This window comes from Drosophila novamexicana, unplaced genomic scaffold (assembly GCF_003285875.2).
Source record: "Drosophila novamexicana strain 15010-1031.04,08,12 unplaced genomic scaffold, DnovRS2.1 tig00000068-arrow-arrow-pilon, whole genome shotgun sequence".
NCBI lineage: Eukaryota > Metazoa > Arthropoda > Insecta > Diptera > Drosophilidae > Drosophila > Drosophila novamexicana.
This window is the reverse complement of record NW_020824770.1, coordinates 503,365-647,543: the sequence shown is the minus strand read 5'-3', so window position 1 is coordinate 647,543 and position 144,179 is coordinate 503,365. Positions and strand designations below refer to the sequence as shown.

General features: G+C 40.0%; 3 protein-coding genes across 11 annotated transcripts; 1 reads left to right on the top strand and 2 right to left on the bottom strand.

Annotated features, from left to right (window-relative positions):
• Positions 1–68,672: 68,672 nt before the first annotated feature.
• Positions 68,673–72,798, bottom strand: LOC115771341 (hornerin). The gene has a single exon (XM_030717012.1). It carries the CDS (start codon positions 70,360–70,362, stop codon positions 68,788–68,790), a length of 1,575 nt encoding a protein of 524 aa, XP_030572872.1. The 5' UTR covers positions 70,363–72,798; the 3' UTR covers positions 68,673–68,787.
• A 413-nt stretch (positions 72,799–73,211) lies between these two features.
• On the bottom strand, positions 73,212–74,077 carry LOC115771334 (lysozyme). Its single transcript, XM_030717000.1, has 3 exons — positions 73,861–74,077; positions 73,644–73,793; positions 73,212–73,578 (listed from the first exon to the last, which is right to left on the bottom strand). The coding sequence occupies exons 1-3, from the start codon at positions 74,003–74,005 to the stop codon at positions 73,433–73,435; spliced, it is 441 nt and encodes a 146-aa protein (XP_030572860.1). The 5' UTR covers positions 74,006–74,077; the 3' UTR covers positions 73,212–73,432.
• Positions 74,078–78,987: 4,910 nt separating this feature from the next.
• On the top strand, positions 78,988–136,541 carry LOC115771357 (amyloid-beta-like protein). Of its 9 annotated transcripts, none has more exons than XM_030717039.1 (12): positions 78,988–79,057; positions 80,413–80,683; positions 115,263–115,433; positions 130,979–131,117; positions 131,243–131,461; positions 131,536–132,161; positions 132,253–132,393; positions 134,237–134,386; positions 134,459–135,123; positions 135,211–135,355; positions 135,428–135,607; positions 136,375–136,541. In XM_030717039.1, exons 2-12 carry the CDS (start codon positions 80,609–80,611, stop codon positions 136,480–136,482), a joined length of 2,619 nt encoding a protein of 872 aa, XP_030572899.1. In that variant the 5' UTR covers positions 78,988–79,057; positions 80,413–80,608; the 3' UTR covers positions 136,483–136,541. The 9 variants fall into 9 exon arrangements, with proteins under 9 accessions (XP_030572899.1, XP_030572897.1, XP_030572893.1 ...); XM_030717037.1 differs by having other exon boundaries at positions 131,536–132,173; XM_030717033.1 differs by having other exon boundaries at positions 131,536–132,173; positions 132,241–132,393.
• Positions 136,542–144,179: the final 7,638 nt, after the last annotated feature.

Here is a 144,179-nt window from a genome sequence, read left to right as displayed (position 1 = left end):
GTGTTTGTTTGTGTGTGTGTGTGTATGTGGATTTACGTGTCTTTGCAATGCAGGTTTGTTATTTTGGAACGTCGCGCGATTAACATAGCAAAGCGGGCGCCATTGCAAAGCTAAGCATTACGTTCTCCGTAACAGAAACAGTTAGTGCAGAAAAATATGCAAATGGCCGACAGACAGGCAGATGGACTGATACATACACATGCCGACAGACAGACAGACAGCGAGAAAGTGAAATGCGTGGCGGTCAAGGAGAAGCGTGGGGCACGTTTTAGTATTTAATCCGTCTCCGCATTAAATTCTGTTCAGTCACAAAACAAAATTATAAACTGACAAAAAATGGGTTGGGGGCGGTGTAGGGTGCAGGGTGGGCGGTTAATGGGTAATGCAGCTAAACGCAATTTACTGGATTTATAAATCTATTTCGCTTAAGAATAATAAAATACGGCACACACGCGCAACGCGCTTACAGTGGGGCGAATGGGCATGTCGCGAGATAAGAGACAACATGCGAGAATTTAGATCTGATGCACTTACGGAATCAGAGCATTACAAAATGCAAATTTGCAAATGAACATAGGATCTAGATATGTTTAATAAAGTAAATATATATGTATTTAAATATGCAACACATACAAATATTTTTCTTAACTAAACAAAAAAGAGCCAAGAAACTGATTTTTCACAGATTAAATCGTCTTCCAACCTATTTTCAAAGCTCTCCAATTAAATGAAATTGATCAAATCTCTTGAATCGATCTTAAACTCATATTTTAAAGATTTATACAATACGAAATTTTATGCGTCTGTCCATAATTGCGATCAAGCCACAACTATAGGTGGAAATGGGTTCGGTTGAATTTTGATTTTGCCAAGAACGGGAAATGGGTGGAAATTCACTTGACCCCGGGTAAGGCCCGTTTAATAGCTTCGAGTAAGATTTATTATATAAAAACAAAAGCATGACATCATTTTCTACTAATATTTTAAAAGGCTCACCTTAACAAAATCTTCAGTGAAGGGCATTTTGATTTCGGTGCTCTTAACCAGTTTTCAACCTATTGCCTGCTCTTTATGTAACAGTACACTGGCACGCTGTCTGGCATACACATACTTTATATACATATGTAAATGTATATATGTATATGCATACATTCATATGTGTTTGACTGTGTGTGTCGCCATTAGAGAAGCTGGCGGCACGTGCTGACTACGCTGTCAAATAAGAAGCAGAGATCCAGCGGCAACCAAAGGCAATCGCGTCGTTAACATATGTTGTGTTCAAGTTTCTCGACCAACTTGTATGCATACACACAGACAGACACACACACAAACGCACACCCGCACACAAATACGTTTTTTCTATAACAATTTGGCAAATGTTTGTTGAAAATAATCGAGCTGCTCATACATACACAAGACATTGGCGAAAAAGATAGGTCGAGCAGCCGAGACGCTTGCCTCAACTCAAAAGTGACTAAAGTGTTGGCCCCTGAAAAAGCATACACACAATAAAAGACTAGACAACGCACAAAAGGGAAAATGAATTCTCCAAAATAAAACAAAAGTCAATATGCCTACAATACTAAACGCATAGATATCCTGTTAATAGTTTATACATGCTGTGAAATAATAAGTAGAAAGCATTCCCAGTCAAATTCTTAGCTGGATCAAGCTCAAGATATAACCCTAACGACAACAATAATTGTTTGATTTTAATTGGTCAGCAGGTTCCCTAATTCAATTCTTAGTTTTAATATATGCAGCATACCCAATAAAGAAAAAAAAAATAGGCATAGCACGAAAATGTCCGCAAGATTTAAACAAATTTAAACAGCCCAAGCACATGGCTCAGAAAATATATGCTTAAAAGTCATTCAAGCACACATAAGCACACACACACACGTGCATACACGCACACATGTGCACACATGTATAGATAGGTGTACTTATGTATGGGCAAAAATATGTTGAAAAACAATTTCATTTGCGGCGCGTCAAGCAACAATTTGTGGCAAAGAAGTTGGCAAATTCTTGTGACTATAAAAATCTAGACTTGAAGAGCTTCGAAATTGCCCCAAACCCAAGTTGAGACCCAAGTGTGGATGATGTTCAGAAACCGGCTCCAAAATATACTCTGACCTTTTGAGAGTTGCCTAAGGGTTGCGGTTATCAGACAATTTTTGGCATACAACATCCTGATTATGTAATCAACAAATCAAACAAAATCGGAATTTAAATTGCTCTCAACTTTTGCTTAACTGCAATTTTGCTTATGAACCACAGAAAGTTTCTAAGGCTGGCTTTCTATGATAACAATCGGCACATGCTTAAAACCATTTCAGCAAATTTATGGCCTTTTAAATACTCTGTAGCAATGACATGATTTGAAATGGGCTATCTTTGGAGAAACAAATCTTTCAACTTGATTTAGTAGTAAAATCAGGGGTAAGATCAGGGTAAATCCTTCTCATGAGAAGCTGGGATTACAGTAAATACATGTTTTTGTCAGTGGAAATGTTTGAAAGGACACTCTGAAGAGGGTATCATCTAGTCGAGAACTCTCCTATAGAGCATTCTTACTTATAAGACAGGAGTTTTCTGACCGATTTTTAAAATGCGCACCGTGCTCTTTCCAGTGTTGAATGCACCATAGTACTGTATTTACTGTATTGTTTGGTGTATAAATAGAAAGTCGGAATTGTAGGGGCAAGGAAGGGCAAGGAGAGCGCGTTGCATTCAACGTGCAGCTCAGTCCAGGACAGCTGAAAGAATATTGCCTGGTTGCTGCTAACAGTGCGACAGGGCGTCGACTAAAGGGCTTTCCCTGGAGTGGGGCTTTGTCTACAGGTGATTGTGCTGGCCAGAAACATTGACTATGTTCAATGTGCTGTAAACTGGCTTGGCAGCCCAAATAGTAATAGTCTTGCGGCATTGTGTTGCAGGCTCCAAGTGCTTGGCTTTCGTTCCGTTTTATGGCTCAAAACAGCACTTGGCTAAGTTGCCAATTGGCAATTGCCTGTTTGGTGGTTGTTGTCACCTGTTCGATTTAACGCGGCATTTAACTTGCCGCAAAGAGGACTGCCTGCCACTGGCCTACCTCTGGCGCCTGAATGTGGGTAGTCAAAGTGGGCCGAGTGGCCAGAAGTGGGCTTCTAGTTGGTATTAAAAACTACCTCAGGCATTTGATACAATTGCGCACATTTCTCAAATCGCTGGCATTTATATTAATATTAAATCGGCTGGGTTCTTACGGGCCACTTGGCCAGCCAATCTGCCCCGTGGTCAGCGTTCGTCTGAGTGGCTTTATTAACGCTTAGGACGTCATTAGGCGTACAGCGCCGCAAATTTAATAACAAATCGTGTCCATCAACGACATGTCAGAGCAACAACAACAACAAGTAAAGCAGCTACACGAAATAAATAAAAATAAAAAAACACAGACACATATCTGTATGTCTAATGTGACAAGCTACTGATATGAGCCGAGGCAGTTGCCAGCTGCTGTCTGCTGATATTTATGGCCCACTGTGATTGAAATGTAGCCGAACGTCACAACGTGAGATATCAGTGAAAGTTGCACGAGTTGGAGCATACGGTATGAGGTATATACATATACGAATATACGAATGTCCTTCATCACTAGATGGGGGTAATATTTACACACTTCTCGGGGCTTCGAGTTCGGGATTTTAGTTTAACCTCATAATTTAATCGCAATAATGGAACTTAAAATTTTCTTTTTTTTTAAATCAAAAAAAAGTATACTGGTGCCCTAGTCGAGAGAGCACGGTACGAAGGCACCCTATACCAAGCTTCAGAAATTGCATTCTTGAATAAGTTCGGTGCTTAGAGTCCGATCTTATTTGAATTCTCAGGGCTTAAGTATGTTAACATTAGCATGCACTGATAATCTAACAGCTTTAATTAAACTTTTTTTTGATAAAATCAAATCTGGTTAAATGCTGGATTTTCATACGAGATCTTAGCTTAGTCACAGGTTTTTTTCTTGTTGGACTGCCAAATATAATGTTAAAAAAAAACCTCCGCTAGACTTCATGCGGTATCATTATTAAGTTTTAATAGCGCTTAGCAATTAAAATTGTTGTGTAAATAGTATTTTAAGTGGAAGCTGGACTTACTATAGTTTGGCAGCAGAATTCGGAAAATTCATTACATTTGCAAACCCATTAAATGTGTTACACCCACAAATATTTGCCAAAGTGAAAAGTCGCAAGTTAGCTATAAATCAACTAAATTTACAACGTATTTTTTATTGAAAAGGGTTTTTTTTTGAAAATACACGAATTTGAAATGGTTGAAACAATTACTCAACCGCAGACCAAAAATAGTTCACTCTGCCATGAGCTTTTAGTTTTTGTTTTGCCTGTACCTCAACAATTCGCTTTACGTAATTTACATATTTAAGGTTTTTTTTTTGTTTTTGCAAAAATGAAATTGAAAACTTCAACAAAAACTGAACTTTAATAATAGATGCTGTACAAGCGAATGCACGCACCGGGAGTGGGCTTTCAAATTTTTTTGTTGCGGTTGTCGGGCAACCAACAACAAACTGACTTAAAACAATGACAGCAACAACAACAACCACAACTTTGGACGAACATAAATTTATAATGATGAAATATATCAATTTTCCTATTTCAAAACTATGGAAGAGTGCACTATAGCGAAGGATGGGGGAGGACAGGGGCAAGTCGGTTACCTCGAAACTTTGTGCCAGCTGAAGAAATAATTTAAATGTCAGCTATCGAAATCGATGAAAGAGAATCAATTCAGTAGCCAAGCTAAAATTTTGACAGTTTTCTGGCGTTGCTTAAAACAAACTACGAGCAGTCCATGTCACATGCAATGTCAACCACAGCTGTCATTTTCAATTTTTAAATCAAATATAATGAAAATTGGTTTTAGTGACCTCTTGAATTAAGCAACAAAACTAAGCCGGCTGGATCGGGGGCTTGTTCACAAAATGGTATATCTACCAAAAAAATTAGCAGTTTAAGTGCGTAGCCAATTCAGGATAGTTCTATCATCAGCAACATTTTGTCGTATGTGCCACAGAAAGAGGACTTTTGGTTACGCTGACCTTGCTGTATTCCTTTAAAATTATCAACAAGTTAAAGCTTCAAAGTAAGTCCGACCCCTTTGTTTTATGGTAAAAATAGTTATGAAAATAATAATACGAATTATAAAAAACATAACCGAACCTTTTCATAATGCTTATAGTTTGCTCAAGATATCTTGATAAACAAAAAAGGGTTTTACATAAAAATCTAGTTTTCGACCGATCGTTCCTATGGCAGATATATGATATAGTAGTCCGATGTAAATAAGATTTTGCAGAAATGGAGCATAGTAAAACTAATAAATGCCGAGTTTGGTCAAGATATCTTAAAAAACAAAATGTTTTTTCATACAACCTAATTTTCGACCGATCGTTCCTATGGCAGCTATATGATATCGTGGTCCGATCCAGCTGGTTTTGACATTTGTGCTGCGTGCAACAGAAAAAGGGACTTCATAAAGATAGCTTTAAAACTGAGGGACTAGTTCGCATAGAAACAGACAGACGGACATGGCTCTATCGACTCAGCTGTTGATACTGATCAAGAATATAAGTATATACTTTATGGGGTCGGAGATGTCTCCTATCTCTAATCAATTTACCAATTTGCAACCAATGTGGGCCAGACATTATTCTATACACTTGTCAACAAAAAAGATGAATTCATAAGCACAGACAAATAATCCAATATTCAACCTTAATCTAATATTGAAAAACATATTTTAATTATGCAAGTGAGTATGTGCATGGCTCATCTTTTTGTTCGCATCGTCGCCCTAATTGGCGCACAAATTCCGCTATTGTTTGTAGTTCTGATTGCGTCAATAAATAGTCCAAGAGCACGTGGTGGGGGTTTTTTGTTTTATTTTGTTTTTATTCTTTTATTGATATCGTGTTCGTTTTTTGGCTGTCGTGTAATTGAAGTGGGAGTGCAGCTGGATTGCGTCACTGTCCATTGAAAAGAGAAAAAGCGAATCAACCAGCAGCATCAAATGAATTTGAGCATTCGCAATCGAAACTAAAGTGGGAGTGGGAATGGGATTGGGATCGGGATTGGGTAAGGGTACGGGCGTGGACGAGAGTGGTGGGTAAACTACGTGCGGCGGGTAAACAAAATCAAAGATTTTTTAGCCACACACGAGATATATGGGCAGCATATTAAGAAGAACGATAGTAAACATCTTTATATATATGTGTATATCTATTTATTTATATATATAGAGATTTGGCCTGGTTTTATTATTATTATTTATTCTGTTCTGTTTAGGGCGCTAAGCGATTTACGATCTTGTCAAAGATATATGCGCCTGGTGAAAGTACATAATTGAATTTAATTAGTTTATGCTTTGTGCGCCTGCTTCCAATTAGTCTTCCTTTTTGGCGCGTCGTTTTGTTATTGTCTGCATGCCCCATGCCTCACGCGCCCCACGCGCCACGTCATTGGCTTCAAGTTTTGATTGACATTGTGTAAGAATCTGGCGGTGCCGCTGTCACTGGCATATTCCACACTTCTCAGACAATTTTCGCCGTTGTGGTTTTGCATTGTTCTTACTGCTGGTTTCATTGGCCACAGACAAAAGCTTAAAGTTTTATGTCAATTGTATTTAATTATGCGCTGCTTTCTACTCTCAGACAGCAGAATGAGTGAGCGCCTGAGAAGGAATGGGGACTGGGGAGTGTATCATTGTCAACTCGTTAATCCCCATTGAGTAACTCAGAAGTTGCTTCGTGGTTAGCCATAAGTACTTCACTCAATTATGCACATTTGACAAGACTTTGCATCATAATGAACTTCGAAAAAACAAAAGCTTTGAGAGAAAATCTGATGAAAATGTAGTAGAAAAGCATGTAAATAATGTGACAAACATTAAGTGAAATTTTAATTCAAAACTGAAACTGAGCTTGCATAATTCTTGAAGATATGTAAATTAGAAATTTCAAACATTAGCATTGGTCAATTGGCAATAAGAATCGTTCTTTGTGATGTATGTTTTGTAGTCGATTTAACGAAATGCCTTTTTATGTATATTTATAAATATTCATATATATTTGTATTGAGAAAACAAACCCTGTGGAACTGAACTGTTCTAATCAAATCAAGCTGTTAAGTTTAAATATTACATGTATATATAAGGAGCCTATGTGACCTAATTTTGGTACCGTATACACATATACATACACACACATATATATATATATATATATATATATATTCATGTAGATATATATTCATGGTCTATATTTGGTTTCTATTTGGCACGTGGCATTCGCCCGTGTTACAATTAAGCCAGATGTAAAGATGAAAAATATGTTAAGATGTAGCCAAATAGAAAAGAATCAAACTGGCAGCCGAACGAACGAATCATCTGGCGACAAGCCATCCGGCTCCTACATTGACTCCAACTCCAACAGCAGCCTTATGATGTTTATGGAGCGTTCATAAATACCTGGCCAGAAAGGCGGCTGGGCGCTGCAAATGGAAATGAAAATGGAAACGAAAATAATAATAATAATAATCCAAATACAGTTCAGCAGACACATCAAGCAAACGGCACGTCAAGTGACGGGCAGGCTTGTCCAGTCCCCCCAAAGCCCCACGCCCCAGTCGCCAAATATCAAATGCCAGAGACCAGGGAACAGAGCACCAAGAACATCAGTGCTGGAGCTGTGATGGTGATGATGGTCCTGTTTTAGCTTCTGTTTCTGGGTGGTCGTAGGGGGCTAGCGAGTGGTCCGATGGGGCGACGCTTGCTTATTGCGTATGAAATCACTTAAGTCTTGGTAAACAGCTCCCACTGGCAACATAAATATGAACTTGAAATAGCCAGCGAGTGAAAGAGCAAGAAATAGAGAAAGAGAGAGAGAGAGAGAGAGAGAGAGAGATAGAGAGAGAGAGAGAGAGAGAGAGAGAGAGAGAGAGAGAGAGAGAGAGAGATATAGATGGTGAGAAGAGTAGAGAAAGGGGCCCGCACAAGCCGAGAACATAATAATAATATTATGCCTCACTTCAGCCAACTTTCAGTATTTTAGCTGATATTGAAGTTCGAGTTTAAGTTGGAGTTTGAGTATAATGCAAAAATGTAGAGCTCTCTATTGTGGGGGCCAAATGCCCAGCAGTAGCCAGATGCCTGTCCCCTGTTGCTAATTGCTAGTTACCAGTTGGTACTTGACCATGGGCCAGACAGTCGCCAAATAGCGTACAATAGATGTTCATCTTTGCCTTTTGCTATTGTTGGAGACACATTTTAAAAGTTCCTGACACCAAAGGCTGCAACTTATTTACCTGACTTGTCTACAAGGGGAGTTGTTATATCAAATCGATATCTATATATCCTGTAAACAACTATATGCTAAAAACATTGGCTTAGCATACAAATCGAACATACAAATCAACTTCGGAGTACAAATATCTCTAGGTCCAAGAAATTAAGCTAGGGACGTGGTTAGATCTTTTTAGCCGATCTGTTTAGAACATTTCCTTTATATTTCCATTAAAAGGATTTAATTCGAGCATTGTCTTAAATAAGTTTTCAAATATATATAAAAACAAATAAAAGGTTCTAGTCGGGAGCTCCCGACTACGGAATACGCTGAACCCTCTTATTCCAACACCAAATAAATTAAAAACAAGTAAGAGGTTTTAGTCGGGAGCTCCCGACTAGGGGATACCCTGAACCCTCTTCTTCCAGCATCAAATGCATATATATATTCTATTTTAGAAGCTATATGTCAAGTTTGGTGACTCTAGCTCTTATTATTTGCCAAAATAGCCCACAAAACCGGATATCGATATCGATTTTTATCGATTGCTTGGAAACGGAGTAAGTTATCGATTATCGGAAGCAAACTCGATCTGCGCGGGAACTAGGAGCACCTACATCTAAAATTTCCAGTCTCTAGCTCTTATAGGTTCTGAGATCCTAACGTTCATACATACGGACGGACGGACGGACGGACAGACAGACGGACATGACTAGATCGACTCCGTTATTGATGCTGATCAAGAATATTTATATTTTATATGGTCGGAGATGCTTGCTTCTGCCTGTTACATACATTTGGCTTTCGCACAAATACAATATACCCTTATACCCATTTTTAATACTTGATATATATATAATATTCTAGAAGCAAAAATCATGTTTGGTGACTCTAGCTCTTATTATTTATCCAATTTCCTCAATAAGCAGGATGTCAATATCGATATGTATCGATTGCTTGGAAACGGAGTAAGTTATCGATTATCGGAAACAAACTCGATCTGCGCAGGCACTAGGAGCACCTTTCAAGTCTTTAGCTCTTATAGGCTTTGAGATCCTTGGGTCTTTATTGATTCGGAGATGCTTCCTTCTGCCTGTTACATACATTTGCATTTTGCACAAATACAATACACATTTTTTACCCATTTTCAATGGGTTCAGGGTGTAATTAGCTTAAAGCTAAATGGGTGAAAAGCAAAAAATCATCCTACAATGGTATTTTGTACACTTTCCAACTTTTGACCTGACTTTTTGACAAATCCCTAAGGTGTTACCCTTAACAGTTAATCAGACCAATATATACTGCCTGGCTGACAATATACTTATATATATACCTTTTATTATACATTGATTCTTGAGCTTATTTAAATGGTTTCTCATTTGAACGATCCGAATGCCATCTTGTACCACACTAAACAAACACTCGCAGGTCTGCTCATAACGAGCTAATTGAATTTACCGGCATGTCATTAAGTGTTCCCTTTGTCGCCTCGACATTATTATGCCCCCACTCGCCACATCTTATAGAAAGAGTATATTGCTCCTAGGCAGACGCAGACAACCTGCCAGAATCAATCGAAGTGAATCAATTGTAGCATTTGGCAGCACTGGCTCCGGCGCTGATGTTCTCCTGATGTCTCCTGGGGTCGTCGAACGTTCGCCTAGAGGGCGCAAGGTGAGATGTAGGGGTGGTCTTGTACCCCCCGTAGGTACGATTATGTCCTGCCATTGCTGCTCCTAATCGTAACAAATTCCCTTGGCTGATGCACGCGCGCGAACGCACACACACACACACACACACACACACACACATATATATATATATATATATATATATATATATATATAAACATGTAAAAGTACATCTTTAGAATGATTCCACTTCATTGAAGCGTCGCCAAGTGGGCATAATTACATGTCGTGTGGGTGCATGACCTCTTAATTTCAATAGAATTTCAATGTTATTTGTTGTTATTTGTGTTGTTGTCGGTTGTTGTTCATCGGTAGTTGTTGTCTTGCCTTTAAGCAAGAATCGTTAAAGTTAACAGGAACTTAAAGTTCAACTCGACACAATAGATTTGCATATTTTAAGGCAAGTATAACAAAATGCAAACTTCAGTCGAATGTGCTCGCCTATCAAATATCCTGTAAGCAGTGCGCATAAATTACATATCTAATACTCGACACTAGCGCTTGTTCCTGTTCTGCTGGGCATACAATTAGAAATCGCTCGAATTGTAAAAGGTGACAGTCAGACTCTGGAAAACGCTCAAGAATAATTGCAATAAATGTGGGCCCATATTAAATAATTATTATTTTGTCCTGAAGAATTGAAGAATTTGCTCCTCTAAGGCTGGACAGTTTTGACTTTTAGGTGTTTTTTAGTACAGGGTATTTACGTTTTAGTTTTACATGCTGCTCTCGCTTTTGTGCAGCGGTGACTGTTGTTGACAGGCTCCCAACAGGACGAACACAAAAGCCCTTCAAACTTGGCACCCATTAAATTGAGTTTTATATAGAGACGCCTGGCAGACCGGGTAACGGTTATTGAATTAAATGTCCTGTCTATCCGGCAATTCTTCCTATCTCGTTCTCACACACACTCTCTTTCTCCCTCTCTCTTGTTCCATAAAGCTCTTTGCTTGGCTTTTTGTTACTATACAGTAATTAAGTAACAATTTGACAATTAGTAAGCATATGAAATGAGTATTGTTTATGGAATGTACGGTGTTTTTCAAATGTTGAGTCGTACTAACTATAGCCAGAACAAGACATCGGGCATTGGACCAGGGTTTGTTTTGCTGCCGCTATAAGTTCATTGACAGACGCCAAAGGCGTCAAGCTCTCGGTCAGCACTCAGTCGGCATTGTCTCAAGAGCCAGATGTTTAATAAACTATTTAAAAGCAGAGAAAACTCATTATTTAATCAAATCAAATAAATGTGTCTCAATTGTTGCGTTTTCCGCACAGTCGAAGTAATGTTGATCTGCTCGTCAGCTTTTTCGTGATCTACTTAGTTTGACTTAGTCCTAGAGTTAGTTGCAAACAAGTTTGAATAAGTTTCAGTGGGCTGCCAAAAAAAGGTTTTTTATTGTAATATAATTCTACTTAAAAATATACATAATTTATACTCTATTTTTATTATTTGTATAACATGTTTTCGCTCTATACAAAATATTACACATACGCCACATGGGACGCATTTTGAAGTATATTCCTTGAGGGCACTTCACGTGGCGTTAAGAGAGAGAATATCTTATACTTTAGAGTCTAATGTAGTTTTTCGAGTTAGAAAAAGAACATTTCAAGCAGATTTGCTTATTATTCAATACTAAGCTCACATAAATATAAAACTATGCACCAGAGCTCTACTAATGCCAGGAATATGGCATTGTTTTCTAACAGTGTTTCTTTTATAATTGCTTCGCATGCGAGAATGAACTGCAACAAGAGACAATTGCTAACTAAGTAGCTTTAAATAGTTTCACGTTTATCAGCACCAAAAGGCGTAATACACTGCTACACTAAACAAGCAAGAGTGCCCGACTAGTAGATACCCTGTACTCTCAGTATTGGAATAGCTTTGCAGCTTAAAGTTTATTCTAAATGGCATAAACAAGGTATTCCAGACTTAGAGCAACGAAATACGTCTTGAATTAAATGATATTTCCGCAAATGTTTTCCAACAAAGTAAAGCTCAGTATGTGGCGTCACAAACTGAGAACTGTTGCAGTTTAGATGGTCCGGACGAGACTTTAAAATAATATGCCTGCAAGGGTATTTAATCTGCGTGAACATGGCACTGGCTATTCGCTTCAGCTTTTTGTTATTTTTGCTGTGACTTAGAGCTTGTTGCTGCTGTTGCTTCTGTTGTTGTATTTGTTGTTCTTGGCCTGTGTCTAGCAGGCAATACTTTCACGCAAGCTGTACGCAAAAGATAGCAGACGAGGTCGCCCCTATATGGTGGCTAGCGGATATGGCGGGTGTGGCATAGCCGGGGCTTAAAACAATAACGCAATATTGCATGAGGCTGGACAGGCATTGTCATCTTTTGATGGTTCCCTTGTTGCTGCATGTGTGCGTGTGTGTGTGTGTGTGTGCTTAAGCGTGTGTGTGTTTAGTGAGATTTGGCTTAATTAAATTCCGGCACAAAAGGATTCCTTTGGCGCTTAAAGCTGTGCGCGCTTTGGCGTATGTGGGTGTGTGGTCGCCTTTTTATGCCTTTTAACAAAAGTCTTAACGGCTTATTGCGGGGACACACATAAGCGCGCACACACATATAGACTTACAATGGAACTGAAGCCTTTGATGGCGCGCATAGATTTTAATTACAGCTATAAATCATAGCGAAGCAAGCAAACCCTTCGACTCATATTAATGACACACACACACATATGTCTGTGTATAATTTGCCAACACTTTGGAAACTGAAGCCCATTAAAGACCCAACATACGTAAAATTTTCATTCTCAATGCTGATTACTTAACATTGTGGGCCATTGCCGCAGGCCGATGCTGGCCGGGATCGGTTCATTGTTTGGCCATTGTTCTTTGGTTCTTTGGTTCTATAGTCTCTATGCTCGTAATCAGTTGGCCCAAATTTATAGCAGCCGGTACATAAAAGTTGTGCATTAAAAAAGTTAAGAGTTTGTTAGTTAGTCCTTTCCCATAGCTGGCAAGCTGCCGAGGCCCGTCTGTGCTTCGTACCGCCCACAAGCAGCACCGCCAACCCTTTAAGTCTGACCCCATATACACTATATAAGTCGCTGATTTGAGGGCAGGGCATTGGCACGGACACGCTTTATGGCGCCAATTTCATGCTTTATGGCAGCATTGTGGCCAAACTGAGATAATTGCGTGCATTCAACCGTTGCCGATATGTGGACGCAACCGAAAGTTCCTTAGCAAACTAATACCCAGCCACACACAAACAATTGCAGCATCCAAATGAATAGAAAGTGGCTTGATTTGAAAAACCATTGATTGTGGTTCGACTTTTCTAGATATTTTGGTTAATTTATTCAAATATTTACTAAGCAAACATAAAATAAACAAAATTTTATTTCAAATTAAGTAATAATCATATTATTTCTTTTAAGCTTAAATCGTAGACTTTATAAATTTAAAAAAAAACAAAATGTGTCAATTCCGACCACTGTTTTTATTCCCGACAGTCATAAGATCTCCACCTTTTTACCCTCTGTCCAATGGAATTAGAAACTATCCGGACTCAGCTAAATTCGTCCGCGACGAGCCTATGTGAGTGCCCGTCATTAGTGTACCACAGATAGATACCTAGATATCAATGTGGCAGAGTGCCATGGATAACCAAACTTATCTTCCCCCAAGCCCAAGAAATATATTTATGAAAAAAATGGCAATGTTCAGTTGTGTCGGGTACTGCCGGCAGCAAGCGACTGTTGCATGAGCCAAAAGAAGTGTCCATTGCATTCCCGGATCTCATTAGCCTGTCGGGCCGTTAGACTCACTAACGCAGGGTCTAAGCGGAGCACGTCGCCAATGGATACCCACAATATTCGGCTATGGGGCAATAGCGAGAAGCAAAATGCTGGAGCCCTGACCAAATCGTATTTAAAGTCCGGACCAAACCAGCCCCAGAGCAGAGGAGAGAGTTGGATGTTCCCAGGTGTTCTTGAAAGGCTTTTGCGATTGTTAGCCTATTGATTACATGCCTGAGGCGATTCATGTTCCTGGCCTAGGTGATAGCGGTGTAGTTGACCCTATCAAGTATAACTAACAGCTCTCTATTTTCTTCTCAAATTCTGTGGCTGCTCAAAACTCTCTGACTCACTTTGATTCTCTCTCTGTCGCTCTTGCTCTGTCGTTCTCTCTCCTTTACTTTATGATTATCTGCCCTGCGTATTGTAATTATCACCTCGTAAAGTTGACTTGCAAGTTTATTCCCACGGCCTTGAACCCAACAAATAAACACGAGCAATTCCCATTAATTCTGTTGTCCTCGCAAGAATTAAGAACTCGATTATCATGTCGAAGCACAGCCCCGCCCTTCGCTTGTCAGTTAGTTAGTTAGTTTTTTAATGGGCTCTGCAGTGAGTCGCACACATCAATTCCCAATTTCCCATTAAGAGGCCACCAAAAATCTCGGCAAGACTGGCGCGTGTGCTACATAAATTTTTTGATCTTTCTTGTTGTTGTTGTTGTTATTATTTGTGATTTCAGCACTTGCCACTTGTTTGTTAAGCATTTTAAAATCGAAAAAGCAGCGCTCGTCAACAACAGCAATAGCAACAGCAACAATAGCAGCAAAGGTCATGCTGTTCATTGTCCAGTGCTGCTCATTGTTGTCACTGTTGTTGTCGATGTTGTTGTTACTGTTCTTGTTGTTGTTGTTGTTGCTCCTGTTGTTGCTGTTGTTGTCGTTGTTGTCGCCCTCAACCTAAAAATGAACGCCCACATCTGTCGCTGCTGTTGAAAGGCTAGCCAAGTGGCATTTCAAAATGCCAATCAAGATACGAGCTCACAATTTACGATTGGCCAGCAAGGAGCAGCAGCAATAACAACAATAGCCTTATACAACAACAAGAACAACAACAACAACAGCTGTATAATCTAAGTGCAGCTAAAGATTCTTAATATTTGGTGCCTCGCTTTGCTTTCATTCCCTTTTATCTACCACGCAAATGTTGCAATTGAATTTCTTGCCATATTTCATTTAACTGAATTTCTTATACACCCGCCACGCCCTAAATTAACCCCGAGTATAGCCCGCAAGTGCACTCGAATCGATATTGAGGTACTCTCAAGTGGCTGCGTAATGAATATAATATTGTCAAATGGGAACACAAATATTTTGGTTTACGACCCAAGTTCCAAACAGGGCTTGGTAGATTGTTGTGTGTTTGCAATGTCTTTGAGTATATGGGTGCATAAATCTCAAGAATTAGATAAAACTTTAGGTTTTCACTTTGATTTGTTTTCAAGTTCTAATTTTATGATGACACTAACGTTTATACAAGTACTTGTCCTGTTTCTTGCCGGATACTCGAGTGCTTTTTGATGTAAGCTAAAAATACGTAAACTTTGTTATTTTCGGGTAGGTAGCTATAATTGAGTTTAAAGTGTAATTAGTAATTTATTTGGGCTATATTATTATTGATTTGTGCAGGGCCAGGAACAGGCTGTCAGCCTTCAGCTTTCAGTTCTCAACTCGTTTATCATGCATACGCCCGATTGGATGGCTGGCTGGCGGCTGATAAGGAGTGGCATTTAATCAAATCGATGCGTACATGGCACAAAGCCGGGCCAGCAACGACCTTCGGGGTCAGCAGCCCAGCTAAACATTTAATTTTTGCTGTTATTTTTTTTATTTTATTTTATTCTTTTTTTTTTTGCATAATTTTGTCACTTGCAGGCTCTGAGCTCGCGTTGATCAACAGCCCCGCTGACGATGAGTAATGTGCTGAGTACTTTGAGCAATGGGCTTGTGATAGCGGCCGGGCGTTCGGTGGCTCGGGGGTCGATTTCTAATTTGTTTTCGGGTACATGCTGTCTAAAATGTTGAGCTCAAAAAAATTGCAAAAGCCGCGGCTCAGTTTCGGTTTCAGCTCGCGACGCGACTCATTAAATTTGAAGTAAGGTCAACAGTTTTGGGGGGACGGTAGCCGTTGCTAATTGCCAAAAGCTTTGGCCGAGCACCGCACATACATAAATATGCGAGACCCTTTCGCAAATGAGGGTCAATGCAAGGACATTCGAGTAAACATGCAACAAAAAACGGTCAAACAATAAAACCTAAAAGTACACAACACCCAAGCTCTAAGCTCTGAGCCTGATAATACCTTGTACTTGCCCGAATCGGGCCCTTCGGGAGTGCAATGCACTGACTTTGGCCTGATGCCTGTTGCCTGTTCCTTTGTGTTGTCCGGACAACCTCAGCAGGAGCAGCTGCAACTATATCAGAGTTTTTGCCTGCCCACCCACACAAATAACAATTCAGCTTTACGAATAACTATAGGCTACTCAGTAGATTGAAAGACTTTAACCTTGATTTCGTCTTTGTCTTTTTATGTCATGCAATCGCGTGATTGATTTTCTGGATTGTACCTTTTCATTTTATACCCTGTATGTGAACAGTATTCAAAAGGGCATAATGAATTCGAAAAAATGTAGTATTTGAAATTATACAGACCTAAAATTCAGTCTGATCAGTTAAATTAAACCATGGAATCCTCAAGCAGATATTGAAATTCAAGCAGCTTGACCTCAAACTCATTCTCAAATATTTATTTTAAATATAATTCGAAACGTGGCACTCCAGTTGTGTTGATTTAAAATGTGTTTTGACGGAAAATGCGTGCAAAATCTTACAGTTAAATGATAAGTTATGAGGTTAAACCGAACACACATTACCACACTCTGTAATTCTCTTTGCATTTATTATACATATTGTTCTTTCTTTAATTAGCAAATTGACGTAGTTTCTGCCCCAAGCTAAAATTGTTGGACAGGCATAAATATATATGCTATTATATATAAGTATATACGTAGACGTATGTAGGTATTTAGAAAAGTTAGCCGACTGCAGACAAAGTGTAAACACTTGAAAAACAAAACCAATAAATGCCAAGTCTTTGTCCTGATTGTCGTCATTCAAGTGAACTAATTAAGATTTTGTTTGCTTTTAGCTTGAGATGCGCTTCGTGTTGTCTATTTCTATTTTTATTTGATTAATAATAATATTGGCCTTATTAATATTAATACTATTATTATTTTCGTCTTATTATTAAAGATATTATTAATTATTTGATCAATATTGTCAACATTATTACTATTAGTTTTTATTATTATTGTTATTGTTATTATTATTATTATTATTATTATTATTATTATTAATATTATTATTATTATTATTATTATTATTATTATTATTATTATTATTATTATTATTATTATTATTATTATTATTATTATTATTATTATTGTTATTATTATTATTGTTATTATTATTGATTGATTTATTAATTTTTTTGAGGCATCTGTTTAAAGTCGAGCAGCTCAACTGACTTCTATCGGGCGCTCACATTTTGTGCTTGAACTCAAAATGTTCGCTCAGATTTGACGGCTGCAAAGGAAGCCACTTAATTTGATAAAGAATTTGCAATTTCATTGAAAATGGTGGGCGTAGTAATATCAGCATTGCGTGTCCCTCCGGTCTCTTGCTTTGATATGCTATGCCTTAACATGAAGTAATTGCACTCTCTCAACCGTAGACTGGACAAGAGGTCGCTGCATTATATTGAGGCTGGCAGCTAGACAGCACAACAGACAGACAGGCAGGCGGACAGGCCGACAGGCAGGCAGATGGACGGAGGACAGAGGACAAGTAACTTGGCCAGGGTGACAACATATCCAGTCTTTTTCCAGGGGCTGTCCAGGGGCTACTCAAATCTGTGTGCGCTGAAGATTAATATGCAGACGCTGCGATTTGATGGAGCAGTTGGGTAAACAGACAGACGAGGCTGACAAGTAAACAATTTCAATGAAAGGATATTAGGCGCCAGCACGCGCACATACACTTGGACACATGCGGGTGCAGGGGCAGAGGCAGGAGCAGGAACAGGGGTGTCTGGCTAGTAGGGGCTGTCTGAAATGTCTATGGAAATCGTCCTGCATCTTCTGACCTGCTCGTATTAGCAACGTTTGACCAAACATTGCCTGGCATTTCAAACGTGTTAATAATACAATTTCATTTATCTGCCTATGTGGCACACGCAACATTACAAATGCATCACACGAACACACAAACACCACACACACACACACACGCACACGCGCTCAGTGTGTATGTAAATTGCGGCAAAAACGAGCCGAAAATTTACGATGCGTGCTGCTTACTCTAGCAGGGAGTCTGGTCGAAAAAATTTCGTTGGCGTGTCTGACTATTTTTGAAAAGGGTTTGACATTTAACGTCCACACGTCCAGCACTTAGCTCCCCCCTTAGCCCAGACTGGGTAGCTGCTTGGTGGGGGCGGGGGTTAGGGGTCAGTGCTGTAGCAAAATGACAAAACGATGTCTAAATGAGCGTTGAACGAGCAGCAAAGAAATTGACCAACAAAAGAAATATATATATAAAAACAAAAAAAAAAAATGAAATAAAACAAAAATGGTGCAAGTATGTGAATGAGTGTATGAGAGGAGGAAGGAGGAGTGCGACCCTTTAGTTGGTCAGTGTTTTAAGCACACACACACACACACATCTGCATATGCAGCACAAAGAAAATTGGGCACTAAAACGCACGAAACCTTTTTGAAAAGCAAAATCATTGCATAGTGGTCTGAAAACGTAAGAAAAGTGCACATGGCGTATGTATAAAGTAATATAACACTTGAATTTTCCGTGTCTTCAGAATAGCTAACAAAATTGTCAGCAGCATTTGCGACAAAATGCTGTGAAGATACACATTGTAAAATGCAACTTAGTCCACTGTGCTCAGTGCTTGTTGGGGCAGAGCATGTTATACATTCATTTCACACACGCACACCCAAAAAAGGTAAATGGCAGCGTCGGCCCTTTGTTGAATGTCTCAATTGATGCAAAGGCAAAGGCAACGGTGCATATGCTTAATGTTTTATGCGTCCAGAAAGAAACAAACAGGAGAAAAAAACATAAAATCAAATAAATAAAGAAATAAAGGAACTGTCAAAATCTGTTCAAAATAAAACACTTAATTTATTTTTATTAAAAAGAAAATTGTCTATATCAATCTCAAGGAAATCTATTCTCAGAAATATATTATTGCAATATTTTGGAAAATATTTGAGCAATATAGGAAAGTATAAATTATATGTCTAATGTTGTATTATTATGTTTATTTCAGACAATGCGAATGCGTGTCGAATCATACGAGCCAATTTGAAAGATGATAAGGCGATAGAAACGCGATATTACTGAACATTTGTGGTAAGTTAGCCTCATTTATTTTCTGCAAATTTATCTTATGCTTTGGCCAGATTACTATTTGTATCCTTTCGAAGATTGAAAAGCGATAAAGACGCGATATTACTGACAACAGGACTACGTTAGCCCTCTAAAATTATAATTTTTTTATCTGCAGCTTGATTGTGCGGGTGTGTGCTTGTGTGTGTGTGAGTGTGTGGGTGTGGGTGAAATGTATCCTTGCTTGATAATTTATTTGTATAGCGGCCATAACAATCAATGTATTCATTTTGGCACTGTGAAAGGCTTTTTGGTCACGCAATCATCCATATACAATGTCATAGGTGAATGCCGGTCTGATATGTGGCATGTTTGGGGCGTGGTAAATGTGACAGGCTAAATTACACAACAACATATTTTTGAATAGAGCAATTTGTATCTGTGCGCCAGCGTAACGTCTCCGTCTCTGAGCCATCGTTTATTTTGCAATAATGCCAATAATAACAATGGGCGCGCGTTTGTTTGTTTGCCACTTGATAAATGAGATGCCAAGTGGGCAGGGGGCGGGAGACAACAGACAGTGGGCTGCGGGCAGTGAGGCGTAGGCTTTAGCTGCGACCCCAATGCCATGCCTGACCCTGTAGCCAAACCCCTTGCCCCTTTCCCAAAGGTGTTAACTGTCACGGTCGCATCGGTATTTGTATTACTTCTACTCTTATTGTTCACTCTCTTGTTTTCGACAGCGGCCCTGCCTTTGATTAAGTTGTTGGGCGTGCCCCAGTTAGCATCTGCTTGTCCAGTGGGCGGGCCGCACCAGCTAGCAATCCATACATATATGCATGCTTATATATATACATATGATACAAACATATCGCCTTGGAGCATACAACAACATGACGCATTGGCCTAAAAGAAGGGCGCTGTCGCATTTCGACTCAATGTGGCAAACTAACCAAGAAGATGAATGTATCGGATACTATAAATTAAGCTCATTGGAGCCTGTAGGTGACACGGAAGTCTCTCACTTGTTATTTATCTCTCTCTCGCTCTCGCTCTCTCTCTCTCTCTCTCTCTCTCTTTCTGTTTCTATCTTTATCTCACTCTTTGGTAAGCTTCGATAATCTCCGACATCATGCAGACAAAGTTAAGAACTAACTTTGTATCTTGTTAAGTCACGTAACTTTATGTAAGTCCACTAGCCTGGCCTTTGAACCCGGATCCTCGTTGCTTAATTGCCCAAATAAACTGGGTCAGTTAGACAACACATATATTTAAGTTTTATATACTGGGTACTTTTATGTAACTACTCATTCGTATTCATAGTTTTAGCACTGTTAACTATTTTATCAGACTTCAATATACAAATTGTATTAGTATATGGTTATGTCTATATATATAACCGACCATTTAATGTCTATGTTTTAATATTGTTTAATAATTGCTATAGGAACGATATGAAAAATAATGCGATGTTGACAAGATTGTACTCATATATAGATTCAAAACATAGCAAAGCTTGTAGCTTCTGAATTTTGTTGGCGTGACTTGAAAATCGAATTAGTTTTATGAATATAAACTCTTCCTTTTATAAGCTGAAGCATAAAGTGAATTAGCCAATTATTTAAAAATTAAAATAATTTAAAATATTTGACACATATTCAACTGCTAGCTGAGCAGCCCACTTACTAATTGTTGTCATAAAATATTAAGTAAAATAAGATTCCGCTTAACTACATGTTAATTTGCTTTTTGCTTTGACTGACTGCTAATTGACTGTTAAATAATAAGAACAGCTAACTTTCGCCTTACTACAAGTCAAATTGTCTGCTAGCTTTGACTGACTGTCGATAAATTAATGTTAAATAATAAGAACAACTAATATCCGCTTGAGTACAAATTAAAAAGTCTTCTAGCTTTCACTGACTGTCGCTAAATGACTATTAAATAATAAGAACAACTAACTTTCGCCTAACTACAAGTTAAAGTGACTGTCGAGGCATGACCTTTAAAAATAAGAACACACTTCTGCTTAACTATAAGTTAAAAAGCCTGCTAGCTTTGACTGACTGTTAAAGTGATGCATTTGTAAAATTGTAATAAATAAGGGACTTTGCTTAGCTGAAAGCAATTTAAATAAACTAATGTGTCAAACCTACAAGTAGTTTTTAATTAAGTGTGCGAGCATATGCCAGCCTACATTTGAGTTTGTGTGTGTTTTTGTGTGTGTGTGTGTGTGTGTGATTATTATTAAACATGCAAAGGTGCCTCTTTTTTTCTACGCATCGCTGACGCACAGTTTAATAACAGCCCAAGGCTGTTGTTGCTGTCGATATTGTTGTTGTATCTGTTGTCGATTGTCAACGTGTCGCGTCATCAGATTTACGCACCACTTGCTTCCCGGCTTCATTTGGTGTCTTCTCTCTGTGTGTGTGCGTGCCTCTCTTTACATATAGACGTTTTATGCCACTGTTAGAAAAACCAAAAAATTTACATATTTTTATGCTGTTCAATTTAACTAGAATTTGTTTACTCGCACTTGATGGCAGCTCGTGTTGGATGAAGGGAAAATGGTATCGAAGCAAAAGAAATTGTGCAGAATTGACGGCGCGCTGTTGTTGTGCCTCATCTGTATACAATTCAATTGATTTTCAGAAGCTCAATTGTTTCAGCCTGACATACAATGGATACTGTAAATACAAGTTCGACCTACTTGATCTACATCAAAATACCCTGCATGCAAAATAACCTGACAGACTTACACTTGAATGCAATGGAATATGGCTGCTGTATACAAATATATTAATTTTATAGCTTCGCACATGTTTACTACCCAATGGAGTTTGTGAACGAAATTAAACAACCTCCTGCAGGTGTCTCATAATGGATGTCCCGAAATTACCCAACAATTCTCATATCAACAGATTTTGCCCTGTCCAGAAACTGAATAGAATGCCAATGGGAATTCCGTTCTTTCGCTAGATTGACTCAGCTTGGTTTTTTTTATTCAAAGTAAAATATAAATGTAGGGTATACAAGCGAGAACCTACATTAAAGGCATTGCTCGCGTATTTATTCAGCAAGCGGAAAAATGTTTCGTTCTTGGCCCTATCTGTGCCAATCAGTTTGAATTGCTTTTTGCTGCCACTTAAGTGGCACACAGCTTACAATTTACAACTAACAGTTGCAGCTGCACTGCAGACACACTTATATTTTGTTTTTCTTGTTGTTGCTGGTACTGTGCTTGTTGCAGTTGCTGCTGGCCACACGCTCATTTAACAGCGCTTCCACTCAAAGTTGTGCGTAATTTTTCAGCTGGTTTGCGTTTACTTCCGTTGCAGGAACTTTGCTTGGATTTAGCTGCACTTCGTTTGCCCCAAGTGTTTCCTCTCAATTGTTTTTCATGTCTCCGGGTGCCTGGGTGCTTCGGTGCTTCAGTGCTTAGGTTGCCCGCCCGGAGTGCGGTGAATGTGAATGTTTTATTGTTGTTGCTGCTGGCCCAAGTCGGCCACTTGTATTAGCGTAATTCCAGTGCTCATCTGGCTTATGTAGCAGCTAAAATGTTTCAGTCACTCGCCCACTGGCAACCAGTGCCAGTCACAGTGATTGTGATTGCGGGTGGCTCTGGCTGTGGTTCTTGAAGTTCATTAATTTTTATGGCACGACTTGAACACAAGTGAAGTCAACTTCGAGATGTGACGGCTCTCCAATGCAAATCACAGGTCGTAGCGTCTGCTCGGGTCCCTTTTGTTTGCAGGGTAATAACAAATAATCATTTTATAAAGAGTTTTCATATTTAAATACATATATGCTTGTTGCTCGCAGCCGTTGCTGATGCTTCTGCTAGCCACTGACCGTTGGGCTTAGACCGCGCGTGTTGCCACTTCTATAAATTTTTTTTTTTTTAACCAGGAATCGTACTTGTATACATAATGCTTGTGGCAATTGACATAAGAGCCAGCAACAGCACAAAACACACAAAAATGCGAGAATGTAAGATCATAGTTAACAAAATGCACGAGTACCTGCAGCGCAGCAGCATTGCGTATACGTAATGTATGTTGTCATTTCGCGGGGTGCAAAGCTTAGTCTGTGCTCAGCACAGGCAGGCAATAAGTTAGGCATTAAGGACAGGCAGTCTGCTTTAAACAATGCTTAATGAATGCAAAGAAAGAATCGGAATGGCAATAGCATTTGCATTGCAGAGCGGCCAACATTGTAGCCAACGCGAATACACGTTATAAACCACTTCAATTCGGTGTGCTTAGGGTGAATATCCAGAAATATGCAAGGTTTTTTTTTAATAAAGTAGATTTATGTTAAAATCTTATTACAATGTGCGCCTTTGATATGGAGTGACAGCTTAAGATGAAGTTATGAATGCTTAACGTTTTGTCTTATTTTTAAGAACGCTTCTTTTTGACTAAAAACTCTAAATAAGCTAAGAACATACTATATAATATTTTTGTACTAATTATAAAAGTATTGCTTGAAGATAGGTCATATAACAATTCCTCCAAGCTTCAGCGTACCTTATATTTAGCATAAATTGTATAACATTTACCTTATATGCAAGTTAATGACATGAGAAGTGCATGAGAAGTGCGATCTTGTCCGAGAATGGTAAGGCTAAAACAATGATTAAGGCTTTCTGAAAGATCAACATTTCGCTCGGAAGCACGACGATTTCTTGCCATTTGCTCAACAATTCATTATTTATAACCATATATATATGGTTAACTATTTGATTCTTTAAGTGAATGAGAGAGAGAGAGAGGGTTGTTAAACTGACTCTGTTTTTGTGTTCTGATATTAAATCTTTGATTTGATTTTCCAAAAGAGATGTTTTTGTGTTAAGTTATAAAGTTTTTAGAATTGGACATATACAATTAATCATTTTAATTGAAGTATGCTATTTCAATTATTAACATTTTGATATAATAGTATAATACGCAAAAATGTCTATTGAATATCCTTAATTTAATACTTTTCTTATATGCATATTCTTATGTACTGCAAATAATAAAGATCAGAACTTAATTTTATCGAAGCGATTTATCGATGCTTGGCAGCACTAATCGGGTAAAAAGTGTTGCCCACTTTACTGCTGTAGTTTTGCAGCTAGATAACGATACGCATACAAAAGCTACAAGATATAAACCTCAAAATGCTAGTTGTACCTTTGACAGCGACAGCTACACGCAACAAATGTCGCTCAATTGCAATAAAAGCAACAACAATAAACATGCGAAGCTGGCGAGGGACAAGCAAGGATAAAAGACAAACAGACAGATGGGCTAAATTGAAGCTGGCACAGCAAAAAATTTTCATTGTGTCTGTGTGTGTGTATTACATATACGCAATGTGTGTCTGTGGGGCTGCGGTGCGTGCGGCTCATATGCAAATTGCGAGTAGAAGCTGCCTTTAATAAGCCAAGCACATAACGTTTTACAATGCCCAATACAAAATGTTCTGCAGATGGCAATAAAGCCGTGCGAACAGTACGGACTGTAGCAGGAGGCGTAAAAGAGACTGTATGCTTGTATAAGCGCCTTAATTTTTCTTCACCTAAGTCGAATAATTGTCGAAAATAATAATGGTGCAACTAATTGGCGTGGCTAATTGTCAGTTCTGCCAGCCTTCTCTCTGTGTGTGTGCCTAGGGAGTGGCTCTAAAGGCAAAATTAATAAATGAATAAATAAGTAAAAAGATGCCGAAAATGGCTGCAGTTAGGTACATTTTTACTGTTGGGCCTGGCTCAGGCAACTACAAAAAATAATTGAAGCCAGCCTCATAAAACTTTGCCAGCCTACACACACACAAATTAATATATTCCTGTGTGCGCGTTGCATCAGTATGTGTGCGTGTGTGTGTGTGTCTTTTTTGATGTTTGTTCGGCTATAATATTCGCAATACTCATTACTTGCCTTCTGGGCAGCCACTCAAATGTTACCGCACTGCTGTAAATTTCCAACGTCTTTTTCTTTTTGGTACTTTACTTTTTATACCCTAAACCCATTAAAAATGGGTATAAGGGTATATTGTATTTGTGCAAAATCCAAATGTGTGTAACAGGCAGAAGTAAGCTTCTCCGACCCCATAAAGTATAAATATTCTTGATCAGCATCAAAAGCCGAGTCGATCTAGCCATGTCCGTCTGTCTGTCCGTCCGTCCGTCCGTCCGTATGTATGACCGCAACGATCTCAGAGCCTATAAGAGCTAGAGATTTTAAGATGTAGATGCTCCTAGTTCCCGCGCAGACCGAGTTTGTTTCCGATAATCGATAACTTACTCCGTTTCCAAGCAATCGATAAAAGTCTATATCGATATCCTGTTTTTTGGGCAATTTTGGTAAATAATAAGAGCTAGAGTCACCAAACTTGACATATAGCTTCCAAAATAGAATATATATATACATATATATATATATATATATATATATATATATATATATATATATATATATATATATATACAGGGTTCTGGGTATCCCCTACTCGGGAGCTCCCGACTAGAACCTCTTACTTGTTTGCGTTTACTGTTGTTGCTCTTCCTTGTTGTTTTTAGTATTTTAATGAGCCCCCAATGCCTTGGCAACATTCGTTTTTGATGCGTGTTGTTGTTGTTGCTGTTGTTGTTCATCGTCAAATCAAATGTTTTTTCATTGTATCAGTTTGGCCATTAAAATTTAAATGTTATTTACTTAATTTTACGTGAATACAGCAGAACAAGGCGGGCATAAGAATGACATAATTTGCGCAGCATCTATATTATCATTATGGAACATAATTAACACAGTAGCTGGAACTAAGTCTTAATCAAGCTGCGGCTGGCCAGTCGACAAGTTGCTGGCCAAAGTTTTTATGTTTTATTGACCACACACACAGACAAACAGCTTAGTTTTATGCGGAAACTTAATAACTTTGATAAAAAAGGCAGACAAGTTGGAGACCCCTACCCCGTGACAACACCCAGCTGCTGGCGTAGCTAAACGAACGCAACTTTATCAAAACAAGTTAAAATGCCCAAGCAAAGTGCAACAGGGCACAGAATGTGGCGCACATTAAATGCTGCGATAACTACAACTGAAGCATTAACACATAACAGCATAGTTTTTGGGTCCGGTCAGGTGGAGTGGGTGCCCGGCTGGGTCATAAAAGTGACAGACACCTGTGTACGCAGCTCATAAAATCAGTGAAAGTTCGCACATTACGTATACGCAGCGGTGATGACAAACAGCCAGCCACAAGGTCAGCCAGTGAACGCAAGATAAAAACTTATATAAGTTGTGTTTAGCATAAGCGGCCCAGGATACGCGGCCAAGATATGCAGCCTGCTAACCACTTGCCACAACCTGTATTTTTTTTTAATGAGTATTCATTACGCGACGCGGCATCAACGCGACAAAGCGGCAAAGCAACAAAGCGGCTAAACGGCCGCATGGCGTATACGTAATGTGCGCCAGCTGTGTGTGTGCGTGAGTGTGTGTGCTCGCTTGTTCGTGTGGGTGCACTGCTCTCTGGCTAGTGGCTTTTGTTATTCATTTAAGCTGTCGACGTACACAGCCACTAAAACATTCAGCGAGCCATGCTACAAATGTTAGACATACACCATGTGCGCCGACCTGGCAAGAGCCTTGCACACAGCCAGTTATTGTCACAGTCTTGTGTATTGTTTATGGCTTATTGTTTACTACTTATCGCTTATTGTATACTGTCATTGGCTTTGCTGTAGCCTTAACTCTCCGAAGGCTATCAGGCGAAAGAAGGCTTGGTGAAAAGCATCAAGCATATCGAGACTTTTAACAAGTCGAGTACCATAATAAGAAATAGAAAAAGCGACTGATAGCAAAGTCTGTTGTGTTAAATAAGTCAACTATGAACAATTTGCGTATCCTTTTGTCTAACATAACGAAACACTCTAAGCTGTAACGAGCGTAGTTGGGAAAATGCAGAATATCAATCTAAATCAAATTATTTACATAATGCAGCTTAGCCGTATTTGTTTCTCAATACTCATATGCTCTCGTCTCAGGCTGCAAAATTAATTAAGATCACATTTTGCATTCTCGCCTCGCATACAAATCAGTCAAGTCATAAGCCAATTGCTTCAACGTATAAATACTGAATTGATGACTAAAGAAGTGGCGCAATGCATAAATCACACTCCCATAAGCAGGACACATCATCAATAAATCAAAGCTGTTGACCAGCCATCAAGTCATGTCTCTCCCAGCAGACTCTGTCAAAAGGAAGGATGGAGTCAGCTGCAGTCTGGATTTGCTCAACTGAGGCACTCGCCAGCTGCCATAAGCTGCGAGTGGGTATAATAAACAATAAGCAATGACAATTAATTCACATTAAACCCATCAATTCAATTAGTATTTACGTTTAGATGCTTTATTGCATGGATAAACAATCTCGAAGTCCCAATGCGCTCAATTCGAGAGCTGGGAAATCTAACCGTGGGCAGGGGGTATATTGCATATTGGTAGCATCTTTATTGTTTTCATGAAAGAGTTTTCTCGTTGCTAAGACATTTCAGTAATCCTTGTGACAAAAAAAAAAAAACAAAAAGCCCCAAAAAACACAATAATCAAACATAAAATGGCCCACTGAGAGAAAAATCGGAAAAGGAAAGGCAAAAACAAAATCGAATGACCAAATTCAGAGGGAATTTTAGGTGACGAAACAACTGTTGTAGATAAAGTGGCTGATAAAAGGGTCCGAAAAACATATGCAATAACATCTACAGCAACAACAACATTAATTACAACAGGCACAAGGCAACATGAGTTGAGTTGGCAGCTATCTAATTTATTTATCATGTTCGTAATACCCTGTAATCTACGCCGCAGCTGCAATTCAATATTTTATGGTATGCTTTTTATAACCCTCGCTACAGGGTATCACAAGTTCCCAAAATAAAAAAGGAAAGAAGAAGAAGAAGCAGCACAACAAGCTAGCACTTTATTTGATATGATTTGTGTGCGTGCCCATCCTTATTGTGGGCGTTTTATGGGCGTGTGCCAGTCAGAATGACAGACAGACCGACAGTGGCAGCAAAAAATGCGCATATCAATAAACGAAAGATATGATATATGATGAATGCACACATATCTATATAAATATGCTCAGCCATAAGGTAAGAACGCGTTTACATATTTATATACATATCCATATGCATATATACATGTTTGCATAATCAGTAAATTTGATTATATAACTGATTAAATAAAATTGATGGATGCCCAGTGGGCAACAACAAGAACGACAGGAGCAGAGCTCATAAACCAAGCCGCAGTCACCAATTACAATGGCATATTTTGCCTGGCTGTTTGTGGCATTTTTATGCCTCTATACCCAATAAAACCGAGCCAAGAGGGTATCATAAAGTTATGCAAATGCATGTAACACAACAAAAAGCCACCGCATAGGGTGTGTTTGTGCCTGTGAATATGCACATATATTTTTATTGGAATTATAAATGAAAAAATATGTTTTATATGCTCTTGATACGAAATATGATATGATATATGATAGCCTAGCAGTAAGGTAACCAGAGTCCAACACTTGCGAATGCTGCTCTTTAAAGCCTGTACCGCATTCCAGATGTCTACATATGTTCATATATGTACATCTTGGCCGACTTTTAAACGAATTTATGTGCCACTCAAAAGTTCATCATAAATTCTCTAAATTCAGTTTTTACATTTATTTTGTGCTCTAAGCTGCCGAAGCTCCGCCCAGGCTTTGTATATCAATCACACATTTTAAAAGTATACAAATAAAAAAATTTTTCTTTTAAATAAAAACATCTTCAGGCCCTTCATATTCAAGCCAAAACGAAAGTGTTTAGCCCAAAAATCATTTTTGCGAATACAAAAATTGGAATTAAATGCCTTGGGCCTCTTGTGAAAAGCTTTAAAGGAATTCATTGCAAATTGAACTCCACGAAGAACTTTGACAACTACCTGAGGTAACAGATAGCCCAGCAAAGATTGCTGCGATAGTATTATGCGATTCTGGGCTAATTGATTGATTCAATTTTTAACCTGATCAATTTGCGAAGCAATTAAATATGCGCAACATAAAAATAAAATGCACATAAATGTAATTTGGGCAAACAGTGCGTATGCGTGTTATTCTGGCAATATCAACGGCGTGATAATTAATTATAAGGCACAGCAGTTGGATGAGTGCTGGCGCATTCTTATGTCTCAATATATATGTTATTCGGTTAAGTGAGTTTCAAGAATTATTAAAATATAACATAAACACTCCTTCACATACACACACAAACACACATGCAGATATAAATTGTCTAATGATGTGTTAATTATATGCGTGCACAACAATTATGAATTATAAACGGTTCGTTTTGCAGCGCTAGTTGGCAGAGCCTCAACACGCACCCCTGCCACGCGGCAGGTGTCCTAATTGCGCCCAGCTGTATCGGACGGGCAGGTGTGTATGCTCCCATGCAGGCTTAATTAATTGCAGACATTAGTCAACAGTTTTGAGCGCAACTGATGGCAAATATATATTCTATATTTAGTAGATTGTATGTATGCATGTGTAGTATGTTCCATTTTCAATTTCTATTGTTCTATGCCGACAACATAAATAACATATTACAACACACAAATTAGAGCAGCAGTCGCAAATGAAGGCAAATTAAATCGAATAGCGTCTGCATTTGAATAATCTAAATTCCAGTTAAGCTGTTTCCCTGCTCCCTGCCAATTGCATTCAGATTCAAGACCCTGTGCAAACACTCAAGCTAAAGGGTTCAGCAACTTAGTTAGTCAGCATTCGAGTCAATAATATCAGTAATCTAAGTATGTACATACATATGTTCACTGACAAACAATGCGGTAACTCAAGACGTTTAAATACCGTAGCAAAATACCCAAGAAGTCATTTATGTTAAGCTGCTTCCTAATGACACACAAATTTGACTTTAATTAAATACTCATTTCTTATTCTACAGTCATCTTAAATGAAGGCATGAAAGTCCTGGCACAAACCTAATTCTCAGACGGCCAGCATCACGACTGCATACCAAAAATAAAGTGCATGTAGTTCGGTTTACGAGCTGACTTTATGCCTTGACATTCGGTTCGTGAATCTTGTTAACCACAACTCTAGACCGGAAATCTCATAGATAATCTATAAGTACCAATTGAATGTTTCACTATGTTATTTACTTTTGCCCTTTTGCTTGTCAGCTACCAAATATATTTAATGCAATGGTTGGGCCCTTACTTCACATTATCTTACATATTTAACCTTTGTAAGGGTATTTCACCTAAAGTACAACTATTTCAGCATACTCTCAACATTTCTGTGGCTAGTTTGGAAAACTTGCATAACCTTTGCAAACTTCCCACAGATTTCTCAAGTTTCTTAAATATTTGCTTTAAGCTTCTTCAACTATTTCCGCTCAAATATGAGCATTCAGGCTACTTTTAACGTGTTTGGTTAACTACTTTAGAGTGTTAAATTACATAGTCCCGTCCCCATAGAGCTAGGTAAAACAATATCACATGCTTCCGAGTCCACAGTGGGAGCGAGCTCAGCAGTCTCCCACATTCTCTCGACCGCAGGCGCCTGATGGCTCGGGACTACAGGCGGGAGCAGTAGATAGCCTGTTGCACGAACAGACCACAGGCAGCTGCCAGCCAATAACAGCAGCTGAATTTGAAGTTGGAGCAGGGAAAGGTGGAGGGGGAGCAGCAGCGGCAGAGGAATGACTGGCATTGCTTGGAATCCTTTCATTGTTTGCACAATAATTCAATGGCTGCTGTGTTTGCCGTGTGCTGTTTGCAGCATTTTTTTTGGGGTCGTTTCTTGTGGGGCATCGAAGGGAAAACCTGCACCGCTTTCTTTTTTTTTTCTAGCTGCTTTCTTTTCATTATTGGCTCTCGCTCCCAGAACGTATTAGCACGCTGCATTACCGACTGCCTTCGGATGCTCTGTGATTATTGTTGTGCCCGTAATTGCCTCACGCCGCCTGAATACATTTACATAAGTTGGCAACCCTGGGCGCAGGATGCGGTGCCGTGTGACGGGCCAAGGTTGAGGCGTCTCTCATTTGTTATCTTTTCATTTTTGGAGCAGATGTCAACGAACCTACGGTAGCACGATTTTGCGCTTCCTCGCAGCCAGTGCCTTGTGTTTACATTTTCCTTGACAAGGCCACAGTAACAGCGACTAACCGAACCCACCCTATCCCGGCCTAACCCAATGCCCTATCATCCTGCACCACAGCGATACTAAATCTAAATTCAATATGTTGTCGATTTAACATATTTTTTTCTATGGTTCCGTTTCTGTGTGTGCATGTGTATGTGTGTGAGTTAGTGTGCGTGTGTGTGTGTTTTTTCTTCTTCAATTTTTTGTGAGCGAGTAAACAAAGTGTTGTGCCAATATTGACAGAGCCCATGAGCTATGCTTACGTCTGCAACTACGTCATCTACGACAGCCAAAGACCAAGATGAAACCCAATCGCAGCTGGCCAATCAGTGACCATCAGCCATCAGCCATCCGACATCCGACATGAGGCACATCAAGCATCAGACATCACAATGAAATTATTGAAATAAAATATATTTTTTTTGTCTGTTTGTTGTGGTGTCGGATTTTGGCGATTATATTACCCAAGGCCGGCAGCGGGCCGAACCGAATCAAAACGGAATGGGACACTACGCGAAAGGAATCCAATGTTTGGCAATCTCAATGTGAGCTTTGTCATATGATAGCCCATTGAGCGTTAGCCCCCCTCACTTATTGTTGCTGTCCATATGTCCAAATGTTGAGCAATTAATGAGTGTATGCATATATATTCAAAGTGCTTGGTATATATACTCCGATAGGAAGCCATATTTGGAAATCGATATTTATCGATATTATGAAACTGGAGAGAACTATCGGCGTGTGCGATACGAGAGAACTTATTTTCAATCTCTAGTCTGAGGTCGGTTTTAAGCTTACAGCCGAGCGAACAGTTAGATGATAGGAGGGACTTGGCTATATCGAGTCGGCTTTTTGTCTTTATCAAAGATTTGGTCTTCACAGGATATAAAACCTAAGACTAAAATCCACTTTAATCTTTTTTCAGTGGTTACTGCCTGTAAATAATAAGATAAATAATAAAATTCTTCCATTTGCTTAGATTATTTTCAAAAACAAAACGAAAATAACAGAAAATTCCTGCTTGGAGCATATATTTTCGATAATTCAGAATCTTGTACATTTTGTAAAGCACTTTATTGTGGCTACAGAAATTCGTCTGCAATCCCTATTCTTTATGTTTGTAATGGATCAAATTTCGAGCGCTCCTTAAACTGCGATATAACTTTAATATGTGCTTAGCACTCAATCAACACCCAGTTAGCCAACAGACCGCCGGCTAAATTATAATTTTCCTTACTCAGGCAGCGAGTTGGACAACTTGTAAAGTATTTAAAAAAATTAATTGCAACCTGTGGGCAAAAGCAGCGACGTTTGATAAACCTTTCAGCGACGGCACTCGTTAACACAAAAATCAGTCTTGTGGCCCAAAATGGGCACGGTTGACCCTCAGTGGAGCCGCTGCTGAAGGTCATTAAAATCATGATTAGCAGCCAGCAGCCACAGGTGCCATTAAACGCAACCAGCCAAGGAGCCGACACCGACAAGAAAGAAAAAACAATATAAAAGAGAAAAATTACACACAAAAGGCCACACATTGGGTCGCTGATGTGGACTCGTTGCCCGCAAAAGGCAGAAGCATGCGAGAACTGCTGTCTACGGCGCAACACGACTGAATACCCTTACAATTTTATAGCAAGCCTTTATTTCCAAACGATTTTTCATAAAAGCTCTATGCTATAGTAGTTCGCAGATAAATAAAATGTCATTAAGGACAAATATGCTTTTTATACAGCACACAATGTTCGACCAATCATTTCTATATAGTGGTTCGATCCAACCAATTCAGACATATGAGCTGCCTGTAACAAAAAGATGGACCTTATCGACTCGGCTATTGACACTCATCAAGAATGCATAGATTTTATTGGCCATCTTCTCTACTACGTTACACAGTTCCTGACAAAGTGATAACACCTTCTATTAGGGTAGAAAAATGGGCAAAAGCAAATAAGCCAACTGACCGCAAACAAGCAACAAAGTTATGACGTGAGGTGCGACCGAGAGGGAGGTGGGAGGTGTACTCGGCACATTTCTATAATGTTTTTCTTCTTAATGTTTTTCTTTCAATAATTCGCGCATGGAACCCACCCCCCCGGGACGGGCCGACAGAGGACAGGGCGCAAGGTCACCGGCAAAGGGTTTTGTTTGGCTTGTGTTGTGCTTATGGTTATGGTTACGGTTTGGTTAGGTAAAGTTTGGTTTTCGTTAAGGTTTTTGCTGCTCATTCGGCTCATTTTCCAGTTTTGGATTTTCGACTTTTCGCCTTTGTGCTGCATTTTTGCGTCAAGCTTGCAAAAATGTTGGCCAATTGCTTTTTTTCTTCGTCTTTTCTTGACTTTACTTTATTTTCTCCTCATACTAGTTCACGACGTGTAAGCGAGTATATTGGGCTCTAACAAAGTCCGTCTTTCGAACTTGGAGACTTGAAATTTGGTGTATATACTCATTTCTATCAGCTAAAGTGTTAAAATTATATGGATATGCACAATGGAGAGCCGGAGTCATCATATTAAAAATTAAGATGGTTAAAAAATATCATTTGAAAGCGGAAAATTTATGTCTTTTCGAATGAGTATGGCGCAGTCGAGAGTACCCAACTGCAGATTTTTACTTGTTCATTTTGGTCTGTGGCCTGTCCGCAGGTCAAAAATCAAATGTTTATGCTCTGGAATTTTGGTTTTTTATTCAAAATATTCATTTTTTGTGCCTTTACGAAATCTTTAATAAATGCTATGTTGTACAGGCAGGATTTTCAGTCCAGCATATGGGCCATGTCTCTGCCGCCTGCCATAATATAGCATATTTTGTGCAGGGTATTAGGCTAGTTGCATATGCTTGGTTTAGGCGCCGGTGACCGTTTTGTGACTAACTTTTTGGCCGATTGAGCCAGGATGTCAAAGGTCCGGCGAAGCAGTTTAATGTCGTTTGGTTCATTAATGTTAATGACCATATTGATTTATATGTGTGGCACGTGTGGCACTTGACTTATATGAACTTCGATTCGGTTCACTTCAGCTCGAATTGAATTCTGCAGGTTGCACAACATTTTGGCCCTTACGTATTTTACGGCAATTGAATTTAGAAAATTTGCAACGTTGCAATAGACTTGCAACTGGCTTAATCAATCCCAACCCCCAACACTATTCTTTGATTGTCGTAATCGCGTTTCATTAAAATGCATTGGTAGTAATTTTTATAGATTTTCAAGTCGACTCTCCCGACCATGCCACCCCCCCATATTGTAGTTGGCTTTAAAATCGATACGTTAAATGAGCGACAGAATACTTGATTCTATCTTAAGTAAATGTTACGCTCTACTATTCCGAAAACGGGGCAACATCCTGTCATATGAAATGCGTTCTTTCGACAGTTTTACAGTTTCCAACATGACACGAAAAGCTAGAGAGCAAGAAATTCTATATAAAACGCCATCGAGTCGAAACCACAATGCTCTTAATTTGCCAAATGTGTCGAGAATCCCATTTAAATTCTATCTAAGTAATAGATCTCAATAGTTCTTTTTAAGTCGAAAAGTTACAAATAAGAGAAAAACAAGTTGTCAAAATGTATCTTAAGTTTTCTTAATTTTGCTTATCGAATTTTTGTTAATTTATTGGGCTTCTCTTCATAAACGAAATAGCATACATCTTCCGATCAAACCATTTTCTAATGAAATGTTGAGCCCCAGTATAATATAATAAGTATAATATGGTCTTAGGATTTTTAACACATCATATTTAATATATATTTATTTGTTATTTAATAATGATGTTTAGTTTCAAAGTAAATAAATTAATCTCTAATAAGTTTCTAAATTATTTCAAAATATTTATTCAAGTAAATAAATAAATATCATTAATTTCTTTAGTTCAAAAAATATACATCTAATTATCTACCTATCTAAGCAAGCACGTGGACTCAAAATTAAGAGTACAGAAGAAACTCAAGCCAAAATTGCTGCCCGACAAGTTTACAGCAAAAGATTTTATTTTACTTTATTTTATTTTGATGTTTTTGCGCGAAAACAAAAAAAAAAAAAAAAAAAAAAAACAGAGTTTTTATTATTTGCTTTTTACATTTTGGACTCTTTTTCTTATGCGACTTTTAACTTTTAATGCAAGCCTGGCTTGCAGGGTGGGCTTGGTGGGGCGGAAAATCCGTCAACTATGCGCGAGTCGTAAAACTTAAAACTTGGGCTGGCAGCTGCAACAGCAGCAGCAGCAGCAGCAGGTGCAGCATACCATTGTGAAATTGAAATACACTTTCCAATGAGATGTTTCGAAATAAAAATATATAACACATATTCGAGAAGTTGCAGAAATTATTATAAACAAATAAGTTAATGCAAGCGGCCGTCTTAGCATTTTCTATAGCATACTTAAAAGTTTTCTTCAGAATAATAATTCAATAAATATAACCAACTCAGGATATTCAAACTTTAATTAGAAATTAAATATTTTGGGAATAATTTGAGACAAACAATTTGTATTATTGCGAAGAATTGAACATTCGGCATTTGCCAAGCAAATTACTTGCGCCGACAGACGGCGGATGCGGCATATGAATGGAATGTGCGGCACGCAATCAAAGGCTGTTGGCGACTCACAGAGCTTAATTGCATGTTGCAAGGGCCAAAAACAGCTTGCTACTACTCCGCAGACAAGGCAACAATAGCCTACTTACCCACATGCCCCAAGGTGAGCAGGGGCACACGGAAATATTTGTCTAAATATGTTTTAATACCATTAATTATATATGATTTGGTTTAGTTAAATGTTTGGGACAAGTTGGGAGCTGGCGTCCAAGATAATCTTACAATATATTCAGGTCATTATTTAAGTTGTCAACTGAATGCCACAACAATTGCTGTTGTTATGCAAAATGTTGGCAATAAATATTCATGAGTGTGCACATTTATTCATTTCTCATGTTCATTTACCTGTGTATAGTTGCTTCCTCAAAGGGGTTTCAAGCACTGCACTTTGACACCAAAGAAATACAAAAAAAAAAAAGTTGTTTATTGTTCTTTGAACAATTTGAAAAAAATGTTTTTAGCATTTGTACGAATCTTTTTTATAAAAAATTACAAAAATAAACATTTTGAAAACATTTATTTTCGGATAGTTTTTGATTTGGCACATTTGGGTGGCCCGCAGAAAACAAAAAAAAAAAAAAAAACAAGAAAAAGATTCGACTACGCACTTTGCCAATTGTTTAAAAAAATTAATTATTTATGTTTATTTTTTTTTTTTTGACTTTGGTTGTGTTTGTGTTTTGTTTAATGTTAATGCCGAGTCGCAACGTCTGAGCTTGTTCCGCTCTGGCTTGCTCCTGGCTGAACTGCTCGCCTTAAGAAACCCGCAACGACTGAATCAAAACAAACAAATTTCGTTGGTTATATTTGAAACAGTTTTCCGTGCTTGGCGCTCGGCGACGACTTTATCTGCGGCTGCGGCTGCTGCTGCTGCTGCTGGTTTTGGCGCTTCTACTGCTGCTGGTGCTGGAGCTGTTGTTGCTGCTGCTGTTGTTGGTGTCGCGTCGCGTCGCTGGGCAGTGTTCCCAGCGCCGAGCATTACTCTATCCGCCAGTGCCTTATCCGGCTATCCGCACGCCACCCACGAGCATGTTTTATCCGAGCGCCTGCGCCTTGCGATTTGTTTACATCGCCCCTGCTGCCAACAACTGATTGCCTGCTGTTTGTTGCTGCTGCTGCTGTTGCTGCTGCTGCCACTGCTGCTGCCGCTGCTGCCGTTGCGGTTGTTGTTGTTGTTCTTTGTGCAGGCTGCCTAAACGTTTTTAACACATTGAACAGCGCTTTGTTTTTTACAGCAACAGCAACATCTGGCCTCTTGCATTGTGGTTCTGCTCAGCTGTTGCTGTTTGGCGCCGCCGTCCGCCGACCCGCCGACAACTGCGCTGCTTTGCTTTAGGTGTTTGACACTTTACCGCAATATACACGAAATATTCACTCACTCACTCGCTTACTCGTTGGCTCCCTCAAACAGTCAGTCAGTCAATCACAACTTTGCGCTAGAAACGGGTTTTTGCTCGCATCGATTCTTTAATGCCCTTTCTTCCAAATCTTTTAATTGAATAAGTTAAAGATGAATTAAAATTTGCCAAAGTTGTGTATTCTTAGCACTGTTTAAAAAGGAAGCAGGAAGGAAGAAAACAATATTTTCTGTTAATGGAGGCTGTGCTGGAGAGCCCGGCAAAAATCTATATTTTCCATCCATTATTATTATTATTATTATTATTATTATTATTATTATTATTATTATTATTATTATTATTATTATTATTATTGTTTTTATTATAATATATATTTAAATATATATATATATTTATTTTTTATTTTATTTTTTTTTTTTTGTAATAATAATAATAATCTTTTTATTATTTGTAATTCCTTAAATTTAATTTAATTTCTTTTTTTCTATTCTAAGTATCATATTAGATATGAAGTTTTTTTTGACATATTAGGGAACATATTCGGTGTACCCTTTGTGAGCTAAAGTGCATTTAAATTTGCTTTATGGTTTTAACTGTGTGTTGGTTGTGTTTCTTGTTGTTGTTCTGTTTTTGTGCTTTTGATTTAATTTCTTGTCTTGACTTTTGGCCATTGACTTGCAGCGAAAAATGTCAAAAGTCATTAACTTTTATGCGTGCTCCATATACTTAATAAGTACATCCATACCATATTGTATACATAGCTTTAGATATATACATATTTATTTCTATAGATATTTTTTTAGCTGCGCCTCAACAAATGCAATTTCCTTATGAGTTTCATAGGTTTACTTATGACTTTTGTTGTGTCTATTAACTATTAACGATTTCTATTGAACCATTATTTGATTATAAGTATATATAAACGAATTCGATTGGTTCTTTGTCATCATCATCATTGTTGTCCTCCTGCTGTCGTCATAATGCCTAATATTCGTCCGGTTTTGCTGGTTACAATGCCAGCTGCGTCTCTCGCCTTTGGCAACAATTAGAAGTTCACTTCACCTTACAGTTGAATGACTTTTATTAGAGTACCGACCACATGACCCACACGACTCCCCCGACCGGCTGCCTATATTGGCCACCCATTTTTCTGGGCGGGTAAAAATGCTTTGTAAAATTCAGCAAAACTGATTTCCTCTTGTCCATTGAAGTTTTTTTTTGGCAGCAATCGAAAGTCTGTGTAGTCGATTGTTTCTTGATGTCGCCTCCTTTCTAAGCATTCGCATCATATAATGATGCTCATGATGTGAGTGCCACTTAATATGGGCTGGCATCTCTTAATTTAACTTTCCATGGCAACGCCATGAATATGCATAAAAATAGAGCCTATTTCAGGATATGAATACCGACAATATACACACACACATACAATGGATACATTGCAGTCGGCTCCCACCGACTATACAATACTCTGTTTGTAGTAAGTTGTAGATAGTGTATATCTTGAGAGACGATTATTAAAACAGAAAGAGATATTAATGGTTTGCCCGCCCCCTAACACGAGCGTTAGTTTCAAGTAAAAGGATTCTAACAGACAGAGAATATGAAGGAGAGCAAAAAGAACATTACTCGAAACCAATATACTCGATTTTGCTTTGCGAATCGAATAGAAAGGCGATGAGGAATAAAAAGTAAAGGTAAATAACATTTATTTGCCCATCTGTACATTTGCATTTTGGAAATTGCTAATCAAATAAGGAAAAGGTTCAACTGTAGACAATATTTATTTGTGTCTCAGCAAAACACTTTATTAAATTTCTAAAACGCTGAAGCACTTCCCTTTTTCAATTTGGTACGCCTTTCTTTTGAGGCTGTTAATTTAAATAAACAAACAAACTGTCGAAAAACATAAAGCATCTATGTGTACTTAAGGCAGTGTTATATATTATTTGCCAATTAGAAACCTGGCAAAAATATCTTGAAGTAGTTAGCTTGAACGCAAAAATAAAATAAATAAAAATGAGTCCTCGAAATCAAGTATTTCGTTGCAACTCTTGAATGAATTTGCAAAATTTATCTCAACTAAATTTGAATTGAATAATATTTACATGGTGCTCGGCTTGGTTTAGCTACGAGCTTCTAGTTGCCAGCAGCTGTTGAGGGCCATTTCACGTCAAGGTAGCCGATTCTTTGATATGCTCTTATTTAGAGTGACCACATTCGGGGCCATTATAATTGCATTTTTGTGCGCTGGGACGTGATCAACAATCGCTGGACGAAAAATTAAATTGTGAACTTGTCTAACCGTCTATTGAGAATTCGTAAGCAACAAATTTCGGCTGCATTTGCAAACCAGAGCCATATTAAGTGATTTGCATTTATGCTGCAAGGCGTCCATTTGTGCATGTCTGAACACATTTGCATGCTTAGATTCCCATTGAATGGCCACTAGAAGCAATCGTAGAAATTCATAGTTACAATAACAAAATAGATATTTGTGTTAAGTCGCCTCTGAATATTGCTCATACGCCAGGTGTGCAACCAGGTTATGCACATCGAATGCTCGTTAACAGGCTCCCACCACGTTGCGGACAGCTATGATGTGTGTTATGATGTAACCAGCAATAAGAAAGTTGAAAAGTTGAAGCCCTCCTTGCCTCTGTCTCATTTTTCAGTTACACTTACAATCACTTCCGTTTCCGGTTAGATGTGCTTGCTGCTGCAGCAGCTGTGTTATCATCTTCGAATTCAAATTTTGTTGTAAATCACTTGAGGCAATAACAAAATGCCATCAGCTTGATACACAAAAACGCACACGCACACATACATGGAGACATACACACACATATGGAGACACATATGTATATAAACGCACTGCTGGAGCTGGTAATATCCTTGACTCACATGTGTAGGGTTATCCATTTTCAATGATTTGGCCTTGCCTTTGGCTCTACCTTTTTCGGAATGCGCAGCAAAAACAAAATAAAAAGCAAAATAAATAAAAAATTCACAAAAGGGTATGTGCAAGTTGTGCTTACCGTACACTTGGCAGACGCACTAAGTTGTATATTCAGCAAATTAGCTGGTCTGTAAGCTTGAGCATATTGTGTCCGATTTGTGCGAGTTGGACTATTTAAGTTAATATATGTACACCTATCTATACTACATATTAAATATATAATATAATTTAATAATATATTTAATATAAACAATAGAATAACTTTTCAAGCTGTGAATATATCGTAAAATATATATTGATCATATTTGTATAGGGTATTTGCCAGCTTTCACTTTTGATTTGTATTTTCAGAATCTTTTGCTTTTTTGTTTATTTTGTGCTGTGTTTTTTCCTTTGACCTGCAGGTTTTCCTATTGGGTTTCTTCAAAGATTCTGCCGTGCCGCACGTAAATGGCTTTGTTGTTATTCCTTTCAGCTGTGCCCCTCTAGTCCCATCGCCCCCGCTGCGTACCCTTTGACTCTACGACTTTGTTGTTTTGCTCAATATGGGGCTATGAACAGCGCCTTAGGGTGGGGCTAGCCTCAAAATATCTGTAACGCGTAACGCCTGTTTTCTTGTTATTGGCATTTCTTTGCGGCCAAATGCTCTGCCCCCTCCTGCCCCACGCAGCACGCAGCAGTTAACCCCAGCACATGGAATGTGGGTGTGCGTGCGTGTGCGTGTGTGTGTGTGTTAGTTACAAATTGAATTTATCGTATTTGCTTTAAACGCCTTTATGCCATTTTGCCTGTTAAGCTCTTGAAAATTCTTCGCCTGCATATTTAATATGCAGCTGGGGGCGTAACGCGAGGCGTGGCTCTTGTGCTGACCCTGGGCTGGTATGTTGCTGGTGCCGGCGATGGTCCTGAGCTTAAAGGCAACCACTTCACGGCGCTGCAAACGCCATGTGAAGACTGTTATGTGATTTACTTCAACTTCAACATCACGTAGCGCACATATGAAGCGTGTGTCAGAAAATTGAAGTCGAGCCAGCAGCCTGACCCATTGGCGAGTGTGAGGATATAAGTGTAAGGGAGCTTAGCGCTTAAATCATGATTACCACAGAAACAGCAGCAGCAATAGAAGCAGCAGCAGAGGCAGCAGTGGCAGCTACAAACGCCGCATGACTTTCCGCAGCAGTAATTAGGAGATACATATTTGTAGAGCTTGGTACGTGCAGCCAGACAGCCAGTAAAGCCAGCACACTACCAACCACCACCCTGAGTCGTAGCAGCAGCAACAACAGCACCACCACCACCACCAACACCACTGGCATAAATACTCGCAGGATTGCAGCCGGATATCTTGTGTACGAGGCATTCCAAGCTGCCAGCGAGCCAACAAGCCAAAGCTAAGAAGCGGAGTTGGCCAGCAATTTGCTATTACTTATCTTGCTTATTGTTCTGTGAGTGTGTGTGTGTGTGTTTGCGCGTATGCGTGCATGTGTGCGTGCATTTGCTTATGCTGCTTGCGTTCCAATCACCCACTAGGCGTGTGTTGACTAAAAAAGAGAGGAAGAACTAGCCACACCAAGTTTGAATGGTAGGGCAGAGTGATGTGGAGGATGGTGGGGCGCGTATATGACAAATTTGTGCTTGGCTCAGTGGGTAAGTATCAGCAGCAACAAGAACTGAAACAAGCAGGAATGACAGCAGCCGATAATGTGCTACTAGCAGATACCCTCTACAAAGATTATCAGAACCTTAATTGACTTACGATTTTGCATGCCACGACTAAAGGTAACAAAGTCATCGTCATTGCTATCGATAGTATTTTATCGGTAATTGATTGTCGGTATCGGGCGCTACTAAGGATAAGTCGCTTGGCAACTATCGACAGATAGTCAGACCAAACAAATCTGCCTGAACTGTCCTTGCATAAGAACAGCTTGAACAGGGTATTCAGTGCATGCACAAGTATTTCCGCATTTATATTTCCATTTTTGCTTACGAAAAACGCTGTAATTGACGTGTGAGATCATCAAAGGCAAATACCTATGTAGACGTTAAACGAATTTGAATTTAATGTCAAAGGTAAAAGCGGCCCCAAATAAGAATGCCCATTTATTAACCAAGACAATTTAGACATACCAATTGCGTAGAGCTATCTAGAGTACATATAAAATACAAACAACAATGTTGTATAAACATTTTGAGTACAACTACAAACACACGAATTTTTCTGTTGACAAATCATTTATGTAAGTGTTTGCTTTCGCTTCAAACCTAAAGTCGAGTTTTATGTCGTGGTCTGCACATGAATTTTCGTTTTTCATTTCTATGAGCTATGTGTGTGTCAATTTAAAATACTTCAGATACTCTGCAATATTTTAATTAATTTTGACTGTGTAAACTTGTATTTATTTATTTATTTTTTCCTAATAATAGAAATCAAATAATATAGTGATGGTTTTCATTATGAAAAAATAATACTGATCAAGTTAAATAAATACTTAATAATATACAGATGCATACATGTGTATATGTATAAAAAGGACATATTTAAATTCGTATCCATGAGAGAATGCACGTATACATTTGTATTTGAGATGATTTGTGCTCGCAAATCTATAAGCATGTATTATTGTATGCTATACGTGCATATATATATGCATATATACGTACGTATACGTATGTACATATGTGTGTGTGTACGCATGCTCTCTGCAAACGCAGAACAGATTTACTTTCCAATGCACCGCAAATTGAATACACACTATTTTGTATCTATCGCCTTACTATACGAGTCTCATGAATTCAAGATGGACTTTCAGGTCGTCATGCTTTGTTAGTAAGTGATGTGTTGCATGTGTGTTTCCGTTCTAATTAGTGTCGTTTGTGTATTTATGCATGTATGTATGCATATATATATGTATGAATGTATGCATGTATGCTGGTATGCATGTATGCTGGTATGCATGTATGCAGGTATACATGTATGCATGTATGCATATTTGCATGTATGCATATATACATGTATGTATATATGTATGTATGTATTTATGCATGTATGTATGCATGTATGTATGCATGTATGTATGCATGTATGAATGTGTGTATGTATACGTGCATGTATGTATGCATGAATGCATTTATGCATGTTGTCTGCGTGTATATGTTTATTCTTATATATTTAAGTCCTATAAATCAAACGCAGAAAAGATAAAAAAAAGGAAAGGCAAAAAAGAATAAATAAATATATAAAAGGATATCTCATTATGACCCTACTATGCGATTCTCATGTGCATTTTTGATAACAATTAAATAATCATGCATATGTGTGTGGAGCTATGGGTAAGTGCATTTTTAAAAATATATTGATACTCAAGTTTGAATATGCATCAAACACATTCAGACCCTCTCACAGGAGCTGCCTTCATATGTACTGATCACGCTCACAATAATCTTAGGCATATACGTATTTTAAATATATAGCCCTAAATTGCAACCATAAATTGATGTTACTGTTAAAAATTTAACAGAGGCTTATCTTTATGGACGCATGAGCCCACATAAATTAGCAGGGGCGCAGCGATAGTTGTGCCCAAATTGAATGCAATTACAGTCGACTTAATTAAAAGTTCAGCTGCATAAACAGAATTGCGCGACTAAATGCAACTAAAAGTTGAAATGGCAGTTCCTGCAAATTTAAAGTGCCTGCCAACAAAAAAAAAAGGGAAACCACATGAAAATGTATGCAAAATGGTGAGCCGGAAGTATCATTCATATATGTGCCCGACTGCGTAAATTGCATAAAGTCTAAAATATGGACGGAAAGTGCCTTAGTTGGGGCTGAATACGAAGCACAAATATATGGCGCTCAACAGCTAACGAGCTAAATTAAAAGCATTAAGCTGAAGATTATATCAATATTAGCGACACATAATTGTCTGATTAAGTAGATGCTATGCCATTTACAGCACCGCAATACCAAACACAAGCCAAACACACACAGACGCGCACACGCAAGCCTATGGTGGCGTATGCGTGACGTTCCGTTCGGCAACGTGTCGTATGCGTAATGTAATTGCCAGCTTTTCGATTCGCCTGTTGAACAGACGAGGTAAGCGCTCGTCTGCCGACTGGTAAGGATTTTGCTTTGAAAGCCCGTTCACGTTGGCAATTAGCACGTGGCTTACTTTTCTAACGCCTGCCGTTTGCCATCTGTTTATTGTGGAGCCATCAAAATGAAATGATTTGCCCGCAGGCTAGACGAGACCCAACCAGACCACCAGTCCATCGGACCACCAGGCCACCAGATCTGGCCATACCATATGACAATATCAGTATGTGGGCTGACTTGTAGTTCAGTTGGAGATGCTCACAAATGGAATTTCAATTTCTAGATGGCTTTGAGCTAATCACTGAGCTGGAAATTAATGCTGTCAATTGATCAATTGCAAGATTTACGTGGTTGGTAAGCTGCTTGGCTCGATGGGCTCTACTTAATTTATAGTTGATTATAATCGGAGCAAGGCTCTCATAAATTTGTATATTTAGACACGCAGAAGTCTGACACATGCATATGTATATAGACTGGAGCTCAGTCTTTCCAAGCATAATAAGTATGTCGCCTCAATTATAACTTCAAACATTTGTTTAGTCTAACGGGCAAGCCCGGCATAGACTTGGGCCACATAATTGAAAGCAATTTTCTCTTAGCTGCTGCTACTCAGCCTCTTCTTTGTTGTTGTTGTTGCTGTTGCTGTCTTTATAAAAGCTCGAAAAGAAGTAGAACAACAAAAATAATAAGTTAACGTTTTAAGCGGCTTGGCAAGCACATGACCTTGTCCTTGCCATTGGCAAAATTGAAATTGCTCTGCGGCTCCCTCATTACAATTTAATGTCCTTTGTTTTGACTCCTCGCATTGCAGCAGGCTTAGTCAAGATTTAAATGAAATTATGTACTTAAATGACATGTTCAAACTTGCACACTCCCAACCTGCCTCGTCCTGTGCCGTCTGCCTGGCCGCCTGCTTGCCATCCGTCCCATGTCCTGTGTCCTGTCATTAAACAGGCACCCATTAAAACGCTTTTGGTTAATTAAAATGCCATTCGAGATGTCACCCATCTCCATACGAGAATATGGATAAGACTCTTTCAGGCATCGAGTAAATGCCTAACACAAAGTATTCAGTATGATGTGCTAGAATCAGGATCGGATGAGGCGTTCTTCGACTTGATTTATTTGAAAAGTAATTTATCAAGAATTCGCTTGTTTGATTTGGCTAAAGTTTAAAGGGCAGCTCTGAATTAAATGCCTCCGTCACGGCTTTTCAATTCAACGGTTAATGATTCACAAATACATGAGTATATAAATATATATGCATATATATGTATATATATGTATATAGGCTAAGATGACAAATGCCCTGTTAGGCAGCTGATGTTCGCAGATGTTTGAAAGCCGAGAAATCGAACAAGAGAGCTTTCAGCTTCCTAACACTTTCCGTTAAGGCTGTGCGTTGGCTATCAGTCATCGGCACCTATCAGTCAGTCAATTTGGATGATCACTTTTTAGGTTCAACGCTTAAAAGCATATAAATATGTAAGCTGTAGCATGTACTGTGGTGAAGCTACTCTAGCAATACATATCGGGTAGCAACGGTGACGGCGGTTGGCAGCCAATCTTCACAAAATAATTCGGGAAGTAGTCACCGAGGCCCCTCGTGGTTGAGTTAGCATGGCAGGGCGGGATCCTCTTGTTCCCTAGCTCTTTCGGGTGGGGGGGTTCTTTTTGCCATGTCTCGACCTGCATACACAATTTTATTTTAGGATCCCTACAGAATCTAAATTGGAGACCGATACTCCGCAGAAACAAAATCTCAAACAGGCATAACTTAACGAGCACTTAAAGTGCCAATACAATGGTGATAGCTTTCATTAGGGCATATATATTCCGAAGAGGCGAAGTCTTGGATGTAAGCTGACTCTCGCGTTCGATACCCTCCCAACCATGATCTTCAGCGTTTAAGGTTTTGAAGATCCCAAAAAAAACATTCTTCTACTACATTATATCACCATGTCACCAGGAAAGAAAACTTAGCAATTCATAATCAAAATCCGTAATTAATATTTATTATAAACAAAAGCATTATTCAATGAAACTGAATCCTTCCGTTAGATAATCTGCATCTTATTACAAGTGGCATTAATGATTCAACAATAATTCAGTAACTAAAACTAGTCCGTTAATATTTTTACAATGTCTCAAAGATTCTTCAAAAATAATTCATTTTATAAACTATTCAGTTAATATTTTTTTTCTTATTGATCAAAAAGAAACTCTCCAAATTTCGCTAAAGTGCATTTTAATAATTATAGAATATAGCTAGGTAAGAAAAAAATGACATTCGTAAATTGAACTAAAGTGTATTCGGCAAAAGCAAAAAAAAAAAAAAGTTATTATAATAGAGTCAATACAATTGTAGTTGATGGTTAATTGTATGGTCGAAAAAAATATGGGCAACAGAAGGTTAAGCTCAAAGCGCATGGGCAAATCGGAGCGCAGCGCAACCAGCTGATCGGTGAATACGATGATACATCTTTGTGTACATATATTTGATTCTGTTAAAAATCTTTTCTTTTAGGTTGCTTCTGTTTCAGCTAGTAATTGAGCGGGGTGTAGGTAGAATCAAAGATGATAAGCATTCACCAGACTGACACGGTCATAAACATATTGATCGGAGCTAAAGCGTAATGTGAAACAGAAAGTAAAAAAACTCAGCAGGTGCGCATGTCAGTTTGGCTGTGCTTATCTGTGCCAAAATAAGAAAATATACTCAAAACAAAAGGTTAAAAACTTACATGTATTCCTCGATGAAAGGCCTTCCAGCGGAGAGTTTGCAGCAAATTTTATTTATTTTTTTTTTCATTTGTTTTCTTTTGTCTTCTGTGGGGCTTTAAATTGTTTTGATTATATTATTATGGCACAGGAGGGTTTTTAAATTGTGAGTACTAAGAAGATACTCTCCGAAAATAAGTGGGAAAAAAAAATATAAAAAAAATTCTGAAATGACTTTGGACTCTACAAGAAGGGGGATAGATTTATACTAGTATTCCTTTCTATATATATAAAGCTATGTATATAGATGTCAATTTTTCTTTTTCACTGCACTTGCACGCGGTTTTTTGAGGGCCTAATAAATGCACTTTTCACAAACTTTTGGAAGTCTCTCACAAGATTTAGTTAACAATTTTTTTACTAAAAACATTTAACAGCAATTTTCATGCATCTGCACGCTCCGGCCAACTTAATTGGCGATGTCATCTGGGCTTCTGATCAGCGGCGCGTCAATGGGGCCCAGAAGGCTACTGCCTCTTCCGGATTCCAAACTGTGGAAACGGCGCCTGCCCTTGCTGGCATGAGCAAGGGTATGGCAGCTGATCCGCCGTTGAGGCTGACGTCTATTTAATGGGGGCAGAAATGTCATTGCCGTCCCAAGAAATTACAGTGCCGTCCAATTGGCACACGTGGCGGCTGCCTCAAAATAAGTGGGTTTTTCTGTCAGAGACGGCGGCGGCAAGATTTATTCCTCCAAAAATTACTTTCGGCAGGCAAGCAAGAACTGGTTAAAACTGTGACCAGATCTTGGCACAAAGAAATATATGCCGGTGAGGTGCTGGTGGCCGGGTGGCGGAGCGAAAGGTTATCATCAAATGAACAAAAAAATTTATTTCGCCAATCGGTTACTTTTAGGGTTTTTCTTTTTATTTTTTTGTTGTTTTTGGTTCAATTTAGTTGGAATTTAAATTAAACGAATTAAACGACTGATGCCCGAACTTGTTGCTTTTAGATTAATATTTTGGTGGGGCTATGTCCGCACCGCCGTAGCCAGACCTTCGATGGTAAAGTAACTTTTGAAAAAAAAAAAAAAGGGTTATATCCGGGACCTGCAGGCTTATATAGGGTCTCAGAGCTTTTTTCTTTCCCGGATTAGATGGAAGATAGCTGCGCTGCCAACGTGCACGCAGGCGGTTTATAGCAGCGGCTGACTCATTCGCAGCTGACCATGACAGACAAAAGCTGATCGCTATAGCGTCGTTACACAAACGCAAGCTGTTAGGATCGCTTACGCGGTTTAATTTAAATAGGAAAACTGCGACCATTACACCACCCGATAATATCCTACCGTTAGACGGGTATATTAGCGGGAATTAGACTCTAATGTCCTTGGCATGAAAAGTACCAATTTCTTTTCCTTGCTGATTTTCAAGGGAATAAAAACAATTTCCGAGTTTCTTTTTGACACGGCATTTAATAAACTGGGGAGCCAGTTTAGCATTAAAATTGTGTGAGAATTTACTAAGCGCAAAATTTCGACAGAACACCTCCTGTCCTTCACGAAAAGAAACAGGCTTGCTGCGTAAATTATATTGAGCCGCATTGCGCTCATAGGCTTTCCTGATGTTTTTCTGAATATCTGTCCTTAGCAATGCCAAATGGTCAGACCGCAACAGGGGGGCCTGCGGTTCTTCCAATAAGGACAACTCCTTCAATAATTTGTAATCGGTACCATGAGTGATCATATCCACCCCGAATAGGGCACGGTATGGAGAACACCCAATCGATTGGTGCAGAGCAGACCTTAAGGAGCATGAAATCCCTGTAATATGTTCATCCCAATGGGTCTGATCCTGTTTTAAATACGAGCGAATGGCGGCGAGTATTGAGCGGTTAACTCGTTCTGCAGCATTGCTCTGCGGTGAATATAGAGCTGTATACAGATGTTTAATGCCAAGTTCGGCTAAGAAGGCATTGAACTCACGAGCTTTGAACTGGGTGCCGTTGTCACTTATTATAGTTTGTGGCACACCAAAACAATGGAAAATTTGTTCAAGAAGAAATTTTTGTATCACAGCTGAGGTGAATTTCTTCAGGGGCTGCAACCAATGATACTTGCTAAAGTGATCTAAGACTATTAACAATCCCACATGACCGCTTTTGCTTCTAGGGTATGGCCCAAGCAGGTCAATATAAAGCCTTTGAAATGGTCTGCAAGTTGGGATGTGAGCACCCATAGGTGGCCGAAGGGTATAATTTGGAGCCTTAGTTTCTTTACATATCTCGCAATTTCGTATGTATTCACGTACATCTTTAACTAATCCTGGCCAGAACAAATGTCTGCGGATTCTCTCAATGGTTTTTTTGCATGCCGGCGTGAGACGACGTTATGCTGTCATGGGCTTGTTTGAGCACATCGACTTTAAGTCGATCAGGCACCCATAGTTTCCACGAAGGACTTTCTTGTGACGAGTCTCCCCTCGAATGTTCGGTGCGTACATACAAAAACTTATCAACTATTTTTATGTCCGGAAACTGAGTAAAATTTTGGGAAAATTTGTCTTTAATTTGTACATAGCTGGCGTCCATAAATGTATCGGACTCAAGATCTATTACAGGACCCATGTCTAATTGAGCGATTTCCTTCTCAGGCAACCGAGACAAAGCGTCGGGAACAATGTGGTCTTTGCCTTTCCGATGGGAGACGGAAAATTTAAATTGTTGCAGTCTAAAAACCCATCGTGCCAGTCTACCCGATATATTTTGCTGGCGCATAAGCCATAGCAAACTAGAATGGTCGGTAACCACTTCAAATTCCTGGAGTTCCAAATAACATCGGAACTTTTCGATGGCTAATATGACTGCTAGGCATTCACGCTCGGTAACACTATAGTTTCGCTGCGCACGGTTTAATTTTTTTGACATGAAAGCTATCGGTTGTTCTTCATTATCTTCAGACATCTGTACTAAAACGGCGCCAATGCCAAAATCACTAGCGTCACAATGTAAGAAAAATTTCTTCTTAAAGTCAGCATTTTTTAAAACCGGCGAGGATGTTAGCACTGTTTTTAAGTTGTCCATTGCGGTCTGTGCTTCAGGGGTCCACTCAAACTTTTTCTTTGTCGATAATACGTCCGTTATGGGGCAAGTGAGATCGGAAAAGTTGCATATAAACCGACGATACCAACCGCAAACTCCTAGAAATCCTCGAACTTGCTTCAAGTTTTTTGGCGGCGGCCAATTTACAATACAAGCTACTTTTTCCGGATCTGTGCAAATACCTCCGCTACCAATCACGTAACCAAGATAATTGATACTTGTTACACAGAATTGACTTTTCGAAATATTTAAAGTCAAGTTGGCTTTTCTAAACTGCTCAGCGATGCGAACCAATACCGCCAGATGTGAACTGAAATCTTCGGACACAATACACAGATCATCTAAATATCCAAACACGCAATAGCGCAGGTCAGAAGGAATTATCTCGTCCATTAACCGACACATGGTAGAAGGCGCGTTACAAAGGCCAAAGGGCATGACCTTAAACTGATATAGCGGTCTTCCGGGGACCGTAAAAGCAGTGAGAGGCTTTGAATCCTCGGAAAGTTCTATTTGCCAATAGGCGTCTTTCAAATCTAGTTTGGAAATTATATTCGCCTTAGGTAGCCGCGAAAAAATGCCATCGATGCTCGGCAAAGGATAAGCATCTTTTTTTGTGGCGTCATTCAGTCTTCGAGCATCCAGACAAAGGCGAACCTTGTTGGGCTTAAGGACGAGTCGCATAGGCGAGCTCCAGGCGCTTACCGACGGCTCAATAACTCCAAGCTGCAACATGCGATCAATTTCTGCATATAACAACTTTTCTACGGCCGGACTTACAGGATAGAATCTTTGTTTCACTGGACGTGCGTCTCCTATATCTATACGGTGTTGGATCAATGTTGTGCGGCCTAATCTATCAACAGCGTTGGGGAACAACTGCTTTACTACGTGCAGCTGTTGCGTTTGCTGGCTATCTAAAGGGTATGCAATCGACTCTGTTTCCTGCTCTTTTTCCATTGATTTTAGTTCTACAGAATTTATAATGCTTGGTGCGAGCTCAAAGGCTCTCCAAAAATCATGACCCAAAATTAGATTTTGGTTTATAGAAGGAATCACATACAGTTTCAAGGACTTGGTAGCCGATTTATACTGCATTTTAACTTCAAGCATTCCGATGACTTTCTGACTATGGCCATCTGCTGTTCTGACATGCGATTTAATAGGCTTAAATTCCGGCATTACGGTAAAATCTTGTTGCGCAAGCGTAGAACCTATGCAGCTAATATTCGCGCCTGTATCCAATAGACCAAGCTCGGTAAAGGTTAAAAACGACACTTCGGCATAGCTGCGCATATCGGTGGGATTGCAAAAAACGGTCGAAACTAAAAGCTTGCTATGTTGCTTGATTTTTGAATAATAATTTTTCAAGCGCTGCGTACGCTGAGAAATACGGGGTTTTTCTTCATAAAAAATCTTATTTCGGACATGCAAATAATTAGCTAACCGTTCATGATACGGTAAAAATCGTAATTTAATAGTTTTAGCTATTTCTAAATTGTTGGAATGTGACTTTAAAGTCGGTGTAGGGACCAAGCTTTTGCTTCGGTCCACAGTTACAAAGTTCGTATGGGAATTAATTAGATTTTTGGGGGCATCCGACTGCTGCTGGATGCACCCTTCTGTTGGTTTTCCGAAGCTTTACGGATACAGTTTTGGCACTGGGGCTTATAAATGTTGGGTGCCCCGCATCCGTAACAAAATATACGGCGGTCAGCAAGGCAATTTTCCCACAGATGCCCTTGCTCTTCGCAGTTCCAACATTTAAAGTTGGTATGACATCTACGAATTGCTGCGATGTCAAAGTTTGTATCTTCTGAATTTTCTACCTCCGGTTCATTAAAAGACTCTTCTAGTCCATATACTTGGCGACGGCCAATAGTTCTGGATTTATTCATACCATCAGTGCGACAACTGAGCTCATGAACTAAATTCTCGTTCATTTGGACCAATCTACGTAGATGGCCAACTGAACTTATTGGCTGGTATAGCAGTTTATGTCGGGTTTCGGGTAATAAATTATTTTTTAAAATTTCGATTAACTCCTCCTCGTCAATTTTAATTGCAAATTTATCGATCAGTGACGCTACAGCGTCATGGAACGACACAAATGATTCCCCAGGGTTTTGCTTTCTAGCTCTTACCAGTTCTTTGCTCATAAAATCGGACCGATAATCTTTGTACTGATGGCGAAGTGCAGTACAAAATTCAGTCCAGACTATGTGGTCTACCTGCTTGTGGTACCGCCAGTACCAGTCACGGGCTTTGCCTAAAAATAGCACATGTAAGTGCTTACAGAGACCCATAAAGTCGCTGTCCAAAGTTTCATCAGTCAATGTTTTGACTCTATACAGAAATTCTTCTACCCCTAATCCTTCGGTAGACCCATCAAAATGAAGATTCCATTTTTGCATGGTGTCAGCAATTTTCCCATTTCGGAATGACGAACTACTAGGCGACACCTGGATCGGGGTTGGCAACACTCTTGGAAAGGGTGGTGCTTGTATTTGCAGTGATGACATAACGCGAGTAATTGATTGTTCGATCATCTCCTGAATTATCCTATAGTCCACTCCCAGATTTTGGCGGGTATAATTGGACTGAGTGGGTCTTCCTCTTCTTCTTACACCAGGAGCTGGTCGTGCAGGAGCGATTTCAGGTGGATTCGTGCTATTGCTAGCGTCGAGTCCTGATTGTGGTACATCACTAACATCTAATAACCTTGCTGTTGGATTCTCGCCACTCTGGGTCGGACCAGGATTAAGAGATTTTGCTAGACTGCGCGTTACCGTTCTCCCTATGTTAGTAGGTGGAGGTGGGGCAGATTGTTTTCCTCTCGGCGAGCAATCTCCAACAACTAATTTAATTGAGGCTGGATCAATCACAGCACTACAACTGGGACATTTAGCATGGTTTACCAACCAACCTTCCAAGCAAAGTTTGTGGAAAACATGCCTACAAGGGGTGCAATAGCAAGACTGTGTATTGTCCATTACTAACTGGCATAGAACACAGTGGTTATCAGCGGTCTCTGACGACGGCTGTACATTTTGTGGGCTGCGTAAAGGCAACATGCTTCATTCATATTTTCCTGATTCGTGACATTGGTTTGGTAATATAATAAAGTAGAAGTTATTTGTTTTTTTTTTTTTTTTTTTTTTTTTTTTTTTTTTTAATTACGAAATATAATCGCCTCAATGAAAGTAGGTAATTTATCTGGTTTATTGAAACTACTATAGAAAGCGGTTTGTAATATTCAACATTTTAATCTAATCAGAAATGTTCGGCAAGGATATGCAAAGCAGCATATGGCCAAGTTCCGGGCAACATTCTAACTATCTTTGATAGTATCGTTAATACAAAACCATTCAATCTAACTTTATAACTTTTGGCTCCACGAAGACTGAGATTTACTTAACCATCAACAAGCTATCAAGTAGCAATCAGTACTGATATCTTAGCAAAATATGCAGTATTCTAAAATTGCATTTGAAAGTATTTCTACCTAAGCAAACCTAATCTGTTGTTTCTCCAAAATTATAAGAAAGAAAACGAGCAAATGTATGGGACCGATTGTATAGCTGGTGTTAATAACTATAGTCGTGTTTATATATAGGCACTCAACAATATAGTAAGGTCAGATTCTCGGCATAATTCAAGCTCTGAATTGTAAGCATCGTAGTCCTAATTACTATCTTGTATACTACCAGTATCTGCGCATGCGGAAGATAGACTAAACCAGTCACATCGACGTCAGCGTGCGTGGACAATAATATAAAGACTCATTTTTTTTTTTTTTTTTTATTTTTTTTTTTTTTTTTATAGACAACCTCGGGCCCCATGATTGGGCGCCAAAAATTTATGTGGCAAGTACTGTGGTGAAGCTACTCTAGCAATACATATCGGGTAGCAACGGTGACGGCGGTTGGCAGCCAATCTTCACAAAATAATTCGGGAAGTAGTCACCGAGGCCCCTCGTGGTTGAGTTAGCATGGCAGGGCGGGATCCTCTTGTTCCCTAGCTCTTTCGGGTGGGGGGGTTCTTTTTGCCATGTCTCGACCTGCATACACAATTTTATTTTAGGATCCCTACAGAATCTAAATTGGAGACCGATACTCCGCAGAAACAAAATCTCAAACAGGCATAACTTAACGAGCACTTAAAGTGCCAATACAATGGTGATAGCTTTCATTAGGGCATATATATTCCGAAGAGGCGAAGTCTTGGATGTAAGCTGACTCTCGCGTTCGATACCCTCCCAACCATGATCTTCAGCGTTTAAGGTTTTGAAGATCCCAAAAAAAACATTCTTCTACTACATTATATCACCATGTCACCAGGAAAGAAAACTTAGCAATTCATAATCAAAATCCGTAATTAATATTTATTATAAACAAAAGCATTATTCAATGAAACTGAATCCTTCCGTTAGATAATCTGCATCTTATTACAAGTGGCATTAATGATTCAACAATAATTCAGTAACTAAAACTAGTCCGTTAATATTTTTACAATGTCTCAAAGATTCTTCAAAAATAATTCATTTTATAAACTATTCAGTTAATATTTTTTTTCTTATTGATCAAAAAGAAACTCTCCAAATTTCGCTAAAGTGCATTTTAATAATTATAGAATATAGCTAGGTAAGAAAAAAATGACATTCGTAAATTGAACTAAAGTGTATTCGGCAAAAGCAAAAAAAAAAAAAGTTATTATAATAGAGTCAATACAATTGTAGTTGATGGTTAATTGTATGGTCGAAAAAAATATGGGCAACAGAAGGTTAAGCTCAAAGCGCATGGGCAAATCGGAGCGCAGCGCAACCAGCTGATCGGTGAATACGATGATACATCTTTGTGTACATATATTTGATTCTGTTAAAAATCTTTTCTTTTAGGTTGCTTCTGTTTCAGCTAGTAATTGAGCGGGGTGTAGGTAGAATCAAAGATGATAAGCATTCACCAGACTGACACGGTCATAAACATATTGATCGGAGCTAAAGCGTAATGTGAAACAGAAAGTAAAAAAACTCAGCAGGTGCGCATGTCAGTTTGGCTGTGCTTATCTGTGCCAAAATAAGAAAATATACTCAAAACAAAAGGTTAAAAACTTACATGTATTCCTCGATGAAAGGCCTTCCAGCGGAGAGTTTGCAGCAAATTTTATTTATTTTTTTTTTCATTTGTTTTCTTTTGTCTTCTGTGGGGCTTTAAATTGTTTTGATTATATTATTATGGCACAGGAGGGTTTTTAAATTGTGAGTACTAAGAAGATACTCTCCGAAAATAAGTGGGAAAAAAAAATATAAAAAAAATTCTGAAATGACTTTGGACTCTACAAGAAGGGGGATAGATTTATACTAGTATTCCTTTCTATATATATAAAGCTATGTATATAGATGTCAATTTTTCTTTTTCACTGCACTTGCACGCGGTTTTTTGAGGGCCTAATAAATGCACTTTTCACAAACTTTTGGAAGTCTCTCACAAGATTTAGTTAACAATTTTTTTACTAAAAACATTTAACAGCAATTTTCATGCATCTGCACGCTCCGGCCAACTTAATTGGCGATGTCATCTGGGCTTCTGATCAGCGGCGCGTCAATGGGGCCCAGAAGGCTACTGCCTCTTCCGGATTCCAAACTGTGGAAACGGCGCCTGCCCTTGCTGGCATGAGCAAGGGTATGGCAGCTGATCCGCCGTTGAGGCTGACGTCTATTTAATGGGGGCAGAAATGTCATTGCCGTCCCAAGAAATTACAGTGCCGTCCAATTGGCACACGTGGCGGCTGCCTCAAAATAAGTGGGTTTTTCTGTCAGAGACGGCGGCGGCAAGATTTATTCCTCCAAAAATTACTTTCGGCAGGCAAGCAAGAACTGGTTAAAACTGTGACCAGATCTTGGCACAAAGAAATATATGCCGGTGAGGTGCTGGTGGCCGGGTGGCGGAGCGAAAGGTTATCATCAAATGAACAAAAAAATTTATTTCGCCAATCGGTTACTTTTAGGGTTTTTCTTTTTATTTTTTTGTTGTTTTTGGTTCAATTTAGTTGGAATTTAAATTAAACGAATTAAACGACTGATGCCCGAACTTGTTGCTTTTAGATTAATATTTTGGTGGGGCTATGTCCGCACCGCCGTAGCCAGACCTTCGATGGTAAAGTAACTTTTGAAAAAAAAAAAAAAGGGTTATATCCGGGACCTGCAGGCTTATATAGGGTCTCAGAGCTTTTTTCTTTCCCGGATTAGATGGAAGATAGCTGCGCTGCCAACGTGCACGCAGGCGGTTTATAGCAGCGGCTGACTCATTCGCAGCTGACCATGACAGACAAAAGCTGATCGCTATAGCGTCGTTACACAAACGCAAGCTGTTAGGATCGCTTACGCGGTTTAATTTAAATAGGAAAACTGCGACCATTACAAAGCCTCCCTTGTAATAAGGAGGAGAATCGTTTAGAAAAGCGAAATTGAAAAGAACGAAGGGAATGCGAAGAGCAGAGTGAATAAGAAAGAAGGATAAGTCAGAAAGAGAGAGATAGACGTGAAGAGAGTAAAAGTGGGAAAGGGAGAGAGAGAAAAAAGAATGAGAGAAAGAGATATATATATATAGATAGATAGATAGATAACTAGGCAAAGAGGCAATTAGGTAGATGTGCAGATAGACAGATAGAGGGAGAGAAAGAAAGCGAGTTTGAAGAAAAAGTAAGAGGACGAGCACCAAAGTTTTGTATCCGCAATTTTTTTAAATTTTTTTTTAATTTTGTCATTGTTAATCGAATTTAAGAGAGTTTTAGTTATACAAATATTGAAGTAAACTTAGTGTGTTGATGGATAGAGATAGTTGATTGATTTATGTAAAGTTTGGTGTTGAATTAAAGTGCCTGGCGACGTGAGCATTTCACCGACCAGCTACCTATTATGTTTCACCCTCTTCTGGTTTATCTGCCGTTTTGTGGTGGGGCCACAGAAAGGTAATTTATACTGCACTTGACTTGCAGATCAAATGTTAAGCAATCCTAACTGCGTCACTGCCATATGTGACAGTGGCGGGAGTTGCATTCTATCTGTGCGATTGCGTGAAATATATTGGATTTTGCTTTATGTAATTATTGAATCATTTCCTAGGTTTCAATTTCTGCCCCATCTACAATCATAAGACTATATGTTTTATAATTGAAAAATGAAATCCGTGATGTTAAACCTTATATCCCGCTGGGGCTTAAAAATAGTTGACCACAATCGCTTGCAGTTCGCAATCAACGGCAGGATATCATATATTTAACACACAACCTTACTCGGAATATGAAATTTCATTTGACGTAAGACAAAGGCACTGTTTGCATTTTCCGATGAGCATTATGAAAGTCAAAATGAAGTTGTGCGGGCGTAAATTGTATTTTGCTGGTAAGTCCGGTAACTGAGTGATTACTCCTAGGTGTGAGTGTGTGTGGGCGTGTGTGTGCGTGTGGTTGTGGTAGGGAGTGTGTGGGTGAGCTGACAGCAAATTAAACAGTTTTAATTACAATCAGGCACAGGCAGAAACATGAAAAGGGGCCTCATCAACAAGGTGTCTGCCCATGAATCCACTTAATGCACGTGTTGCACATACTACAAGATGTGGCATGTAATCCCCGCAGGTAAACACAGCTCCATGCTGAGCACACGTCTGCGCGAATTGACAAGGCGTTTACGCCTAATGAAGCTCCGTAAAATCGTCATCGTCAGGCTTCAGCGTGGCGTTGAAATATTTTTTCGTTATCGATTCAAGTCTTCATCGAAACTGTTGAAATTAAATTTTTACCAGACTGTTGTATTATTCGAAATTATATATTGTAAGGACAAAGGACGAGAGGACTTAAAATAATTGCTGTAAAGTAAATTATATTTTTTATATAGGAAATTTGGCAAGTAAATTAATTGCAATTGATAGGATAGTAAAGGAATAGATGCTATGAACATAATATTATATGTTTACTACACGAAGTTTCCTTTTCGACTGTTGTTCCTTCGGGTTACTTCCATTGTAGACCTGTTGTTGCCGACATCATAAAATGGAGAGTATAATGGAAATATAATCGCGATTATTATCAATTCAAATGTCGTCGATGGAGATGTTTTAGGTTTCATGTCCTAGTTTCGGCTTTAAGTACTTTATTTTATATTGCAAACTAAAACTTACAAGTGTTTCTGCAAGATTTCTTATACATTCTTAATAACAATGCCGAATTGATTATGCCCCAAAAAATCGATATATATAATAAATTTCAATTGAAAAATATATTTAACATAGGCTGCAACATATCATTTGGGCAATTAGGGGCTTAGCTACGTGACCAATGGCAATTTAATGTGCCCTAAGCAAACCGAGAACCATTTGCCAGCACCATTAAACGGCATTGAAAACACACATTAAAACGATTACAGATAAAGAATCCCTCAATTAAATCAAAATAAGTTTGCAACAATCGGTGAGAACCAATACGACTAAGAGTAAGTGTATTTACAAGTGCTTTCAATTAAATTGGCATTTGTGCGGCGCTTCTCTAATTAAAAATGCACACTAAGTAAACAGCCGTCAGATAAAACGCAAAGAAATTTCATATTTTAAGTGCCGACTTTTAAATACCTTTGATAAAATATTTGAATAAGCTGTTGAAATAAAATTATATAAATAAGCTTTTCCTGTATAGCCAGATACAATAAAAAACCATCCTTATTTGTAAAGTAAGAGTATCGATAGCATCGATTGTTCTAAAACTATCGATTGTTGCTACAGTGCCGTCTGTCGACAGTCCTCTATCGATAGTATTACGTCTTCCTCACATGATCGAAAGAAATTCACGATTATATTTAATGCAAAGCTCCTTAAATAATTTCCAAGTTCCCTAAGCTTTAGATCTGCATATCAAATAAAACAACTCCCGCCACTCTATATAGGTACATATGTATACATATCCCGCACTTGCACAACAATAATATGCTCGTTTTTGATATTGTAGAGGGTATTAAGACAATTGAATATCGACACGAAGCCAGGCATTTGGCATTTTAAAAATCATTTAAATGACAGCGCTAATTGCTAATGGCCAACAATATAATGGGCTTAGGTGTATGCGTCAATTGGCCAGACCGATTCCACAGCCACAGATCCAGCTAAAAGGCCATTCAATGCTGTGATAATAAACAAAGCGAATGCCCCCCGCCTTCTATTTACGTGTGCTTAATGCCCTGGCCTAGTGGGCAATGCCATTAGCTGTGACGAATTGCATTTCCCAATGAGAGAAAAGTCTGGTTAAAAAATAAAAAAAAATATGAATGCCGTTCCTAAGAGGGATCTTAAGCCCAAATATTGGTTACACATATGCGCATTCGTATATATAAATATATATAATATATGCATAAATTGTGTAAATGTCAATGCAAATTATGCATGTATATGCGCATGCGTATATATAACGCACACACACACACACAATTCATTCTTGAAAATGAGTGCGCTATTAAAATGTTAACTATCCGCTCTTTATGGTATGTTGTACATAGACTATTATTTATAGATATAGGTCTGGATATGAATTAAGATAACTATATTAGAAATATGTTGCAAATGTACATAACTAGACTTTACTCACATAGCACCTACTTGTTTTAATTAGCTAATGTTGAGGGGCCTTTGTATATTTCATAGAGAACATTTTATTTCGGTTGAAATTTTAAAACTACATAAAAATATGGAATTTAATTTAAGTGCATTTATATTATAAGCAAGTCCCATGCAAAACATTCAAATGCACCAACAAAATCTCATCCTGGCAACTGGCCACAAACTTGTGTGTGTGCGTGTGTGTGCGGTTATGCGCATTTCTGTGGGCGAGGGTGCGGAATGCTTTGCCTTTTTCCCTATTTTCCACATAGCACGAGAGTAGTTGGCAAAGTTTGGCACTAGCCCAAATTGATGATATAAAAATGTTGGTGAATTGGCAGAGAAAGAGATGTGAAATGCACACTCACACTCACTCACACCGACACACACGGACAGACACACGCGCACACACGCACAAAAATGGCTTCTGAAAGTGCATAGCCATGGCAACGTTTTCATTGCTCATTGGCCATTCAGTGTGCTAACTTGATTTAGTCTACATTCGACAGCTGGCCTAGAACCACGCCCCGACCCACTAGCCAGGCCATTGCCACACCCACTGCCATTCCCAGATTCAGTTTCGTCTTCTCCTTTTCAGCTACAGCTGCAGGCCGCACTTTCATTTAGCTCTGTCTTAAATTGTAGCTCTGCTGCGAGCCTTGCTCTAGCCCACCCTGCTGCGTACACACACACACACACACACACACACACCGAGACAATCGCACACGCTTTTAGCTGTGCAACATAAAAAGTTCTATGCGGACAGAAGGCAAACGGGCAGAGGCAGAGGAACGCAGCTGCAAATTTGTCGTAAATATTAAAATTTTTCATACGTTTATGCAAATTTACTTTCGACAACTTCACTTCCTGTCGTCGCCATTTTCACCGGCGTCCTCATTGTCCTGCGCCTTCCTCGCTGTCTCCCTTTCAGTATTTCCTTCGACGTTCGCCATCGCTGGCTTCCGTAATGAGGCAGCCCTTGCAGGCGTCTCGACTGCTTTCTACGGCGCTGTTTAAACACTTAGCCATGTTGGCATCTCTCTCTGTGTGTGTGTGTGTGTGTGAGTGTGTGTGTGTGTGTGTGCGTGTGTGTGTGTGTGTGTGGGTTTGTCAACTGAGTTGTGAGCAGACGCCTCTTTTTTTATAAAAATTTATTAAGTTGAAATTACATTTCAAATAATTTTCATATTTTTGTAATGCATGACAGAAAGTAACATACATTTATTTACTCAGACCAAACACACACACACACACATATGTACACACACATATATGTGCCTATGACAAGTAGCCCACACCCACACACTCTCACTGCCTTTGGGCGTGTTACAGGCATTTCGTAATAGCCGTGTAATATTTATGTAAATATGTAACTGTTGCCTACCTCGTCCTTTATCCTGCGTCCTGCATCCTACGTCCCTCTGCGCTCGTCTGCTGTCAGTCAAAGCCTCTTTGGCACTTGCTTATTTATTCATTTGCATGAAATGTTTTCACAAAGATTTTGATTTCATTTCTGCTCACAATCTGTGTGAGTAGATATAACAATATACATGAATGCCTGGCTACTGACGACACGCCGCACTCCTGATACCCTTGCATGCAAATCAACTCAATAGATTTCCTAGTCAAATTGAAGTTAAGTATTTGTCCAAAACAAAAATATTTTCTTCCGAATTGAAGAATTTTTTTTACTTTAGAGCTTTGTGTGAAATTAATTAAACTTAGCATAAGTTGATTTTGCACGTCAGAAAAATCTGAAACTGTGGCGTTACACAATTTCAGACAAAGTAAAAATAGCCGCGGCCACATACCCTATTACATTATAATAAAATGTAATTAAGATATTTTTTATTCATATCAAGGCGGCTGAAGGGTTCGAACCCAATGTTCCTCTTTAATATTTACCCTGGCAGAAACTTTCAAGTGTATCAGTTTGATGAAAAAAATCAGCAATTTTTATACCCTGAACCCATTAAAAATGGGTATAAGGGTATATTGTATTTGTGCAAAATCCAAATGTATGTAACAGGCAGAAGGAAGCATCTCCGACCCCATAAAGCATATATATTCTTGACCAGAATAGCCAAGTCGATCTAACCATGTTCATCTGTCTCTCCGTCTGTCTATCCGTATATATGAGCGCGTCGATCTCAGAACCTATAAGAGTTCGAGTTTGTTTCCGAGTTTGTTTCCTAATCGATAGCTTGCCCTGTTTTCAAGCAATCGATAACAAATCCTGTTTTTTGAGCAAATGTTTCACCAATTTTGGCTTGTAGCTTCTGGAATAGTATTGCCATATCAGTTATATAAATTTTTGGGTTGGAAAGGAGTTGCGGTATGCCTATCGAGTAGAGGCGGTAGCAGGAAGTACAGGACTCGGGCTCGAGTCCAATGAAGGGAATATTTTATTTTTAATTTATTTTTTTAACAGATTAAGCAAATGAGCTGTATTTTGTGTTGGTAGAAGAAGGTTCAGGGTATCGCCTAGTCGGTAACTTCCGACTAGAACCTACTCCTTTTTTTTTTGTTGGCATCTTTCAATTGATATTGCATTAAGTTAAGACCTTCAACTTGGCGTTAAATATAAGTAGTTCTTAATATTGGAGATAATTTCAATGAATTAATATACATGAAAATATTTTAGGACGTACAGAATTCCTCTTTTCAAAGTTGTAAGAACTTTAAGGAATCTAAACTCGACCTTAGCGCCAAAAATTGAACCGCAGAGCGAGTCTTTCAAGCACAATAAAATATATTTAATATATTAAGATATCGCGTTGGGTATGTTTAAATTGATATATCATTTATTTACATTATTTTCTCTTTTCAAATTGTGCTGCAATATTTCATTAAAATTGACTATAAGCCCAATTCAAGCAGTTAATACAAACAAAAATGTGAAATGATTTTTAAATTAAAACCGCTGTTGATGTCGCATGTTCTGGTTGCACTTAACGGCAAATACAAATTAATTAGCGATATTTTAAGCAGCGAAAATTTAAGTCAAATATTTATTGGCACTTTAAATGCATTTTAAATGCGACATGGGAAATTGCATTTTCCCCTTTGCCGATTGGAGCCAAATAAAAAATGACAGAAAAAAATGTTTGTAAAGCTCTAGCTGACAATGCTCGACTAGGCAATACCCTGGACCCTATAAAGAATTAAAGCATTGAATAGCCTCGTTACAAAGATTTGCAAAGCTTTTTGGAAAATAAGTGAAATGAAAATTTATGACACTCACAGTCAACCATGCCTTCTGTTGCTGGATTCCTTATTAAGCGTTTAGCAATTATTTTGAGAATTTTAAAGGGTATTTGCAATGACAAAAAAATCGAATGAAGAATCGGATACCGTTGCCTGCATAAAGCTGCATTTAAAATGTTCAGCACGATGCAATGGGGCACACACTGTAGAGTCAACAGCAACGCCTATGCCGACGCCCACGCCTCCCCGCCGCCCACTTTACCGCCCACATACAAAAGCCACGTTCCCACGAACGCACGTTCGCAACGGTCTGCTTGTGGACGGGGGTCGCAAAGTTTTGCATTGCGTGCGCCCACATTGCGCATACGCAGCGTTGCCTTCGCAGCATTTGCACTTTTTGTTGCTGCCCTCCCCCCTCTCTCCGTCCCTCTGAAATCAGCAATTCTCGTTGTTGCTGTTATTGTTGCTGCAGTGGTCGTGTATTGGTTTGTTTTGTGTTTGCTTTTGCTGGCTGACACTGTTAAGGTTGCCGGACAAGTGTTGCATACCAAATGCGCCACGGGATCTGCGGGCAGTGTGCAGGAAGCGGTCGCAAGTTGTTGGCCAGTTGGCCAGTTGGCTGGTTGGCCAGGCTTATTCAGACACTTCATTGTTGTAGCTGCTCTTGCTATGGCATTTATCACACGTAGCATGCCCTTAAAAGATCGCCTCCTCCCACCACTCCACTCCACCACTCTCGCCACGCACTGCCAGCTAGCGCAATATCTATTGTGTAATATTTGCGTGGCATTGCACGAAACTTTTGCCGAATTGCCAAGCTCTGAGGTCTGAGGCTGGCTTTGACCTGCTGCCACTGGGTTGTCGTTGCCGCTTGCCGTTGGCCGTTGTTATTCCTGTTTCTATAATGGCTTGCTGAGCTACACACACATGCAGTTGCAGAATTATATAGTTGATTATTCTAACAGCAATCGCGAAATGTTTTTATTGCGCGCTACAACAAAGAAATGCTGCATACTTTTTGGCTGAAATGAAAACTTGTAACTTTGAATTCTAATTGAATATTCCACAGACAGTCGCAGAAATTAAACTATACTAAGTATATAAGTGTGCGCGAAATTTAAATTAGAGCATCCTGATTGGTATATTCTGCCCATGACAACGTCTCAGACTGCTCTTCCTTAGCCCCGGCAAGCCAAGTTCCTGTAGCAAGTCCTCCTGCTAGTCGTTTGGACACCTAAAACTAAGCTCATGTCAATCGTTTTAAACTCGTAGATTTCGCTCTGCCAGTTACGCCTCATCATCAATCAATGTGTATATGGATGCCATTTGTTGCGACAGTTTCTTCGTTGAGCACACAGACACACCATGGTGCAGGGGCGGTGGCAGTGGGGGCAGGGCTTGCGTGGTTTGCTGCTAGGCGGACAGCTTATGCATTAGCTTCGCCTGCCACAAAATTACATTTCACGTACACGCACTAACCAAAGGGCAAAAGGCAGGGGCAATTCGCTTTGGCTGGCACAAAAATTATTAAAACAAAAAAAAAGATACATATATATATTTATATACGCACACATATACATATGTACGGATCTAAGTGTGTACGCACACCAGCACAAATGGGGTGAGAACAGAATTGTGCACTTATATTGAATTTTAAGCTGTTGGCGATAAAAGCGGATGGATTTGAGCTACCGCCCGCTGCCTCCCAACAGCTTCCAGACTACCTGTGTGGGCTCTGGCTGACTGCTTGATTGTCTGGGAGCGAAATGCCTGCCCAGCGCCTTTCCATAAGGCCTGCCTTCACCTTGCCTGTGTTTATTTGCCAACATGTGGCAAAATTATTTCCGCTTAAAAATCCACTTCCTGCTCATTTTATGTCTTCGCCGCATTCGCAGTTCCTCGGTTTTTTTGTTTTGCTGCTTTCTGTTTTTTTTTTTTTTTGTTTTAAGTAAATTGGAAAAAATTGCTCTTAAAATAAATCACAGATTGGCAGATTTTATACAGGTTTGGGCACAGTTGATGCCTGCCGCTGACAATGAAGAGGCCCCAAATTCACAAAAGCCAACTGCTCAAATGCCAAAAAGAAAAAACAATAACAAAAACAAGCAAAACAAAAATAACTGAAAAAGGCAACAGTACGTGATGGTGGATCCTGCTCCTGTCACATTGTCACAGAATTGAATAAAGTTTCACTTTGAAATTTTCAATGCTCCCGCATATAGTGGTTAAAAGCGTGTATGTGAATGTGTGTGTGTGCGTGTGTGTTGTGCGCGTTTACCCACAACACACACACACGCACCTGTTGATGAAACAAAAATAAAATTAAATTAAATAAAACAACGTCGAGCGCGAGCAACTTTTAGCGCTTAGGCAAAGACCGTGGAGCCTGGGCCCAGCCGCCTTCCTAGTTGCCCCCCAGCAATAATCCCATCGACCCCGCTGCCCTCTATAACAATTTCTGTCCATCAGTCGACCCTTGCGTGGGTTTTCTCTGTACACACATCACCTACAATTAAAATGTGAAATCCGAGAATTGCAGCTATGTTTGCAAATATCTCATGCAGTGTCAATTTGCTCGTGTGTGTGTGTGTGTGTGTGTAAGCTCGTGTGTGTGTGTGGGTGTGCGCGTGTGTTTTATAATTAAACCTCACTTGGGCCACAAGGCAGCCGCCAGCCGGCCGTAAGGCCGCCAGCCGGCCGTAACACCGCCAGCTAGAATGCAAGCCACGAGCACAACAACTGTACCCATTCGCATTGATAAGGGGTAAGGCTGTTCCCACAGCTGGCAATCTGTACCCAGTATTGTCTCTCTTAGACGCGCTCTTAACTGGCACCAGGCAAATACTCTACCACGAAATATCTGTGCCTAGTGGCACAGCTATGAGCAAAGGTTTTGCACTTTGCGTAAAATCCAAGAAATATTCAATTAAATGTTTTAGTTAAATATCAATTTATTGCAATGCTATAAAATTCAGTTAAATTAACTTATTTCATGGCCGTATTTTAGGTTTGTGAGCTGCTTGAATTACTTCTTTATATTGATAATATAAGTATATATTCTTGAAAAGTCTCAGTTATCACAATGTCTGTAGCTAAATAAGCTAATGTCGACCAGACAGCAGTTGCGAACAGATTTCCCCATTGGGAACAGTGCCGTGTACTGTGCCCAAGCCTGCCCCTCAGGGGTCTAGCAGCATTTTACTGGTCCCCCTAGTGCTTTGTGGTATTATTCGAAAACCTTGCCAAACAATTAGATTAGGCAGCACAATTTTGGAAACACGTAGCGCGACGTTGGACACGGAAATTCTATTTTGGTGGAACCACCTATGAAGTTAGTCAGAATTTGGCATCGACTTATCGATCGCATTATCGAACGTGTTTTTTCGCATGTATCATGGTATATGGGGAAAACCTCTCCAGACAATCTTATGTCTATCGTGGCTCTGATAGGAAGCCCATAAGCCAGCTAATTCACTTTGTTTGCCACTCCCGGAATGTTATCTGGCTTTCAGTGCGGCACGTCACAATATAATTAATATAAACAAATTACGCTTCAGTTTTTTGTTGTTTTCGCATTTGAAACGAACCAAAGTGTGGTCAATGCATATGTGCTCATGATTATTATAAGTCGCTCGCACCAATAATAAATTTTACACGTATTTCGTTTGATTTAAGCAAATACTTGCTTTTTTTATTTATTCTTTTTTTCTATCTCAACTCGTTTCGGCGGAAAGAGACGTTAGATGTGCCCAAATCTGGTCAGTTTTTTATTTAATCTCTATATAAAGAACTGTTTGTCCTAACTGACTGACTGATTGGTGATCAACGCACAGTCCAAGCAGTGAGAGCTGAGAAGCTGATATTTTCACTGTAGTTTATGTGTTGAAGGCAGTATGGAAAAATCGCTAAAAAGGATTAGTATAAAACTTTTTTTTTTTTTTGCTTTCCGATCGGCCTAAAACTTAATTTCAAAGTTCTTTGTTGAAATTCATTTGACGACTGTTTCACACTTCTCTGAAAATGTATTCCTCCTTGGTGCAAATGGTGGTCAAGGATTGGCGGGTGACGATTCCAAGTATTCATTAGGAAAATCATTTGCGACCTGTTTCACATATTTCGCAGAATTAAAGTATCCTCGGTAAAAAGTGCCATTCAAAGTTTTTTTGTTTTGTTTACCTTCCGATCAGTTTCAAAATCATTTTCAAAGCTTTTTGAGAATATTTATTTTATACGTGCCACGGGCAAGGCCGGGCTATACCCGCTTATATGTAATATAATAGTATAATATAAAATGTATCAAATCGGGTATTTTATTTTTAGTAACTTATTTTGCTGTTGTCATTTATCAACTTTGCGGTCTCGAAGCACTCAAATTGCAGCATGAAACGATGCGTAATTGACTTTGTTTTATATTTTTTTTCCATTATTATTGTGTACCATAACAATAAACGTATTAATTACACGCGTTTGATGACACTTACCAACAGGAATTAAATCAGCGCAAGTGTATAATTTTTTTCACCAACACCCTTTCATTCGTGAACATTTAAAAAACATTTTACTTTTTTGTAAATAAAATATGTATTGCTTTGTGTTTCGGTTCGGCTGCTGTATGAGCAATTGATTTGGCTAAAGGTTTGTTTCCTGGGAAAAAAACAAAGTGTAGTTCTTGGCTTGAACCGGTTCGTTTAATTAAAACATCGCAAGTGCTTATAATTATTCAACACCCTTTCCTTCTGTGCTCTTAAAGAAAACATTTTATTTTGATGTGAGTAATATGTGTTTCGGTTTGGGTTTAAGTACAGCTGATGTATGAGCAATTGATTGGGCTAAAGGTTTGCTTCCTGGGAAAAAAAACAAAGTGTAGTTCTTGGCTTGAACCGGTTCGGTTAATTATAACAGCGCAAGCATAGCATATGTCCCTTAGTCCCTTTGTTTCGTGTACTCCTAATGAAAACCATTCATTTTTTCGTAAGGAATATGTATTTTGGTTTGGTTCAAGGTTCGTTTCCTTGCAAAAAGCTAGTTGAAGCTCCGATCTTGAACCGGATCGGTTAAGAACAGGCTTGCTGCCTTGATTAAACCTGCCGATGTTTCAGCTAAATAAGCTTCTAAGCTATAACCCCATACACTGATATAGTTGGAATAAAATGAGTTTGGTTTTAATATTGATTGGCAAGCATAGTTTTAAATATTTATTTCGCTTCTATAAACTATTGTTACGCATAAGTGAATTATTTAGAGTTTAAACAGCGTGAATGGAACGCAAATAAATATTTGTCTATTCAAGCCCCAATAATGCAAGCTGCTTATCCGATTAGCCCCAAATTGCTGGAAATTTAAATTAGCATATGTTTAATTCACGATAACATTCCCAATATTCCCCGAATAAAAACTCTATTATTTGCTTTGGCTTTACAATATATTTATTTTGATATACGTTAACATGAAATTTTACTTGGTTGGAATATATCTATAGTTTATGTAATACTTCTTTTTGTTTTTTTTGTTCGTTTTAGTTATTTTTCCTTTTGTTTGTTTTTTTGTTAGGTTTTTTTTTTTTTTTTTTGAGTATAGATTGAAGACAAATTGTTGATATATGCGAAATGTAAATAGAAATTGTATTCAATGCCAAATTAAAGGCATTGTTAATTCAATAAAATCTATTCCAAGGACCAAATTCGTCATGTGCGAAACCTTCCCGATTCGGTCCGTGCTTGTCCTTGCCGCAACCATGTTTTCCATGCTTGCCATGCTTGCCGTGCTTTCCGTGCTTTCCATGTTTGTCGTGCCTGCCGTGTTTCTCGTGATTGCCGTGCTTGCGATGTCCAGATTTCGAAGTATCGCGTGTAGGACTCACCGGACGCTCAGCTGATTTGCCATCCTTGCAAGGGGAGCGCGAGCGTGAGCGGCTGGGGCGACCGCAGGGCGGTGGGCCAAAAGCTGGAGGTCCAGGTGGGCCAGCTGTTGGGCCAAAATGAGGACCATGGTGTGGCCAATGATGTGGCCCATGATGCCGTCCATGATGAGGCCCATGATGAGGCCCATGATGAGGCCCATGATGAGGATGATGTTGTCTTCCATGGTGTGGGCCATGATGCGGGCCATGATGTGGTCCGTGATGCGGACCATGATGCGGACCGTGATGTGGCCAATGATAGGGGCCACGATGGTGACCGTGTCCATGTCGAAGACCCCGTTCCTTGTCACTGCCAGAGCTGGTGCTGGAGCCAGAGCTGGAGCTGGAACTTGGGCTAGAGCTGGAGCTCGAACTGGAGCTAGAGCGATTCACTCGACGCTCATGGTGACGACCCTTGTGGCCATGTCCGTGTCCGTGTCCGGATCGCTGGTGTCCAATGCTGTGATGTCCACCACCTCTGCCGTGCGAAACCGAACGCGACCTAGATCTCGATCGGTTTCTCGGCCATGCCGTGCTCGTCTCCAGGGCCCACGGCAGGCCGCCGTTCCGAAAAAACTGCTGGTGTTCCCACACTGGCCAGGGGCACCCACCGAAGCCTCCACGCGCCATAAAATGATGTGGTCCAAAGTGATGCGGTCCAAAGTGATGCGGTCCAAAGTGATGCGGTCCAAAGTGATGCGGTCCGAAGTGATGGGGACCAAGGCCATGCCTATGCCCATGATGTCCATGCCGGCGCCAGCGGTCATCGGAGCGGCTGTGCGAACGAGATCTGGAACGATCTCTGCGGCCATGATGATGTCCATGGCGTCCAGCCCATTTGCGGCCCCAGCCATGGCAGCCATGGTGGCCAAAGTTATGCTCCGAGCCGGAACCCGAGCTACTCGACGAGCTGGACGAGGAGCTGGATGAGCTCGAGGAGCTTGACGTGGAGCTGACGCTGTTAGAGCGCGTACGTGGCTGCTCATTCTGCTCCATGTTCTCATTGGGCTGCTGAACCTGCTGCTCCTTTTGCTGCTTCTTGGCCTTCTTGTTCTGCTTCTTCTGCTGCTTCTTCAGCTTCTTGGCCTCCTTGACCTGAGCTCTTTGGTCCTTGGCACGCTCAGCGGCCAGCTGATCCATGGCCTGCTGCAGCATGCGCTGCGCCTTATACGCCTTCTTGATGGCCTTCTTGATTAGCTTGCCGCTCTTCTGCACTGGCGCTTGCGAGGATTGGGGCTGCTCTGCCACATCCTCGAAGTCAATGTCGCAATCTACGACCTCAGTCGGCTCGTCCAGCAGCGTCTCATTGCGTTTAGCTAACTCTGCCATTGTTAAAAATTTTCCGCTGCCTTTATTCTTTCAAATTGTGTTAAAATTATAAACAATATTCAATTGTAATTTTTTCTGCGATGTTATTGTATTTTATGCCCTTTCTCTCGTTGGCTCTCTCTCTCTCTCTCTTTGGCTGCTCCACAAAGCTCCAAGCTTCTAACTGATGTTGACGCTCGCCGGCCGGCAACTTTTATACGTGCCGTTCAACGTTTGTAAACGTTTAACGCTGGCAGCGACGCAACGCCAGCGAGAGAGAGAGAGGGAGATAAAAAGATAAATATAAATATAGACAGAGAGAGTGCGAGAGCGAGAGAGCACGAGAGCGGGCACGCTTGACTGACATTGGAGCAGTGGGGAGCCAGTTAATGCGTCGCAGCAAAAACCTGAGAGCTGCAGCCGATAAAAATAGCCCGCTCCACACACACGCACAATACTTATACATACACATACATGCACACGCATGCACGCACACACGCCTACTTATATATACCCTACATATATATGTATATAGGCACATTTTGGTTTGCTTTGTTGTCAATTTCACAACATGGTGAAATATATTCATCTGGTCTGGAGCGATACAATGAATCAGCAATGGGAAATGGTTTCCTATTCTGATGAAATCACCTTCAAACGTTTCTTAAATCTAGAATATTCCCTTCTAAAGTAAAGTACATAGAACTCAAATGGATCCAGGCTTTGCCCCAATTTGCATAGCATGCATAATTCACTTGAAATGACCCGATCAACGTAATGCTCCACAGCTCAGAATGTTAAGCTGTTCATGCATTAGTCGAACTGGTTCATAGTCATGTGTATACAGTTAAACTGGTTCATAATCATGTGTATATATCATCTGCTAATCAACATAATGCTCCACAGCCCAGCAAATACTTAGTATATGGGGCTATTCATGCATAAGTCAATTTTGGATTATATTCATTCCATTCACAGTCATCTGAAATTGAAGTCGAGGTTTTGTTCTATTCATTACTTGATTTGACAGAATTTTAACTGCGTGTTTAGGCTTAACTTCACTTAGTTTTTTTAGGTATATAGCCATCACTAGATCTTCATTTCAAAAATAAAAAAATAAAAAATAAAAAAAATAGCATAAGCTGCAAAGTATCCAAACGTTTAGGCTATATAGAAATTGAAGACTTCAATCATTTAAGTCTAAGGTCACACTGTTTATTTGTATTTTTGTTCCCAACAGTAGTTCAATACAACTTTATATTTCACACAAGAGCTTCACTTTATAATTAAAACAAAATAAAAAAAAAAAGCATAAGCTGCAACGTTGAGGTTGAGGTTTTATAGAAATTAAAGACTTGAATTATATACGATTATGGTCACACTGGCTAAATATTTCTAGCCATATAATTATCGAACACTAAAACTTCATATATTTCAGAAGAAGAATTGACACTATGTAGACTTTGAAGACCTCAAACATCTAATTTAAATTTGCACTATTTATTTTTGTGTTCCCAACAGTGACACAATGCAACCTAATACTTCTCTTGGTTGCTTTAGGCACATAAATATTATATATTATAAACAATTATAAGCAATTTGATCATGCTTTAAATAAGGCTACATTTTGAGGTTATATTGGGCTCCTTTCAACAGACACACATTCAAAGGGTATACACAATTGAACTATTAAAAAAAATATATATATATATCGAAAGATCTCTCTTCCTTTTTTCCGCTGGTCTTAATGGGGCCACGTATTGTACTTTTGGTACATGGTGCAGTGGTACATTGTATTCATTTATATTTTCATAAGGCAACTTCACATTTCGACAACTGACAACTCAGCCATATTTGATTTAAGCACAGTAAGTGGAAGTATGTGCTATATGATTTTAACTTAAGGTTTTCAGCATATCTTTATTTTGCATAATTTAATTAATAGCACAATTTCTTGAAGTACTACAAGACTTTTTTCATTTGGGGTCCACTTAATTGTATGTACATCAGCTTCGGCACACGGTAGCTAAGTGACTGAATAACAAGACACAAGCACAATCTCTCCAGAATGCGCAAAAGTTCGATTGCTACTCATATATATTATATGTATATACACACTCATACATATGCATGATCAGCTCATTTGATTTGCTTTGAGTAACCGGTTGTTAAAGTCACAGACGCATGGGCTGGGTTCAGGGGTTAGGTTCAGGTTCAGGCACTGGGAAACACACATTGAATAGATCATTGCATCTATTCGAACAGTACGGGTATATGCTGTGCATATTATAAAGTACTTGCAAATACATGTATGTCATCATTGTATATGTATTTATGTAGGTATATTATGCAACCACTGCGCACTAGTTTCTTCTCTGTTTTCCATTTCATCACATCGTATTTTAAATATAACAACAACAATCAGAATTGAACTGTGGCGGGCGGACAACATTCCACAAACGTTTGCCTCGGTTCAGCTGGCGTCACTTAATGAAATCCCCCTGAAGCGGACTGAGGCCCAAAAGCCCCATAAGCTGACGGCGTCAAAGCGTGTGCAAAGAAAGAGAGAAAGAGAGAGAGAGACAGAGAGAGGGCGAACAAAGCGGAGAGCGCGTGAGAGACAGAGAAATAGAGAGTATGCATGTGTTAAAAGCGCGGCGATATTCACTTGAAAAGGTTTCCAAAAAGCTTTGACTGTGTAATTGTGTGTGAATGTATATATATATATATATATAGTATAAAGCCTCGAAGCACATAACTATCCGCAGTAGTGGACGCGAAAGTCAGACAACCGCCTTAACTGAGATTATGCTAAAGCTTTATAAACTATTCATATTATATTTTATATTTTATTCAATTTAATTATTATTTCAAATAATAGAGAAATACAATGTTTTACATAAAGATTCTTATTGTCATTCCATATTGAAATACACAAAATATGGATCACATTCTTATACAATAATTTAAAAATAGATATATGTACATATAAGACAGTCCACTGTACTGACTTTTTTGTTCGGCACAGTATCTTCATATATGTATGTTTGTATGTGTATGTATTTAAGAGATTCTTAAAGCAGTAAATAAGTTATATGCCGCATATGACCTTCAGATTGGGCAGGTTCTGAAGGTTGCGACAATAGCGCTGCCAGCCGTTCCAATGGCGAAAGCCCTCGGAAGCTTGAATGCGCTTCGCGCAGGCGGCTCCTTCGCGAAGATTCTCATCGAGCAGCTCTTAAATTCAAACAAACATTAGTTGACCACGCGGGAGAACCAAGAAAGCGAGGTTTCCAACTCACCTTCACACTTGACATTGCAAACGCCGCCGCGTCTCGCCTCCTGGCAGTAGCGACCGTTGATCTGAAACAAGCCATAGCTGCGGGATCCGTTTGCATTGGTTGTCACCTTGGCGGTGTCCAGATCGCTCTCATGCTCCAGCAGGCATATCCCTGTGTATATAAGAGCGCAGTGTTAAGAGTCCATTCACTCGCAACTCTCCCCCGCCCCGCTACTCACAACTGGAAAGCAGGCTGCGCTCAAAGCCGTGCTGTTCCAGCAGCTTCCGTGCCAGCTCGCAGCGCATATAGCGCTTGCCCAGCACCAGAGAACCCGAGCTCACCCACAAGCTCACATAGAACAATGCAAGCGCCGCCGATCTCATCTTGCGACTGCCAGCCCACTGTTTGAGCTTGAACTTGGACTCGAGTCTGGGATCTCTGCCACCGCTGCTGCTGCTGCTGCTGCTGCTCTAGACAACTGATTGCTGATAAGCTTCATTTGCGTTGTTTTCAACGAATATGTAATAGAACCAATTGCTGGCGGGTTAATGGGGGCTGAAGTTGCCAGCTTCGATGCAATACTTGCCGGCCACGGGCCTACTTCAATGCACTTCCATTTGTCGAGGGTATTGTGAGTTTGTGCAAATACACGTTCAACCCCAATCGGTCCATCTTAATGGATGTGCCGTCCCACAATGGCACTCCCCAGCCTCAGAAGGGTATTTAAGTTTCGACTTGCTGCATACTTCCATTTTTTCTCTTGCTTATTAATCAACTAATTACTTCCGCATTCGTAATAAAGGTATACGTTGAGGTATTCGAATCAAGAGCTGCCGATGGCTAAACTAGCTTCCCAGTTCAAATGCCGCTCAAGCCGGCAACAAGAAAACGCGCATAAGTGCAAAAAAAAAATTTAACAGAAATATAGAAAACAGTTTTGATAAACGTGGCTAGCCCTGGGCGTGTCAGTATTTGAATACCCTGTAGAGAGCATTGGCTAAAAAGGGTATTTCGCTGATGTGTGCAATAGGCAAAGGGTGACATCTGCGAACCCAGCCGACTAAAGACTTAATATTACTTATGATATTAATATATGTAAATATCTTATTGATCCATAACTGATTTAAAACAGCTTCATAGACATATCTCGGGGTTAAGGTAAGTATATATACACATATAAAATATTCCTTTTGATATACGGATTGGACTTAAAGTTACAACATATACAGGAATGCATTTGCCACCATCCAAGATTAAAGACACAAGATGCACACTTGCTCCGCTTCACTGGGTATCTCTTTGTCGGCAACTACGACAAGAACATGCCTCGGATACTATTACTACTGGAGCTGGATATTCCAAGTTTGGTAAGTACAGTTCAGTATTTATTTATAGAGATATACAACATATTTCGCTTTGGGTACACTCTGCCAACGAATCTAACCTAAAAAGAAAGCAAAGCACCCTGCTCTTAATTGTTCTTATAAATCCTCCAGTACTTTGAAAAATCAAAGCAGAAATGTAAAGCTTACGAACGACATGAAAACTTATAGCAAATGAATATGTCGGAAGTGAAATATAATATCTTATAGCAACATATTTGTGGTGTTATAATATGATATGTGGTCTCTGATATTATTTGCTGCATTAAATAAGTGTATCGCATCGTGGGCTTAGAATATAGCGAAAATATAAATGACATTGATATAGAGAATTATTATGGATTTTCTTTAGATATCATATCATATAAAGATACTATTGTTAAGATAAAAACGGCTGGCAGCTTTTGAAATCTTAAAGCTTTTGTAAAAACGCTAAACTTAAAAGTTAAAGTGTTTGGCGTGACTTTTAAAGATTGTTTTTAAAGAATCTTTCACAATTGTATGCTTATGCATCGATAGCTTTTTACCTTTTTCTCACTGAACGAAGCTTAACCACTTGACGAAAAGATACACTTGACGAATATAATAAAGTATAGACACAAACCGAAATCAAGGACCCATCCAAGTCACGCACCCTGCCCCCAACTGTTCACAATAATTAAAAGCTTTGCAAAGTTTTGCTATTCCGTCAGCAGTTATTAAATTGGCAGCTACCGACTTTTGAATACACTGTATCTGGGAAAAAAACTAGTTTATTACGTTGGCGGAAAAGTTAATTATTTAGGTCTTATCATAAACTAATTTTGTAGCCTTGTCGTAATTAAGTGCGAGTTACTTTCATCTAAGTTTTGAGACCGGGATCAGTAGAAGTAAAAGTGATGGTCAGACGAAAATCTCTACAACAAATATACTGCTTATCTATTCGAAAATAGAGTATAATTAGAGAGTGGAAAAGAAGCTCTGGGCATTTTTCGAAGTTATAAGGTTTATCTACTGTAGTTAAGCGCGCCAAGCAATATGTAAAATATTAACCAAATAGATAGAGATTTCGAATGCTATTGTTGAGGAATACAAAATTAGACAACTCAAAATCCACAGCAATGTGCATTACATTGAAAATAGGTTTATAAAAGGGTTAAGTGTGCTAATCCACTCAGTTCCGTGCAGAAACAAATTTTTTTTTTATCAAAGCAAAAACATGCTTAGTTTATTTTTCGATAGTTTTCCACATTTGCATAATATCTATGACTCAAAAGTCTTGCACAGGCTTTTTGACATAAAATTAGTTTGAAAGATATACATATTTTCGGACCCAATAATGTCATTGAAGGAACATTAGAGTACGTATCTTACAACGTGATAAGGCCGGGTGTGGAAATATTTTTCTTTTCAATACTGCATGTTATTATATATCATATTGAATTTATAAAATATTATATTTATTGATAAATGTAGAGGGATTTTGTGACCTTTTTATACCCTGAACCCATTAAAAATGGGTATAAGGGTATATTGTATTTGTTCAAAATCCAAATGTATGTAACAGGCAGAAGGAAGCACCTCCGACCCCATAAAGTACATATATTCTTGATCAGCATCAACAGCCGAGTCGATATAGCCATGTCCGTCTGTCCGCCTGTCCGTCTGACCGTCAGTCCGTCAGTCTGTTTCTATGCGAACTAGTCCCTCAGTTTTAAAGCTATCTTAATGAAACTTTGCAGAAGTCCCTCTTTCTGTTGCACGCAGTACATATGTCAAAACCCGCTGGATCGGACTACGATATCATATAGCTGCCATAGGAACGATCGGTTTAAAGTTAAGTTCTTGTATGAAAAAAACATTTTGTTTGTTGACCAAACTCGGAATTTATTAATTTAACTAAGCTCCTCATATATATGCAAAATCCTATTAAGATCGGACTACTATATCATATATCTGCCATAGATCAGTCGAAAACTAGGTTTTTTATTAAAAACCTTTTTTGATTATCAAGATATCTTGTCCAAGCTCTGCATTAACTATTTTCCCTGTGCTTCTTAGATACGGGCAAAGCACTATACGCATTATGAAAAGGTTGGGTCTGCAAGGGTATTAGATCTTCGACGTGCCGAAGATAGCCTTTCTTTTTCGTTTTTCGATTTCCTTTTATTTAAAATATTCGTTAAAATTTATTTTTGACCATTTTGTTTTTTAATAGCAAAAATATACTAAGAACTAATAAGAGAACTGACACAGTATGCCCTCACTCAACTCAGCCCTCGATACATGCAGCTCAACAACACGCACCCGAATCCTGGCCATTGTAGGCCCTGTTGGTGCAACTTGGAAACAGTAAATTCAGTAAAGGCAATTTTCTTGGAAAATCCTATGCTTAAGTTTGTTTTTTCCACTTTCCTTTTGTTATTTTGTTCATTTATCATTTTCGAAAAGGATTACTTTACTATTTCCACATATTTTTTAATGGAATTTACATATGATGGAATTTATATATTATATAGTAAATTTAAATTTTTAAAATATAGATTTATTCGATTTTCTTTGATTTATTTTTGAAGAAAATTCACGTTTTTGGAATGCAAGTGAATAAGCTAATGGAAAATAGTACTTCGGTTGTCAAGAATCATGTTCCTTGTGAAAAAATCGTTTGTTTCTAATGATCGTGATCTTGATCAAGCTTTGCTCTGTTCTCGCTACATATTAACCGAAGCTTCTCAACATATGAACTAGTAGTCCATCAACATAAATCATTTATTACAAGAGGACGAAGAAATCGAATAACAAGTATTTATTACGAAAATTTGCCTGTCTATCAAGATAGATTGAAATTTATAAAAATATGTATAATTGAATATCTATATAGCTTTCCTATTCTCCTAAAATATCTGCAAAACCTTATCGAATCGGAGTATTAAATTATAAAGGCCCATAACCAAATAATAATGTATTAAAAATTTTCCTTAAACGCCCATAACCAAATAATAATGTATTAAAAATTTTCCTTAAACGCAATTATTTGCAAGGGCACTAAATCTTCAGCTAATAACCGTTCTTTCTTGATAAGAATTCAAGTTTTCCTAGAATCTGGCATGATTTCTTTTCGAACAATAACCCCTGAGCGAATGTTCGCCTCTGCATATTTACAATCATACTGTTTTTCGAAGATGCATTATTTACATAAGAACATTTAATCGATTTTCAGGGATGCAAAGCACACTTTCAATATAGCCTATAGTCTCTAGCATCTGGGTGAAATTATATATTTAATATATATTTGAGGCGACCTCGGAGTTGTCCTCATATATCGTACTGCTTGTATATATTCTGTAATTCTGAGTTTTAGTAGCTTGTAGAAAACTTGTTATCTCTTCTTTTTTAAGTCAAAAATTCAAATCGGGCAGATCGAAGTTCTATATACATATATAAGAAAGCAAGAAATTAAAAAAACATTTCTACAGATTTTGTGATTAAAAATCGACCATAATGCTGCTATTTTGGATAAGTCTGGAATATAGGTTTTTTCCTGAGCAAATTTCTTTAATTAATAATTTTTATAAATATTCTTGAAATGGATCGCCCTGACTAGACATGAACTGCATCATCTGTGAACGCAACGAGTTCCGTTGCAATCCGAGCTTCATAGTCAGCAGCCCTGAAAGCACGCGTAGCACCTGCTGCTGCTGTTGCTGGTGAAGTAACACACATTCAAACTCATGCACACACACACACACACACACACACATGTATAAATATATGTAGCTACCCCCTGTGGCAAGTTGCAACCGCCGTTTCGGACTTAATATCGATCCTTAGGCAGGCGCATGCGCAGTTGCAGTCACAGTCGCCATCAAGCTGGAGTCCGAGGTCGAACCCGCTAGCGAGTTCAAAGTACCGAGTCCGGTTCCGAGTCCGCGAACCGTGAACCGAGTCCAACAAAGGCGACGAGTTATTCGATGAGTCAACGCCACTCGCAGTCGTTTGTGAGCGTTCGCAGCGCTAGGTACTCATCAAGTTTCCTGGCGCATTCGAAGCATAACTGTGACTGAACAGCGCAAGGTTGTCAACCTGCTTCAGAAATAGAGAGACAGAGAGCGTCAGAGTGGGGGAGCAAGGAACAGAGACGGAGAGAGGGTTTGAGAGAGCACAAGCTGTAGTTCTATACCACACAGAGAGTGTGGCGAAATTCCAAACATTTTTTTTCCGTTTCTAGTGTCGGCATTAAAATTGTTGTTGTATTTGAAAATGTTTTTTTTTTTCGAGTGCGTGTTGAAATCAATGAAAGAGAAACACAGAAACAAAGTGCAATAAAGAAAAAAAATACACAAAGAAAATTAATAAACTAAGCGAAGTGAAAAAACAAATTTTCCAATTTCTTGTGCTGTCTTCGATTATAAATTTATTTTTTTGTTGTGTCCTTTGCGCAATGCGAGAAAGCAAGGAGAGAGAAAGAGTAGTCAGTGTGTGAGTGTGTGTGTGTGTGTGTTTGTGCGTGCGCAGTTGTTTCAGATGAAACGAGTACGAGCTAGACAAAGAGAGAGAGAGAGAGAGAGAAAGAGAGAGAGAGAGTGAACAAATGTGGGATGTGTTGGCGGGGTGTGAACCTGCGTAAGCCTGAACACTGTAACCAAAACTGGCTGCAGCTGTTTTCTATAAGCTTCCACGAACTCCGAGTGCCCGCCCAGAAGTCTTTTTGGTGGCAAATAGCATGCCAAGCTGCCTCCGAGTTCAGTACAGCCTAGTACTAGGGAATACCAATGACTCTGATATTGGGTTTTACCCATGTCTAAACGTAAATATAGATACATTCCAAGCGAGTTATGTTTAGAATTGAGTCGAATCTATTTCAATTCGAATTGTGACTATAGCTGTAGAGCTTCAGCAGGGCCTACACAGAGTTATGTCCAGCTACGAGTAACGAGTACAGACAATAGCGAGTAGCGAGAACTAAGAGCAGGATGTACGGAAGGAAGGGAGGGGGGTGGGGGGGGGGGGTGTTGTGTGTTTATGGCTTATCCAAAGGCAAACGCTCAAACGTATTTTTGTGCTCCGTGACGTGCGACGCTCTCTCTCCCTCCCTCTGACTCACTCACTCGCTCACTCACTCACTCTCTCTCCTTCTCTCTGTCTCTCTCATATCCTCTGCTCGCTGCCTTGCTCACATCAGTTTCTACTACGTTCTACAACCAAATACTACTACGCACACACACACAGAAACACTCTCACACACACACACGCGATATTTCGTTGCATAGTTTTTGGGGACATCGCAAAGAATCAGGAGCAACAACAAGAACAGAACGCCAGCAAATTTGATCGTCTTGTGTCTTTTGTTTTATTGCTATTGCCCTTTATTATTATTATCATCATTATTCTCATTCGCAATCGTTCTGCTGGCTTTCGTTGTTGTCCAGTTGCAGTTGCAGTTGCAGCCAAAGCAAAAGCAAAGTGCTTAAAACAAACAGACCGAAGCAGACACATAGTGTAATCGAAGTAAGAGAACCAAACGATATAAAGAAGAAACAAACACACAAATAAAGAAACGTGCAAAGGGCAAACGAGAAACCGTTCGACGAAGAGCTAAAGCCAAAAGTGCTAAAAATAAAAAAAATGTGCGCCTCGCTGCGTCGTAATTTGTTGCTGCGGAGCCTTTGGGCCGCCGTCGTGCTTATTGGCACAGTGCAGGTGAGTCATGCAACACCAAAAAATCCTAACACACACACACACGTACAAACAGACACACACACACAAGCACACATAGTCCTAGCTGCTAGCTGCTCTAAGCGAGCCGCAAAAATGTGCCAGCCAAAAAGAGACTAAGTTCTCGCCGCTTGTCCTTACACACACACACACACACACACACACACACACACACACACACACACACACATACACTCACACACACACGCACACACAAACACACACACACATACACTCACTCACAGACGCACAGCGTTGCGCGAGTGTGCGCAAATATTGGCTTAATTGAACCGTTTTTTTCTGCTGTTCATTTTTGTTTTTTTTTTCCCCCCCTCACTGTTTTTGGGGTTTTTGTTTTGGCAGCCCCCGCGCCGCCAGCCGCCCCCAGCGCAGGGAACACTTACACAACACTCACCCGAGCAATTTGCATATGAAAGCAGCACCTTGTGGGCAGCAGGGAAAGGGCCCAGCTGCCCAGCAAAAACATTATAGGGCTGAGAAAACCCATTAACTAATGATAGCTATTTAAGTTTTAATCCTGCCAACTAAATGATAGTCTGGAGAATGAATACATATCCTGGCTGTGCCGCTCCGGTTCATGGTTCAAACAAAAAGTCCAAGTCCTAAGCTTCAGTTCGTGGTACTGGTCTTAGACGTTTGTGAAGCCAGGTTTGGTTCCAAAGCCTGACTCGTCAATATAAATACAATTTTCAAGAGAACTATTTATTAAATCACAAATTAAATGGTTTTTTCTTAAATTATTAATGCATTATTTACATTTATTATCATTGCTTATAGCAAAAATTTAATTGAAAATATTATTTGTTTCGATTTAGGCTGAGATTTGATTTAAGGTTCGGCTCCTGTTTAATAGCAAATTGGGATTTCAGCTCTGTTAATTAATTTAATAATCCGATATGGATTTATTGAATCAATACACACACCCAAACACACACGCAAGGTTTTGGCAGTATTGTAAAACGTAAGATTGTGTTCAGCTTCACCTTTTGCCGTTACCCTGACCACAAGCGGCTTACAGAGGGGGCTCAATCAGGAGGCATAGAGACGCCATAGATGCCATTCAACTCGTTTAAGGAAGCACTCAATTCATCGATATCTCAGGGTACTGTGTGTGGCCAGGATAAATATTCAATGTGAAAATGTTATTCAAATGAATTCAAAAAACAATTTGCCTGAGTCCTGGGTTAGGGCCAGCTGCGAGCTGCCACCTATTGACGTGTTTTGCCATGGCAATTTCTGCCATACTTAAACAATTTGCACAGAAAGGATATCACATGATAGCTCTGGAGACACGCACACACATCGTTGAGAGCTTGCAGTTTAAGGCAAAAGCAGAAACAACAAAAAATATAAACCAAAACCTATCAAATTCATATACACACACGCACAGACACATACACACACAGTGGCGTACATTCGAAGAGCTATTATACGAGCAGGCGCCAAATGGGTGGTTTTTCCGGGGCCTGTTGGAGGGAGGGCAGACGGGCAACACTAAGCTGATTTATAAGTTGGCCAGCTGCTGCTTCCGATTCTGGGTCTATGTTCAGGTGCTTTTAGTACGGCTCTCGTTCTGTCCCTCTCACTCTGTCTGTCTTTCCTTTTCAGGCTCGTTGCTTTGTATGCAGCTTGCAATTTGTATTGCCCTGGACCCCAATGAATGTCCCTCTTCTATATATATATATATATGTATATATATATACATATATGTGTGTGTGTGTTGCCTGATACTTTAATGCCGCTATTCATATCGGTCTTTGTTCCTAGCAATTTATGAGTGACCCAGGGCACACGGCTGCCTCTGGCTGTCACAGTCACAGTTGGCAACCACTTGCAACGGCAGTTTCAGTTACACTTCTGTACCCATATTTACCTCAAGTAACACCACCATCAGCACCACCGCCGCCCTCAACCCAAACCCCCCACCACCACCCGTCACAGGGCTCGACAGCAAGCCGTCAACATTGCCGTGCACGTTATCAGACCCAACGCATCGCTCGCCACCGTTTTTATACTCTTGTCGAGGGTATTATGATAATGTCAAATAATGGGTAACTTATAGAAGAAGATATCTACGAGCCTATAAAGCATATATATATATTCTTGATCAGTATCAATAGCAGAGTAGATATACCCATTTCCTTCTGTCTGTCCGTCTGTTAACGTCAGAGAACTTTGCATAGATTTGTCTTTCTGTTGCAACCACTAAATCTAAAAGGAATTTTGCCGAAACGCTTAACTTTACCAGATATCCGCCATTGGAATAATCGGCCAAAATTATGTTCTTGCGGGAAACACTTTTTGGTTTTGAAAGATATCTTAACCAAATTCTGAATGTAAGAGCTTTACTAGCTTCTCCTAGTCTAGTAATCTATTAATCTCCGGATATCTTTACCAAACTCAACAAATGGGAGCTTTGCTATTCCCCCAGCATATCTGCAAAGCCGTATCAAATCGGTCCATTATATCATATGACTGCTAAAGAAATTATTGCTTGGGTAGCAAGCTTTCATATAATAGCATTTCATAAAGGGTATCTTAGCTGCGGTCTGTCAGCCATTCCGGTTTTATTGTTGCTGTTGTTGTTGCTGTTGCTGTTGTCGGTGGTTGCTTACGTACATTTCTTTTTTTCTTATACAACTTGCATTGCGGGGGGCTTTGCGTATTTTCCAGTTTTTTTCCTGCCCTTCTTTTGTGTCCTTTTTTTATATTTCGCTTCAAAGGACTCGTCGCACGCGTGTCTGACTCATGCGTCATGCAGACAGTCACGAAGCGGGCAGACACAATCTGCCATATGTCCAGGCGACAACCCAACAACCCAACAGCCCAACAACCCGACAACCGTCAGTCGATATCAGCCTGGATCCTGTTTCTGGTACAACCCATACAAAGTCTAGTCGCATATGTAAGCCCTTCTAGTTACGAGCGTATCAAGCCTGGTAATGTTTGCGGGAGGGGCAATGTGGGGGCGTTGGCCATTTGATTGTCGGGACAACAACTGCAAACTGGCAACTGGCAGGCAGCTAGTTGCCAATTCGCAGCCCGCTCAGCTTAAGCAACCCCTATGCCATGTTTACAGTAATTCAGCTAAACTTAGTTCGGGGTTGGGGGGACGATGTGCTAGGGTCGCGTCCACTAAACCTGCCTGATGCCTGCAGCCTTTAACTTGCAACTCTTTTACTATGCACAAGTCCACAAACATGAATCATAAAGCTTCGTATGAGTTTTAGATTGTGCAAAACCACATCGAGTGGGTGCTGGCGGGTTAAGTATGAATTGAGCACCACTCTTGCACTAGTTCTGCCCTACTACCCCTTGTATGTACAGTGGGCGGCATATTTATTTAAACGAACTCTTCCTTAGAATATTGACATTTGCTTAGGACAGCTTGAAATAAAGTGAATATTAACAATGTACGCTATTAATATTGCTTTTAAATGAATTTAAATAATTACGCGTCCACTGTAGTTTCATGAATCTGATTTTCCTTATCCACGAACCCACTGATTCAAGCATTACTTTGGCACTAGTTCTTCAGCATTACCTTGTGTAATTAGCATGTACACTTTATCAGTTTTGTATTAGCAATTGGCAGTAAAGATCAAGACCATAAGGCTTTAAAAAATTGTGGCTCAAACCAAATCCCCGCCTTGTGGCTAGTCTAGTTTTGCTTATCCACGAAACCACTGATTTCGGCACCACTTTGTCATTGACCTATGCATGTGTGTGATGTTGAGAAGCATCTAGAAGATAATTAGCTTTTCGTTTTGGAGTTTTGAAGCCTAGCACTTGTAGCTTATGTGCTTCAGGGTTGTCAACCTGAGTGGACGCAACCACTAAGTGCTCAATTTGAGTTTCCCGCTAATCGAATAGGTACAATTTACCAGGGCAATAAGGACTTGGCTTTGTGCGTGGTTTATGTGTTGGGCGTTGCCTGCAATTTGTTGTTGTTGTTGTTATTATCGATAGCCTTAGCTCTCTCTTTCACTCGCTCTCCCTCTGGCTTTCTCTCTCTCTCTCTCTCGCATTGGTCGCATTTAATCATGGCTGGCCGGAGGTTTGCATTTATTGCATGCATTTAGTCACTCGCATAGCAAATGCAGCGTACCCGCCTTTGGTTCAGTGTGACGCCTCTTATGACTGTTGTATGCACCCTTAGCAGCACCCCCTGCCCCCTGCCACCCGCTGCCCATTTCCCACTTGGCCGCTTCAATTCCATCCGTATACGTTAGCATTTATCAGGCTTGGTAATGCCAAACAACTTGGTCAGCGTTGTCGTTTGCTGCCTCACTGACGATTGTCCTCGTCCACATTGACAGCCAGTTCGTCGTTCCCATTATTGTTGTTGTTGTCGTTGTTGTAGTCGTTTGCTGTACGTGCACATTCATTAGTTGTGGTGTCACAGTCCACACATCCACATCCACACCCACATCCACAAAACCCCCCACACACACCCCGCACACAAATGGACTGTGCACTGACCCCACTTCCTTTCAATTTCCCATGCCAGAGCTGGAATCCTTTTGCGTTTTCTTGCTGCTTTTGCTGGCTTCAGCCTTGCCTTCAGCATTGTTTGCTGTGTCCTTCAGCCACATTTCGAATCCTTAACTCGACTCGTTTCGTTTCGTTTCGTTTCGATTCGTTTGGTTTGGTTTTGAATTCGTTGCGCTATTTGGTTCGCTTTATTTGTCTTCTTATTTTTCTTTCACATTTCTGCTGTCACTTGCTTGTGTGCAGCTTTGCTTTTTATGTTAGTCCTGACTATGTCCTGTCTACGTCCTAGCTACCCACTGCCGTCTGCCTCCTGACTCTTCTGACCGGCTGCTCGTGGCTTGCCGCCAGCCTGTGTGCCAGTCCCCTTTATCATATCTGCACCCATATCCAGTTACAAAGCGTTTCCGCCTCAACGATTTTTTCGATTATGCATTTTGCTCATTTCAACGTTGACAAAGGCGCAACCCCCGCTTGCCATTTATAGCCCCCATCCGATCCCATGCTGCCACAGCGCCAACCAAGCGCGATGGCTTTGTTTTAGGCTAATGTCGCTGCCTTCTGCACCACCGCTGATAGCCGAAGCCAAGCCCTAAGCCGCAATCACTGCCGGAGCCTCTGGCTCAGATTGAGTTGGAGCTGAAGCCAAAGTCTGGCCTAAGGCATAGCCTATTGAAATAGGGTTAAGTGACTTGTCTGCACTAAAAGGAAAGCATGACACGTCGAAGATTAAATACCCTTACGAATATAGACAAAAAATGCTTTTATAGTAAAGCTTTAGTTTTCTTGTAGGCATAGGAGCCATATAATATTATAGACCGATCTGATAAGATGTTGCAGATATGTTTGGCTCATAGTAATTCCCTCGATTGCCGAGCTTGGTCAAAATATATTGAGTAGCAGAACACTCTGCCTTTTAGAACTAATTTTTTGACTGATTCTCCCTATGATATAGTAATTGGAAGTTTATGATATTTATCTTACTAGTAAAGCTCATCGATTCAGAGTTTGGTTAAGATATCATACAAAAAAAAAACAACAGAAAGATGAACCAATGCATACTTTTCTGATGTTAGGAGATTGTTGATACTGATTAAGAACATATACGATTTATAGGGGCGTAGATATCCTCTTTTATGAGTTACCTATTCCGTGACGAAATAATAATATGCTGGAAAAGAATATAAGTAGAAGATGATTTTCACATGGCTAACGGACGTTATTGAGCCATTATTGGTAGCTTGAACTTTTGCAATTGCTCCAGACCCTCCCCCTCAGACATACACACACATTCTCCCCTTGGCCAACAAGCAATACCAGGCCACGTGGGTCAATAACACTTATCCTGCGGCAGCCGCAAGGTGACGGCTCTTCAGTTAAGCCTAAGCTGCTGCCACCACAAAGGAGCCTGAGGCTGCTGCCGGCCAAAATGATCATCATGATGATGATAATGACGACGATTGTAATGATGACTCACACAATTAAGCAAATGAAGCAAACGAAACGCGAAAGCAAAGGTATAAAAACATGCGGTCAGCAGGTGATTGAGGGGCGGTGGAATAGACAAGTAAACGAAGCGGAAGGCACGACAAGATAAAAATTTATTTTTTGGGCTGGCGACGATTAAATACCCTTACCGTTAATGCGATAATAAATGCAACCAAATTGTTGATCGATCGTTTCCATGGCAAACGTAGATTATGGTTTTTATAGCCAAGACGATGTTTATTCAGACTTAATACCAAGTGACAGGGTAATAGACGGGCATATCAGCTTGGCTGTTGATGCTGATGAACAATATGAAAAAATCAGAATGCCCTTAGCAAGTATACAAAAAGCAAATAGGCGTCGAACAAGCACGCCGAGAATCGTGCCACGCACATAGCTGTCACATGGCACAAGTTTAGTGTGTGAGAGAGACAGAAAGAGAGAGAGAGAAAGAGAGAGAAAGAGAGTGTATGTATGTGTGTAAGAGGGACCCGCTCGGGCGCCATTTTGCCAGGCTCAAAAAGGGTGCACCATCCAGCTGAAACTCCAGCGGGGATTCAACTTATGCAAACAGTAGCTGCTTAAAGTGGGTGGGCGCGGGCTCATTGATATCCCTCCCTCGCCCAGTTCCGCGGAGAGGGGACGCACAACGGGTGGTGGCGCTGAAAGAAGCTGCTGAAGCTCAAAATAAAAGTTCGTCCGGCTCGTCTGGTTTGTTTGTATTGCACGTTGCTGTAAGCATTTATATAAGTATATTTATATTAACATATACATATACATACGTATATATAGGCGTTTACGTAATAGGAATAGGGAACAGGGAATAGGGAGTAGGAGCAACGTGAACGTTAAAGGAAAATGCCAAAGCGCCTCTCGGAACGTGCAGCGACAACGTGCCAAACTGAAACTTGTGGCAGGTGCTTGAATTTGACATTTTGTTGACTTAGCCTGAACGACTTTCCTTGTTGTGATATGCCCCAATCCTCCCTCACTACATAACCCTGCCCACGTGCCACCTAGCCGCATGCATTATTTGCTCAAGTGGTTTGTAGTGGGTGCGGAATGTGAGCGCCAACCGATTTCAAGTGTGAGCAAGAGTGTGTTCCTCATCCTTTGGTAGATTCGAAGTAGTTCGCCGCTGATTTCATTTGAGTCGTATGCCACTTTTCAATCGCCTCGCAGGAGTCACGTTGCCAGTTGCCAGTTACCAGTTGCCGAGCACGCAGGAGGTCGGCTTCTTACCTAATGCGAAGCCAGAAGGTGTGGCAGACAATCCGTTGCATACGTTGCGAATGAATCTGGTCTTGACTTTTCCACGCGAATTGTTTTGCCAGAGGATTTCGTGAGATTTCGTAAGACATTTGGGCGAACTTTGTCTGCAGCATGCGGCAAGGGGCATCATTATCGATGGTGTCATTAGCCATGGGTCGAGTGTCGAGTGTCGAGTGTTCAACGTCGAGTGGTAGCCACAGGGAAAGACATAGAGAGAGAGAGAGAGAGAGAGAGAGAGAGAGAGGTGTAGCTGGGCTAGGCACTTTGGCCAGTCCGTTGATAAATAGCCGAATAGATAAATGATGATGCGGCATACGAATGAATGAATAAATTAATCAATTATTAGCCCCTTGCATACAAATGAAACGCTTCTACCCAAATTACATATTACCATCTGCTCTACTAGAATAACTAAAAGCTACTATTCCCATTTAGTATATTTGTTTTCTGCTAGAAAAAGTCATTTTGCTGCACATAGTTAGGCCCAAGTTTTCCACAGCTTACAGCTCCGTTTGACGGTTTCCCATGCAGTGTAGAATTTTATAATGGGTCGTCAACTTGCTGTTGCCCACCATGCCGTAAGAGCTAAGCAGGGATTATGAAGTATTCCACCCGTTGGGTGAAAAACGACCTAAATGTACCAACCGATTTGCTTGAAAAGCATTTTCAAAGAACATTTTTTTGAGAAATGTCTCACACTTGTCGTTGAATCCGCTGTCGTGGGTGGAAAATGGCCCGCCAAGGCCTTTGGGCGAATGCCTAAGTTTCATCCGAACGGATTTAAATTTACTTTAAAGTTCGAGAAATACGCGGAATACAGTTCTAGCGCAGTGGAAAATTCGTGGATGTGATCTACAAAGGCAAGACCGTTAGTATTCATATATAATATAGACTTAATCGTTTTTATAAATATTTTATTTTAAGCATAAAACACTTTAATTTATTATACGTAGCTTGGGTTTTGAACACTTTCCTTTCGCTGCCTTCCTTGTTAAGGCTCACGAAATTGTATGCCCGGGGCATAGCAAATGAGTCATGTAATTCGCTCGATTTGCGACTTGGGATTTGAAATTTCGGTTAGCTAACAATTCCGTATTTGGGTTGTCTGACAGGTTGCCCTGGTCTGCCATAAAACACTCCGCTTAAATGCAAATAATCAAATTTCGGCTACGTACATACTGCATAAAAAGCATACAAACAAGCTGCTAATTACGTGACCCAATTAATACTAAACACACACACACACACACACACACTCGCGCACACAAACAGACTCACACAAATAGAAGTATTCGTTGGCTTTAAAAATTTTTGCTTTTAACAGCTAGAGGAAAAAAAGCGAAAAAAACGATGATAACCAAAATGTTTATTTGAAATGTGCGCCAGGAAATACATTTGGAACATTTCGCCTGCTCTGCCCCCGGCCCGCCCCCTACCACACCCCCTGTACTGACCTGCCTGCGCAAGAGCAGCATTTTTCCTTTTTTTTTATTATTACTTAGCTGGCTTTTTGTGCGGCACGGAAAATCCAATTTTATTTGCATTTTCATTAACAGCAAATAATAAAACGGAAATATGATTTTTATGCCATTCCCATGCAAAATGGCGACCCGTGGCACAGTTAACGCAGCAGCTGCTACAAGCCCAACTCTCGCCCACATTGCCCCCTGCCACGCCTTGTGCGCCCACTTCCAGGCCATTACAACGTGCATTTCCGTTTTGGCCTTTTACTGCTCCTGCTGCCTCTGCTGCTGCTGCTGCTGTAGTTGTTGTTGTTGTTGTTGTTTTTGGGTGATTATAAGCAATTTGTGTTATAAAATCGCAATATTGCATTTTTGGACTACTGCTCGCCTTGGTGCCTCAGCCAATCCCCACTTTTGACTGCCGCTCCCTTTTCTTTCCCGTCCCTTTCCCATTTCCATTTCCAATTATTTTCCACTTTTTTAGCTTTTCTCGTTTGGCTTATTTTTCAATTGGCATAGTTTTCGCTTGCTTGGCTTTTCTTCGTAAATTTTCCCCTCTGCTGCCTTCTGCACCCCCGCTCGCTCTCTCTCTCTTTTTCTCTGTCTGTCTTTCTATTACGCGCTCTCTTCTGCCTCTTGAGTTCTACTTTATAGTAAATAAATTCTTGTTATGAACCTCAAGCTGAAAATAGGATTTTATAGGAAAATATTTTGAAATGTATTCATTTTATTCGGTTCAAATGCTCGGCTACTCACATGCGGCCAGCCAGCAAATGCCCGGGGGAGTTATTAATACCGCTCTGGAGTCTGGCTTCAATTTGGCACCACATGCCTCCAGGTTAAGTCCAGGCAACAAACAATGCAACCAAATCAAAGGCCAATCCGAAATCCAACTCCAGTTTGACACATTAATACGAATGCCACGCCGAGGGGGCAGCGGTGAAATCGACAGCATCATTCGTCGTATTCCCCAAATCCCATTTGGCTATCAGCACGATATGTGGACGAGGGTAGCTGCGAGTGCGGGTGCAGGGGCGGGGGTGTGAGCGTGGGTGTGAGTTGTTTGTCAAATCAACGAGCAGATCCGGGCAAAACCCCAAACCATTCTAGGGTCATAAAATTGGGCAGTGCGCCTCATGCGCTGACTGGGCGGGATAATGCTGCCTGCAATTGTTGTGGTTCTGACGGAACCTGTGCTTATGTGTGTCTGTGTCTGTGTGTGTGTGTGTGTGTGTGTGCGTGTATCGTGGGGCATGTGTTGGCTGTGTCAAGTGAAGCGCAATATTTGTGACATAAAATTCGCTATTAAATTAAATTTTATTTGCACATTTATGCAGAGTACACCCAACAATCAAAATATTTATACATATATATTATTTTTTTTGCTCAAATGAAAAAAAAAAAAAAAAAACAGCGCAAATAAAGCGCATTCGGACAGGGCAAGCTGCAGATTGAAGTTTGAGTTGCAAAGTGGAGTTGGAGATGGGCTACGAAAGTCGCCCATCTACTAGAAAAAAAGAATTTTACGAGCGCGTTTGCAGATAATGAAATTTATATACTCAGTCAGACGTTTGGACGAGCAGGCAAGGACATACAGCCAAACAAACAGATTGACAGACAGACAGACAAGCAGGCAGACAGGCAGACAAACTGACAGACAGGAAGACAGAATTACAAATAGCATAGTTGGGCGGCATTTCTGGGCTGAGCAATGCAGATTTCAAGAATTTGGAGCATAGACTGAAACTAATGCAAAGACAATGTTGTATAAATAAACGAAGAGCTGGTTTGTCAAGCTCATTGTAAAGCTAACATTAGGCTTATCAAATTGTCAAGCTTCATGTTTGCTTAATCTGACTGCCTGCCAGGAAAATGCAAGTCGCTGCCTCTCAAGTAAATGCATAAAAAGAGCGACAGCAACAAATAATGTTCGAGATGCACAGCTCAATAAGCAAATACAATTTTGACATTAAGCTACAATGCAGCTGGCAGCATAAAAAAGAAAAATGCGGCCAGCTGGTAAATTAGGACGGACACATGTCTATTAGACGTAATCAATTTCCACTTATTATTTACATAAACCAAGCGCAACACACATTTGCATTGAATATTGACAAAAGAAACAAGAAAAGAAACATTTAGCATGAATTATATATTCAATTTACACACAAAAAAAGATTCTATATGTCATATGAAATGCAAAATAAAAATAAATAAAGTGTTTTACTTTAAATTGAATACATTTTCATTAATTTAATGCAAATTGTATTTCAAGCAAATGCGTCAAATGATTCGATTCCCGACAGCTCAACATTGTCACATGACTGGGCCATGAAGCATATTTGTCTTGGAATAATTTAGCTGCCCCGTCGCCCCCTCTCCGCGTCTCGCCCTCTTCACGTCTGCCGCGCCTTGACAAGCACGCAGCATCTTAACTAGAGAGTGCGTGTGAATAACATAAAAAAAAGCAACAACAACAATAACAAATTCTTGCTGAACTACGAAGCTCGTTCGCGTTCAGTTCGGGGCAGTGTGCTGCCTGTTTGTGCGTGTGTGTGTGTGTGTGTGTGTGTGTGTGTGTGTGTGTGTAGCCTGTGGCATTCGCACTGCCGCATGTGCTGCGTGTCGCGTATCTTTGCGGCTTCGCGCGACGCTCTGTGACACTTAACCAGCCATGTCCAAAACGAGCCAACGCACATTGTTGTGCTTCTTTGTCAAGCCTCCCACACTCGCCGCCCGCTTTTCCCTTGCCTGGCACAACACACACACACACACTTCAGCGTGATGTTAGCCTCTTCCACGACCCGCCGTCGCACTTAATAAAATAACGTTGCATGCGCTGCGGCGCATAATGTCTGCGAGTCCCGTTTAACTAGGTGTGTGTGTGTGTGTTTGGTGTCAACTGTAATTGTGTATGTTAGCCTGTCACACAGAAACGTATATACACAGGCACACACGGCGACGCACTCAATGCCATGTTTGTCTGTTGTTCTTGTTCTTGTTTTAGATGCCATATTTATACCCTGTGCCCATTAAAAGTGGGGTACAAATGTTCTGTGGCAATGTGTGTTATATTCACAGTGAAGCATGAGGTCGAACCCCTAAAGTAAACATATGCCCGCTTGATCAGCAACAGTATATTTCTCTCTCCCTCAACCTATACGTATCGATCTCGGAAACTATAAGAACTAGAGTCTTGGAAGTAGAAGAATATATTCACACTGCGTTCAACGCAGTATAGCCGATTCGCATTTAAATAGTACAGGATATCTCCTAGTCGCTTGCACTCGACCAATATTTGCTATTGTTGCTAGTGTTGTTGTTGTATGTAAGTGAGTTGCCTGCGTGGGCAGCTCCATTAAACTCTGCCGCTTGTGGCTAAAATTTTCCAGCTATGCGCAGCTGTGGCAAAAAGTTAATGGCCAAAGCCAAGCCAACGAGACAGCATGCCCCGCTCGTACCCCAAACTGTTCTAGGCTCACTGTCTGTGTGTGTGCCTATGTCTGTGTGTGTGTGTGTGTATTTTAATGCCTTTGTCACTTGGGTTCTATTAGGCACAAGTATGCACACACACACACACACACATGCACACAGCTGCTGCTTGGTGCTTTATCGTTTAAATATTTCAAGTATGCCACAGACACAACAACAACATCGTCATGTCTCGGCATGCGGCTTGCAGCGCGTGGCATGGCACATTATGTGCCACTTGTATGCGACAATGACTAGCAGACGCAGTACCCAAACCAAATCAACCCAATCCCGCAACCTCAGAGCCAGCCCCTGTCACTGACTCTGTCCCTATCCCTAGCCCCAGCCCCAGACCCAGTCTCAGTCTCAGCCCCAGCCCCAACCACCAAGAGGCAAGACAAATTGTTAGTGGTGCAGCACAACCAAGTAATGACATTTTCAACCAGTTTCGCCAGTTGTATTCTGCGTAGTTAGTGGCGCCCCTTGGCGAAGCAGCGCTGTTGTTTTCTTTATTTTTTTAGGCGTGTTAGCCCCACATTGGGCTGGGCCCGGAGTGTTGGTAATATGGCACGCCATTAAGCTCAATTGCCAGTTAAGCGCTGATTTGTGCGCTCGATTGATTATTGCGGCGTCTGTATGCGCGCATCATCGATAAGTGCCTATCGATATGCGTGTGTGTGACTGTGCTTGTGTGTGTGAAGCCCTGTGCTGAGCACAGAATATATACCAATCGAATTTCTTTATATACATAAGCTGTAGCAACTTTTAGGCCACTTTTGGGCACTTGACAGCTAGTCAGGCGTTAAATTTGATGATGTTCCATATTTGCCCTTTCTCACTGTCGCAATCACCCTCTCTCTCTCTCTCTCTCTCTGGCTCTATCTCAACATATATTTATTTTTTTATTTTATTATTAAATTTTGTTGGGCAGCAAGCCCAAAATTATGGTCGAACGTGTCGTATGAGCAACCAAGCAGCAAACAACTCCTGTCGCCAGGGTCATGTGTGTGCACCCAAAGACTACCTATACACACACACACATTCGCACGCACACATATACATGCATACACTCATGCACACAGCATCATAAATTTAGTAGAATTGAAAGCCTCATGGCTGCTGAAGGGGCGTTTCCATTCAATTTCTATGCATGTTTTTTTTTGTCGAAATCAAAGACATTGCTCGCCCCTGCTGGCACGCCCATCGCAAACTCACACACGCATACTGTGAAAAATGTGTGGGACTGACGTATTGGCAAATAAATAAAGCGCCAAAAATAAAATACTCGTGCGAATCTGGTCAAAAAGCAAAGCCGAAAACGACTACAAAAAAGAGCGCTTGAAAGTATGCTACAAAATTGTTTATGAGTTCTAGCGAGCGCGCGCGTGTATGTGGCATGGTGTGTTTGTGTGTTTGCGAGTGTGTGTAGCCTGATTTTTAACGTAAATAAAGCGCTATTGATATTGAGTGTCTGCCCGCAGAGAGCCACACTGAAAACTGAACGCTGTCATATTATGAACTGAGGCCAGAGGCATAAAAAGTGTTTTTTATCGCCAGCACTTCAACCCCTTGCTCACACACACAACAGACTTTTAAGTGTGCCTGTGTGTCTGTGTGTGTGTGTGTGTGTGTGTGTGTGTGTGTGTGTGTGTGTGTGTGTGTGTGTGTGTGTGTGTGTGTGTGTGTGTGTGTATGTGTGTGTGTGTATAGGTAGTCTTTGGGTGCACACACATGACCCTGTGTGTGTGTGTGTGTGTGTGTGTGTGTGTGTGTGTGTGTGTGTGTGTGTGTGTGTGTGTGTGTGTGTGTGTGTGTTTTTGTGTGCTGCATATTTTTTGGGGTCGGCAGCCGCTTTAGTTTTCCCCCACATGCACACACTCACACACACCCATGGCACTCGATGCGGCACAAATACGCGTACTGTGATTGAGTGTCGACTGCATCTGTTGTGATTTTGCGGTTGACAGTTAAGTTAATTTGTTTGCTAAAAGAAATAAACGAGAGTGTGTGTCGCATGTATGTGTGTGCGTGTTTGTGTGTGGAGTGTATGTAAATTTGTGTGTGGACGGCAAAGGGTTTAGTTGGGTACTTATTGGCATATCCTTTTTAATATGCCCTTTCAATGATACGGAAAATTAAGTGGTTAGCACTCGTAGCACAGCAAGTTTAACTGACTGTATAACTAGCCGACCCTAGCCTACCCAGGACCCACACACCCCACAGTCCTTAAATGCATGCCTCTTTTTCATTCAATGTCTTATGGCAACTGTACTTTGTATAGTAACTGGCTAATATGACGGTCGCTTTGCAAATCGGTTTTCAGCTTGATATCGATTTTTTATGCGCCTTAATCGATAAGTGATTGGTTTATTGTTTTATAATTGGTTACTTAATTAATATAATCTGGTAAATATATTATGAAATAGGGCTCCATAAAATATGCATAAATGTATATACATTCATACATACATACATACATATGTATATACATACCATGTATGCAAATTATTATGTTTTAATTAAATAATGTTTATCAATTTATTGAATTGTTTTCTTCATAAACTAATCTTATAGTACGTAATTTATTTAGTTTAAATGTATAACAAATCAATAAATTCCAGATAATTAGTTCAAAAAAAGTACGCATCTAATTGTTCTAATACATTTTAAATTGTCAATCAAAAAAAAAATATCAGGTTATTTGAGTATTTTTATTACTATACAAAATGTTTATTTGATTTCCATTGACTTTACGAAAATTTAATAATTATTTTATCGCATATTATTTATTTGTTTATAGATTATGATTTTATTTATAAATTATGTTAACCACTGTGCTGTGCATTGCTAAGAATCCACGCCCCTGCAAGTCGTAGCTGCTACCTTTGTTGCTGTCGCTGCTGCTGTTGTTGTTGTTGCTGTTGTTGTTGTCGTTGTTGTCTTACAATGACCTAAGCCAAATAAACGGCAGCTCACGGACAGTTTTTGGCCATTTTTGTGTGTGTATCGGTGTGGTATCGTGTCTGCGTGTACTTGTGTGTGTGTTGCCAAAATGTTTCTGTGAAAGTCTTTTTAATTTAAACTTCGCCCGCTTTGGCAGGCTTCGTTCCGCACGATTCGCCATTTGCCTTCGTTTTGTTGTTGCTCCATGCTTAGTTATTTCGCTTATTTGCATTTGGCTTGTTTGCTTTCTTTTCTGACCTTTGTGTGTGTTTGTGTGTGTATTTTATTTCTCTTCTTTATTATAGTATATAATATTTTGTTTTTTTTTTTAATTTTTTACCAGTTGTAGCATAGGAAATTACAAAGCAGAAATAATTTTTGGGCCAGCAATGTTTTCTTCCCTCGTTTTATTGTGGCCCAAGTGAAATGTGAAAGTGTTCAAGAAGAAGAATAATGTCCAAAAAGATTTTGATGTTCACACGGAAACGGGATTTCCCGCATTTGGTTTATAATCTTTTTTGGGCTGTTGCCGCCGCCATCTCTCCAATTGAAACGAGCTTACGTGCGACCTCTTGCCATTTTTATATACATATATATGTATATGTAGTCATGCTGACCGCAGGCCAGAAAAATAAGAAAAACATTACGCGTGCTTTTCAATTTTCTGCCTACTTGTTGTACAAGCTGCTGTTGGCTTAAACGTAATCTTAATTTAAGTCAATGACAGAAAAATGAATAAGGGGCCTGTTTGGAAACAAATCGATGTGTGGTGGGCGCAATATGAATGCAAATGAATGTGTTTGTGAGTGTCAGTAAGTCAGTTTAGTGTGCCATAGTCCATATATATATAATAGCTTTGTATGTGTGTGTAATTGTGTGTGTGTGTGTGTGTGTGTGTGTGTGTGTGTGTGTGTGTGTGTGTGTGTGTGTGTGTGTGTGTGTGTGTGTGTGTGTGTGTGTGTGTGTGTGTGTGTGTGTGTGTGTGTGTGTGTGTGTGTGTGTGTGTGTGTGTGTGTGTGTGTGTGTGTGTGTGTGTGTGTGTGTGTGTGTGTGTGTGTGTGTGTATACTTACCTCAGCGCCTTTGGCGCAGTGCAACTTTCTCAAGAGCTGCTAATGCCAGTCGCTTTATTTGTGCCTGCTTATGAGCCTCCAGGGCTTAAGCACTCGCCGTCGCACTCGCATCGCCTCTCTTGCTCTTTCATCTGCGCCCGCTCTCGCGTGCTCGCTACCTCTCTCCCTCTTTCACTGCCCTTCTCTTTCTCCCTTTCTCTATCTCTCTCTGTCTCTCTCTCTCTCTCTTTTGGCCTTGTCGTGATATACAATTTGGGCAGGCTCGTAAGGTGAGCTGCAGGGCATGTGGTGGATTTTTTTGTACTTTTGTGGTAGGTTCTGCGCTGCTGCCGCCGGCAAATCCACCACAGCCAGCTCGCAGGTGACCGCTTCACTGTCTCCCGCTTCTCCTGCTACTTGATTCCCCACACCCCGCTGCTCTTCGTCTATTTTACATAAATTATTTCGAATTTATTTCGGGTTACCTGTCTGCCTGCCTGCCTGGCTGCCTGTCACCATTTGCACCTCGCCTCCTCCCTGAGGCCCTGTTCCTGGCTGTGCGCTTCGGCCTCCTAGGGCTGTCTGTGTGCGTGCGTGCGCGTTTGTGTGTGTGGATTTAGTATATTTTGTAGCATGCAGAAAGGTATACTGGCAGCGCCAGTAATACAAAAAACCAATTTCAAGCATTCATTCAAGGCGCTACGGGATTTCCGTGATGTTGTTGTTGTTGTTGTCGAGCATTTTACGTTAGCTGAAAATTGTTTGGTGTTCGCTTGTTGTTTTTGTTTTGTTGCTGTTAGCGGCTACAATGTCCGCATGCGTGTGTGTGATGTGTGTGCTGTTCGCTCTATGTGTGTGTGTGAGGGTTGCCAATGCTGCTGCTGCTGCTGTGTGGCTCCTTGCCACAGGCATTCAACGCTGACAGTTACGTGGCGCTTTTGCATAGCGACGACAGCGCCTGACCCCACCCCAAAACCATTAGCTCCCCCTAACTAAACCCACCCCCTTTACCGCCCAGGGCCAAAAACACTGTTGGGTCAGTGTATAACTGTGTTGCGTGGTGTTGATGTTGCTGTTGCCGCATGGTTTCGTTTGGCTGCTGTTGCGGCTGATTGTTGTTTGTGTTCGCGTTTTACTTTATTTTAAATACGCTTCAAATTTACTTTTATATGCTCTTAATTTGTGCGCACTTTGCTGCTATTGCTGCTGCGGAGTTTGTTGCCGCTATTGTTGTTGTTGGTGTTGCTGCTGTTGTGGTTAATGGGTCTACTGTCCAATGCAGTTGTTGTTGTTGTTTTTCCTTCTGCCGTTTCGGTCCACATCTTAATTAGGAAATTGATACAATATACTCGCTTTATTTGCAAATAGCAATATGAAGGCATATTCAGGCACACACTCACATACACACACACACACACACTGGCACACCTGTTTCCCATTGTTTTGACATGCTTGTGCCATTGGCACGGGTCAAGTGGCTGTCATTGCCAGGCTCATGTTAATTTGTGTATGTGGCACAAAGTTGTTGAACTCTTTGAATCGATGCACAGTAAAGCAAAAATAGACAAAAATCAAATAACCAAAGCAGCCGCGGCCCAACAACAGCAACAGCAACATAAGCGACACAACTTGGAGAAAAAAATCGATTTTATTTTATTGACACGTAAAATTGCGCCTTGAAATATGCAATGCAAAAGTGGAAAATACGAAAAACTGGTCGGCGAGCAGGGTCTACTGGCTGGGGTTGGGGAGTAAGTGGCATGCCGCTGTGCCTGATGAGCTGCCTAAGCGGCTGAGTGGCTGTGAGGGGAGGTTTGGCAGTGTGGTTGCTGGAACAACAACAACCTGATAAGAGTCATAAAAACGCACACCAACACACACACACACACAGGGGCAGAACTTGGAGCAATGCTCTGGGTTTTTCTTAACTCACAAGGGGGAGAGTGGGCAGGGGAAAACAACAAGGCTTGGGAGTCCCAGTGAGTGCGACAGAAAGCCAAAACTAACGATTATGATGACGACAAAAGCAGAATCAGCATCAGCAACAGCAGCAGCAACAACAACAACAGCGGCTAGGACGAGCGTCAGTGGCAAAAATGCTAAAATAAATGACACTGCGACAAAGTAAACTTCCTTTCGGCCGTGCCGAGCTGCACGCCCATCTACGCCCACTCGCTACCCACCCGCGCCGCCTCCTTCCGCCAATCTCTTCAAGTAAGCAACAACAAAAAATTCGCCACAACGCGACAGCAAAGAAAGGAAATTACGAGTTGGTTTGGGGCATTTGTCTCCTGTTTGGGGTTGGATTCTACTTCTATCTGTGTCTGAAAGCGCGCGCGTGTGTGTGTGTGTGTGTGTGTGTATTTTATGGATTTGAAGCAATGCAGACTTTACAGATTACAAGAAGAAACCCCAAAGAAGTAGAACAAGTCAAAACAAAGCCAATTCGAGATGTCTAATGAATGAAGATGTGCACAGAACAAAGCCAAAGACCAAGACAAAGACAATGATAAAACAAAACACAAAGAAAATGTCAAGGGAAAGCAAATTGCAAGCAACACGCATCACAAGCCACAATGAGGCTGCCAACCCTTACAGTCTGTAAGAAACAATTTCTTGTTGTTTTTTTTTATTTTGTCATGTGGCAACGCTGTCGACAAATTCAACGCCCAGTGCTGACATTTTTTTCATCGATATGTTATCGATAAAGTGCTAATGCAAATTATAGCGAGCAGCCCATAACCTATCTAAATATTGTATTTAAACTACGTTCGAAACAGTATTTTTTCAGAAATAGTATTTTTTTTAAATATATTTTGCAGTATTCGCTCTACCTTGCATTGGCTTCTTTCTTTATGGCTTATTTCAGTCTTTAAGCCATATTAAGTCCCAGATCGTGTTTTTAAGTAAGTGCTGAACCTGTCACGTCTATGGAACCCTTATACCCTTGGCAGCACGTTATCCTGCGCTTGGCCTCTGTCATAAAACAAGTCCCCAGAGTAGTCAATAGTTTTTTGTACATAAATAATGTAGCACTCATTATTTGACGCTCGCATTTGGTCTACCTTCCTCTCTCTCACCCCCTTCTCCCTCTCACCAGCCCTTTGTTATGTTGTTTGTCAAAGGACACAGCTATAAAATGTGATAACAAAAGTCGTTGCTCTGCTTCGGTAACCCTCATATCATATGATTGGTCACATTATAGTCCCCACCCCACGCCCCAACCTCCGCGACACAACTGCACACTGCCTGTGGGTTAATTTTGCACACTTTGTAATTGGCTGCCATTCAAGTGTCCAACTGTTGTTAAGGCGCGCTGCTCAAATTGCATATTTTGCCATTATGAACTTGTTAATGCCATAGTCTCCGGGCCCAAAAGAGCAGAGTCCACTGTTCCAACTTAGCTGGTACCCAGTTGCCGCTTCGGGAACAGTTGGCCAGCTATTCGAGCGGTCTTTTCACTCACTTGCCGTGTCCTTCTGGCGCTGGCATCACTAAAAATTACGTCTATTAAACTTAATTGTACTAATTTTTAAGCGCTCTTCCCTTTTATTTCCTTTTTGGTGCATTTTTTTTGCTGTGCAACTTTTTGCTGCATACTTATGCACAAATATTAGGTGTGCGAGCGAAAGAGCATGCACGAAAACTATAACGGTAACAGGGCGTTTAAACAAGAAAACAAAATGGCGTCATGTTGACAAAACGTAAACAGCACCAAAAACTAAGAGAAATAAATAAGTAAAAAAAAGGCAGCTGACAGAAGAAAGGCAAAACTTTTGCACATTTTGCATTTGAAAATAATTTGGTTTTTTTTATTTTATTCGGCAAAAAATGAAGCTCGTTTACTTTTATCAAAACAGAAGTTTGTTGCTATTGTTGTTGCTCCTGATGTTGTTTTACTCGCGCATAATGAGAGCGGCCGGTTGAGTGGACAGCCCTGGACTTTGCGAAACGGGCTACATTGTGCATGCCGAACCCCGAACGCCCTTGCAGAAACAGATTTTCTTTAGTCCTGCTGAGAATAGTGCAATTTGAAAGGCTGTAAGAAGTTGTAAATATATGTAAGTGAATGTGGAAATTTTGAACGCAATCGATGTTAAGCATGCTCTCAAGTCCTAAACAGGCCAAGTCAGTTCTTCATTAGAGATTTTCCCAATCTAAATATGAAATTGTTGAGTATAGGTTTGGGGATGAATTAGTTGAGGAGGCAAGCACATCAAAATATCTTCCATCTGACTAGACTCCATTCTCTTCGTTTGTCTCTGCTCTCTTTAATGCGTATATCATTGCCATTTATTTATTTATATATAACTTATTTGCTCATAGGCCAATTTAAAATGCTTTCAGGTTTCCAAAATTTATAATTGGAGTAAAATGTACTTCAATAATGATAACTAAACTGCAAACAAAATGAATCATGAAACCAAAAACACAACTTCTTTTCCCTTTTTAAAGAAACCAAGAAGGACAAGAATTTAAAGAACATTTTTTTGAGCTATCTGATAGGATTATGAAAAAGCATTGCAGCCTGAATTTGCTTTTATATAAATGCATGTGTGGCCTGTAATTCCTAATGTGTTGGTTACGTTTTTCCACAATTCTTTCAAACGAAGCTCTATAAAATTTGAAATAAATCGAGCATATATATTTCCAACATGCAGCTTTGAGTAACTTGAGTAACGCCTCGATTGAATGCAACAGTCTGCTCATGAGTCTGTATGTATATATATATGTATACATAGTATCGATATGTACATATATATATATATATATATATATATATATATATATATCAATGTATTTATCCCATTCAAGCTGTTACACGTTTTGTGACAATCTCTCAATGCCCGCTTTCTCCGAAGGTATACAAAAAATGCATAGCTAAAATAGAAAAGTGAAAAGTTGTGCGACCTTTGTGTGTCGGTGCCGGAAAATGCACTCAAAGTTATTGTTAAAAAAAAAATATAATAAAAATAGTGTAAAAGTTCACGGCAAAGTTGACAAAAGCTGCAATTTTAATTTATTTGCTACACCTTGGACATTTTTCGAGTCGCTGCACAACTCCCAGCTGCCAGTCGTCCATGGAAAACATGCCCAAATATTTTTAAATGAGTGTCCTTGCCTGCCACTGCTCCTGCCTCTGGTCAGTTTGGGACATGAGTGAGCAGCGAATGGTTAGCTTAATTTAGCAGTGACTTCTTAAAGCCGAGACGGACTTCGCAGTCTCTCCCTTTGTTTCTGCTAAATGCTACCCACACCAGATGCCATTTTATAATGGCATTGTGCAAAGAAGCAGCAAAAAATTTACGCACAAGCATGCATATAAAGAATTTAATTAAAGTTCATTTGGTTGGCGCACTTTGCCTCATGCCACGCCCCCTCCATGCCGCACAACAGCCGCAGTCGCAGCTACTACTGTCACTTCCGCCTCAAGTAATTGCACTCCATCATCATCATCATTTTTGCCTCAATGTGTCTTGTGTGTGTATGTGTTCGTATGCTTGAGTCTTAAGATGGCAACGCGTACTGCTCCAACTTCGTCCCTCCCCTTCCAACACCTCCTGCTTCCACCGACGACCCATTAACACACATAGTACAACCCAAGTTAGTCGAAACGCAGACGGCGCATCAACTCTCTCGCACAATGGGCTGAAATCGTGAAAGCAGATCTACATTTTAAATTCAAGTTTTCAATGAAAATATCGATATTTCCTTTTTTGTGCGCATATCGAATATCGCATTCTTTAAGCGAATTCTGAAGTGGAAATTGTGCCTGCAAATTATTTCAATTACAGATTAATTGAAAAGAATCTTAAAAACATATTCTTATGTCAAATACTTCAACTAGAATTGAACTGAATGGAACCATTTGAGGCCTCTAAATACGAACATTTAATTAGCTTCGAAAATTGTTTATTTAATGCGGATTTATTTGATTTTTAATAAAATAAATAAGGAAATATAAATAATTTGATTGGGAAAATATTGAAAAGTTTGACTAAAGATGCATTGAAATTCGAGGACACCAAAATGTAACTCAAACCAGAGCTACGAGATGTGATAAAGCAGGTCCTCATATGAACCATAAACTATCAATGTTTTTTGGATTTGCTGTCATGAATGTGTCGTCTATACATATGCTAGCTAATATTTGTTATTGTTGCTGGGAATCTATGCTGCACATATAAGCACACGATCAGAAAATTGAAAACCAACTAGAGAATAGGCTTTTGGGTATATGAGTTGACTTCTAGTTCGCCTGTGCTTAGTATTCCTTCTTTTGTAATACTTTTCGATATTATTCTTTCTGTCAGCTATCGTTTATCGAAACTAACACTACTCTACTACAAAATTATTAAATTGTCACCATTGTCCGCTGGCTGCCTTATATTATTATCTGATGCTGCTGCTGCTGCCGGCTGTGCACTTTTTACATTTAATTAAGACGCCTGGGAGACAACCTCTGACACTCTGGTAGTGCCCCCTGCTATCTAACCCCAGTTTGAAACGCAACCGCAAAATTCAATGGCAGAAGTTTGTGGCCTTTACCTTATGTGTTATATGTTCTGGAACCTTGTGCTCTTGCTGTTTCGGCTTGCACTGGAGCGTAAGCTGCATTCTGTCTCGTTCTCGCTCTGCTTCGGTGTGGCCCCTCGCCCTCTTACGCAACACCTTGCTGCCATTAACATTTTTGCCGAATTGCGCATACGCCCCATGTGCCGAATAGAGTTTTTTTTGCATTTGCATTTGCTGCTAGTCTGTTTGTAATTTATTCAAGAAAGTATGTGTGTGTGTGCTTGTGTGTGTGTAATTCATTGACATTACTTCAACAAGATAATGAGAAAAACGCAAACGTTGCCAGCGCAACGGAACAGCAAAGCAAATCGAAATGCCAAACAAAGTGCGAAGACAAACAACAGAAAAATAAAGCAGATAAGCAGATAAATAAAGACACATACACAGATAAATAATTGCAGTAACACACACATAGATACAACCAGAGCCACAAAGCTACAGTAGCTAAACCCGCACTACGGCACAAGCTGATTTAATGTACTAACTCGTGTGCCACTCTAAGGCGATCCTATCATGGCTTTTAGCTGCCTTTACTGAGCACTTGAACGCGCGTGTGCGTGTGCATGTGCGTCTGTGTGTGCCTGTGCGTGTATGTAGCTGCCCTTAAGTATAATGAGCGCGAAATGACTAAAGCTTAAATCAGCGCTTATCGAAGCCACTGCAATGACTTCTGTCTATTCGCGCCCTTCTGACAACTACTCCCTCTCTCTCTCTCTCTCTCTTTCTCTCTCTCTTTTTCTCTCTCTGTCACTCTCTCTTTTTACCCACTCTCCAGGGTACTCCACTGTGAGTGCGGTAACTCTGGGTACGTCTTTGCAATTATCTGGCTAGAGCTGAGCTGCATCATCGTGTGAGTGGCAGGCAATGCAATTAGTAGTTGGAGAGCGTTGGCTTGGCGACTTCGAGAGCCCTGCTGACTGGCTGACTGGCTGCCTGGCAGCCAGCTTATCGGAACCTCGTTTTAAGCTTACAAAGTTGCTGCTTTATGTTTACAGTTATAAGAGGCGCTCAGTTTGGCATCCTTGTGCCATCGCCCAGACTGCATTTTGCAATTTGCACTAAGCTCCACTCACTGCAATCTTTAAAAGCCAACAATCCGCTTTAATATTGTAAAAAGCATAAATTATGCCAAGCAACACCAAGGCCACCCACCAACACTCTCTACCGATTTGTAGCCATTGTTATTGTTGTGTGTGTGCGAGAATGTGTGTGTGTGTGTATGCAGGATATTAAGTGTGGCAGCAGCTTGAGCTGCGCCGGAGTCGAGACATTGCTCCTCTGCCATGCCAAATGATTAAGCATCAAAGGTTTACACTGTGCTGCTAGGTAAGGCAAGATGTGAGAAAATAAATTGAAAAAGCTTTTCATTTGGCTTACGCTTACGCTTGCGATTAAAATGAAAATGCGAATTGGGGGAACGGCAAATACCGGTGCAGGGGGCAGGGGGCAGGGACGAGTATGGAAATGGATTTGGTTGCGCCAGAGCTGGGAACGGTTGGGTGGTCGGAGCAGTGTAAGGAGAGGGGTGACTGTGCATCAACAGAATGAGAATTAGTCGCTGTCAGGGCAAAGTTTTTGCCTGTCAGGCTGCCAGCCAGACTGTCAGACTGCCATTAGGCCCAAGTGTTGTCAAAGTCGCCATCTTGAAACACGCACGAGCTCACACACACACACTTACTCGCTTTGTGTGTGTGTGTGTGGCTGCTTCCGGTTTCAATTTATTTTTGACGCACGCTAAAGTTTTACCAAAAAGTATGCAGCACACAATGTACACATGCACACAAGCTCGCACACACACACACACACACACACACACACACATACGCCAGCATCTGGGTTGTAGGCGTGGTCATGCCTAAAAGCCCCTAAAAACTGCGCACAGGCTCGGGCAAAATTTTCGGGCCGACCTCGCGCTGCCTGCCAGAGTCACTTAATTAGTTTTTACACTTAATTGAATTGCAGTGCCTCGTCATGGACACAGCGCCCAAAAGCGAAGAGCACTTTCTCTCTATTTTATTTTTGTTACTTTGTTTTTTATTATTTGATTATACGCTAATGGCTCGGCCATTCGGCAGCGGCAGCATTTTGCGGCACTCATATATTTCTTTGATTTTTAATTCTCTGTGGCCAGCTTTAATGTATTGCATGCAAAGTATGCATGCGCTTATGAGTTTTGTGGCAAACTGTACCACACAGACACACACCCACATATATATATATATATATATATATATATATATATATATATATATATACATATATATATAGGCCCACTGCCAGCTTCTCTTTATAAATATTTATATATTTAACTATATTTATATATATATATATATATATAGAGAAGAGAAGAGAAGAGAAGCTGGCAGTGAGCCTGTAAAATTAATCATATATATTATGTAGCGCTTTTGTTTTCCGCCGCTCGTTCATGCCCCAACAATTTGTGGCCAGCTTAAAATTTGTAAGCCTTATTTTAATGCAATGCAGAACGTTTTAGGCCCATTAATGTCCATGTATATCCCATACGGACGTGGTCACAGTCGTGGTCTCACATTTTTGCCGTACCATTACCAAATAATTTGGCCCCCGCTCGCACTGAGTCCGAGCCGGAACCGGATCCATAGCCGACTCCGAACCGCACCAGACGCATTTTCGTTGCGTAATTTTGTTGATTGGTTTGCTGATTCAGCATTAATTTGCTGCGCGCTAAATTTACAGTTTATATTTTGTGTTTTTGGTTTTCTTTTTTCCAAATATATTACATATATATATTTGATGTTTTGTGTTGTCTTACACGTCCATTTGCGGTCCATAGATTTGGGCAGTTCATTGCTTGGTACGCTGAATATGTAGAGCCCAAAGCTGACAGGTTTTAATGATGTTCCATATGAAAGCAAATTAACTCGGAATATAGGTACATGTTTACAGAAACATTAGCTGATAAGCTCAGGTACATGTAGGTATTCCTACATACACACAGAAGTACAGAAGAATATATATATATATATAGATACAAATATGCAGATACAAAAACAGATTAAGCAGTGTTGTAAAATGCCTAAACATACTATAACATTGTTGCTGACACGAACAAAAACGCTTTCAATTTGCAAGGTAAATTGAATTTTAATCTTCCCATCCATCCACGAGTGCCACAAATCAGATTCTGATGTCAGAGATAACTGAATAACTCGCTTTTTTCACACTTTTCCTTGACATTGTTTCGGCATCAACGACTTTATAACCATTAAACGAACAGGACAATTCCATTTGCCCCAACTTCCAACATTCAAATCACACTCAATTAGTTCGATGCGGAGCTCCTAAAAAGGAGAGGAAAAATAAAATAAAAGGAAAAACGGGAAAGCGGGAAAACGGCAGGCAATTTGGCGCGGTGACCTCTGCCAAATCGACCAATAACAAGCTGTAACACTGCGGTAGGTGGGTATAGCTACAGCTAAAAAGCCACACGCCAATGCAGGGAGAAACTCAAAATCGAATGCGAATCCAAAATGAAGACTGCTCAGGACTGGTTTTTCAGATAACAAAAAATGAAATAAAAGTTGCACCCAATATCCTCCATGCAGCCCAGTCCTCTCGCCTGAAAAGTAGACGAGGTAATTTCATTTGGCCAAAGTTGGATAATTGAAGAGCTGCCTCGATGCTGCTGCAGCTGCAGCTGCTGCCGAAAGGACTATGCAAAATCAATTAGATGAACGTTGCGATAGCAGCAAGTGGAAAGTGCATTTCTAGTCCGATAAGAATGTAATTGAAATGCCAGCGTTTCTTCTGATCACTTCTAACCAGAGCACACGCTGGCAAAATAATTATATTGATTATGAGAATGTTACTTAGCGACAAGCAGTTGTTAAAAAAAAAAATACGCGCACACTCTCAAGGAAATCAGAAATAAATCAAAGTAAAATAACCAAAATAGAGCAGAAATCAGACCAGCAGCTGGCAGCAGCTGTCAACAGCCCCTCAGCCTACGTCTACTCAAGCTGTGCTAGCAAATGTAATTAAAACTGCTTTTTGCAACGTCAATTAGAAGTGCTGTGCACACACGCTCAATTGCTCTACACATACACATGCATATAGTTAGGGTAGAAAGTTGCCCAAAAATGTTGCATGCTTTCGGGCAAAATACATTTAAATTTGCACTCGTGTGTGTGAGTGTGCGCTTGTATACATTCCATCAAAGAAATCACTTGTCTGATTTACCTGCATGCCCCCGCATGCCCCCCGCATGCGCACACAACTGCTAGCCGAAGACGAGGCAACAATTTTCGAATTTCACTTGGCAGAAAACTTTGAGCCAAAGTTTTAGATTTTGAGTTTTTGGTGGCTTTTCAGTTTTGCGTGCATTTGCCGTTGGCTCCTCTTTCGTGTTTGCGGCCCCAAGCAGATTTTCAATATGCCACACAAAACTGACCATGTGTGTGTGGCTGTGAGTGTTTGGGTGTGCGTGTGCGTCTGTGTCTGTGTACAATGTCTCCAGCTACTAGTTCTATTCATGGCTACAAAAGGACAGCGACAAAGCGCTGAAATTTTATGGCAAATGCCAGAGGCAAGCCGAAAGTGCCACAAAAACAAGCAACCCACGCAATTGCAGGCTGTTCGCCCATGTGTGTGCGTGTGTACGTGTCTGTGTTGTGCCTTGCTGAGTCAGCAAGTGGCAACACACAAAACACAACAACTACGGAATGCTTTGACACTCGAAATTGAGCCGCAACACAACAAAAACAAAAAAACGGAAAAAAAATTAAATGCCAAAAAGCGAAAATGGCACAAAAGGCAAAAACGTAGAAAGCTCATAAATAATTGTCACAGAGTGTCACAGTGTGTGTGTGTGTGTGTATTAGTGTGCTTAGTTGATTTTTGCGTGTGTGTGTGTGTGTGTGTGTGTGTGTGTGCAGTGCAACACTATATTCGCAAACTTTCAACTGACTTACTTTAAGGGGCGACCATCTCTGTGTGTGTGAGTGTGTTTTCCCCCCACCACCATCCCAGCATAACCAACACACACACTTCGGCGACCCCTTCACCCCCTCAGCAACACCCACACTTGCTTGCCTGTCCCATTTTCGCCCATTTTTATTATTTTCTTTTTGCTATTTTTCACTATTTGTCTTGCATTTGCTACGTGTTGTTGTTTTCGTGCCTGTCCGCATTTAACATGCACAACATCATTTCCCCTCTCTCCCATCATTTTGTTCTTTTTTTTTGGGTTTTTTTCCTTTTTGGTGGCATACACATATTTTGTGTGGCAACGCCGCCGCCACGCTGCAGCACTTTGTGCCGCCTCTTCAGCGACTTTAGCAAACAATAAATTTTTTGGCTCATTTTTTCCAATTTTATACATTTGTCATACCCTAGCAGGGGGTATTAGGTATCTGTCGCCAGATGTGTAGCACACTGAAAAGATCCTCTTTTAATTTAAGGATCTATTAATATAAATACTCTACCTGTCTGTATGTGTGTTGGTCTGCAAGCCACCTTTATGGAATGAGCATATAATATATTTCTGTCATTAGAAGCTGAACTCAAATAAAGAGCCCAAGATAATAGCTCAATGAACAAATAAGATTCATTTGTCTCAACATTCAAAGTTCAGTAAAATAATATATCAGACCAATTAGCACATGCATATGTATATATATATATATTATTATATATCAGCTAGAGTATTCAAATTTCGGCATCTCAAGGAAGCAAGTTTTCATGTTTGTCTTATTTTTTTGTGTTACTTTTTTAACGCGCCCGCATTAAAAATGTATTTGTCTGTGGCTCTGGTTCCGGCTGCTGAACAAAATGTGAAATGGAAAAATGGGGCAAGAAAGGAAAAACTTATTACGTGTGCCATTATAACGCAATTTCTTTTTTTGTTTCTCTTCGTATGCGCTTTGCTTTGAAACATTTTTAACTTTTGTGCGCTCTCTCAAGTGTCGCCTGTCGCCGGTCGGCCCACGACCCCCGCTCCATGTCCCAGATCCCGCGGCCTGCACCCTCGTTTAGGGGCGAAATTAAAATATCATAAATTTGAGTTAATTACGGTCGAGTAAACATTAACATAATTGTGTTTCTGGCCATTGCCACTGCGTCTGCCGCATTATAAGTAACATCTACTTAATGCCCAGTTTGCTTTTGCAGCTCTCTTCTATTCTCCTTGGAGCACTTTTGGCCTGTCTCTGGCTGTGCGTAAAATACTTATGATTGGATTCAATTTAAAATCGACTGTTGTACAATTCGATTACAGGAATCAATTTGTGGAACTGTATAAATAAATGACATGGATTTATTTTAAGCACGAATTTATGTCCTCTGGCATTTCACAGGATATGTGTTACAATTCTTGGAATTTGCCAGCACACGAACCAATTTTCTTTTCATAAAATGAGTTCATAAAACTCATTTTAATTTCAGTGGAATTAATTAATCCACTTGAAAGTTTCAGCTAACATCATTCTCCGAACTTTCGCTTTGCCCTGCGCATTATATAAACTTTCATTGTTGAAGGTATAGCATATATAGCAACATGCCACTCAACTTTCAGAGAAGCTATGGCAACTGGCATGGCCTTCGGCTAAGACAATACTTCATGTACACACTGGCCTGAGTTGCAAACCAATTTGTGGATTTGCTTGCCTGCCTAGATAACTGGCGCATGCTGCTTTTACAAATTGAATACTATGTGAATCTTTTGAGATTTATGCAACAAGCATAAAACCTCTCAATAGACTGATTGCAAGACTTAAATCGAGTCCCAGCAAAGCCCACTTGCATGCATTTGCTGGTGGGTGGGCTTTGCGTGGGTGGGAGCTATTTTAATTTGTGCTCCTCAGCCTTGGAGTCGATAAAGGGATGATAGCAGCTTTGTTTTCCCCCTAAGAAAATCTATTTTTACATCCACTCTAACGATGCAGGACACATTTGTGCAGCCTTTTCCAGGAATTCTATGAATAGCTCTACAGGGAAACTTGTGCGCCCTGTTGGAAAAGCAGCACCTACACACAGCAGGTAATGGTTGCTGCTCTTCTTCTTTTGCTCATTATTTATTGATATGCTATCAATTTGCAGTTGCTTTTTGTGCTATAATTATGAACTTGCACGGTGCACTCATTTATTTCAAAGTGGCCTGGACCTGCACCTGTGGTCTTTCTTTAGCCATGATTGCACTTACTCTAGCGGACATTTTGAACCAGCTGTCGGTTCGAGGTGACCGCAACAATCTGCTTGTCTGCTAACAGACAAACACTCGATGCCCTTGTTGCCTTTGTTGCTGACACCTGAACTGAACAAAACTGAAGCAAAGCAAAGCCAGCCGAGACAGCCCAGGTAGGGAGCGAATGTACGCGAACTGTATACAAATGCCACGCCCATGTGCCCAAAAGCATTGAAGGCGTGCGTTTGATTACCCTGTTGCCTTGTTATTGGCTCGCGACAGCAGCTTTGATTCCCCACAGCGGACAGCTGTGGGCGTGGCTGATTGCCTGCCTGACCTGCCTGGGCTGTCTGGGCTGCCTCTGTGGAGCTGCATACATATGCAATATGTTAGCCTATAGACTTTTAGCAAATGCAATTGCCGTTGCCTTTGGACCGTGTGCCTGGCCCACACCGTTGCAACATCCGTTTCCGTTTCCGCTGCATTGCATGTGCCTCCCGTTCAGCTTCGTATGTGCTTGTGTGAGCGCGCGTGTGTGTGTATTTGTGTGTATTCGTGCTGTGTTTAATTTCGATTTGGATTGCCGCCTGCCATTGACTCATTCATCCGCTTGCCTCTGTTTGCAACTGCCACCAGCAAATTGTTGCCGACTCATTTCCGATGATTGGCAGCATTCGCCCACTTTCAAGTCCATCAATTCTGCTAAGGATTTGCCGCTGCCGCTTCTGACCTTTGTTGCAATCCGCAATGTCCTGCATTTGCCAATTGCCAATTCACTTATTATAAAACAGACTTCACTTCTATCATACCATGAAACGAAAACAAGAGACCTCAAAAAAATTCGCTTACATTATTAATCAAATAGATTACCGGATTAATTTTCCCTGACGATCGCACCTTTAAATAAAACCAACAAATCCAACCATATTTTTCTTCAATAATGCATTGGTTGCAGGAAGCTTAAGCAACGTAGTGAAAATAACTTGATCAAACCATTTTATTCATCTAAACATATTCAGTAAATGCCTAGTTTGGGTGAAAGTCGTTGAATTGTTTTATTAACATTTTAAAACCAGAGTTGATCATGATAATCATTTTCAGTATATTTCCATTTTTGGCCTTTTAATCTTTAACTTCAGAGGAATCGAAAAATACTTTTCGAAAGGTACTAAAACAAATCGAAGTAAAAAGCGCGATTAAAATGTTCTACCTTCAAAAGACTTAGCAGATAAGCAACCCCTTAGTATATTTACAGGGTATACCCTGTGCTAAAATGAATCTTATTTTGCGGTAACTTTGCATGTCTTTGCCTCTATGTTGTGAAGATTGGGTTGCCCGGACAGCGGCATTATTAAATATGCCGCCTACGGCAAAGCCAGCTGCAATTGCAGCTCATGCTGTTTGTTGTTTGTTGGCATAGACTCTGGTGTCGCCGGTGACAACAGTAGCCAAAACAACAACTAAAACAACAACAAAAACAACGACAAAGCTGATTGCAATAATGGCGTTGAAAAGGCAACACACAAGCCAAGCCAAAAGCTTGGGCCAACCAATTTTTCACATCCAAACAACTGCATCTGTATGTATATATAAATACATACGTCCCTAAGTACATGCGTATGTGTGTGTGTGCTGTTTTGTGAATTATTAGATTGCCTGGAAAAATGCTGGCACGAAACAAAATAGGCGACGTTGAGCTGAAGAACGACCATGTTGCCGCCTTTTTGCCAACTTAATTACTTTTGAAATAGTTGAGCGCACACACTCTCTCTGTCTCTCTCACACACACACACACACAAGCACAAACACAGGCACATGAATGATGGCAATTGGTGTGTGTCAGGCTGGATGGATGAACTGAGAAGCCAGTTAGTCAAACAGAGACGATTGAAACGGGCACGGGCACGGGCACGGGCACTGGGGCTAGTGGAGCCGTCGTCCTGGCTGGAGGACTCCTGTTACGCGCGCCGCTCACACATGCCCGGGGCGCAGGCTATTATTATATTTATTAGTGGGACAGGCAGGAAGTCTTCTTTAACGCAGTTGACGTGCAGCTACGTAACGTTGCTCAAATGCATTTTGATAATGGATTTTGCATAGACGCCGTCGCCTGCCAAGCCCCGCCCTATGCCATTGGGCAACTCAATTTTCGTACTGCCATGATAACATAATAAAAACAAAAACAAACTTGAATATTGTAGATTATGTGCTCCACCATGAGCCATGTGAGTATATCTATAGTACACAGCTCAGGAGATTGAGAACAAGGCACAATGTTGATTGAGTTGATGATGAAATCAAGAGCGCTCAAGAGTATCAGTTAGCACGGCACAAAGATGAAAACGTGTTTAAGAAACTAAAAGATGTTAAGGCTTATGTAGCTGCAGGAAAAGCTATGTAAATGGACATTTATTCATTCAAAATATATGCAATACACATTTTTGTTAAAAACAAAGAACTTTCCTGACCTAAGTAGACAAGGTGAATGGAGCTACGTTAATCAGTGAGCTCTCTTTAATAAAAATCTTTTTATGCACATTTTAAAAATATTTTGTTTGAAGTTTTTAGAAAATGATTGAAATGATGCAGGTGCATTTAGTATATAGTACTTTGAATCAATAGCGCCCTATTTAAGCCGAAAATCTGCACAAGAGGCTTCTGTTTTTTTTAGAGTGTATATATTTATATTAAAAACAGTTTGATTTTTTTACGTGAAAATTGACAGTTTGTTTGTGGACGAGCTAGCTTTATCTGGCCAAACAATGCTTTATGTGAAAGCAGGCTCTACATATGCATGTGCTGTATTGAAAGCATTTCGCTGACGAGTTTTCAGTTCGCACACTAAACGAATGAATCCATGGCAGGCTGAATGAATGCTGCTTTTGAATGGAACCAGATGCGAATATGCATGCATTCATTCAACATTCAGTTTGTTGAAACATCAACCTGCAGCTTATCAGAGCTGATGTCAAACAATGGCAGCAACTAATGGAAATTGCAGCAGCAGTAAAAACAATTACGAGCCCAAAGCCTGGATAGATGAATGAAAGCGGAATGGGGCGAGCTGTTGGACTGGCTATTAATCTGTTTGTTACCATAGTTATGCGAAATGGGAGCAAAAAAAAAAAAAGAAAAGAAAATGGGAACAAAAACTGGTTCAAAAAATAAGCCGCTTTCGAATTGTTTTATTTGATGTCTGGGCACGCCCTTGCGTGCGTGCGTGCGAGTATGTGTGTATTTTTACCGTCATTGAAAAACAGCAAAAGCTATGAAAGCAAAAAGAGAGTTGAAGAGCATAAAGAGTGCCAGAGGAAAGCGCCTCAAAGCAAACGCAAATTTGATAGCTAAAAAAAAAAAAAAGATGACCAGGCCATTTGATGGGTGGCACTTGAGTTAAAGTAACTCATGGCCAACAGATGCGATCTAAGTCAGAGCAAAAACATTTAATCAATCCGTCAATTGAGGCCGCTTTGCTGTGCATAATTCAGCTGGCCATTCATCAAAATGCCTATTGCCAACTGGCAACTGGCAACTGTCTGCTGCCTGCTGCCTCCCCCCTGGCAATGGCAACTGTAATGAACCATTTAAGACATCGCTGAGGCTTAGCTGCCGTCAACATGCATGCCTCTGCTTAGCTGCCCAGGTCCGCCTAATGAGTTCAGTTGTCTCACTTGATTGCCACATGTGCCGCCTGATGTTGTAGCTCAGTCATATCCATAGTCAAATGACATTCCCCTCTCACTGTTACTCTCTATCTGGCTTTTTTATCGCTTAGTCCGCCCACAAAGCATTGAAACGGGCTGTGGGCGGCAAGCTTCACTAGTACAATGTGGCGTATGATTAATGTCTTGTTGCCTATTCTGCGAGTCGAGTCTTCGCCACTTGGCCCAGACACATTTAGCATACGCACCGCTGCAATTGATTCTGCACAGTGCAACGGGCGTTGTGAAAAAAAACTTCACGGTTTTACAGAGGTTTCTATCGAAAAGCTTTGAATAGTGGAAATAGTATATCGTTTATCTACAAATTACTGACTGACTGATTGGTGCTCAACCCACAGCACACAGAAAGTGAGCACAAGCAAGCTAAATCTAGATATAGCAAGAAAAGTGGCATCTAAAATTTGCTAGGGAACGTTCTTAATATGGTTATCGATTGCTTTGGTGTCGATATACATATAAGTGAGAACACATTACTTGATTATCAGCTACCGATTTCTATACAGTTGCCTCACTGTGCCTTTTTGAAACACTTTGCTAGCTGTTGGCTCAGCAATTAAAGCAACACTCTACATAGACACACCCACCCGCACACTTATACACCCAACACCCAGCTGACAGCTGGCCAGTTGCATGTTGTCCCCGTCTCGAGTGGCAGCGACTGTTGGCCGAGAGTGTTTGTAACAAACGTGACATGAATGTTTGTTTATCGCATTGATAAGCACTCACGCCCCTTATCCTGGCAAATATGAACGTAAATTTATACACATATGATTTGTTTGCAGCACCGAACCACAGCACATACACTCACATTTAATGTGCACATGCCCATATTTGTAGTAATTTTGAATTGATATTTATGATACGATCATCTAATCTCTGGTTCATTCGCATTTGCAAATATTCGCAGGCCGCTTCGCCGCGCTGGGAGCCACAGATAGCCGTGCTCTGTGAAGCCGGACAAATCTACCAGCCGCAATATCTATCCGAGGAGGGGCGCTGGGTAACGGACCTGAGCAAGAAGACAACGGGCGCCACATGTTTGCGTGATAAAATGGATTTGCTTGATTACTGCAAGAAGGTAAGTAAAGAGATTGCGATTCGAATTGAAATCCAAGTGGAATGAAAATGCCAAGTGTATTGTGGCTTGGGGCGAAAGGATGCAAGGTGGCAGAAGTGGTCCTGGTTTTGGTCGGAGACGTGTTTGTAATGCGCTGCTGATTGAATTGAAGCCGCATGAAAATTGCTATTTGCAATCACTATTGCATTTACTTTGCATATGAAAAGTATGCAGAGATTGCGCATACGCCACGTGGCCCCATTGCAAAATTTAATTTTATGGCTACGCTAACGTTTAAGTGGCTAGCCGGAAGCTGCACCAACAGCACAAGCAGCCGCCCCAACAGGAGCACCAGCAGAGGCTTCTGTGGCCTGGCAACGAGGGCAGCAAGCACCTTCCATGCTTCACGCCAGCCGCAGCCCCCATCTCAGGAAACACTCAAAATGCAGCAGCAACATGAAAGGCAATAAATCAAAAGAGGCAAGAGCAGCATTTCGTAGGCATATCAGGCAGAACGCATTGGGGCAGTTAACTCTGTAGTTGGATGTGTGTGGAGCATCAACAATTTAATTTGCGCTGCGTTGAAAGCGTTTACATTGAGACAACATTAAAAGACACTTAATTAATTTTCTATTAATTTTCGCTTTTTACTCTTTGCATACGCTCGTGCATTCCCTTTCCCCATCAACTGATACACACATCACATCACGCATACGCCGAGTGCGCCGCCAGCGACGCCCTCATAAATTGGCATGCCATTGGCGTTGACGACAGCCTTTGGCTTTTTAATTAAATTCCACTAGCTCTCCACTCGGCTAATGTAGCGTTTTTCTCTGACGTTCATCGAGCACACGGCCTCACAATAGTCCATCAATTGAGGGGGAAGAAGGGTGTCGAGCGTTGAGAAACGAATAATGCCACATGCTCCTGCGGTTGACACCGGCGACAGTGTTAAGTGAAATGCTACGGCAAATGAAATCAAAAGGCAGAATCCTCGAGTGCATTCATATTTATGCTCTTCAGTAACAACTCGAAAACAATATGGATGGCAATATGTGAATGAATGGAAATTGCATTTGAGTCTCTATCCATATGTGTGTGTGTGTTTGTGTGCAAGTGCTTGAAGGCAAGTACGCGAGAGTTATATAACAATGTTATTGCTAAACTAATTTGTTTTGAATTGCAAATCAATTGATTACAAAGCAAACGATTCTCACATTAGATCTTAACTTACATTCCAATTTAACAATATGCATAAGTTGATGTCTCAATTGTTTAAGCCCTGAACTGACTTCGTTAAGCTATGTATGTTCCATTTGTCTGGTATTAGACGCTAGAGGCTCAGCCTTAACATTATGTGGATGTTTCTAATGAGCCTTGCGGGCTGTCAAAACTGTCACACTTGATTTCGACACGCAAATTTGTTGCGACCTGCTGCTGTTGCTGTCACTTTGCCACAACATAAATCAAATTACACAGACACACACACACACGTACACTTACACAGAAATAACGGGCTCATATATATGTGTGCGCATATATGGCTGGCTATATTTGGTTTTGCGGCAAATATTTTATTGGCATTACATTTGCATTTTATTTTTACCCGACTGAAAGTTACCAATCTGCAATTTACGTTGTTTATTTCAAGCGTGTTTTCTTTCTTCTCCATGTTTGCCATATTTTATAATTATGTTAATTTATTTATTATGCTTAATTTATATGAACATGTTACTGATGACATCGCCTCGCCTGCCATCGTTGCCAGTGGACAAAGCAAATTGTAATAAATTGCAATATACGCGCAATAATAATAATAAGCATATCAAATAGACAATTCAAGAGGATCCCGATTAAATTGGCTTTGTTTCAAGCAACAATAACAATAATTGTGGAACATGGTCCAAATACGTGCGCATTTAGTGTTTTAATCAATTTCAATGATATCCATATAAAAAAGCAGACATACTCATTTCTCATTTCTGACTATTGACTGCAAAACAATAAAGGATTTTCAACATTCAAATATTAGAATTTCTCATTGGCTGAGTAAACAATGAATTTAAATTTGATGCTACCAAGCTAAACCGTGCGGAAATCTTCTATCGACAAGCCCATCAGAATCCAATGATAGCAAGCAACAGCTGCACAATCAGCTTTGTTTTGATTTTTTCCTTTTTTCTCAGCAAATTGAGCATGCTGTTATTTTGGCAGTCCATTGGTAGAGCAACCACAATGGAGGCCACTCAGCATGCGTCTATTAACTGAAAGCCACACAACGCGGCGTATGCGTAATGCGCAATGGAAGCACTTGCCAGCGAATGCAGAGTACTTTTAGCAGAAGATGCAGCAACTGGATGCGTATTTGGCCAATGTTTTTGCAATTGCTGATGCAGCCGAAATAGCCGAAACATAGACAGCAATAACAACGACTAGAAATTGCCAGAGCCAAGCAAATCCCAGCAGCTTCCCAGTCCAGTGTAGAGCTGCTGCTGCTTCCTCTGCTGCTGCACATTCTCCTTCTGCCCCCGCCTGTGCTGATTTTTCACGTACACGCAATTTTCCATTCGAGCGTTTTGTTTGGCTTTGGCGCAGACTATTGCCTCAACAGCCTTGAAACACGCCAATAACGAACCCAACAAAAAATTTCGACTTACAATAATATAGAGTAACCTTACTCGACTTGACTATACTCTGATTGAGAAACTGTCCTCACATGATAGCGTATCATGACAGCTGCTCATACATATAATATATATATATATATATATATATATATATATTATACAATTCAACACCTTCTTGAACCCTTTCCTAAGTCCTTTTAACACATACTATTTATCACTTAATATATACTCTATACTGATAAACTCCTCGAAATCTGGCAGTCAAGTACACATTCAGAATGGTTAACTATCTTAATGAAACTTTTCATGCAAAAAACTTAGCGAAACCGCATCAGTAGTTGTTAAAGCTGTCATACAATATGCTTTTGCATTATCGAAGATCTTTTAAATAAATTCATCTATTCAAAGTGTTATTGTGCTCCTTAAATTGGACACAATACACAGCTCTATGCATACTGGCATACTAGGGAACTAAAATGATTCTGAATTTGTACTCTTTTTTTTTAATCTTTGTTTTTATAGAGAATCAACACTAACTGCATTCCGCAGGTAAATTTATAATCTTAGTTATTTTAATTTTAATGCTTTTAATGTGGTTGGTTTTCATTTGCATCAGAGTGGAAAAACTACATGCCAAAGTTTTGATGACTCTGAGTGAACCAAAAGAGATAGCGCGTAAAAGAGGGAGAAAAAGTGATAGTGTGTAGGAGAGAGAGAGAGAGAGAGAGAGAGAGAGAGAGAGAGAGAGAGAGAGAGAGAGAGAGAGAGAGAGAGAGAGAGAGAGAGAGAGAGAGAGAGAGAGAGAGAGAGAGAGAGGGAGAAAGAGAAAGAGAAAGAGAGAGAGGGAGAGAGAGAGAGAGAGAGAGAGAGAGAGAAATGGAGAGCAGCTCGACTTGACTGGCAGGCAGCATTCGGTCTCTTTCATATATGCACAACTTGATTATAAACCCTTTATGCAGGGTATATACAAAAATAAAAGCGTTTTCAAGCCGAGCTTCGGTGGCCATTAATGTCAAGCGTAGTGCAAAAAGCCAAATTGATGTTGCTGCAACGTGCAGTTTTGTGTGTGTGTGTGTGTGCGTGTGTTTGTATGTACATTTCTTAAACATTTGCTTGCTTTTTAATTTGGCTATTTTCATGCGGAGGGCGACAGTACCCTGACCCCAAACAAACAGGCACACGCATACAGGGCAGAGTTTTCCCTCAATTTACACACACACATACACACACACGTACACACTCACACACCACACACATAAAGAAACAGAAGGCCGCTGTGGGCGCGGCGCATTCATTCCCCCTGCACTTCACTCATACCATTCGCACTTTTCGCACATTTATCCCCTCGACCGACCCTTTTTTACCAAATAAATCAAGCCGCAGAAAAGTATGCTAGACATTTTTTTATTTTTTTCAACAGTCGTTCAAAAATTTTGATGGCGGTCGCAAAAAGAAATTAATTAAAAAAACACACACACAAAAGAACCTGTTGTCCTTTGAGATTGCTGTTGTTGTTGTTTTTGTTGTTGTTGTTGTTGTTGTCGTAGTCGCCGCTTGCTTGTTGCTGGTCGCCCTGGTTGCGCTTTTGGGGTACGCCGTAGTTCTCCAAGTGCAGCAGAACAAATTCATTTATGTATATGCATATTTAAATGTTTATTTGTTTGTTTGTACGTTTCCCGCTTTGTTGATTTCTCTCACTGTATTTTTTTCTCTCGCATTATTTTGGTTTTCATTTCGCTGTTTGCATTCAAATGGAAATTAATTAATTTGCAGCTCTATTAACGTGAGTCAAACGACCAAACAACCGCCGACCAAACATTTGGTTACGTTTGTCCCTGGCCATTGGTTGGATCGATTGAGGTCGCTTGGTGGAACGTTGTTTACTTAGCCGCATTGGTGTCAGGCTACCAAAAATCGTTGTTGTTTTCTAATTGTTTGAACAGTCACATTGAGTTGTTATTGTTGTTGCTGCTGCTGTTAGCTGGCTCTTGTTTGTTGTTTGGTTTTAGTAATGAGTTGAATTACATATTCCAAGCCGTGAGAGGTGTGGCCAAGCGTATGGCACAAGCTAATTTCGCTTTTGTACTCATTTGCATTGAACAAGCATTGATTTTTGGCCATTTTGCAAACAATATCTACAAATTTCCTGTCCCTACACGCACGCATTTATAAAATATTTATTCAAAATCGACATTGTGTAATATCAGAGTTTCGGAATTTCTGCTGAGGCACTTAACTTATTCATTACCATTAAATGCAATAGCATATTGTGTATTTTCTTAATATGAATTTTACAAAGTTCAGGCATTTTCTATTGTGCTTAAAATATTCAATTACGTTGACTATGTAATATTTAACATACGTTATTTATTGCCACTGCTTTTATTTAATTAAATCCCAATTGTGTTAACCGCAAAAGTCAATTACTATTAAATATCAAAATTGAGAACAAAAAAAATCCTTGATTCAACCATATGTTTCGTGTTGACCTCGGTTTAGGACATGACATCTAGATCGATTCCAATTGTTAAAATTGCAATATATATTTATTTTAATTTATTGTAGACATTAATTAATATGCTTACATTTTCCTAATTCTACCTTTAACTTCTTAGAGACTTTTCGATATCAGATTCTGAGTTCACCTTTTGCTTGCGGTCTTGTCTAGAGATTGACATGTTATCAATAATGCATTTATTCAATATTTTTTTTTGGGAAATTTAACATTTTACAAGCAAAACAAAGTGTTCCCCGAGGCATTTGAACATGATTCAATGTGGAATAAATTTGTGTAGAACATATTCGAAATATCCTCTACTTCTCGCTCTGCCCACAAAATGATTTGCCTAAGCAGAGCAGCATAAATAGCCATTTGATAGAACTTGTACAATCGAGATGGTTGCTAATGACCAATTGATAAACGTTGCTGATAAGCATGCACAATGGAGGCCATTCATAGGGTAACTGTGAGCATCGCAACGGTTAAGTAAGTTCATTACAGTGCGGTTTGGTGCAGTGTATTCGATTACAAAACCTTCCTGATTAACGATATGAAAGAGGACGCGTGACCCTCGCCTCGATCGCACTCGGTTAATGAGATTTTGCGGCAAATGAGCTTACAAATGTGGGCAGCGCTCCAGCCCAAGCGCCAGGCTCGCCCTGACATCGCCCCCCGTCCACATTCCACGGGCAAGGCAGTCTCTCTAAAAACTGTCCGAGTCGTGGCAGTTAATGCAGCTAATTGAATTTAGATGCGATTTATGTTTCAAAATGCAATTTACTCGTTTTAATGGCAGGACACAGACAGACAGGGGACAAACAGGCAAGCAGGCAATATGCGACATACACACAGGCACACACAGACGCACATATGCTATCTTCTCACATAAACCAAGGACATTAACGCAGATGCGAATCTTGAGAACAATTAAATTGTCGATTCGCATCATATTTTAAGGCATCCTGAGTCTCGTACACTTATGTAAATTGGAAAGATTCTTCAACATGTGCCTTACCAAGATTAGTCAATGTCAATGGAGGAAGTGTGGCGCACTTTCAAGTCTTACTTATTTCTTAAAGCAAACAGCTTTTTTATCTATGCATATATCATCGCAAGGAAATGTTCGTCTAGATAACGTCATGCTTCCAAACTTCTCCATTAAATTGTAAGATTTCGTAGACAGGTATCCGAGTGTGAAGAATGCCAATTTCACATAGATTCTGAGATTGGCTCAGTGACAACTAGAGTTAAAAATGTGCATGCCCTGAGTCCTTTAATTAAATCAAATTGACTTTCTTTTGAAATATATAAATACTCGTTTTTCATTCGCAGTTCTGATATTTTAAATAGCTCAACATGTCTAAGAAACACATAATTTTTTAGTTGGGTCTCCTAAGCTAAGATTTTTGGATGGGTATAGGGTTTCTCTAGTCGAGCGCTGTCAACCTAATTTTCCTTGAGTTCGAAGACTTCAAAAGATCTGGGAACAGTCAGGCATGTAGCTTATTGTGTATTACCGAAAGATACGCTTTGTATTGCAATTATTATATTGAATTCCCTAACTGCTTCCAAAATGGAAAATTTCTGTTAAAGCTTTGTGGCATGAAGTATGCTCTAGTCGGAAGCTCTCTCCTAGAGTACTGGTACTTGTCTTTAGGCAAATTGACTCATTTATTTTACCCGCAGCAGAAACTTGCTCTCATCGTTAAGCAGCTTACCCGTTAACAAGCTTATTGTTAGCAGCCCTTCTAAGCCCTATAAGTAGACCTTACTCCCACCTCTCACAACTAAATACGAATCGCAAGTGTACTTGTCTAGTAAACGTTTCTTGATTTGAGTAGTGCAGTCGAAACGCTAACAGTCCGTATGCGCAACGAGCTTTAACTGCATTTTGAGCACTTTGAGTGCAAATTAATGAATCAAAAAATGGCGCTTTATTTGCATATGCAATCAGTTGCTTGATAATCAGCACAAATATGACTGCAACAGACACGCACGCACCCACATACTCTTGCATAAATTTATTGACTGTTGTTGCTGCTGTCTGTAATTGGTACTTGACTCGAGTTGGCAACAAATTGTTGGCGCTCACAGCTCTCGGCGCCAAGTTGATCCACTTGGCTTATAAGAACACAGCTAATGTGTGCGTTTGTTGTTTTTATTTTTTCTTTCTACATTTTATATGGATATGTATACGTTTGATATGTTTATAATTAAATGCCGCGTGCCCATTGAAACTCAGTGAACAGGCAAAAAGTAGTTTATTCGCGTTTACCCAGTAGCCAGCGAGCTATACAAAGCATACATACACACGTGTGTATATAAAAAGCTAAATATAGTTGGCCAATAAACAGAAGCAGCAGCGAGATAAGTATATAAAGGGGCTGGCATAGATACATAAAAACATTAGACCACAACTAACAAATGGGCCTGGGCCACAGCCTGCGCCAAGGCCCATGGGCTGGACCTTTGGTCCTTAAATGGCTGCAAAATTACAAAGTAAGAATAAAGGGTGGGGCTGCTCGAGGCCCAACACGAGGACGGGGCACTGCGAGGGACAATTGTGCAGCGGCCCAGTCTTAATTCAATTGTTTGTAACGTTGCCGGGCCATTTAGGGCTAAATGCCTGCTAACACAAAATGCCCATTAAAGGTGATGTATTGCATGCACATACATACATATATACACATGTATACATTAGTGTATGTAGGCGAGGATGGACCAATGGACGCTGTGCGGTTAGTGGAGGAAGCGTGGGGCTTTTCAGTTTGTGGGTTGCCATTTTTTTTAGAGAACTATAACAGCTAAAAGATTAGTATAAATCAGTATAATATTTATAACAGTCTCATAAGTAATAGCAAGTAATACAATTAATTTACCAGCTTAATAATAATGGCAATATGCCAATTAATTTGAATTACTATGGAGATTACCTTTCTATGCGATTTTCATGAATTCAAGTAAGTCATAATGATTTTACTGCTACTATAACGAGTAGGCGGGCTAGAGATAGAGAAAGTAAGAGTGATGGAGCAAGTGAGACACTACCGAATGAGTGAAAATTAAGAGAAAAAGAGGAATCCGATAATATACATACATCGAGTATCAAGATGATATTAACCATAACGAACTCATAGTATGAATATGCCTATCATGAGAATTGAAAGAATTTCAAGTAATAGTCATCAGATATGTAAGTTCACCTCGGCGAGGATGTGTAGGGTAGGGGTATACGAGAAACTGGGGTGTGATATTCAGGGCACGTAGCGTATACGCATTGTAAGGAGAGCCTATTAAAAAGTGTAACTTAATGCGCTGCCTGACCAACAACGCATGTCTAAACGACTTTTAAATAACACTCATGCACAGATATATGTACATACGCACACACACACACATATGCAGAAAGAGAAAAAAAATCGGGCGAGAAGTAGAAAGGAAGAGAAACAAAGTAAAAAGAGACCCAACTAATAAATTGTTTGCTTAGCCTGTTTGACAAAAATGACTTTGTGATACAAAAGTTTGAATTGACACTACAAAAGCCCCACCATAGCAACAACCACGACAACAGTAACAACAACAACACAAACAAATGGAAGGAACACATCATTTAGCCTTTTACCCGTATTATTTTAAATATGTATGTGTGTGTGTTATACTTTGTGTGTATGAGTGTGCGTTTGACTGAATGTGTATCTTTAGGTGTGTGTCAGCGAATGTGAGTGTATATACGTGTGTGTGGGTGTGTGTGAATGAATCGTGGCAAAGGAAAAATTATTTTTACAATTTCAATGTCAACGCGTTGAGGCCCAAACACGCGCGAAGGCCGAGTGCCCAGATTCTCTGCGGGGGCCAGTTAAGGAATGGGTGCGTGTGTTTGTGTGTGCTCGTATGGAAGGGAGGAAGGGGGTCTGCAGCGGTCACTCGTGGTTGGCCACAGGCCAACTGTTGGCATGAGTAACCGTAACCGTAACAGTAACTTACTAACGTCAGCGTTGACTGAACTAAAAATACGTATACGACACAAGTTCAAACTGTTTGCGCAGCCTGCCGGAGGGCTTTGGTGGCAAGGGAAGGGTCGGCGTGGCATGGCAGTGGCAGTGGCGTTAGAGGCAGAACTTAAATTACAACAAGCTCAGCTCGGCGTGTGCAAACAAATGCCGCTGGCGGCTCAGACATGCTCAACGGACTTTAAGGCAAGCCCGCGCGCAAAAACTAGCACAAAAACTCAAAAAAACCAAAACGAAAAAAGCCTTCAACAGAATAATGCGAATAGGAAGCTGCCACAAAATGATTTGCCAGCGCACGCATAGAGTCTGCGCAAGCGGAGGAGAATGCGATGGTGGCCGGCCAGAGGGCGGTAGATATGGAAGCCTGAAGAATAACGTGGCCAAGTGACGGCGGAGGGTGGTGGCTGACGGTGTTGTGCGGCCTCGCGTCAATACCGCATTAAAAAATCATTTTCAATAACGCGTTCAACTGCAGCACCTCACACACTGGCAAAGCATACACACACACACACGCTAGTTGATTGTTTGCATTTGGCCTGCATTGTCAAGCACTTGGGGCATTTGGGGCGTGCCCCGCGAACGAAGTCGCTGCTTCAAAGCCCAAGCCGCCAACTGTCAGCCGCAGGCATTGATATGTGGGCGTTGCCCGTGTGCGCACCGCAGTATGCTATAGTTTTTTGCCAGCAAATGAACGAAATTCGAGAGCTTGTTAAAATCAAAGTGAGGGAAGCCAGCCAATTTGCCAAAATTCAATATGAGCTGCGTTTAAAATTAATTATTTTTCAGACTTTATAAAGTTGAGCAAAAGAGGTTTCGCTTACCCTATTGCTTGTACAAAATGTAAATCTATTGAGCCGAACATTGAAAACTTTGAAGCAATCAATCAAATTTGTTTTAGTCAACTTCTTATCGAGCAGCTGTTTCTATTTTGCATAGAAAATAGCGATGTCAATCAAAAAAATATGGAAAAACTTAAATACGGACTTCGATTAAAACCCTAATTTAAGACAGGCAGTTGGTTCGCAGCTTGAAACGTATTATACATTAGTGCCAATTTTTCTGGGATTTGCAGGCCTAATATTTATTTAATATTAACTATATATTGTGTCAATTTGTGTCTGGCTGCACTTTGCTGGCCAAGTGTGCACATTAGTTCCAACTATGTGAGCCCACAAATAATAAAAAAAAATATGTATGTATAAAACAATATGTTGCCTTCAAGGACAGAGAGCAAGCTGTTGCTGTTGCTGTTGTTATTGTTCCTGATGAGGTTGACAATAATGGCCGCCATTTGTGTTCAATATGTTGAGACGCCATCTTGTTGCTAATGTTTTGTGACAACTGCTGTTGTTGTTGTTTCAATTGTTATTGTTGTTGTTCTGGTTGCTATATTGAAACTTGTCTAATTGCATTGCTCAAGGATAAGCACGGTTAACAATAGAAAAACACGCGTGTCCTGTGTGCAGAAATGCGTGTTTCTGAGCGAGGGACAATAGAGAAAATGTCAAGTTTAATTGTTTGCCTGTCATTAGCGCACACACACACACACACACACCCACACACACACACACCCACACACACACACACCCACCCACCCACACACACACACACACACACACACCCACACACACACACACACATACACACACACACACACACACACACACACACACACACACACACACACACACACACACACACACACACACACACACACACACACACACACACACACACACACACACACACACACACACACACACACACACACACACACACACACACACACACACACACACACACACACAACACACACACACACACACACACACACACACACACACACACACACACACACACACACACACACACACACACACACACACACACACACACACACACACACAAACAGACCGACACAATTATATACAGACCCACATGGGAGCCGCGCATTTTGCTAATTTTATACAATTAAATTTGCTTTTCATTTTACCCCACATGCAAGTGTGCTGTGTGTGTGTGTGTGTTTGTGTGCTTATAGAAACAAAAGAATCAAATTCTGTTACAATAAGTTTCACTGCGTGTGTATTTGTGGCAAGCTCTCTCGAGCGAAGCACTTAAACAGCCTCACGCTCGGTTGAATATGTTTTGATTAAGCCAAGTAGAACGAACACATTTTAGCCCAGTCCAGCCAGGCCGTGCCGGGCCAGGCCAAGCCTGGCTGAGGCGAGGCGAGGCGAGGTAAAAAGTGTCGGCTTGGGCAGGGCTTGCGGCTGCCTGGGTAGCCAAGACACCCAAGAGCCCAGCCAATGCCCACAATGTTTTCTCTCATTCCCGCCGCCGCACTTTCACGTGTACGTGTGAAAGTGATTCTGTGTGTGTGTGTGTGTTTTGTAAATGTGTGCGTTTGTGTTTGTGAACATGTGTGTTGGTTTGCGCATTCGGTTGGCACGTTTATATACTCCAACGACCAAACAAGTCACCCACAGGCAGCAGCAGCAACAGCAGCAGCGACCGCCGCTGGTCAGGTTGAGGCCGTTGTGTGAATGCCGTCGACGTCGTCATCGCTGGTGCTGCTACTGCTACTGCTGGTGCCACTGCCACTGCTGCTGCCACTGCTGATGATGTGCGTTTTTACATTTTCCTTTAAATGGCAACCAAGTGGGGCATGGAAGGAGTGCTCATATATCAAGTCGCACGCACGCTATCGCAGCGACAGCCAAACACACTGTGCACAGTGGGCCATCAATTTCACAGCTGGTCAGTTAAAGTCGATGCCACTGATTGACCTGCCAGTTTATGTCGTATCTTATTCGTGACTGTATCCTAAACTATTACACAACACTTGAGCAATTAACGGATAACTGAGCACAAATACGGGTGACAAATACGAAGTGACTCATTTACTTGGCCAACTGAACAGCGAAGATCCGCTTTCAAAACCCAGCCAAGCGTATGGATGTAATGTAATGTTGTCTTTGTGCAATTGAAAAAATTATGTTGACAGTTACAGCGTTTATTCCATGCCATAATACATAATAATAATAATTGCCCAATTCAATAGACACATAATTTCAAGTTAAGCTATTCAATCGTATTGTCAGGACCAAAAATAGAATTAGAACTTGTAAGGCTTTTCGAGAGGAAATCATGACAACAATAAACTGTTGCATGAGTACTGCCTACTTTAGTTGTACATATATTCAATTGTGCGATCTTTTTTGGCTACAGGAGGCGAATAAATAGTTAAGTTCGAGCAAACTAAAGAATGTGGACCACAATGTGTCTTCAATTCTTATTTAATTCTGTTAATCCAATCAAAAACTTGAGGTTCGAACCAGCACCCAACCTTAACGTTCGATTCGTGTTCAAACCTTAATTTGTCATGTTCAATTTAAAATTGATAATTGCCGCTTGTAATGAAAATATTGTATATAAATATGTTCATATACAAAAAGCGTGCTAAATTTGATTTCCATCCAAAATTGTCATCCACCAAAAATAAATGCCATGTTTGGGGCGTTAGTTATTTATGCTTTGGACCTAAATCTCCCTCAAAACAGTTTCATTTTCAGCCAAACCATTTTGGGCTCGCATATTTTTGGAACACATAATTTGCTTTAGGTTAGTCAAAAATAAATCAGAGGCCCCAGCTTGAGCCGCTTAGGTTTAAGTCCAATTTTCTGCCAAGGTAAAATAAATAAATATATATATAGCATAAAAATGAAAAGTTAGAATATAATATATTTCTAGAAAACTTCAAAATAGAATTAATTTTTTTGAAATGAAATACTTGTATATGCTGAAACAATTCTGAGGACATGCTCCATTCAAGAGGTTGCCACTGTGCTATTATATGATTATGTATTATGCGATACACACACACACATATAAAGATATATGTTTATATATATATATACACGTCTTTATCTGTATATGTATTTGCATGAATGTATGCCCACGCAATGTGGGGTCCCGCCGAGTCTTGTTTTATTTTCAGTGTTCAGCGAGTTTGGGTGCCTTTGGGGTTTCGGTTTTCAGTTTGACTTGACATGCATCAGCATCATTATTTTGTGCTTTTAATGTTTTATTTAGCCTGGTTGCCAACAGCTATACGGCAATACATCGCATACTCACAGCCAGACTGAGGAGGCCTGCTGGACGCCAAAAGCTGTGACGTAGGCCCTGTGGGTTAGGGGGGGGGGGGGGGGGGGGGGCTATGGGGATCCGGTGGGGACTAACTGTCTGGGCGTATGGCTCAGCACCAAGCGATTCGTTGCCTACGTGCCGTTTGCACTCATTCTGTGTGTATGTGTGAGTGTGACTATGATGTGTATATAAATGCTTGTGTGTGTGCTATTTGCAGCGAAACACTCAAACAACATTTAAAAAGGCCTCATTTTCATGAGCTGTTGGTGTTACGTGTGTGTGGGTGTGTGCGTGTGCGGCACTCGGCACATAATTGTTTGAAACAAATGTAGTGCACATACACACACAAGCACACACTCACATACCGCATACACACACAAGAATATGCATGTGGGTAACACGTGGCTGTGTGCGATATTTTATTAGGCCATTCAGTTAGTCAGTCATTTAGCCAGTCAATCAAACTGGGCAGCCAATTAAAGTTTTACTGCTCGTTGACCAAACAAAAGCGCATCAAATGCTTGGCTAAGCATTCGTACAGACAATGAAACTGGAACCTATAAATATCTAATGATTTAACCGCTTATCCACTTCGAAATTCCCCGGAGGATATGCACACGCACACAGACACACGATGAATATTTATAGACTGGAGCGGACTAAACGCTTACGGATGCGGACGCGGATGCGGATGCGGTCGAGGATATGGGTGTAGATACTGATAAGCAGAAGGTTGTAAATATACGCACTAATCAACATAAAGAGCTATAGCCTAGGACTAATGTCAGCCTGCTCTTCATAGATCTTTGAGTGCTTAATGCGCACATTACGAATACGCCAAGTAGTTCGCTTTGTTGCAGGCAGCCACAACAATGGTGCAAAACGTACTGAAAACTTTCATCTGCCCACTTATAGGCACTTGAGTGTTTATGTGTGTATGTGCTCCAATTTTGCTTGAGTTTGCCTGTGTGTGTGTGTGTGTGTGCAGCAGCAGTCAGGTGTCAAAATCGAAGCCAAGGCTTCGTTGCACTCAATTTACATGTGCCCTCAAGTACGCTCACGTACACACGCATAAACACGCACACACACGCACTTGACAAGAAGCTGCTGCCACTTGGCACAACTCACTCTTGATGCTGATGATAATTTTGTTGTTGTTGCTAGGGCCCAAAAATAGCACATGCATAAACAGAGACGCAAGCATGTTGGGACAAAAATTTGGATTAGTGGACGTATTTATTGGGCACATGAAATAACGCCTCAAAGATAATGAAAAGGCCACTTGCTTAGCTCAACTCAAAGGGAAAACCAAAGTCTTGAATCTTGAGAGCCACTCATGAGAATTGGCTGTGGCTCTGTCTGTTCCAATTCACAAATAGCATCCCAACAAGGTTGAAACGTTTACGAATGCCTCGCTAAAGAGAATTCAATAAGCAAATCCACTTCTGGGACTAAAGGCGAGAGAGCATTCAGGCTTGAGTTTATGGTTGTGCAGAAAGCGGAAATCAATTTGTCGGAATTCAAAACGTATTTAATTTAATTTCACATTCTCTGCATACTTCAATCTAATTGACTCTTGCCAAATATTTATTCGGCTTGCAATTCTTTTTTGCATTAACTTGTCAGCAATGTGTTAAAATGGGACACATGCCACTTGCATCAGTCGGCAACAGCTTATCGGGCGAGCTGGCAGGTCAGGCTGAGAAATAACATATGCATTTATAGTCTAGTGTTGGGCTTGTCGTATGCATTCACCTAGCAGCACTGAAACCTCTGTAGAAGTAATGGGACACCATTGCACAATGGGAATATTGTGCACTGGTTGTGGCATAAAGTCATCTTCGAAAGTAATTAAAATGTTTAATTAGTTTTCACAACATTTGATATGTGTCAATCCGCAATGTTGTGTACTAGAAATGTGAATTGTTACCTAACAGTGTTATTTCATCAGTTGATTTCAGAGCTGCAGTGAAGCTGGAAAATTTATATTTCATGTTAATTACAAGTTGATGCATTTTTCACTTTGCCCAGAAAAGAGGGCAGTGCGACAACCAAAACATGGCCACACATCAGTTATCAGTGTTGTGTAACAGTAAATCAGCAAATTCAATTATAAACGGTGTTTTAAATTTCTAACACTGAACGATTCTAGATGAAACTTAGTTATGTTTATTCTAAGATAAATATTATGTCTTCGTTGCGTAATATTCAAAAAATAGATATACCTTAAGTTTTTGTTGGATAGATAACTAACTTTTGCTCTCTCCTTTGTTGTTGCAGGCCTATCCGAACAGGGATATTACGAACATTGTGGAATCATCGCACTATCAGAAGATTGGCGGCTGGTGTCGTCAGGGCTCTTTGAATGCGGCCAAGTGCAAGGGTGCCCACCGTTGGATCAAGCCATTCCGTTGCCTGGGTAAGTAACAGCTGGATGAGCCTTCAGTTTTTGGACGGCCGTCACCAATGTGAACCATCTGCTTTCTATTTTCCACAAATGCTGCGAACCAACTGGCAATTTGGCAACTCGTTTGGCTTCAGAAGGACCATTCCAATCGGACGCGCTGCTGGTGCCAGAGGGTTGCCTCTTTGACCACATACACAACGCCTCACGCTGCTGGCCCTTTGTGAGATGGAATCAGACCGGAGCCGCTGCTTGCCAGGAGCGAGGCATGCAGATGCGCAGCTTTGCCATGCTCTTGCCCTGCGGTATTTCGCTCTTCTCGGGAGTTGAGTTCGTCTGCTGCCCCAAGCACTTCAAGAGTGAGTAGCTGACTCCAACTGAGGAGCATAATATTGTTGACTCAATGTCATATTTCTGCTTTTGCTTCTTGCAGCCGATGAGATACGCGTGAAGAAGACCGATATTCCTGTTATGCCGCCAGCACAGCTGAATAGTGCCAACGAGGAGCTGAGCGTGAATGAGGACGATGACAGCAACGACTCGAACTACTCGAAGGATGCCAATGACGATGAGCTCGACGATGAGGATGACCTGATGGCCGATGACGAAGAGGACGAAATGGTCGCCGACGAGGCAGCCACGGTGGGCGGAAATGGCGCTGCCAGCGATGCGAATAGCAGTGCCCTGGACGACATCAATGCCGAGTACGAAAGCGGCGAGGACAGCGACAACTACGAGGAGGATGGCGCCGGTTCTGATAGCGAAGTGGCCGGCATTGCCGATGCCTGGGATTCCAATGGCAGCTCAAGCGGTGTCAAGCCCCCCATTAAAGCACCCACCCTGGCCTCATCGCCCGCAAGTCTGACCGTTGCCGAGCAAGTGGGTAACAAGCCGTCTGTGCTGAAGCAGGAACTGTCCACTGGCACACCGCAGCTGTCCGCCGCTGCTGCAGCAGTCGCTGCAGGTGTGGCCATTGGCGCACCACCATCGACGGCACAGCCCACTTCAGATCCGTATTTCACCCACTTCGATCCGCACTACGAGCATCAGAGCTACAAAGTAAGTCAGAAAGTAAGTGTTTACGTTGAGGGCGCAGGTTTATTTATCAAACAAAAAAAAAAACGTATTCTAAACAAAGGAAGCCCAACAGCGCCTTGAGGAATCGCATCGCGAGAAGGTCACACGTGTCATGAAGGACTGGTCCGATCTAGAGGAGAAGTATCAGGATATGCGTCTGGCCGATCCAAAGGCAGCGCAGAGCTTTAAGCAGCGCATGACCGCACGTTTCCAGGTTTGTCCCCCGATCCCCCCGCCCTCCCCTACCAACCCACCTAAAATCCGGTCACCACCACCCAAGCCCCAACCAACCTAAGAACCAACACCCAATCCAATCCAACCAACCTGTCACAAGTTTTATTGTCTGTTTTTTCTGGCTATCTCTATCTCTGTCTCACGCACTAACTCACTATCTTTATAAAAAGAAAAAGATGAAAACAATGTACATATGTATATGTATGTATGTGTATCGAACTACTTACATATGTATGTACATACCTTTATGTATGTATGTATGTGTGTGTGTCCGTCTGCGTCTGTCTTTTAGGAGGGGGCGCACAGTTGTGGCTGGCTCCAACTCGAAGCCATGGCAAAACCATGCGCCCTCTTTAAGTAGCTATTCTCTATCTAGTCTCACCATCATTATCATTTTCATTTTTATATTCTATATTCCATATTATCATTATCATTAACACTATCATTATGATTATCATTAGAGTTGGTTTATCTTTTGCCTAATTTAACAGCACAATATCAATGCACCTGTCGCTTTCCACTTAATGATTTTAGCCGTACCTAACATACAACTTCTGCCTGAAATTATAATTTTCTTAACTTTGTATCTGTATGTATGTAGTTGTAATTCCTACTCTCTGTGTATCCATGTATGGCAAATGGGAGCGAAAGAGGCATCAGATTGTAATCATAATAATAATGATAATAATAACAATAATAATAACAATAACAACAAAGAAGCATTATGATTTATGAATCATACTCGTTATAACGAAAGCTAAACTCACCACAAGTACAGCAAACAACTATTTACAGAACATCAAAAAAAATTCAAGAAAGAAAACATTTATTTATTGTACTCAAAAAGTGCTTAAGTAGTTGAACTGATTGGCTTTATAATGTACTCGTATAACCCTTAGTTTCCGACGCATTTTCATTTCTGTCCAATTATCAATTAGCGCTAACCAAAATCAAACCCAACTAACAAAACCAACTAACACAACAAAACTCAATAGAAACAAATCAATGACTCTTGTCCTTTCTTTCTCACACACACATACACACACACACGCAAACTTTGCATATGTATAATACATATAAGTGCATACTCAGCTATAATCAAATGCCGCTTAAGTGCTAAACCGAAAATCAAATGCCTCAAATGCTGCGCTTTCTGCATTAGCATAAACATAAAAAAAACGTACAAATATATCAAATCATAGAATGCATTAGTAAGGAATGAATCGCCTATATAGCTATGTACATAATTTGCATATTTACTCATGCCTATATAGAAAATGTATTATTGTAGATCTTAAGAACTTAAATCCAATTCAAACTCATGTCAAAACATACTCGATGAGGTTGCCAAACTGTTGCAACTGTTGTCAACCAGTTCAGTTTCTGATTCAGATACATGACTTGCCTTGCTTTTAGCCCATTCATGATGTTATATAAAGCATAGAACATGTTGGGGATTGTTCGTATCATTCATTGCATTTGCAATTCACAGACTCGATCAACTTTTTCTCTGCACAGTATTGTGAAACGTTCGCAGCACTTATCGAACGATCTATTATCCCCCACCAACTTACTCACTCACACACACACTTACACACACACACAACCCTAACTATGGACAAGCTATAGCCAATAATCTGTACAATTTAGCCAAACGTAACTGTACTTAAAAAAGACAACGAAACATAACTGCATTCGAAATTGAAATCGATAAATTGTTATCGATAAATCAAACAATCCAAAGTTTTAAAAAATTCAACTTCATGCTGATAATCTTTCTCTCTTGGTGTGCAATACGTCTTTATATTGGAATGTAATTTTAGACTTCTGTTCAGGCACTCGAGGAAGAAGGCAACGCCGAGAAGCACCAGCTGGCGGCCATGCACCAGCAACGCGTCCTCGCCCATATCAATCAACGCAAGCGCGAGGCCATGACTTGCTATACCCAGGCTTTAACCGAGCAGCCACCGAACGTGAGTATCTCCATCCGTCTAAGCCGAAAATTATTATTTATATTGTTGTCGTTGTTGATTTTGTGAATGTAGGCACATCATGTGGAGAAGTGTCTGCAGAAGCTGTTGCGCGCTTTGCACAAGGATCGGGCTCATGCCTTGGCTCACTATCGACATCTGTTGAACTCGGGCGGACCGGGTGGCCTGGAGGCGGCTGCATCGGAGCGACCACGCACCCTGGAGCGCCTAATTGATATCGATCGTGCTGTTAACCAGTCCATGACCATGCTCAAACGCTATCCTGAGCTGTCGGCCAAGATAGCGCAACTAATGAACGATTACATTTTGGCGCTGCGCAGCAAGGATGACATACCCGGCTCATCCCTGGGCATGAGCGAGGAGGCAGAGGCTGGCATACTGGACAAGTATCGCATTGAGATCGAGCGCAAGGTTGCCGAAAAAGAGCGTCTCCGTCTGGCCGAAAAGCAGCGCAAGGAGCAGCGCGCCGCCGAGCGCGAGAAGCTGCGTGAGGAGAAGCTGCGAATGGAGGCCAAGAAGGTCGATGACATGCTCAAGTCGCAGGCGGCCGAGCAGCAGCAGCAGCAGAAACAATACCAGCAGCAGCAGCAACAGTTGCAGGACAGGAGCAAGGAGTTGAAGGGTCCTGGCGGATTGGTTACCGTGCCCAATCTAAACATCGATACAACAAAGAGCGAGAAGGACCTAGCCGATGCCGAGTACGCCGAGGCTACGGTCAGGTTAGTTACTCTTAATCACGCCTCTCCCCTTTTTACAGATCATCTAACATATTTTCTTTTCTCTTCCCCGCTCGCGTTAAAACTCAGCACCAAGGTGCAGACCGTGCTGCCAACAGTAGATGATGATGCCGTGCAGCGCGCGGTGGAGGATGTGGCCGCCGCAGTGGCCCATCAGGAAGCTGAGCCGCAGGTGCAGCACTTCATGACCCACGATTTGGGCCACCGTGAATCGGTATTTGAACTGCGGCGTCCAAGCCTCACGCCGTATCTGCCTAAAGCCTATCCTCTCTCGTTCTCATTACAGAGCTTCTCGTTGCGCCGTGAGTTTACGCACGCGCACGCGGCCAAGGAGGGACGCAACGTCTACTTCACGCTCTCCTTTGCCGGCATCGCCCTAATGGCTGCCGTTTTCGTAGGTGTGGCCGTTGCCAAATGGCGAACATCTCGCTCGCCGCACGCTCAGGGCTTCATTGAAGTCGATCAGGTATCATACCAAGTACATCTCTCCACGGAGAGAGAAAAGAGAGAGCTTTTTACTATAAGAGATCATTTCTGCACGCTCTTTTGTATAACATTGAGGAACACGTAGGAGTAGCATTGGGATATAAAGATGATAGACAAGGGTGGCTAAAGGGAGAACAGATCTTTTGACAAAAAAAAATTAAGATTATGGGAAGCACAGCCCTTTCTTACCAGTAAATGTCCGATTAGGAAATCCGAGGAATCCGAGCTGTCAAATAACACACATGAACAGACATTTGATTGTGCTTCTTTTTAGCCAGCATACTCTTGAATTACTTCGGTGCTTATAGTCCGATCTTTATGCAATGTTGATAGCTTTAATACGGCATCCGACTGTGTATATACACAGTAAAAAATCGCCTAACGTTTTTTACGAAGTTTACTATATAAGACTTGAAGACATGAAAAAATGGTTTCCTTTGTCAAATACATGTAAATATATTTTACATATTAAATTGTAATAACCAACAATCTCCCTTTCATGAGAAAGGAATATATAAAATCGGGAGTGGGTTACTCCCCTTCAAACGGGCAGGAATGCCCGCCCAATAGGAATGTTCATTAAAAGAGTCTTTACAGTACTGTAATGGTTATGCGTTTGAGGTATTTGTAAACTATCTAGTTCTTAAAATAACCTATCTTTCTCTCTCTCTCTCTTTTGTGTGAAGTACCCTTACTTCTCTCTCTGTTACACAAATACTCAATATCTCTCTCTATATTTACCTACAGAATGTAACCACACATAATCCCATCGTACAAGAGGAGAAGATTGTACCCAATATGCAAATCAACGGGTACGAGAATCCAACCTACAAATATTTCGAAGTGAAAGAGTAAACACCTAGAGCAAAAAGAGAAAAATAATAATAAAAATAAAAAAGAATACAATAATAACAACAACAACAACAAAATGCATGCACCTAAAAAAGGCAACAACAATCAGCAAAGAGCATGGCACATCACTAAAAATAAAAAAAAAAACAAACAAAAATTAAATGATATTAATATAAACAAAATAACATTTTTTTTTGTCTAAAGGACCGCAGTTCCGCAATGTACGTGAAATGTAATGCATCTATATATTAAATTAATGAAAGGCAGAAATATAATGCAAGCAATTAAATTTAAGTATTTAAATGTTTAACAAAATGCAGTAAAACAAAAAAAAAAACATCTCTCTCTAACTCTCTCCCTTTCTCACATTCTGAACGTAAGAAAATGAAAAAATGCTTCAAATGTAAGAGTTTCATAAGGAAAACGTGCAACACCTACAAATCACAGTAAAAAAGGTAATACCCTTCATTTGCAACACACTTACACACACACATAGACACACAGATACGCAAATACACACACACACACACACATATGTATGCATACTTTACTTGAGGAGAAAGAAAACATTTGCTTAAAATCAAATTTAAGAGAAACTAAAGAAGTCAACCAAATTGTTTCCTTTCGTACTGTGTTGTTCTTGTTTAGAAAAGTATTAAAGGCTTAAAAGTGTAACGCGAAAAATTTCAAGCATATTTAATGTAAAAGTTTAATCATACACATACACACACACACCGCGCAACAAAAAAATTATTATCAAAAAACCAAGTAAAACACTTGAATTGCAGCGTTGCGAATATAATGATATATATTCCTAGTCAATAAATTGTCAAACACCCTCACCGCGCACACTCCAACCAACAAAAACACACACACAAACACAGTACACAGGCAACAAAGTATTGCATACTTTGCAGCACAGAAAACGAACTATACAAAATTATTGAGAATAGCAAAAGCTAAAACCTGCGCTGCATGCAAATTAGTAGCTGCTAAAATTTAAATGCATTAAGCAAAAGCAAAGCGAATACGTAAGCAAACAACTAAACACACACATAAACACACACACGCATATACACACTTGCAAAACAGAGCGACACAGACACATGTGAACCTAAGAGCTACCTACGCGTACTAATCTCTATATGAACATATATATAAATATATATCTATATATATATACATATACATTTACTTTATATGTATGTACATATATATATGTATTTAAGCATATATATACTCACATATACAGCTATATAAATGGTAAAAGGCAAATTATATATACATATATATAAATATATATATATATATATGTATATATATACACCATATATATATATATATATATATATAAAATATATTTAAAGAAAAACAAAAACGCAAAAACGCAAACGCAAAATGTCCATAAATGTATTTATGTATCTATACACAACACCCAGAAAATAAATAAATATATAAAAGAATTAAATAAAGAAAAAACTCAGCTATTAAGCCAACCAAGTAAATTTAACAAGCAGCAAATTAAGCAACAAAATTCAAAACTCAAAACAAAAAGCAAAGCTAATTGCATAAGCTCTTTTAGAACATTTTCTCCAGATTTTTGTAACTGGCTTTTGTTTCTTTCAGCACACACACACACACACACTCAAGGCACCTTCACACACACCCACACCAACACACAGACATGAGGATTCTGCGCATGCAGCTAGAATTTGGTATGTGTTGGCTTTTGTTTATATCAAATAGCTTGTTACATTTGACAATGGAACTGAAATTATGCAGCCAAAACAAATACTCGCATGAGTGTATACATGAATATACCTATGCTGTAGTCAGGGTTCGCTCGAGTTCTTCAGTTGCACTTCAAGCCGATTGCACAATGGCAGCAAAACAATTATAACGGAAAATAGAAATACCTATATATATTTATATATATATTAGAAAGCTGCATGCGACAGACGGGACAGATAGACAGACGGACTGAATCAAAGCAATTGACAGTGGGACAGATAGGCAGGGTTGCAGATAAACCGACAGAAATTGCTAGTTTAATTTTTCAGCTCGATTGCTTGGCAAATATTGGACAAGTGCCGAATGCTTGATTCGAGACGCTTTGTTATTTAATAGAATGACACACCTACACACACGCACACCCACACACACCCAAATATATGTATGTGTGTGTATACACTATGATATATATATGTACCGATACAGTTATATATGCTCAAAAAAACACGGGCAGATCCAATTTATATACGTGTAATTTGTAGTACATTTTTTGCTATAAACCAAAGTTTGTAACTTTATTTGTATATCTATATAGAGTATTTATATATATGTATAAATATATATGTATATATATATACGTATATATTCTAATTTGTATTTGATATATATATATACATATACATTTATGTATATATATAACAAAACCAAAAAGAGAAGCAACAATTATAAATGAGTATATAACTTAAAATAGCCCTTGATGTTGATATTCAAGCTGTTTCATATGATTTCTATTCGACTTCTATATCTCTTTGATTTATCATATCTATTAGTTTGTTCGCGTCTCGGTTGCATTTCTCAGGCAACTACCCCCCCACAAGATATTGCTGTGACACCCATATTTCATAACCTCTCTCTAGCTAACTGCGCAAACATAGCAGAATGCCTTAAGGCATATATATAGTAAAGCTTTTTTACGCTCCAAGCAAACCACTAAACGCTAAACAATTGTTTGTTTGTTTTTTTTTCGCTATACGTAAACACATACATATATATTATGTCATATTCAGTCCCAAGATCGGCACGTAAGCAGCAAATCGACAGGAGTGTTAAGCGAAATCGTTTATTATGAATGCTGCACTTGAACACACACACATACTCACACTCACACACAACAAACACACAAACACAAACAAACACGTATATATACGCGCACATACACGGACACATGGCATTAGAGTATTACAAGAAAAATATATATTTCAAGACACACACACAGGAAAAAAATAAATATAAAAGAAAATCTAACTAGTCAAAGCTTGAATATTTTTTAATTTATTCATTAATATTTAAAAATGACAAAATATATACATATATATAAGAATGCGAGAATGCAACAAAAAAAAACAACAATTGATATTTACACTTAGTGAAGCAAAAAGAAAAAGAGAAGAGAAAAATATGAAAGCAAAAATGCAAATGTGTAAGAAATAAACCCCGTCCTGCGTAAATAAAATTAAACATAAAAATAAAAAAAATATCATAAATGAAAAATTTACACAAAATTTAAAAGCAAACATTAACAAATTACAAAAAAAAAAAAGAAACACAAAAAAATCAAGAAAAAAAAAAGAAAATTGAACAACACACAAATATAAGAAAACGTGTAATAAGTCGCATGTGTTTTTGTCGTAGTCTCATCATAAAAATAAAACAAATGCAAAAAAAAAAAACAAAACAAAACGTGTAATTCTTTTTGTCAACTATGATTTTTGCATAGGTTTGAAATGAAAACGTATAAAAAAATTTAAATATTAAATGTACTCAAGACAATTGTAATTGCAACAATAATTGTACGCTATATATATTATTATTAATGTGGAAAAGTGTAAACATTGCGCCATGCAGCTGAATAATTGTAATTGCAATTTTGAATTTTGGAATTTCAAATCTTGAATTTGTCAGACAGAGCCCGAGTGCGGCAAGCAAATGTGCTTGAATATGCAGCTAACAAATTGCAAGACGAGAAACAAATACACAAAAGCCATGACAAATTATGCATACAAATTGTAAAATGTTTCACAAAAAAAATGCAAAACCAAAACATAAAACTTAAGCAAACAAAACCAAATAAAAAACAAAATGCAAAACAAAGAAAAAATAACAAACAACAAACAAAAACTAAATGGCAAACAAAACAATTTTCATTGTATAATCATATAATTTATTTTAAATTTTTGTGTTCTTTTTCGAAATATTTTGCATAAATAAAATAAAATAACAGAAAAACTAATTTTGCAAGTGTGTTACTCATGCTTCCTTCTACTCTTTCTCTCTCTCTCTCTCTCTCTCTCTTTCTCTCTCTCTCTCTCTCTTACTCTCCGTCTCTCTCTCTCTCACTCTTTCCTGTAAACTCCCAACACTTGAAGTCCTCTACCTTATGTTGATAGACGACATAATGCCTTTTGGTCTTTAGATTACAATGATTTATTTAATAAGCCATTTTCAAATTTCCTACCATATATTATAGAAAACTTTGATAATTATTGCTCCAGAAAGCGAAATTCGTTTTGAATAAAAACGTGGCACCTATAATTGAAAAGACTTGCGGTAATTCAATCGCTTATTTATTGCAAACTATTTGCTTTGATAATGTATATAAGCGCGGTATAACTACAGCAATACAATAAAGACGCATCATAAATCAGAATCACTTTTCAACTGCTTCGGATTAATCGACTGATTCATCATCAATATGAATTTACTTCTTTAAAGTTTAACTTTATTCAGATCTTAACCATAAGATGAATTTCCTATGAAAGTAAGTTGTTATTTTACTTGGCATTTATTACTATGACATTTCCATATGTGCAAGCCAACCAAAAGTTTATCGGTTGATTGCATGCCTTGATGTGAGCCTGGCTTTCCATATATATGAACCCACGTTTTGGTTCATATATTTTCATGATGTTATTTCTTATTTATAGCTGCCCGTGCTACTCAAAATATTGTTATTCATAAATATTTTCATATGCAATATATGGGCTAAATTAAGTCATCCTAGAACTGATGGCAACCAAATATAGTACGATAAATCTAATGCTTTGGGCCGAAGCTATTGAAAATTTGGAGCTGGGTCAAGAAACTCTCAAAAGTTGTTGGCAAGAAACCTTTTTAATAGAAATCATATGGATCAATGCCGGTCTTAGTTCAGCTGTTTCTTTTAGGTTGGTTTAAGTCTTAAATATAACAAAACATATTTTCAAATTATTCGAAATGAGGTAATTTTGTATCCCCATTAAAAGGGAATAATGTATTTGTGCAAATGTATGTAACAGGCAGAAGGAAGCATCTCCGACCCCATAAAGTATATATATTCTTGATCAGCATCAATAGCTGAGTCGATCCAGCCATGTCCGTCTGTCTGTCCGTCCGTATGTATGAACGTAAGGATATAAGAGCTAGAGACTTAAAATTTAGCTGTAGGTCCTTTCATTTTATACCTATCGCCACCTTCCAGCTACCACCTAATAGCTATAAATCAAGTTAATAACCCAACTTATATTGCCCACCAATTTAAGCCACAATTTTAATACAATTGACTTTTTGAGAATACGCAAATATTCTAAGGCAATAAGATATACTGTAGAACATTTTTTTAAGACCGGTTAAGAAACACAAAGATATTAAAGTTAATGTGTTTGACTGGCCTTTTACTTGCGGCAGCTCGGGCATATTGCAAGAATTACTGTATACATGTACACACACACATTCATGCGCGTCTTCTTTGAATTCTATCAACAGCATTGCGATTGCGGTTGTATTGTTTTCTGTGCTGCTATTTTAATTCGTTGATTTCTCATAAAGATTTAATTATTGGAGTGGCTGCTGATTAGAAGCGGCGGAAACTGTAGCGGTCTGTTGCGAGTTGGAGCACTAAGGAGGTATCTACTTCTTTTTTTTTTGGAGTAGAGTCGGCAGCAAGTAGTGAGGACAGTTGTGAGTTCGAACCCGGCCAAGGGAACTATTTTTTTTAATTTATCTTTATTTTTACAAACGAGCGCTTAGCGCGATGTGCATTTGGTGCTGGAAGAAGAGGGTTCAGGGTATCCCCCAGTCGGGAACTCCCGACTAGAACCTCTCACTTGTTATTATTGAAAGTATTGTAAATACCCCAAATATATTAGCAATATATAAAAATAAAATTTATTTTGGTTCAGGTTAAGGTGCAATTGTTCTTTATCCAACTAGTCCGATTAGAGCAAAGACTCAAGCTTAGTTAAACATAGGAGTTCTGGGTGCAGCCCAGTTTTCAGCCCTTGTCATCACTATAAGTCTGTTTTTGATAAATTCCGTTTGAACAGTTTGATCATCGTAAAGTATCAGTTTATCTATCAGAGGCTTGTTATTGTTGGTTTGTTGGTTAGCTTAGTGTTCGTTAACAAATTAATTCACTACGCCACTTTGGCGTAGATAATTGCAACGTTTGGCATTTGAAGTGGCCCTTGGTCTGTGTCCTTCACGCTGGGCAAGGGTGCTGGGGCGACCAAAAGAAAATGTTTAGATTGCGTAAGTAATTTCTACAAAATGAGACAGACAGTGAGTGAGAAAGCTTGTGTGTGAGAGAGAGAGAGATAGAGGTGGGGGGAGGGATCTGTTGGGCCACTTAATATAAGGCGATTTCTATGCCGCAGCGCTTACGTTGATTATGATGTGTGATCATTATGAGTTTCAACTTGGAGTGCACGAACAAGCCTTTACAATAAATCACTTGAAACTGTATGGAGTATACGTGAAATCAATGTAAAGCACTTCAGTCTATCAAGTGTCCAAAGCATGAAAATTGACGTACATTTTGATATATGAGCCAAAACGACAGACGGCGGCAAACGCAGCAACCATTGGGTCGTTGGGTAGTTGGGTGGTTGGGTGATTCTCCGCCTGCCTGATGGGCCACCTACTAGAGCTAAACACACAAATGATTGATGTGTAGCAACAATGTGGAGCACGGCATAGACATAGATAAAGATCACGACTCTGAGCTAAAAATGCAGCGTGATAAATGCCTAATTTTTATGTACTCGCAACGGGTATATTCATTTGTTCTATCTCCTGCCTGCTTCTTATCGGGTGATATCTAATATAATTATGTCATTCAAGTGACATTGAAATGTTTGATTTTGTATTGCAGATTTTATGTTATTAATAATTTAATTTATTTACAATTGTATTTAAACTTCTTCCTCAATTTATACTCTTTCGAACACACTTATTAATCAATTCAAATATCCAAATCGATTCCATTTTGACTGTTTGCGTAAAACGAATTCATGTATTCGTACCCAAAACATTTATTACTCTTATTATAGAAATCAATCTGTAACAGTTTCTTATATATATTATATTATATCCTATTAAACATTAATTATTTATACTCAACAATTTATTGTGTGATATAGATTAATTGGTAGGACATTTTGATCTGGTACCAAGGTATCTGCTAGTCGAGCAGTTGGGCTGTTATTGGCCCGATATCTGCTCTGTTGGTCGACAAACTTCCAAAGTGCATTTCGTATTCCAAGTGGCCACCGTCGTCTACACGACAACTAACAAATAATGCACTTACAGAATGTGCACACAATGTACTAACAGAGATTGAAACAGATACAGATACAGATATAGATAGATACAGATACAGTTCTACAGATAGCAGACAGTACTTGTTCTGGCAGAGCAACTTTGAAATACACTTGAAGTTCTTGAAGAAATTATTGAAAATTAGCTGAGCTGATAAGTCTGGCCAAGAACAGCCCACAGTCCAACTTTTGCGTATGTAAATCGAAACATAAATTCGAGCTTTAAGATGAGCTATATAAAAAGGAATCAGCCCAATCGTGTCGAGTTCACCAGAGGTTATTCGTGAGTAGACGAAAAGGCGCGAACGCGCTAATAGAATAGGCTGGGCAGTAGCT

What these genes read in the sequence shown, in the direction of transcription:
- LOC115771341 (XM_030717012.1), bottom strand. Translation starts at nt 70,362, where the DNA reads ATGGCAGAGTTAGCTAAACGCAATGAGACGCTGCTGGACGAGCCGACT.
- LOC115771334 (XM_030717000.1), bottom strand. Translation starts at nt 74,005, where the DNA reads ATGAGATCGGCGGCGCTTGCATTGTTCTATGTGAGCTTGTGGGTGAGC. An exon ending in GCGCAGCCTGCTTTCCAGTT is followed by an intron (nt 73,794 to 73,860) that starts GTGAGTAGCGGG and finishes TTATATACACAG; the next exon opens with GGATATGCCTGCTGGAGCAT. An exon ending in TTGCAATGTCAAGTGTGAAG is followed by an intron (nt 73,579 to 73,643) that starts GTGAGTTGGAAA and finishes TTTGAATTTAAG; the next exon opens with AGCTGCTCGATGAGAATCTT.
- LOC115771357 (XM_030717030.1), top strand. Translation starts at nt 80,609, where the DNA reads ATGTGCGCCTCGCTGCGTCGTAATTTGTTGCTGCGGAGCCTTTGGGCC. An exon ending in TGCTTGATTACTGCAAGAAG is followed by an intron (nt 115,434 to 130,978) that starts GTAAGTAAAGAG and finishes TTGTTGTTGCAG; the next exon opens with GCCTATCCGAACAGGGATAT. An exon ending in GCATGACCGCACGTTTCCAG is followed by an intron (nt 132,394 to 134,236) that starts GTTTGTCCCCCG and finishes ATGTAATTTTAG; the next exon opens with ACTTCTGTTCAGGCACTCGA.